The sequence below is a fragment of the Bos grunniens genome, chromosome 14 (assembly GCF_055505025.1).
Source record: "Bos grunniens cultivar Pamir isolate PY7600 chromosome 14, Bosgru_T2T1.0, whole genome shotgun sequence".
Taxonomy (NCBI): Eukaryota; Metazoa; Chordata; class Mammalia; order Artiodactyla; family Bovidae; genus Bos; species Bos grunniens.
The window spans coordinates 18723635-18867813 of NC_141178.1; the positions used below are offsets into that span (position 1 = coordinate 18723635).

The 144179-nt window shown below is 42.6% G+C and overlaps 1 long non-coding RNA gene, 1 other non-coding gene and 1 pseudogene across 5 annotated transcripts; 1 reads left to right on the forward strand and 2 right to left on the reverse strand.

The window, feature by feature from the left end:
* Positions 1-3383: 3383 nt before the first annotated feature.
* Positions 3384-3455, reverse strand: TRNAY-AUA (transfer RNA tyrosine (anticodon AUA)). The gene has a single exon. It is a non-coding gene; the product is annotated as a tRNA-Tyr (tRNA).
* A 37308-nt stretch (positions 3456-40763) lies between these two features.
* Positions 40764-90634, reverse strand: LOC147359131 (uncharacterized). 4 transcript variants are annotated; one of them, XR_015140548.1, is made up of 4 exons: positions 87290-90634; positions 74638-74717; positions 64823-64923; positions 40764-40908 (listed from the first exon to the last, which is right to left on the reverse strand). It is a non-coding gene; the product is annotated as an uncharacterized LOC147359131 (long non-coding RNA). The 4 variants fall into 4 exon arrangements; XR_015140550.1 differs by lacking the exon at positions 87290-90634 and adding an exon at positions 82800-82973; XR_015140551.1 differs by lacking the exon at positions 87290-90634 and adding an exon at positions 82689-82747.
* Positions 90635-140086: 49452 nt separating this feature from the next.
* On the forward strand, positions 140087-140531 carry LOC147359132 (cytochrome b-c1 complex subunit 7 pseudogene; annotated as a pseudogene).
* Positions 140532-144179: the final 3648 nt, after the last annotated feature.

Here is a 144179-nt window from a genome sequence, read left to right on the forward strand (position 1 = left end):
ACTGAGCATGGTCTTGCCCACCAGAGTAAGACCCAGTTTTCCCCACAGTTAGTCCCTCCCATCAGAAAGGTTGCACAAGCCTCTTATCCTCATCCATCAGAGGGCAGACAGAATGAAAACCACAATCACAGAAGGGACAGGATAAAATCCGAGAAAAACAACTGAATAAAATGGAGATAGGTAGCCTTCCAGAGAAAGAATTCAGACTAATGATAGTGAAGATGATCCAGGATCTTGGGAAAACAATGGTGAAGATGCAAGAGTGAGTGTAGTAAGTGAAGTCGCTCACTCGTGTCCAACGAGCAACCCCGTGGACTGTAGCCCACCACGCTCCTCTGTCCATGGGATTTCCCAGGCAAGAGTACTGGAGTGGGTTGCCATTTCCTTCTCCAGAGGATCTTCCTGACCCAGGGATTGAACCCAGGTCTCCCGCATTGTAAGCAAGACGCTTTACTGTCTGAGCCACCAGGGAAGTCCGAAGATGCAAGAAATGTTTACCAAATACCTACAAGAATTAAAGGACAAACAAACAGTGATGAATAATACACTAGAAGGAAACAATAGCAGAATAACTGAAGCAGAAGAATGGATAAATAACCTGGAGGACAGATGGTGGAAATCACTGCCACAGAACAGAGTATAGAAAAAAGAATGAAAAGATATGAGGACAGCCTAAGAGACCTCTGGGACAATATTAAAGACACCAATATTCATATTATAAGGATCCAGGAGAAGAGAGAGAGTAAGGACCTGTGAAAATATTTGAAGGGATAATAACTGAAAACTTCCTTAACATGGGAAAGAAAATAGTCAATCAAGTCCAGGAAGCACAGAGAGTCCCAGGCAGGATAAACCCAAGGAGGAACACACTGAGACACATAGTAATCACACTGACAAGAATTAAAGGTAAAAATAAAATATTAAAAGCAGTAGGGGAAAAAAATGACAAAAAATATACAAGGGAAGTCCCATCAGGCTGATTTCTCAAGGGAAACTACAAGCCAGAAGGAAGTGGCATGATACATTTAAAGTGATGAAAGAGAAGAACCTACAACCAAGAATACTTTACCCAGTAAGACTCTCATTCAAATTTGGTGGAGAAATCAAAAGCTTTCCAGACAAGCAAAAGTTAAGAGAATTCAGCACCATGAAACCAGCTTTACAACAAATGCTAAAGGAATTTCTCTAGGCAGGAAACACAAAAGAAGGAAAAGTTTTACAGAAAATAAACTCAAAACAATTAAGAAAACAGTAATAGGATCATATATATCTTAAATGTAAATGGATTAAATGCAGCAACCAAAAGACATAGACTGGCTGGGAGGATGAAAACATGAGCATGCATGCTCTTCCACTTACCACTGCACTCTGCTTGATCCCCCGAAATTGTATGTAATTATTTTATATTGTTAAGTTAATCATGTTCCCATTATGGTTTGCAATTGCAATTATCTTTTATTTTTTGTCTGGCTATTGATTGTGAAAACTGATAAACATCTTTCATATTGTGATTATGTACCTGTTATTCACTTAACACCATTGTATATGGTTGGTCAAAGAAATATAATAGAACTCTATATCAGTGGCCACAGGACTGGAAAAGGTCAGTTTTCATTCCAATCCCAAAGAAAGGGAATGCCAAAGAATGCTCAAACTACCGCACAACTGCACTCATCTCACACGCTAGTAAAGTAATGCTCAAAATTCTCCAAGCTAGGCTTCAGCAATATGTGAACCGTGAACTTCCTGATGTTCAAGCTGGTTTTAGAAAAGGCAGAGGAACCAGAAATCAAATTGCAAACATCTGCTGGATCATGGAAAAAGCAAGAGAGTTCCAGAAAAACATCTATTTCTGCTTTATTGACTATGCCAAAGCCTTTGACTGTGTGGATCACAATCAACTGTGGAAAATTCTGAAAGAGATGGAAATACCAGACCATCTGACCTGCCTCTTGAGAAATTTGTATGCAGGTCAGGAAGCAAGAGTTAGAACTGGACATGGAACAACAGACTGGTTCCAAATAGGAAAAGGAGTATGTCAAGGCTGTATATTGTCACCCTGTTTATTTAACTTCTATGCAGAGTACATCATGAGAAACGCTGGACTGGAAGAAACACAAGCTGGAATCAAGATTGCCGGGAGAAATAACAATAACCTCAGATATGCAGATGACACCACCCTTATGGCAGAAAGTGAAGAGGAACTAAAAAGCCTCTTGATGAAAGTGAAAGTGGAGAGTGAAAAAGTGGGCTTAAAGCTCAACATTCAGAAAACGAAGATCATGGCATCCAGTCCCATCACTTCATGGGAAATAGATGGGGAAACAGTGGAAACAGTGTCAGATTTTATTTTGGGGGGATCCAAAATCACTGCAGATGGTGACTGCAGCCATGAAATTAAAAGACGCTTACTCCTTGGAAGGAAAGTTATGACCAACCTAGATAGCGTATTCAAAAGCAGAGACATTTGCCAACAAAGATTCATCTAGTCAAGGCTATGGTTTTTCCTGTGGTCATGTATGGATGTGAGAGTTGGACTGTGAAGAAGGCTGAGCGCCGAAGAGTTGATGCTTTTGAACTATGGTGTTTGAGAAGACTCTTGAGAGTCCCTTGGACTGCAAGGAGATCCAACCAGTTCATTCTGAAGGAGATCAGCCCTGGGATTTCTTTGGAAGGACTGATGCTAAAGCTGAAACTCCAGTACTTTGGCCACCTCATGCCAAGAGTTGACTCATTGGAAAAGACTCTGATGCTGGGAGGGATTGGGGGCAAGAGGAGAAGGGGATGACAGAGGATGAGATGGCTGGATGGCATCACTGACTCGATGGACGTGAGTCTGGGTGAACTCCGGGAGATGGTGATGGACAGGGAGGCCTGGCGTGCTGTGATTCACGGGGTCATAAAGAGTCAGACACGACTGAGCGACTGATCTGATCTGATCTGATATCACCAAAACTATGATTTAATAGGAAAACCTGTAATCACTTTTTAAAGCCCAGATGCATATCAGAATTATCTTGAATTTTTTGAAAAATACCAAAGCCCAGGTATTGCTTTTTTTTCCTCCAGAGCTCCAGATAGGTCTCTAATGAACAGCCATGTTTAAAAACAGTGGGGTATATGATGATCTTTTATTTTTATCAGGTTTGTTTCACTTTTTGTATTTCATATTCAGTGCTCTCATTTCATTTAGTTTATGTTTTCTAATTTCTCCATCTCTTCTTTTTTCTGATATTCTCAAGGCTTTATCAAGCCTTGAGAAGTCACTCAGTTGTGTCCGACTTTTTCGACCCCATTGACTGTAGCCTACCAGCCTCCTCCATCCTTGGGATTTTCCAGACAAGAATATTGGAGTGGGGTGCCATTTCCTTCTCCAGGAGATCTTCCCCACCCAGGGATCGAACCTAGGTCTCCTGTATTATAGACAGACGCTTTACCGTCTGAGCCACCAGGGAAGTCATACATGTAATATATATATTTTAGAAAACTTACGTATTTTTGCCTAACTAAAAATTTTATTATATTTTGATTCCACTTGTTTGACTTCATATGAATAGAATGCTAGGTTTATAATTAAAAAATAGATCTGCATCAAGCAACAAAGGTTTACTGTATAGCACAGGGAGCTATAGTAAATATCTTGTAATAACATATCAGTTTAGTTCAGTTCAGTCGCTCAGTCGTGTCCGACTCTTTGCGACCCCATGAATTGCAGCACGCCAGGCCTCCCTGTCCATCACCAACTCCCAGAGTTCACTGAGACTCATGTCCATCGAGTCAGTGATGCCATCCAGCCATCTCATTCTCTGTCATCCCCTTCTCCTCCTGCCCCCAATCCCTCCCAGCATCAGAGTCTTTTCCAATGAGTCAAGTCTTCACATGAGGTGGCCAAAGTACTGGAGTTTCAGCTTTAGCATCATTCCTTCCAAAGAAATCCCAGGACTGATCTCCTTCAGAATGGACTGGTTGGATCTCCTTGCAGTCCAAGGGACTCTCAAGAGTCTTCTCCAACACAACAGTTCAAAAGCATCAACTCTTCGGAGCTCAGCCTTCTTCACAATCCAACTCTCACATGCATACACGACCACATGAAAAACCATTGCCTTGACTAGACAGACCTTTGTTGGCAAAAAAATAACATATGTGCATATATATAACTCAATCATCTTGCTGTGCATCTGAAGCATTGTAAGTGAACTATAATGAAATATATATTAAGAGAAAAAAAATCCTAATTTCTCAAGAGGAAAAAGTGAGAAGCTGAAAGTCACTTCATCCAAGAACTCAGAAGTGTCAGTCATCTGCCTACTGAAGCAGTCAGATGGACCAAAAGGAAAGAACCAGACCCTACACTGGTGAGTATAATATAAAAATGCAAAATGAAGACTTACTGAGTGGCAAAACAATTGGTGTTGACATCCTTAGTGAGATGTATTCAAAGAGAAAAGCAAAGAAAATTCAAATGTTATGTAGTAGTTTCACTCTTTGTATTACTGTTTTATGCTTAAAAGAAATAAAGAAAATTAGTGATTATTAGTGATAAAAGAATTAGTGATTATAGTAACTTTGTTAGGAAGCCAATATTTTTACTTAGAGTGATAATGTTTCACTGAATTATTAAAGAAATATAATTTGGATGAAGAATTAAAAAATGGAGGTAGGCATACTTCAATGTGAGGCTAAGTTAGAAACATTAATATAAACTAACCACTAAACCATTCAGGTATGACCTAAATCAAATCCCTTATGATTATACAGTGGAAGTGAGAAATAGATTTAAGGGCCTAGATCTGATAGATAGAGTGTCTGATGAACTATGGAATGAGGTTCGTAACATTGTACAGGAAACAGGGACCAAGACAATCCCCAAGAAAAAGAAATGCAAAAAAGCAAAATGGCTGTCTGGGGAGGCCTTACAAATAGCTGTGAAAAGAAGAGAAGTGAAAAGCAAAGGAGAAAAGGAAAGATATAAGCATCTGAATGCAGAGTTCCAAAGAATAGCAAGAAGAGATAAGAAAGCCTTCTTCAGCGATCAATGCAAAGAAATAAGGGAAAACAACAGAATGGGAAAGACTAGGGATCTCTTCAAGAAAATCAGAGATACCAAAGGAACATTTCATGCAAAGATGGGCTCGATAAAGGACAGAAATGGTATGGACCTAACAGAAGCAGAAGATATTAAGAAGAGGTGGCAAGAATACACAGAAGAACTGTACGAAAAAGATCTTCATGATCCAGATAATCACAATGGTGTGATCACTGACCTAGAGCCAGACATCCTGGAATGTGAAGTCAAGTGGGCCTTAGAAAGCATCACTACAAACAAAGCTAGTGGAGGTGATAGAATTCCAGTTGAGCTATTTCAAATCCTGAAAGACGATGCTGTGAAAGTGCTGCACTCAATATGCCAGGAAATGTGGAAAACTCAGCAGTGGCCACAGTACTGGAAAAGGTCAGTTTTCATTCCAATCCCAAAGAAAGGCAATGCCAAAGAATGCTCAAACTACCGCACAATTGCACTCATCTCATATGCTAGTAAAGTAATGCTCAAAATTCTCCAAGCCAGGCTTCAGCAATATGTGAACTGTGAACTTCCTGATGTTCAAGCTGGTTTTAGAAAAGAAAGAGGAACCAGAGATCAAATTGCAAACATCCACTGGATCATGGAAAAAGCAAGAGAGTTCCAGAAAAACATCTATTTCTTTGACTATGCCAAAGGCTTTGACTGTGTGGATCACAATCAACTGTGGAAAATTTTGAAAGAGATGGAAATACCAGACCACCTGATCTGCCTCTTGAGAAATTTGTATGCAGGTCAGGAAGCAAGAGTTAGAACTGGACATGAAACAACAGACTGGTTCCAAATGGGAAAAGTAGTACGTCAAGGCTGTATATTGTCACCCTGTTTATTTAACTTCTATGCAGAGTACATCATGAGAAACGCTGGACTGGAAGAAACACAAGCTGGAATCAAGATTGCCAGGAGAAATATCAATAACCTCAGATATGCAGATGACACCACCCTTATGGCAGAAAGTGAAGAGGAACTAAAAAGCCTCTTGATGAAAGTGAAAGTGGAGAGTGAAAAAGTGGGCTTAAAGCTCAACATTCAGAAAATGAAGATCATGGCATCCGGTCCCATCACTTCATGGGAAATAGATGGGGAAACAGTGGAAACAGTGTCAGACTTTATTTTGGGGGGATCCAAAATCACTGCAGATGGTGACTGCAGCCATGAAATTAAAAGACGCTTACTCCTTGGAAGGAAAGTTATGACCAACCTAGATAGCATATTCAAAAGCAGAGGCGTTACTTTGCCAACAAAGGTTCATCTAGTCAAGGCTATGGTTTTTCCTGTGGTCATGTATGGATGTGAGAGTTGGACTGTGAAGAAGGCTGAGAGCCAAAGAATTGATGCTTTTGAACTGTGTTGTTGGAGAAGACTCTTGAGAGTCCCTTGGACTACAAGGAGATCCAACCAGTCCATTCTAAAGGAGATCGGCCCTGGGATTTCTTTGGAAGGAATGATGCTAAAGCTGAAACTCCAGTACTTTGGCCACCTCATGGGAAGAGTTGACTCATTGGAAAAGACTCTGATGCTGAGAGGGATTTGGGGCAAGAGGAGAAGGGGACGACAGAGGATGAGATGGCTGGATGGCATAACTGACTCAATGGACATGAGTCTCAGTTAACCCCGGGAGTTGGTAATGGACAGGGAGGCCTGGCGGGCTGCGATTCATGGGGTCACAAAGAGTCGGACACAACTGAGTGACTGATCTGATCTGATCTGATCTGAATGCCATTTAATAAAACATATCTTTTCCAGCTCTGTTCAATTAAATGGTCAAGGAACAGTATTTTTCCACCATCATGAGACTGATGCTATGCACTCCTAATTTCTGAAAGTTGGGGTCTGATGCTATTTTACACTTAAAGAAAACAACATGCTTAAGAAAACTGACTGATTCAAGCCTGGGCCTGGGAAGGCACAGGTGAGCCTTGAAACATTTTATTGGTCAGTAATAATGGTATTGCATGGAAGAACACAGAAGCCAATTTAAAGGGACACTCATGACTAACTAACTCCATCAATTGGAGTATCAAAAGAAAATGATGACTATAGTCAGTTAAAATGTGTTAATCTGTGAAAAGCTGTGGTCATAAATGATAGCAAAAATGTACCAGGGGAAAAAACTAAGAACACAGGAGAATGAAGAGGAGGCAGGATAGGAGACCACCAAAAGAGGGAAACCCAGTCATGTAGAAACTTGTCCCAAACCCCTCTGAGTTGTCAACCACGCACATATGTGAATGAGTTATTAAAATCTGAACTGAGATATAAATGGCACTCAACACAGGCATTATACTGTTTGCAATTTGACTTTAAACAAGTTAATTGGCCACTAAAGCAAACAATTCAATACCTTTTGTGCTGTGCTGTGCTTGGTCGCTCGGTTGTGTCCAACTCCTTGTGACCCCATGTACATGACCCACCAGGCTCCTTTGTCCATGGGGATTCTCCAGGCAAGAATAATGGAGTGGGTTGCCATGCCCTCCTCCAGGGGATCTTCCCAACCCAAGGATCGAATCCAGGTCTCCCGCATTGCAGGTGGATTCTTTATTGCCTGAGTCATCAGGGAAGCCCAAGAATATTGCAGTGGGTAGCCTATCCCTTCTCCAGGGGATCTTCCCCACCCAGGAATTGAACCAGGGTCTCCTGCTTTACAGGTGGATTCTTTACCAGCTGAGCTACCAGGAAAGCCCACCTTTTAGGAATATATTTAAAAAAAAAAATTGGAGTTTCTGTAACATAACATTTAAACTGTCCAGGTTACAATCCAGTATTATGTGATATATGAAGTACCAGAAAAATGTGACACATTCTCAAGATAAAAGATAAAAAATAAATAAGTGATAGCAAAAATGAGAAAAGTTGGTAAATTGTACTAAAGAAGTTGAACATAATTAAATCTCATTAGTCACCCTTATCATGTTAGCACTACTGACTCATTTATTGAATCAGTGCAGAATATCAAATTCAGTAAATATCAAGTATGTTAGTTTTACTTAATCTAAATTTACATTTAGGAAAATAATTTTTAACTCTCAGGCCATAACTGTCAGTGTCTATACTAGTGCAAACTGATTTTTTTGTGGTGACAAAATTATATCCCTGCCTGCCTTAGAAATCTAGTGGTGCAAGTTTTGATTGTACCTCAAAGTACCATTCTAGTGAGTCATCTTGGGGAAATTAGCATTGGAATATATTTGAACTACTGTACTCCTGAGTCTCTATGTATTAATCAGCAAGATTAAGTCTTGAGAGCTAGATCAGACCCCTGGTGGTATTTTGCATAAGGCTATAGAGCAGACTACCTGAAAGAATTTTCCATGCTATGGAAATGTTCTGTATCAGTGCTGTCCAGTATGGTAGACATTGCACATGCAGCTAAAGGCTATTAAGCCTTGAAATGTGGCTGGTCTGACCAAGAAATGGAATTTTAAATTAAATTTAATTTGCTTAAAGTTAAAATTAAATAGACATATGGCTTGCAACTACTGTACTGAATAGCACAGGTCCAGATTTTAAGCTTCTTTTTAATTACATAAAATACCTTTAAATTTACTCAGAAATGCAAATTCATTCTCATCAATTTGGGACATTGTTCATTTCCTTTAAGATAAAGTATCTATATTGAAAAAAAATTAGGATTAAACTTTTTTTTTTGAGAAACTAACAACATTATTAATCAGCTAAACTTTGATAAAAATTTTTTTGAAAAGGTAACATGTTTACATTATTTAAAACATTAAAAAACAATTTTTTTTAAGTATACAGTAAGAATTCTCTCCCGTTCTCTTCCCCAGCTACCCAGGTCTCTTCACTATCGGTGTGACTAATGCTATCAATTTCTTATGGATCCTATGCATATACAAGGACACCTTTGTTTTGCACAAGGCTTTTTTTCCCTAACATTGTTTAGGGATATTTCATATTAGTACATCAGCAGTCTCCTTTGTTATGACTGCATAGCCGTAAATCTGTTTTAAAGGATCCCTGAAGGTGGCCTCTCTGTTGATGAGATGGCTTGCATTTGGAATGCGAAGAATCTTAATTTCACAAGACGGGTAAGGCTGACAGCAGGTAGAACCTACGGCAACCATCGCATAGCACAGACATAGTATAGCCAGCTCATCCATCCTTATGGAGGAGGCCCACATTTTAAAATGCCCAGACATTTTTCTTCTAAACTTGTATTTTGAACCAAATCATGCTAAGTTTTGTGAAGTGGCCCAAGATATTTATAAACTGACTATGATTTTTTTTAAATAGTATGATTATGATTTCAATAATATGCAAGCCGTGTTAGCAGCTTTCCATTATATGTAGAATAAAATCCAAACTCCTCACAGAGACCCACTGGGCTTTGCATGATCTGACTCCAGATGTTTTTATCACTAGGCTCCAATCACATACGCCTCTTAACACAGGCCAGCCTCTTCCTGCTTCAGAGCCTTTGCACTCACTCTGGCATGCTCTTTTCTGGGCTCTTTCTGTCACTCTCCACTTCATCCTCCAGTCTCAGCTTAAATGTCACAGCCTTCTTGATGCCTTTTTTGAATGTGCCATCTACAGGACCCCCTTGCAGTTGTCCCCTCACCACTGCATTCTTTGTAGCCCTTGTTATAATCTGCAATTATTTTATTTACATGTCCTCTCTTTCCCATTGGAATGTAAGATCCCTGAGAACAGGAACTTGAACTCTCTTCACCAGGGTAACTCTAGGACCTAAAACAGTGCTTGGTATACAGTTGGGGGACAATTAATATTTGCTAAAACAAAAAAAATGTTGAATGAGCAAATATTGAATTCATTTCAAATATAGTGCCCAGAACCTGAGAGAATTTGGTCAAGTGCCATGCCTTTCAAATTGTCCCACATAATTGAATAAACACAGTAAATTACTCTAAAAATAAGCTGTTTGTGTATGAGGACTTTGATTCTATTAACATCTATCTGGAGTCCTATTTACTTCTTTTTTAAGTCAGAGATGTTCAGTATGTTTGAATCACTAAATCTACTTGCATCAGCTATGACATGCCTTCTATGAAGTGATGCTGCTTATGACATAATGGTTCATGCTCTTCATCTCATAATCTTTTTGAGTCATTAGGTCAACACGTATTGGTCATTATGTTAACATTTATTAGTCACATGCTTACCTTGCATCATTACTGAAAAACATACATTTACATGGTGCTTTAAGGCACAGTGTCCTGTAGAAAGCACACCAGCAAATTAGCTTGACAAAAAGAGAGGGGGCTTCATGAAGAAATAATGAAGCTGAGATGAGGAATACTCCTAGATGACAGAAGACCTTAGATGTCAAGCGGAGCTTAGATTTTATTCGACAGACACTGGGGAGTTGGTAAAAGCTCATGCAAATAAACATTAGGGATGAAAACAAAGTTTGATGGCTCTTCTGGCAGCTCCGTGTAGAACGAATTGCAGCAGGGGAGACTGACCAAGGCTGGTGCAGTAATCCTGGTGCAGGGTTACATGGTCATAGACTGTGGTGATGACAGAAAATGGGAAGGAAAGTGGACCTTGCAAAGAAAGGCCCATCAGGACTAGGTGATGAATTTAGAGTGAGGGAGGACAGAATAGAATGAAAACTGGCTACAAGGTTTCCAGTCTATTGACTTGGACTGACTGTGGTGCAATAATGTGTGATTTCTACAGGGAAGGCTTTAACTGAGGCCAGGAGTAGAGAGCTGGGTATAAAAAAGCACGAGCTAAGTTTTTAAAATACAAAGTTGAAGGTGGTGCAGGATATTTAGTTGAAGGCAATAGAGAATCAAGTCTGGAAAGAAGGTGAGACATCAAAATTTATACTGTGTCATTTTTATCAATTTCTGTCTCTCTTTCTCAAACTATACACTCACTGCCTACTTACATAGCCTCAGATGCTCCTTTCTCAGCAATTCACTACTCAGAAGAATCTACATTTATGAATTTGTATATTTCCTTATGAACTTTCTCCATGGTAGCATAAAAGAAATAGAAGAAAGGATTTAAAAAATGCATTAAACTTTTCACCCTGAAACATTTATTAAGAAGTTACTTTGGATTTTAAAAATTCATTACTTTTAAATTCCAAATTTGTGCTTCAGCTTTACATTAAGTATACCCATTTATTATTCTATTTATAAATCTAATAAACTGATGTCTGATCTATTTGGTTAATCACTTTAAACTGCATTTGTTCATTTAATAATTTGTTTATTTTTTCAAACACATTAATTTTGTGATTAACCCAGCTTCCAAAATACTTAAGTAATTCTCATAAAACTAATAAATCAAACAAATAAATATGGTAAGTGGTATTCTTGCTTGGGAAATTCCATGGATAGGGGAGCCTGGCAGGCTACAGTCCATGGTGTCACCAAAGAGTTGGACACAACTTAGCAACTAAACAACAAGTTCTCTTAAAAATTTCAATATGGTGTATAAGTTTTTCAAAGATTTTTAACTTGATATCAAAAGTTGAAACTAATTAGTCAGTTACATACTTTAAATCAGCATTGCAAGGTTAATTTTCAGATACTTTATTAAACATTGTTGTTGTTTAGTCACTAAGTCATGTCTGACTCTTTGCAACCCTGTGAACTGCAGCACGCCAGGCTTCCCTATCCTTCACTATCTCCTGGAGTTTATTGGAGAGTTTATAAACTCATGTCCATTGGAGTCAGTGATGCCATCCTACCATCTCATCTTCCATTGCCCCCTTCCCCTCCTGCCTGCAATCTTTCCCAGCATCAGGGTCTTTTCCAGTGAGTTGGCTCTTCACATCCAGTGAGTTTGGCTCTTCACACAAACTCTTAAGGCCAAAGTATTGGAGCTTCAGCTTCAGCACCACTCCTTTTAATGAATCTATTAAAAATTCGAAGTATTTAAAACATCAAACAGGGAATTGCATGGTGGCCCAGTGTTTAGGATTCAGCTTTCACTGCTGGGGCTCAGGTTCAATCCCTGGATGGGGAACTGCTGCTGCTGCTAAGTTGCTTTAGTTGTGTCTGACTCTGTGCGACCCCATAGACGGCAGCCCACCAGGCTCCCCAGTCCCTGGGATTCTCCAGGCAAGAACACTGGAGTGGGGTGCCATCGCCTTCTCCGGGATGGGGAACTAAGATCCTATAATTTGCACAGTGTGGCCAAAAAATAAAAATAAAAAATTAGAAGCATTTAAAACACAGAGATTTCTTTAATAGAAAGGTACAACGCCATGAGGTTTGATTTCCTTCACTATCTCTGTTTAATTCTAAACCTTCTCAGGATTAAGAGATGCATTTTCAGTAAGAAAACAATTATGTTATCCCAAACAAATCCAGGAACACCTTCCCAAGAAATGTTTGGGTTTACCTTCTTAGCTAGGAGGTTTCTCTTCGGGAAGAGTGTCTCTTGGTCTCTGGGTGTTTAGTTGTTGGCCTCTCTCTTGGCATCCAAAATTAAAGGGGTCAGCGTTCTCTGTGAAAGTACAGTCAGCCAGATTCCAGTACCACACTTCCTTCCCAGCACCCTCAAGGCTGGTTCATTTCCTTCAGTATTCCAGCACACTCAGGAAGCCTCTGTGGCCCTAAACTCTGCCTGCAGGCCTGGGCTAGGCCTGGTCACCTGGATAGCCCACTGCAGTCTGAACTTCTCCATCCTTCTCCTTCTCTATCTCTTTAGTGGGGAGAAAAACTCTTAAGGTTAAAAGCAGTCAACAGAACCTCCTTTAGGAGAAAGAACTGTCTTCAGTTAATGAGCTGAATTTAGCAAAGCAATTTCTTAGGCTATTTTAATTGTCAAAAGGTAGTTCTGAGGGGATGGTAGGAAGAACTAGCTTGACATGATGAAGAATAAACTTTGAGTTCCAAAGGGAAGGGGAGAAAAATCAGAGTAAATGGGAGAGAGAGGAGCCTAACTCGAAGGAGAGGTGAAGGAGGTGGACAAGGCAGGTGGATGGAGTCTATGGGAGAAACCTGTGACAATTCCCTGGTGACAGAAATGCTGCCTTCAAGAGCAGGGGTGTGCAATGCTCACGACCGTTTGTTCTGCAGTGTTCCCCTCCTGTCAGGATCATAGTGGTATCTGATGAAAATTGATCTGACAGTGATGAGCTGTGGTTAGGCCAGAGCTAGGAGAGATTTGAGGTAGAGAGCAGCTGGGTGCTAATCACAGTTGTCCAGGAATTAAGATGTTAGCCACTGTGGTGTTGACAGCAATGAATGGATACAAAAGATGCAGGAGAGACTCAGGGATGTCAGTAAGAGTTGGAACCACAGCAAGAGAGAACAGTGAGACCAGGTCAGACAACCGGGGGCAGGATGGGCAAGAAGGAAAGTCAGCGCCAGCGCTTGTAGTGGCCATGTTGAATATGATACCCTGGGCCTTCTGGTGGAAGTTACCCCACAGCGTGATATTTAAAGCAGCATGAATGTTTCTGCGGGACTGAGTTTAGAGGAGAAAGAACACACTAAGTACCATAGGACCTTAGAGAGCTCTGTATATTATTCAGGGAGGTGGGGAAGGGGAAAGGGAGCCTTTGGGGGAAAAGAGAAAGAAACGCTATGAAAGAGAGGTGATCTTGGTTATTGCCAAATTGTAGAGACCTAAGGGCCTAGATCTGATAGATAGGGTGCCTGATGAACTATGGACTGAGGTTCGTGACATTGTACAGGAGACAGGGATCAAAACCATCCCCATGGAAAAGAAATGCAAAAAAGCAAAATGGCTGTCTGGGGAGGCCTTACAAATAGCTGTGAAAAGAAGAGAAGCAAAAAGCAAAGGAGAAAAGGAAAGATATAAGCATCTGAATGCAGAGTTCCAAAGAATAGCAAGAAGAGATAAGAAAGCCTTCCTCAGTGATCAATGCAAAGAAATAGAGGAAAACAACAGAATGGGAAAGACTAGAGATCTCTTCAAGAAAATTAGAGATACCAAGGGGACATTTCATGCAAAGATGGGCTCGATAAAGGACAGAAATGGTATGGACCTAACAGAAGCAGAAGATATTAAGAAGAGGTGGCAAGAATACACAGAAGAACTGTACAAAAAAGATCTTCATCTCCCAGATAATCACGATGGTGTGATCACTGACCTAGAGCCAGACATCCTGGAATGTGAAGTCAAGTGGGCCTTAGAAAGCATCACTACGAACAAAGCTAGTGGAGGTGATGGAATTCCAGTTGAGCTATTCCAAATCCTGGAAGATGATGCTGTGAAAGTGCTGCACTCAATATGCCAGCAAATTTGGAAAGCTCAGCAGTGGCCACAGGACTGGAAAAGGTCAGTTTTCATTCCAATCCCAAAGAAAGGCAATGCCAAAGAATGCTCAAACTACCGCACAATTGCACTCATCTCACACACTAGTAAAGTAATGCTCAAAATTCTCCAAGCCAGGCTTCAGCAATATGTGAACCGTGAACTTCCTGATGTTCAAGCTGGTTTTAGAAAAGGCAGAGGAACCAGAGATCAAATTGCAAACATCCACTGGATCATGGAAAAAGCAAGAGAGTTCCAGAAAAACATCTATTTCTTTGACTATGCCAAAGCCTTTGACTGTGTGGATCACAATCAACTGTGGAAAATTCTGAAAGAGATGGAATACCAGACCACCTGACCTGCCTCTTGAGAAATCTGTATGCAGGTCAGGAAGCAACAGTCAGAACTGGACATGGAACAACAGACTGGTTCCAAATAGGAAAAGTAGTACGTCAAGGCTGTATATTGTCACCCTGTTTATTAACTTCTATGCAGAGTACATCATGAGAAACGCTGGACTGGAAGAAACACAAGCTGGAATCAAGATTGCTGGGAGAAATATCAATAACCTCAGACATGCAGATGACACCACCCTTATGGCAGAAAGTGAAGAGGAACTCAAAAGCCTCTTGATGTGAAAGTGAAAGTGGAGAGTGAAAAAGTGGGCTTAAAGCTCAACATTCAGAAAACGAAGATCATGGCATCCGGTCCCATCACTTCATGGGAAATAGATGGGGAAACAGTGGAAACAGTGTCAGATTTTATTTTTGGGGGATCCAAAATCACTGCAGATGGTGACTGCAGCCATGAAATTAAAAGACGCTTACTCCTTGGAAGGAAAGTTATGACCAACCTAGATAGCATATTCAAAAGCAGAGACATCACTTTGCCAACAAAGGGTCATCTAGTCAAGGCTATGGTTTTTCCTGTGGTCATGTATGGATGTGAGAGTTGGACTGTGAAGAAGGCTGAGCGCCGAAGAATTGATGCTGTTGAACTGTGGTGTTGGAGAAGACTCTTGAGAGTCCCTTGGACTGCAAGGAGATCCAACCAGTCCATTCTGAAGGAGATCAGCCCTGGGATTTCTTTGGAGGGAATGATGCTGAAGCTGAAACTCCAGTACTTTGGCCACCTCATGCGAAAAGTTGACTCATTGGAAAAGACTCTGATGCCGGAAGGGATTTGGGGCAGGAGGAGAAGGGGATGACAGAGGATGAGATGGCTGGATGGCATCACTGACTTGATGGACGTGAGTCTGGGTGAACTCCGGGAGATGGTGATGGACAGGGAGGCCTGGCGTGCTGCGATTCATGGGGTCGCGATGAGTCGGACACGACTGAGCGACTGAACTGAACTGAACTGAAGAAATAAATGAACTTATTATGTCACTATGTATAGTTCAGTTTATGTAATTCATTTTAGTCCATTAGCCATGTAGTAAACCCCTTGAGTGTGTGGACCCATAGAAGACAGGTACATCAAACAAGAACCCTGAGGCTGGCCCAGGTAAAGCCACTTCTAAACATGAAGGGGGAATCCATCCAGAAAATAGGTCTGCCTGGATGTGGGTGGGGTGTGTGGGCCATGGGTTCATAGTTCTCCAATTTTGCTGCATATCACCCTTACCCTGATGGCCTGTTGACACAGATTACCAGGTCGCACTCCCAGGGTTTCTGAGAGGCCAGGAGAATCTGCATTTCTAACAAACTCCCAGTTGATTCTCTTGCTTCTGGTCTGGATTCCACTTGAGAACCACTGCGCTAGGTAGATGGGGGGATGGCGCTGGAGGTGTGAAAGCACACAAAGCCATGCTGCCTTTGGCTTTCTTCTCTGAAGGTTCCAAGGTCTGACCACTGAATTTCAATCACTTTCTCTAAAGTCTTTTCACCACAACCGTAGAGGCAACTTCTCACTCTAAAGCATTGTTTAAAAGGCCATTGCTGGCACTTCCCTGATAGTCCAGTGGCTAAGACTCCTTATTCTCAATACAGGGGACCTGGGTTCAGTCCCTGGTCAGGGAACTGGATCCCACACGCTGCAACTAAGTGTTCGAATGCTGCAACAAAGACCTCGCATGCCCCAGCTAAGACAGGGTGTGGTGGTGGTGGTGGTGGTTTAGTCACTAAGTCCTGTCTGACTCTTGCGATCCCATGGACTGTAGCCCACCAGGTTCCTCTGTCCATGGGATTCTCCAGGCAAGAATACTGGAGTGGGTTGGCATTTCCTTCTCCAGGGGATCTTCCTGACCCAGGAATCGAACCCTGATCTCCTGCATTGCAGGCAGCTTCTTTACTAACTGAGCTACAAGGGAAGTCCAAGACAGGGTGTAGCCAAATAAATAAACAAATATTTTTTTTTAAAAAAAGAAGGCTGTTGCTTTTAGAAACTGGAATGGAAGTGGCAGAGGGGAATCAATCCTTACACCTCTCTCCATTGCCCTCACCCCCTCACGGCTGCCTCCCCTGCAAGGCCCTGGCCCCTGTTTCTGACAATGAGGAAATGAGCGTTAAATGTTAAAGTTTCTAGTTTCTATCTGGCTGCTACTTGATGGAGGCCTCTCTGGCTCCTACAGAGAGGCCTCCATCAAGTACCTGGAAATAAGGTTGAGTTCTTTTTTTTTTTGATGTAATTTATTTTTGCCTGTTTTTTTTTTTTTTGGCTATACCATGTGGCACGTGGGATCTTAGTTCCCTGACCAGGGACCAAACCCATAACTACTGGACCACCGGGGAAGTCGCAAGATTGAGTTCTTAAACTACAAAATCCACACTTAAGTGATCAAAGCAAAAGCCAAAAGGATGGCTTTAGCCAAGAGCCTCTTCAATAACTTCACTAAAGGATTCATGAGAGAGAGAAGCACTGAGAGCAGGGGGCAGGGGAAGTAAACCCGGAATGACAGAGACAAGCATTGGCAGTGACTATCCAGGCTTTGGCCAGGGAAAAGGAAACATGACTTGACAGGCTTCTAACATTACGGTCCTGTGGGCAAGGAGGCTTTTCCTGATGTGGAGATAGAGGCATCAGGTTTTTTAGCCTGATTCCGTTTGTGTTTGATTCATCTAGCTTCCGTTGTTCTGATTCTCATTCATCTCTACAGGCAAGTCTCTCTGTAGGGAAAGAAGGCACTGGTCTCTCACATTCCAGTCTTACCATCCTTAGGAAAGTTATACTTCTTATAATTAATTTTTTATATTCTGTCTTTATACATTTTTCAAGAAGTTAAGTAATTTGAGTCTGCCATTAAGAGACGGATTTATTTTCAATCAATTTGCTGATGAAATCTGCAAAGGTTGAGTACCAGATTTCAGTATCTGAATCTGCCAGGTTGACTACCAGACCCCCGTCACGGGAAAACCTTAGGAGACTGGGTGCTAGTCTCTCCAGTTTCTCCCCAGGACATGGTCATAGAATAAATGACAGGGAGCTGCAAGCCACCTGAGCATTCAGAGGAGGGTTCTTGGCCATGATAACATCTAAGTTGTATCTTAAAGGCTTAGTGACCGTTGGTGGGTAAAGAGAGGTAGGCAGGGAATTCTCAGCATAACCTAGGCCACAGAAAAGGGAATGAGCGATAGGAAGTTGAGTTGTGAGGTGGCTGGAAAAATAGACAGGGGTCAAATCAAGGAGAGCCTCAAGTCTCACGGGTAAGAAGGAGTCATTTGAGTTTTTTAAGTGAGAAGACGACAGGGAAATTTTGGATTTACCACTCCTGCTCCAGGAGAATATGAATACAAAGTCTAGAATATGATTTTAAGAAGCAGCTAATCCAGAGACAGTTAGGGATCATAGCCCAGAAGAAAGTTGGTTCTGAATTCTTTTATTTTTTTAAAAATTTTTTTATTTTATACATTATAACATTTAATTTTTATTTTATTTTTAAACTTTACAATATTGTATTAGTTTTGCCAAATATTGAAATGAATCCGCCACAGGTATACATGTGTTCCCCATCCTGAACCCTCCTCCCTCCTCCCTCCCCATACCATCCCTCTGGGTCGTCCCAGTGCACCAGCCCCAAGCATCCAGTATCGTGCATCGAACCTGGACTGGCGATTCGTTTCATACATGATATTATACATGTTTCAATGCCATTCTCCCAAATCTTCCCACCCTCTCCCTCTCCCACAGAGACCATAAGACTGTTCTATACATCAGTGTCTCTTTTGCTGTCTCATACACCAGGTTATTGTTACCATCTTTCTAAATTCCATATATATGCGTTAGTATACTGTATTGGTGTTTTTCTTTCTGGCTTACTTCACTCTGTATAATAGGCTCCAGTTTCATCCACCTCATTAGAACTGATTCAAATGTATTCTTTTTAATGGCTGAGTAATACTCCATTGTGTATATGTACCATAGCTTTCTTATCCATTCATCTGCTGATGGACATCTAGGTTGCTTCCATGTCCTGGCTATTATAAACAGCGCTGTGATGAACATTGAGGTACACGTGTCTCTTTCCCTTCTGGTTTCCTCAGTGTGTATGCCCAGCAGTGGGATTGCTGGATCATAAGGCAGTTCTATTTCCAGTTTTTTAAGGAATCTCCACACTGTTCTCCACAGTGGCTGTACTAGTTTGCATTCCCACCAACAGTGTAAGAGGGTTCCCTTTTCTCCACACCCTCTCCAGCATTTATTGCTTGTAGACTTTTGGATCACAGCCATTCTGACTGGCGTGAAATGGTACCTCATAGTGGTTTTGATTTGCATTTCTCTGATAATGAGTGATGTTGAGCATCTTTTCATGTGTTTGTTAGCCATCTGTATGTCTTCTTTGGAGAAATGTCTATTTAGTTCTTTGGCCCATTTTTTGATTGGGTTATTTATTTTTCTGGAATTGAGCTGTAGGAGTTGCTTGTATATTTTTGAGATTAGTTGTTTGTCAGTTGCTTCATTTGCTATTATTTTCTCCCATTCTGAAGGCTGCCTTTTCACCTTGCTAATAGTTCCTTTGTTGTGCAGAAGCTTTTAAGTTTAATTAGGCCCGATTTGTTTATTTTTGCTTTTATTTCCAATATTCTGGGAGGTGGGTCATAGAGGATCCTGCTGTGATGTATGTCAGAGAGTGTTTTGCCTATGTTCTCCTCTAGGAGTTTTATAGTTTCTGGTCTTATGTTTAGATCTTTAATCCATTTTGAGTTTATTTTTGTGTATGGTGTTAGAAAGTGTTCTAGTTTCATTCTTTTACAAGTGGTTGACCAGATTTCCCAGCACCACTTGTTAAAGAGATTGTCTTTAATCTATTGTATATTCTTGCCTCCTTTGTCAAAGATAAGGTGTCCATATGTGCGTGGATTTATCTCTGGGCTTTCTATTTTGTTCCATTGATCTATATTTCTGTCTTTGTGCCAGTACCATACTGTCTTGATAACTGTGGCTTTGTAGTAGAGCCTGAAGTCAGGCAGGTTGATTCCTCCAGTTCTATTCTTCTTTCTCAAGATTGCTTTGGCTATTCGAGGTTTTTTGTATTTCCATACAAATTGTGAAATTATTTGTTCTAGCTCTGTGAAGAATACTGTTGGTAGCTTGATAGGGATTGCATTGAATCTCTAAATTGCTTTGGGTAGTATACTCATTTTCACTATATTGATTCTTCCAATCCATGAACATGGTATATTTCTCCATCTATTAGTGTCCTCTTTGATTTCTTTCACCAGTGTTTTATAGTTTTCTATATATAGGTCTTTAGTTTCTTTAGGCAGATATATTCCTAAGTATTTTATTCTTTCTGTTGCAATGGTGAATGGAACTGTTTCCTTAATTTCTCTTTCTGTTTTCTCATTATTAGTGTATAGGAATACAAGGGATTTCTGTGTGTTGATTTTATATCCTGCAACTTTACTATAATCATTGATTAGTTCTAGTAATTTTCTGGTGGAGTCTTTAGGGTTTTCTATGTAGAGGATCATGTCATCTGCAAATAGTGAGAGTTTTACTTCTTCTTTTCCAATTTGGATTCCTTTTATTTCTTTTTCTGCTCTGATTGCTGTGGCCAAAACTTCCAAAACTATGTTGAATAGTAATGGTGAAAGTGGGCACCCTTGTCTTGTTCCTGACTTTAGAGGAAATGCTTTCAATTTTTCACCATTGAGGATAATGTTTGCTGTGGGTTTGTCATATATAGCTTTTATTATGTTGAGGTATGTTCCTTCTATTCCTGCTTTCTGGAGAGTTTTTATCATAAATGAATGTTGAATTTTGTCAAAGGCTTTCTCTGCATCTATTGAGATAATCATATGGTTTTTATTTTTCGATTTGTTAATGTGGTGTATTACATTGATTGATTTGCGGATATTGAAGAATCCTTGCATCCCTGGGATAAAGCCCACTTGGTCATGGTGTATGATCTTTTTAATGTGTTGTTGGATTCTGATTGCTAGAATTTTGTTAAGGATTTTTGCATCTATGTTCATCAGTGATATTGGCCTGTAGTTTTCTTTTTTTGTGGGATCTTTGTCAGGTTTTGGTATTAGGGTGATGGTGGCCTCATAGAATGAGTTTGGAAGTTTACCTTCCTCTGCAATTTTCTGGAAGAGTTTGAGCAGGATAGGTGTTAGCTCTTCTCTAAATTTTTGGTAGAATTCAGCTGTGAAGCCGTCTGGACCTGGGCTTTTGTTTGCTGGAAGATTTTTGATTACAGTTTCAATCTCCATGCTTGTGATGGGTCTGTTAAGATTTTCTATTTCTTCCTGGTTCAGTTTTGGAAAGTTGTACTTTTCTAAGAATTTGTCCATTTCTTCCACATTGTCCATTTTATTGGCATATAATTGTTGATAGTAGTCTCTTATGATCCTTTGTATTTCTATGTTGTCTGTTGTGATCTCTCCATTTTCATTTCTAATTTTATTGATTTGATTTTTCTCCCTTTGTTTCTTGATGAGTCTGGCTAATGGTTTGTGAATTTTATTATTCTTTCAAAGAACCAGCTTTTGGCTTTGTTGATTTTTGCTATGGTCTCTTTCGTTTCTTTTGCATTTATTTCTGCTCTAATTTTTATGATTTCTTTCCTTCTACTAACCAAAAAGAAATCATTCCAAGCATCTTTTCTGACCACAATGCAGTAAGATTAGATCTCAATTACAGGAGAAAAAGTATTAAAAATTCCAACATATGGAGGCTGAACAACACGCTACTGAATAACCAACAAATCACAGAAGAAATCAAAAAAGAAATCAAAATTTGCATAGAAACGAATGAAAATGAAAACACAACCCAAAACCTGTGGGATACTGTAAAAGCAGTCCTAAGGGAAAAGTTCATAGCAATACCTCAAGAAACAAGAAAAAAGTCAAATAAATAACCTAACTCTACACCTAAAGCAACTAGAAAAGGAAGAAACGGTTCTGAATTCTTACAGTGGAATTGAAACATTGCAGAAACAAACACCATCAGGATTTAGTATTTGGACATACAGCATGAAAAGGAAGGATCTGGGAGACAGGAGTCTAAGAGAATATCCAGGCTCTGGTTTGGGTATCAGAGTGGATGGCAGTGCTGTGAAATCATGTAAGGAATAGAGGCGGGAACACGCCAGGGTTAGTTTCATAGAATCTAGTGGGTGAGGGATTAAGTGGGGTGAAAATAATGAGGGTAGGTCTGAAAATGTTACTAATCTCAACAGGAAGATGGAGACTCATCCTCGGAAACCACCAGACACTGATGCTACTTAGAGTCAGATGGGGCCAGTCACGTAAGTTGTTCTTGGGGGAGGTCATCTCTGGATTTTCAGTGAATTATAAAGTTGTTTAAGGAGGCATGCCTCCTTGGTGAGAGCCCATTTGCACATATGATTTCATTTCATCCTCACAATAGCCCTAAGGGGTAGATATTATTTTGATTTTACACTAGAGGGAAAAGCCTCAGGGAAGTTAAGCATCATGGTCCGGGTCACACAGTTCACACAACACAGACATGGGCTCTGATCCAGGCCTGCCTAGCACATGTTCTCTGTGTAACTCCACACTGTACTGTGTTGCCTTAGAGCAGAGGAGAGGCCACTGTGCTGTCTGTCTCAGAGGGCCCAGGGCGGGGTGTATTGTTGTCATTTAGTCGCTCAGTCATTTCCAACTCTTTTGTGACCCTATGGACTCTAGTCTGCCAGGCTTCTCTGTCCATGGGATTTTCCAGGCAAGAATATTGGAGTGGGTTGCCATTTCCTTCTCCAGGGGATCTTTCTGACCCAGGGATTGAAACCAGGTCTCCTGCATTGACAGGTGGATTCTTTACCACTGAGCCACCAGGGAAGCCCAGTGGGTGGTATTGGAGGATAGCAAATCTTTTCATCTTGGAAAGCACCATACACATGTTATCTGCCTTGCTGTGGAGGCTGTCCTAGATTCCAGATTTTCTAGTTTGTCTGGAAATCTGTCCAACTACAGTAAACAGCACAGAGGCACTGAGGAGTCAGGAGATAGCCTGGTAAGTATTTGAATTAAAAATCAGCAGACAGCAGATGCAGACTGTTATATATAGAATGGATAAGCAACAAGGCCCTACTGTAGAGCACAGGGAACTAGACTCAATATCCTGTGATAAACCATAATGGAGAAGAATGCTGGCTCAGATGGTAAAGACTCTGCCTGCAATGCAGGAGACCCAGGTTCCATCCCTGGGTTGGGAAGATTCCCCTGGAGAAGGGAATGGCAACCCACTCCAGTATTCTTGCCTGGAGAATTCCATGGACAGAGGAGCCTGGCAGACTACAGTCCATGGGGTCACAAAGAGTCAGACACGATGAGTGACTAACACTTTTCACTTTTTTCAATAGTCCATAATGGAAAACAATATGAAAAAGAATATATATGTATAGCCGAATCATTTTGCTGTACACTGGAAACTATCACAACATTGTAAATTGACTATACTTCAGTAAAATACGTTTGAAGAAGAAAAACAATCAGCAATCTCCTGATTTTGTGTCTTGTAATGTGGTATTCATTACAAAGTGTCTTTGTGATTGTCAAAAATGTGGGAAGGCCTAGAGAAAATATCTGTAGTCTCTGAGTTTCTTAACCTACTTACCCTATCTTATCTAAATCCTGTGAATTAAGTAACCATCTATCAGACGGTCACAGTGGTTGCATCTAGAAAAAGGGACCAGAGGACCAACCACAGCTGGTGTACGTACCTTATCCATTCGAATACATTTACAGTATCCCTCTGTATGGCTTCCCTGGTGGCTCAGAGGGTAAAGCGTCAGCCTACAATGCGGGAGACCCAGGTTCGATCCCCCCTGGGTCGGGAAGATCCCCTGGAGAAAGAAATGGCAACCCACTCCAGTACTCTTGTCTGGAAAATCCCACGTTCTGAGAAGCCTGGTAGGCTACCGTCCATGGGGTCTCAAAGAGTCGCACACGACTGAGTGACTTCACTTCTGTATGGAGGCCATAGCTGACTTATCAAATGCTGAGTAGTCAGGTAACTCCCCGAAGGCAGGCCTTTCCAGGCACTCTGGCTCCATGAGCCCAGTTACCGGGAGAGGAACCAGGTGTCCCATGGTCTCTGTGTTCCACAGCCCCAAACGTGCAGAGCCTTTGGATCGGCATTCAGAGACCCTCTCAGCGCACTCTGCCCAAAGCTCTCTCCCACTGCATGAGCATGTCCCATGTGGGGTGATAGGGAAAGGCGGGACAAGGAAAGAGCCTCCCTTTGGAACACTGGGTGTTCTGAGAATTAGCGCCAGAAGGAGGAAGAGGTTCCCGGGCTGACCTGGTTGTTCTATAACAATCACTGTCTCCTGAAGTTGTCTGGAGATCAAGCTGATGAGAGAGGCATGCAGGAATTTAGTGATAAGAAAGGGGAAGGATACTATAAGGAAAGTGTCTGAAAATACCAAAAAGATGGCTAAAAAGTAGGTAATAAAATAACACATATTAATTGGAAAAAATAAACAGAGAAATTAAAATCTCCCAAGTATAACCAAAATTCACATATTTCTGAATGATATACAAATATGCATTTTGAACATTCTTAATACATGTCTTGTATTTTGCTTTTTTAAAAAAAATTTGCCATGAACTTTACTTAATTATAATCAAAAGTATTTAAAATATAATTTTATTGGTTTGTAGGCTCTCTTCCCTGGTGGCTCAGACGGTAAAGCATCTGCCTACAATGCGGGTGACCCGGGTTCGATCCCTGGGTCAGGAAGATCTCCTGGAGAAGGAAATGGCAACCCACTCCAGTACTCTTGCCTGGAAAATTCCATGGACGGAGGAGCCTGGTAGGCTACAGTCCATGGGGTTGCAAAGAGTCGGACACGACTGAGCGACCTCAATGTCATGTCATTCTTGATCTGCATGAAACTGCCACATCAGCTCTGCCTTCCTAATGGTCTCCAGGTTGCTACATTTTGGAGTTTTTGCCTCTGCATTAACCTTCCCATATTCCCTCCACCCCATTCCCCCAAGTAGGAATCTTATACTTGCCCAGAGGTCCCTAAGGGTATGGCAGGGTCTTCTCAATGACTCGTCTCACCGCCCTGAGCCACCACCTATTATCACTACCACCAAGAAGCAGAGACCTTGGTGGCGGCCTGCCTGGCATCATCTTCCGCGACACAAAAAGAAAACACACCTAACATATTTCAGGTGAATCACCGTGGGAGCCTCCAGTGGTAGCCTTTTTTCCAGAAATGGAACCCAGGTGGCTAGTTTCGAAGCCCACTCTCTCCAAGCTCCTGGGACCACCTGGCATGGCACAGGCAGTGTCACCAGGAATAGCCACTTGGATCCACACCCCTTCCCACAAGAGGACATGTGTGTTTTCCCCCTGGTCTCGAGTGTTTCTACCCCGCTGTCACATCTACCCTGCTTCTAAGCCTGCCTATCCTGCGTGAATCCTCCCACCTTCAAACAGGCAGGAGATGATAAGGCTGGGATCACTCACTCATTTGAAGGAGGTAGATAAGAAAGTCTAGAGCCACCTGGGGACAGGTACTCAGTGCCTGCTTCTTGACTGATTGATTGATTGAAAGATACACCCTTCTTACTTACATCATCATAATTAGTTTCTTATCATAGGCAGATAGTGCCACAGTTATTATCGCAAAAAGAATTTATTTTTAAACCATAGATGAGTCTGAATTTCATAATCATCAGTCTGAGTAACTGCCACAAGGAAACATGCATCAGCTGCATAAATGTGAGCTGATGCAGAGTGGAAAACTGAATGGATAGCAGTGCTTTGTATTTCTACCACATGTTATGTTTCCATGTTCTCCCAAATTATCGCATTCGCATGTTACAATAACTTGTTGAGACAGGCAGAATTGATATTTTTATTTCCATTTTATAGGCTTAGTTCATCAAATACTTATTGATTCCTTTTTATATACCTGGCCCTACACTGGGTCCTGGTGATACTGAGAGAAAGGTAATACAATTTCTATCCTCAATTTGCTCACAGTCTGGCAGGAGACACGAATATAACAACTAACTAAATTATGTGTGGTGAACATTATGCAAGTGATGGGAACAAAATGTTATAGGTGCCAAGAGGAAGGAGTGGAACTGGGGGTGGGGCAAAGCAAATATCACTGACTGACTACAAAGTGCCAGGTTCTGAGCTAGGGCCTTCCTACTCCATGTGTGGTCTGTGGACCATCGGAGGCTACATCTCCTGGGCCCTTGTTAGAAATGCATAATCCTAGGCCCTACTCCAGACCCACTGATTCAGAATCTGCATTTTATCAAGATGTTCAGGACATATCTCTGCCTGCTAAAGGTTGAGGAGCATGGGCCTAGGTGACTTACAGATTTTATTTAATAGACAGCCAGTGAATTTATTTCTATTAGCCCTATATTATAGATAGGAGTTGGAGTTACAAAATTCTAAGTCACACAGCTATGTCATGGAGCTGGAATTCGAACTAGGCAGATGGGCTGGGCTTCTGTCATTACCCTGATGTTATTTACTCTCTAGGGGTATCAGAAAGACCTCACAGATGATGTCTGAGCTAGATTTGGAAGGTCCTCGATGGAAGGAAGGAGGGCCTTCCATTCAAAATGCCTGTTGAGTGAATTCTCGGTATGGCAATGGAATAAGTCCCATAGTGGACAGTGTGGCAAGTATGGTGAACAAAGAAGATTGAAATCAAATTACACAGTTTGAATGTCACCCTAAGGAACTTGAGTCTATCCCATGAGTTGGTTTGGCAAACTGCTGTGGAACTGTGATTATGTGGAGATGGCTATGTCGGAAGTCCAGCCTCACCAGTCACTAGCTCTGTGATTCCAAGCAGCATTGCTGGTGGGGTTCTCTGGAGGCAGATACTGAGATGCACTTGGGAGAATGGTTATTAGAAATCAAGGTTTGGGAGAAAGAAGAAGAAAACAGGGTTGGGCAGAGGAGGAAAATAAGATCAGCCCCTGAAAGTCTTGGCCAGCCTGACAGGGAGCTCCAGAGTGAGGATATTGGCCAGTCCAGGTTGTGGCAGGTCAGGGTGAAACAGCCAGGCCTTTACCTCCACCCCGCCCCGGCGTCAGAGGCCAGGCCAGACATGAGCTCAGGTGATGTGGGTCTCTGTGGCTGGAGCAGACCCCGAAGGAGGCAGTTGTCTGCAGACAGCGGGGCAGCAAGTCCTCCCTTGGGGGGACTCTGAGCAGGGCACTCTCGGGGTCTGCCACAAAGAGTTTTCTTACTTCTTTGTCTCTGTCTTCTCATTGGCAAAATGGAAATATTATAGTAGATCACCCATGGGGCAATTATATGCCTGGCATGTAACTCCCAGGCTGCTAGGGTTATCTGCTCTTTTGGTTATCTACCCTGACAAGATAGGGTCTTGTCACTGTTTCTCCCTTGCAGCACTTAAAATTTGAAAATATCTTACCGCGGCCTGAGGAATAGAAGACGATCCTGTCCAATTCCCAGTTTGCCTGAAGTTCCGCCATTTTCTCATGACGTTCCAGGCCTCATCATTTGTCCGGAGATCCTGGTTGAGTTAAGCTGTGCTAGGCAAAAGGCGAGATTTGAGAAATGTAAAGTAAATCAGTGGTTTGAAAATACCTAAGTTGAATCATAAAGGGGGGAATACAGGCTGCATTTTAGGGGTATAGACCAGGCTTCTGTACCATGGAGACTCAAAATAAGACTCAAACAGCAGAGTTTCCTTCTTCCTCATGTAAGAGTCTAAAAATGAGTGGTCAAAGGCCATGTAAGTGACACTATTCCATAAGGCCACTTGGGAACTGAGATCGCTTTTGATCTTGTTGCTCTACTATCCCCCAAGACAGTGGTTCTTAAAGTGTAGTCCCTAGACTAGCAGCATCAGAATCACCTGGGAACTTTATTAGAAACCCATATGGTAGGGCCCAGAAATCTGTTTTACCAAGCTCTTCAGGTGATTCTGTTGTTCAGTTGCTCAGTCATGTCCGACTCTTTGTGACCCCATGGACTGCGGCACACCAGGCTTCCCTGTCCTTCACCATCTCCCCGAGTTTGCTCAAATTCATGTACATGGAGTTGGTAATACTATTCAACTATCCCATCTCTGTCGTGCCCTTCTCCTCCTGCCTTCAATCTTTCCCAGCATCAGGGTATTTTTCAATGAGTCAGCTGTTCACGTCAGGTGGCCAAAGTCTTGGAGCTTCCACTTCAGCATCAGTTCTTCCAATGAATATTCAGGGTTGATTTTCATTTAGGATTGACTGTTTTGGTCTCCTTGCTATCTGAGGGAGTCAAGAGTCTTCTCCAGCACCACAGTTTGAAAACATCAATTCCTCAGTGCTCAGTCTTCTTTATAATCCAACTCTCTTATCCATACATGACTACTGCAAAAACCATAGCTTTGATTATGCAGACCTTTGTTGGCAAAGTGATGTTTCTGCTTTTTGATATGCTGTCTAAGTTTGTCATAGCTTTTCTTCCAAGCAGCAAGTGTCTTTTAATTTCATGACTGCAGTCAGAGTGTGTAATGATTTTGGAGCCCAAGAAAATAAAGGTGATTCTGAGGTAGACTCAAGTCTGAGAAACACTCATCTAGGATTTTTTTCCTCATCTATCAGGTCAAAACTGTGGGATGAGCCTGTGGAAAGGTGGAAAGAAAGCAAAAAAGAGGGCAAACCATTTCTTAAAAAAAAAAAAAAAAGTGCCTTGAAGGTGAATGCATTAATTCCTCTGACATCCTTTTGGCTGACAACTGGTCATGCAGCCACCCAGCTACCAGGAGTCTTGGGAAATGTAGTCTCTAACTGGGCAGTCTGTGTCTAAAACTTGGGGCTCTATATTAAAACAAAGATCAGGGAGTGAATACTATTCAGAAAATTAGTAGCCTCTGTCACTATTGCAACAGGACAGGCAAAAAAGTGAGGGGCACCACTCCCACTAACGTAGTGGGTTATGGGGACTTCCCTGGTGGTCCAGTGGTTAAGAATCTACCTTGCAGTACAGGGGACTCAGGTTCAATCCCAGTTTGGGGAACTGGGATCCTACATGCTGTGGGACAATTAAGCCCCACTTGCAGCAACTAGAGAGAAGCCCATGTACCGCAAGGAAAGATTCCACATGCTACAGTGAAAATCCCTTGTGCTGCAACTAAGACTCAATGTGGCCAAAAATACTTTTTAAAAGGAGTAGTGGGTGTGTATGGAGAGGAAGGGATGTATTTGAGAAATAGGTGCTGTTTTGATCCTATGGTGAGGGAGAGGAAGGAGAAGTGATAACTCCTAGGTTTCTAGGTGGGTATTTGGTGATGGTGTCGCCTGGGGTAGAGATTCTAGAGGAAGAGGAAAGAGGAAAATATGACCTTTGACACTAGGCATAGTGAATTTAAGCTGACTGAGGATGTCCAGGGAGAAATATCCAGATCTGTAGGTAGTTGGAAACACTTGTCCAAAGACCCTGAGAAAGGTTGGTGCTAGAATTAGAGCCTGCAAACACCATGGTGATGGGAGCTTGAGCATGAACTGCTCGCTCCAGCATAGGACATGGGAAGAGAGATCAGGGCAGGGGACATTGGCATTTAAAGTGAGTGCTGGGTTATACAGAGTGAAGTAAGTCAGAAAGAAAAAACCGATACAGTATATTAACACATATACATGGAATTTAGAAAGATGGTAACGATGACGCTATAAGCAAGACAGCAAAAGAGACACAGATATAAAGAACAGACTTTTGGACTCTGTGGGAGAAGGCAAGGGTGGGATGATTTGAGAGAATAGCATTGAAATATGTATATTACCATATGTGAAATAGATCGCCAGTCCAAGTTCGATGCGTGGAGAGCGCTCAAAGCTGGTGCACTGGGACAACCCTGGGGGATGGGATGGGGAGGGAGGTGGGAGGGGGTTTCAAATGTGGGACACATGTACACCCGTGGCTGATTTATGTCAGTGTATGGCAAAAACCACTACAATATTGTAAAGCAATTAGCCTCCAATTAAAATAAATTAATTAAAAACAATAAAGTGGGTGCTGGAAAAGAGGTACATGTAGCATGGTCAGCATGGTATTGGGACTGAGACCAGGAGATTAGAGAAATCAGTGGAGGAAGGAAGGCACTTCAAGGTCAGGATGGTACCAGTGTCATACGCTGCAGTGGGACAGATCCTCCGAAGTGGTCTTTGATGACAAATCAGAAAACCTGTGACTCAGACAACTTAGGAGACACACCCAAGGTTCCAAGGCTAGTAGGTGGCAGAGCTACGTTGTCTGGTTCCAGCCTTCCCCTTCGAAGGTGCCGAGGCAGCCATTGCTCCTCTCCTAACGCTGACTGCACAGTAGTTCTTAGCATTCTCTCAATACTGTGCCGGGGTATGAACACGGTCTATCGGCTTGTGATTCTCTAGCCATCTGCAGGACTGGTTTCCGAAACTGTCACAGTTCTTTCTGCCTCCATTTGCTTGCGCTGGCCCGCCCTGAGTCTGATTGTGACACAGGTTGGTTTATAGGCTTCCCTTTCCTCCTGAGCATTCAGCAGTCACGTTGCCTTTGTCCTCGTGGCGTGTCTCACCCAGCATCCCAGCAATGAGAAGCAGTTGTTGTCACACCCTTAGCCACCATACTCTGTCAGCCCAGTGCTGGAAAGAGGAGCTTGATGACTAAAGGACTCAAGCTTAAATCCACTGGACTGCTGACCCTCTATTCCATGCATTTTCAAGTGCTTGACCGGCTGAAGATGCCAGACACCTGGGTCATGGACAAACCCCGACAATGTGACCTTATTCTCAGCCTTCCTGTTGTCCTGGAGGTCAGTCATGAATCTGGCACTGTGCAAAGTTGCTTATTTCCAAAGTGTTCAATTTTTTTTTTTTTTAATCTTAGTTCCTAAATGTTTGACAATTGTGTATCAGGCTATTTTCAAGGCAGCTGAATTCTATGGCAACTTTCAGCATCCCGCTTCTGATGAATATTTTTGCCTGTTAAAAAGGACTTTGAAGCTACAGGCAGACTCCCACCATCCACCGACGGGCTCATTATCAATCCATAGTCATGTGCTGACTGCGGAGTGGCCCCAGGTTTTTGCATATCTTGTGAGATCTCTATGGGAACACAGTCATTATGATACAGCAGTTCCTGTCTTGAGTGCATTAGATAGGTGATTTTTTTTTTTTTATGGTTTCATTTCCTTTTGATACAAAAGAGAGTCTTGATAACCAAAGATATTCGCAAATTCCAGATTCCTTGTTTCATACATGAGCATGACTTCATTATCTTAAACTGAATAAACCCAGTTCATTGGAAGGACTGATGCTGAGGCTGAAACTCCAGTACTTTGGCCACCTCATGCAAAGAGTTGACTCATTGGAAAAGACCCTGATGCTGGGAGGGAGTGGGGGCAGGAGGAGAAGGGGATGACAGAGGATGAAATGGCTGGATGGCATCACCGACTCGATGGACATGAGTTTGGGTGAACTCTGGGAGTTGGTGATGGACAGGGAAGCCTGGCGTGCTGCAATTCATGGGGTCACAAAGAGTCAGACACCACTGAGCGACTGTACTGAACTGAGATCTGTGATGCAGCTGTGTCTTCTCTTGGCAGGTGAGTCAGACAGAATTCCATCACCCCTGACATGTTGGATGACCTGAGAATTCAGTGATTTCCTATGACGTAGAACAAACCAGATTAGTAGCTGCCAGCAGAAACTAGGCATAAATACTGCTGCTGGTTCTCAAATATATACCTTATCAGCTCATTCTTCACTTTCTGCTGTTACCATCAAAGTCCAAGCTATCTTGACACAATCATTGACCTGGGCTATTAACCAGCCTCCTTGATTTCATTCTGACCCCCTCCATCCATTTTCCATACTGAAGCTGGAGTCATCTTCTACGTAAAATGTATCATGTCACTCAACTGCTTAAAACTCATCTGTGTTCCATCTCATCTCAGACTAAAACCCAAGTTTAACACCACAGTCTGTGAGGCCCTCTGAGATCTGATCACTGCCTGACTCTCCCATCTCGTATGCCACTCTTTTTGCTTTGTAGTAATCTGTCTGCACCAACTTTCCTCTACCTTGCAATGATTATTCACAATGGCCTTCCTGTTTCTTGCTCACGGGGCCACCATGTACAGATATGCAGGTCGTGTGCTGCACAACTCTGGGAGGGGGGTTCAGTAAGTTCAGGGTACGTGACAGACCCAGAAATGCCCAGCATAGCAGTCCAGTTTACACTCAGGAAGGCTTCAGCACTTGCTAGTCCTTCTACCTGGTACAACCATCTGCAGGTTTGTCTCACAGCTGGCTCCTTCTTGCCATCTAGTCAACAAATATTCCACAAAGCATTATTCTCTACCAGGCAGAACTAGTTACATAATTTACAGGGCCTGGTGCAAAATGAAAATCAGGGCCTCTTATTCCCAAATTATTCAGAATTTCAAGAAGTTAACAGCAGGGCATTAAACCAAGCACAGGCCCTTCTGAATGTGGACCCTCTGTGACCACACAAGTCTTGCCCCCTTGAAGTTGGCACTGCCTTAGTCTCAGCTTAAATGTCACTTTCCCAGGGGGGCCCTTCCCAACCAACCATGCCAAAGGAGGCTTCTGAATGCTATGTGAAGGCGTGCTAAGGACTTCCTTTCCTTTCCAGCTAAAATCACAGCAATGGAATTACAGATGAAATAAGGATCCTGAGTTCCATTTGCACTGAACATCCAATCAGCTTAAAGGATTTTGTGTTTCTCTTTAGTGAGGTCTTGGACAGGTTCTCATTTTTCTATAAATTGGCCCTGAAGGTGCTGATGGGCCTCATAAGCCAAGCCAAGCCAAGGAGAACTTCGGTGTACAAAGATCAAAAAGGACTTATTACAACAGTAAAAATTTGAAAAGGATATTATGATTGCAAGTTTTTCTAATGAAAAAACAACAATGCACATTTTATGGAACTAAGGATTTCATGTGTAATAATGAACTCAATTGTATTTTAAAGTTTAATAGAAATTGCACAGTTACTAATTGGCTAGCATGTATGTTCCTGTGTTCAGAAATTAAATTTTTGCTTTGGATGAAATAAAAATTAAGTACAACTTCATCCTTGAAGAGTCAAAAGTTTTGTTGTTCTGTAGCCCTGTGAAGTTTCTTATATAAAATGTGGTTAGTTTGAAATGTCTATTGCTTTCATTCATAAGACATTTATAATTAATGGCTTACAAATTTCCACGTACTGTATTCGACTCAGGAAAAAAGGATGCATAGGACAGTTTCTTTATAAGATCTTCTCATCTTGTTATGGTTTCCCTCCTGCTCCTAGGAATCTAATACTCTCAGCCTAATGACAGGGGAAGGAAAAAGTTCAAGGCTCTGTGACAGTGAGATAAGGTGAGAACGTGTCATTTTCAGAGAGACTGCCATTCCTGCCACCATCCTCTGACTAGGCAATGCCATCTGGGGGCTTCAGATATGGTTTTCTGTAGTGGATTACCCTTGGGTTACTGCCAGGAGCAAAGCAGTTGTAAAAAAAAAAAAATTGCAACTTCCTAAAAGCTTTTGCAACCGAGGGAGAAAACAAGTTTCTGCCCCAGTTTTTGCTAATTTTGTAAACAACCATTTAAAAAAAAAAGAAGAGAAAAAAACAAGCCTAAGAATGATATGCATTTATACTTGTGGGAGGCAAAGAGTCGGACACGACTGAGCAACTGAGCACACACAAGGCAAAGAACGAAAGTAAAAGCTAAGCATGCTTAAGGTACCTCACTCAATTCGTCTATAGTCCTAGACAAAATTACGAAGGAAGCAAACCCTGACTTCCTTACTTCTTGCCCCATTTGTTCTCAGAAAAGTAGCTGATAAACAAATTTATGAAAAAAAAGTGCAAGTGTTAGTCCCTCGGTCATGTCCAACTCCTCGTGATCCCATAGACTGTAGCCTGCCAGACTCCCCTGTCCCTAGAATTCTCCAGGCAAGAATACTAGAGTGGGTAGCCATTCCCTTCTCCAAGGGATCTTCCCAATCCAGGGATCGAACCTGGGTCTTCTGCCTTACAGGCAGATTCTTTGTTGTCAGAGCCACCAGGGAAGCCCAAATTAACTTATACTAAGGTATAAATGACTGATAAAGCAGGTAAAAGGAATCTTTGGTAAAGAGCAGAAAAGTTTTAGAGGTAGAATTTCAGCAGAGCCAAAAATTCACCCACAAACTTTCCCATCTTGAGAGAAGAGAGAGCTATCTATATTTTTCACCTTCTCTCATTTTTCTTTCTCTCTCTCTCTCAACTTTTGTTTTGGAAATAGTTTCAGATTTACAGAGAAGCTGCAAAGATAAACAGGAGCGTCCCCACGTGTCTTTTACCCAGTTACTCCCAATGTTATTTTATATTACTCTGGTACATTTGTCAAAATCAAGAAACTAACATTGGACTCTTCCTATTCATTGCACTCCAGACTATTAGGGTTTAACCAGTTTTTCCACTGATGTATTGTACCATTTGCCCCAGTCCAGGACACCACACTTTGTTTAGTCCACACTGCATTTTTTTATACCCAATCTGATCTTTTATCCCCAGAATTCCACATGTAACTCTGGTCGTGTTACTTCTCTCCTCAAACATGCCAATGGCTTCCATTCTCACTCAAAGTAGAATCCATAGCCATTGCCACACAATCTGTGCCTTCCTTCAGTTCCCCTTCCTAACTGCCCACCAGCTGTCTCCAATTTATCCCACTCCAGCCACAATGGCCTCTTCGCTCTTCCTTCCACCTATCAAGCATGTTTTGCCTCAGGACTTCGTACTTACTGTGACCTCTACTTGCTATGATTCCACTAAGAATGCTTTGTCCCTGGATACCTCCCTGGCTTTTGCAGAAGGGAGGTAAGGTTGAATGAGCAGGAAGGGGTGACCATCTCTTCCAGGCTTGCCAGGCACTGTCCTGATTTTCAAACTGAAAAACCATGGGAGCCCCCTTACTTCCTGGAGGACCAGGACAGCTGGTCACCTAGCAGGGGTAGGTTTATGGAGGGGATTGGCCAGCATTTAATATGGAGGCCAGAAAAGGCCTCATGGACAGGTAAGGGATTGAGTTTGTGGTTCCTTACTGTTGTATGGCTCCTGGGAGCCTGTCTGCAGAACCCGTTGAGCACAGATAAAGGAAACCCCACTGGTTATCAAAAAACACATTAAAAAAATTTTTTTAATGATACAAATGTTATTTACAAAACAGAAATGGACTCACAGACATAGGAAACAAATTTGTGGTTACCCAAGGGGAAAGGGCGGAGAAGGCAATGGCACCCCACTCCAGTACTCTTGCCTGGAAAATCCCGTGGACGGAGGAGCCTGGTGGGCTGCAGTCCATGGGGTCGCACAGAGTCAGACACGACTGAAGTGACTTAGCAGCAGTGGCAGCAGCAAGGGGAAAGGGAGAGGGGGAATAAAACAAACACCACTACATACAAAATAGATAAACAACAAGGACCTACTGTATAGCATAGGGTACTATCTTTAATATCTTATAATAGTCTGTAGTATAAAAGAGTCTGGAAAAGAATATATGTATCATATATACATATACATGACAATTCAGTTATATATATATATATATATATATATATATGCCATACACCAGAAATGAACACAACATTGTAAATCAACTATATTTCAATTTAAAAACAACAAAAAAAGTTTTTCCCTCCATTTTATTGAGATATAATTGACTTATGGCCCTGTATAAGTTTAAGGTGTACAGCCTAATGCTTTGACTTATATACATGATGAAATGATGGTACAAACTTCCAGTTGTAAGATAAATAATTCCTAGGGGTGTAATGACAACAGGATTAATATAATTAACATTACTGTATCTCATATATGAAAGAGAATAAATCCCAAGAGTTCTCAGCACAAGGAAGAGTATTCTTTTTTCTATTATTTTGTATCTATAGGAGATAATAGATGTTCACTAAACTTATAATTTCACTCTTAAATTTACAAGATCTATAAAGAGTGGCCAAAGAGGCTCTGAAGCCCAGGAAATTCAGAGTCAGGGCTCTATGTGACCTTGAACAGGTTACTTCATTTCTCAAAGCCTGAGTTTTCTCATTTGTGAAATGAAGGTTATAGAAACTTCAAGACTTATTGTAAAGATTAAAATAGTTTATATATATATAAAGGTGCTTTGAACAATTCTGGCACATAAACACTTAATTATAATCCATTATTGTTGTTCTTTTCTCCCCATGTTTTTGGCAGGGCATCAATATTCAATGTAAGTGCTGTTGTGTTCAGGACACAGGGATGTATAATCAAGGCCTGTGGAAAGGGAGCTAGGGGGAAAGAAGGCCATAAAAAAGAGGGGTCATGAAAGATAAGTTAATTTGGGTACTTATTTTAAAATAATTTTTATTTTGAGATAATTGCAAATTTACACACAGTCATAAGAAGCAATTTAGAGACCTCTCATATACCCTTCCCTGGTGGCTCAGACAGTAAAGAATTTGCCTGCAATGCAGGAGACCCATGCTCAATCCCTGGCTTGGGAAGATTTCCTGGAGAAGGAAATGGCAACCCACTCCAGTATTCTTGCCTGGAGAATTCCAAGGACAGAGGAGCAGAGGTCACAGCGTCGGACACAATTGAGCGACTAACACTTTCACTTTCATATATTCTTCATCCAGCCTCCCTCAAGAATATCATGTTAAATTACCATAGCACTATAGCATGATACGGATACAATGCATAGCAGGTACTTTTCATTTTGTTACTGAAACTAAGACTGTCATCTTCAAGGAATGAAATAAACAGTGCTTCCGGCTTGAGGGTGGAGGGCTGAGGGCCGAGGAGTGTGGGCCCACGGTCCTTATCACTTCAGTGATGGACCAATGGGTGGTCACTTACTGCTCCAATCCACTGTAAACCACAACCTCTACTTCTGATAGAATCACTTCTTAGCAGTGTTTCTTTTGCCTTTAGCATAGTCACGCTCACCACTTACCCCATGTTTGTTATGGCCACAGGCTCTGTGCTAAATACTCCTCATGCATTATCTCCATCTTTACAATAGCCCTAGGCGATAATACTGTCCCCATTTCATAGATGATGAAACTGAGGCCTCATAGGGTTAAGCAACTTGCCCAGGTCATATCAATCTAGAAAGTAGGAGAGCTGGAATTAAAACAGGACCATGTGACTCCAAAACTGCTCTTATCCCCCTACTCACCCCTACTTCACTTTCATAGCAGAGGACAGAGGAAGGGACTGGATTCACAGGTATTTCCCTTCCTTCCTCGATGAACTCACAATTGAGTTAGGAAGGGGGCAGGGGCAACATGCAGAATATAAAAACACAAATGATAATACAAGGTGGTATATGCGACACAGGAATTCAGGGTGACCTAGGGACCCGGGGCGGGGCAGTCGAGAGAGGCTTTCTGTGGGAGGCAGACGAGGGAGATGGGTTGGGCCTTGGGTGTGAAAAGCCCGTGTCTGGCAGGGTTCACGCTGTTGTGACACTCATGTCTGGTTTCATCCTTCCTTCCCACATCTCCCTCCTGACCTTAACCAAACAGACCTGCGGTAGACTTTCTTCAGCATGTATAATAATCCTCACAGCTGCCGTGTACTGAGTGCTCATATTGGGCTAGTCACTGTTTTAAGTGCTTTACATATGATAACTCATTCAATTTTCACAAGACCTAGGGCATGGGTAATATTACTAGACCCATTTTATAGATGAGGCTATTGAGGCACAGAGAGGTCAAGGAGCTTACCCAGTCATAAATTTTAGCCAGGATCTGAACCCAGGCAGTTTGGGTCTAGACTCACTGCTTTGGAACTCTGTCCTCCAGTATAATGTTTGTGTTTCTGCATCCAAGTCTTCTTAGAGGCCATGCCTTTTACTTTGCAAGTCCTTTTACACATCTCTATAAAATCTCACCCAGTCAAAACTCAAGTTAAATAGCACAACAGCCATCACCCAAAGGGGAGCAGGCACTTTCTGAATAACAGACTTCTGTGATTCTCCCTAGGGCCAGTGATTGCATTTTCACAACAATCCTGCCAGATTCATATTAATAGGAAGGAGGAAATTGAGCTTCAGAGATATTAAGTAACGTACTTACAGGCTGAGATTCCCACCTGAAACCTATGTCCTCCTCTGCATGTAGCTCAGACCCCTCCTTGTCTGAGGCCTTTCTCCCCTGCCGCCCGGCATCCACACATCAGAGCCTGCTGTGTGCCACTCGCATGCATTAGAAATTCGCACACACGGCCTTAATGGTTTTCAAAGCAGTGCTCCTCTCCAGTCAAGAGTAGCTCAAGTGTCAGGAGACGCAGGGCCCACCTTGTAGGGCTTATCACATCCTAAGATTCTAAAGCTGAAACGTTCCCAGAGATAATCAGACCCACCACTCACCCCAGGGAGGGTCTCCTTCTGTAGTGATCCCTGATCATTTATTCATTCAGCAATAAAGTGTACTGTGTGCCAAGCACGTCCTGAGTGATGGGGCTACATCAACAAAAAGGGCAGGCAAATCCCTCATGGACAGGAAGTTCCATTCAGGTTGGGGGAGACTGCCAATAAGTTGGGGAGAAATTTCAATCACAGTGATGAAAAGAATATATAGGGTGTCAGGCGTTGATATATGGTAAGGAGAAAAAATTTTAAAATAAAAATAAACTGTGGAAGGGGAAGAATGGTATGTGTGACAGAGAGAGAGAGAGAGAGAAACAGAATGAAAGAAAAAAAGAAAAAGAGAGAGCTTAAGTTGGCCAGTGGTAACCTCTTTGAGAAGTCTCCCCTCAAAGTCTGTCATCCACTAACTGCTTGAATATGTCCAGCTACAGAGAGTTCATTCCTAGAAAGGCACTCCTCCCATTTTAAACAAGCTCTGATTTCTGTGACGTTTATCAGATCTTCTCCCAGTGACTTCTACCCTTCATCCTGAGTTCTGCCTTCAGTAGCGGCACCCAAGAAGCCTAACCCCCTCTCCTAGGACAGATATCCCCACCTGTTGGAGGACATCTGTTTCCTTCCAGGAGTTTCCCCATAACCCCAACATCCTCATTTCTTTCAGCTGGCTCGTGAATGACATGGTTTCAGTACCACCCTGGCAGCTGCCCTCCTCTGAATTCACAACCCTTTATCTCAAGAACATTTGCCTCTGCGGTGAGTTGATCAGCACAGAATATTTTAGACTACTGCTCCTTGCATATGGACCTAGTACTGCATGAAATCAAAATGAAACATGTTTTTAAGGTTTATCCTAAGCAGAACTCAATCAGTCTCCACTGGAGAAGCTAGACTAGAATCGTCAGACCCCAGAAGTTAGGGGGAATTCTAGGAGGCCAGTAGAGATGAAGTCTTTTAATTAATTTGTTTATGGCTGTGCTGGGTCTTCACTGCCGTGTGTGGGCTTTCTCTCGTTGTGGTGAGCAGAGGCTACTTTCTAGTCGCGGGGTTTGGGCTTCTCACTGAAGCGGCCGCTCTTCTTGCAGAGGACAGGCTCCAGAGCGTGCGGGCTTCTGTAGGTGCAGCACTCGGGCTCAGTAGTTGTGGCATTCGGGCTTAGTTGCCCGGTGGCAACTGGGGTCTTTCTGAAACAGGGATCAAACTCATGTCCCCTGCATTGGCAGGTGGATTCTTAACCACTGGACCACCAGGGAAGTCCAGTGAAGCCTTTTTTTTTTTAATGGGTTTATATCCAGAGGGGATTTATAGAAGGAGGCAAGATGGGGAGTCCAAGGTGAAGAGAGACAGCATGAGGTAGACCCTACCCTGTCAGTGGACAGAGGTCCTGGCAGGGAGACAGGCATCGTGCCTGATGAAAGGTGCAGAAGACAAATAACTTATTGTAGTTTCAACTTGTCTACTTAACTTTTTAGAGTGAGGTCAAACTTCTTGTTTTTAATCTATTTAAGAGCAAGTTATATTCTTTTAAACATCCTTTGCAAAACCTTCAATTAATTTACAGGGTTTCTCCTTGCTGATTTCTAGAAGATCTTTATATATCAAGGAAATTAATCCTTTGTGTTGTATGGCACAACTACTTTTTTCAATTTGTCGTTTGTTTTTTCACTTTATGGTATTTTTAAATTCTAGATAGAAAAATTTTATGTTTTAAGTGGTCAAATGTATCAGTCTTTTCATTTGGGGCTCTTTTCTTCTCCTTTGCCTCCTCCTTATTCACATATATCATTTTTAAAAAGCCTTCTCCATTCTGGTACTATAAAAATAATCTCCCATGTCTTCTTCAACTATTTTTATTGTTTCACTTTTTACATTGAAATCTTTGATCCTTCTGGAATTCATTGTGGTGAATTCATTTATTGTTCATTTACTGTGTGTGCCAGGCATGGTGTTCAGCATTTTACATATGTTACCTTATTTAATAATAAGAAATGTATAATAATAATATTAATATGTAATAATAATAGTAACAGTAATGGTTTAACCTCTATTTTACTGATAAGGACACTGAAGCTTAGCAAGGCAGACTCAGCCAAGATCTTACATCTAGTGAGCATCGTAATAGAGCTCAAGTTGACCTGAGTTCAGTTTTTGCTCTTATCATATTTATAAAAGTTTAGAAATCCCCATCTTCATGAGTGCTATATTATGCAAGATTGCTGATGAGTATGTGATGACAATGACCATTCTATGAGATGTAAAGAACCAGGAAGATGCATTGAGGTAGGGCTACTAGATGTCATTTAGCCAAAGTCACTTTTCAGCTGGGCAACTCACTCATGAATCAACCTAAACGTTGAGAATTCAAATACTTCTCTTAGAAAAATGGTGGATGATTTGATTACATTACACCAGAGTAAACAGAACTGTGACTATGAAATCTTTCAATGTTCAAGAGCCTCTTGAACCTCCTTTGTCAGGAACAGCAAAGATTCCGAAGTCTGGATTGGCTTCAGTCTGCAAGTGGAGCATAATTACTGAATTTGATTGATTCTTAGATACGTATCTTTTCACATTTAACATCTCTGAAATTAGGATGTCTCTTCTGATCAATGGTGTCTTGTAATTGCTGTTGACCAGGTAACAGATAACACAGGCCAGTGACTGCTTGCATAGGAGCCAACGACCTGCTTTATATTTCTAATGGTACAAATGGACAATGGCCACTCATCAACTTTTCACTCAACAAACAATTCAAGGAGCAATTCAGGAAGGAATACAATCTTGGCTGTTTTCTGGAATCTTCTGTTGACACCTTCTGAAAAGAATCAAGAAAGGAGCTGTATTAAAAATTGGGGGTTGGGGGCTGGAGTCATTGGCTCAGGGGGGGGAAAAAATCCTTGAAAGAACTGTTTAAAGAAATCCTGCCTAACTGATACCTCTGGCAGCACAGAGGATGATTGTCTTTGGAAAAACAGGACAAATATACCCAACTCTGCAGTGAAATGCGTTTTAGAACATTGGATTCCAGAAAAGAAGTCTAGGGGAATACCTTAACCTATTTATTTTTTCTTATGCTTTCCTTTTGTATTATGCACAATTGATGTGAAAAACAAATCTATGTCTATTAAACTTTTTTTTTTTTCACAGTTAAGAGTCATCAGTAATGGTGACATCAGCCTATATTCCTGGCTCTGTATTGAAGTAACCTGTTGAACAATCTTGGAAGCACTGAACAAATCAATGATGGCTTCTGGACTCTCATCTTTTTTTTTTTTTTGCTGCATGGCTTTCAGGATTTTTGTTACCTTACCAGGGATTGAACCTGGGCCCTTGGCCATGAAAGCACAGATTTCTAACTTCTGGGCTGCAAGGGAATTCTCTGGACTCTCATCTGAAAGTGATCCCAAGTCCTAGGACCATTAGCACAAGAAACTTTTCTTGTGGTAATTCTCAGAGTCTCAGTGGAAGACCAAGTCCTTTCACTCTGTGGTTCTTTCCTTTGTGCCTCTAAATAAAGATGCCCACTTCCTGCAGGGGCTTCCTTTCCATTACAGCTGGTTAATGAAACTCTAATTCAGTGAATCTCTCTCTTCGACTCTGAGGGCTTCTTTCTAGTATCCTTAAACCTTCCTCACTAAACTGTTCCTGCACAAGACTAACAGCTGAGGGTTAGGAGGTGCCACAAAGAGCTAGTAAAGTTTAAAATGTTCCTTCCACCATTATGAAACAAAAATGTTAAGTAATATGAAAGCAATATGACAGAAAGTGAAGAACTAAAGAGCCTCTTGATGAAAGTGAAAGAGGAGAGTGAAAAAGTTGGCTTAAAACTCAACATTCAGAAAACTAAGATCATGGCATCTGGGCCCATCACTTCATGGCAGACAGATGAGAAAACAGTGGAAACAGTGACAGACCTTATTTTCTTGGGCTCCAAAATCCCTGCAGATGGTGACTGCAGCCATGAAATTAAAAAATGCTTGCTCCTTGGAAGAAAAGTTATGGCAAACCTAGGCAGCATATTAGAAAGCAGAGACATTACTTTGCCAGCAAAAGTCCATCTAGTCAAGGCCATGGTTTTTCCAGTAGTCATGTATGGATGTGAGAGTTGGATTATAAAGAAAGCTGAGCGCCAAAGAATTGATGCTTTTGAACTGTAGTGTTGGAGAAGACTCTTGAGAGTCCCTTGGACTGCAAGGAGATCAAACCAGTCCATCCTAAAGGAAATCAGTCCTGAATATTCATTGGGAGGACTGATGCTGAAGCTGAAACTCCAATACTTTGGCCACCTGATGTGAAGAACTGACTCATTGGGAAAGATTGAGGGCAGGAGGAGAAGGGGATGACAGAGGATGAAATGGTTGGATGGCATCACCAACTCGATGGACATGAGTTTGAGTGAACTCCAGGAGTTGGTGATAGACAGAGAGGGCTGGCGTGCTGCAGTCCATGGGGTTGCAAAGAGTCGGACACGACTGAGTGACTGAACTAAACTGAACTAAATATGAAAGCATTGTGTCCTCGTTTAATTGATGGCATTCCCTCCTCTTTTCTCAGTGGTGCTAAGCCACTGGTGCATCTTGCAATCAACAGCATCTCAAATTAGATGAAATATGGTAACTTCAGCTTTGGAGGGGCATGGGTCAGGGAGCCAGTTAAAGAAGTACGTGAAGTCATTGTCGTCACATATTAATCATTTTGAACTAGTCTATAGCAGGCTGACCGGGTCAATACAAGTTTCTACCTTTTGTCTTAAGCTGTGTGTTCTTAATTGTACTTTCTTTTGTAACCAGGGTATAGGATTTTACCATGGTCCTTTAAAAATTTTTATCTTTTCGACTCTGGCCTGTTGTTCTCATCTGCCAATCTCATTTACAGTTTTAGTTATCCCTTTCTCTAGCTTTATGCCATCTGTAAACAAGCCCAACCTTTATATTTTTATTTACGTCACTAGTAAAAATGTTGAGCAGTTCTGGGACAACTCTGACTCATGGCAGTCATTAGTGAATCCTTCAGGTTTGCATGAACCACGGATTAACTCTTTCTGGACACGGCATTCTACCTATTCATCCAGCTGAAATAAAGCATAGTTGGTAGGCACGCAAAGTTTGATCACAGAGTTGGCCCCTCAACCTTAACTCCACCATATCCTGGCTATATGACCCTGGGCAAGTTACCTGATGACTCTGCTTAGTTTCCTCATCTGTAAAATGGGACAGTTGTTTTCACTTTATAGAAATGGGTAGATGTTTAAATTAAATAGTAATCACAAAACACTTGGCAGAGTTCCTGACATAAAGTAGGCTCTCAAAAATCCAGAATAATCCACGGCTGGAAAATGCTAAACAGAAGAGCATTTATAAGCTATGTTTGGAACAAAACAATCAACCAAGTAAGACTATCATCAATTTGGGGGAAGAGATGGATAATGCTAACATATGTAAGAACATCAGAAGAAAACAATCAGGACTTTCCTGATGGTCCAGTGGCTAAAAACGGTTAGTCCTACCAGTTTTCTCACATTTCGCCATCTTGCTCAGTACATATCATGAGACCCTGTGCAAATGCCTAAGAAAAACTCAACACAAGCTAATTCCATCATTCTGCTGTTGTAAGAGACTTATTTAAAAAATGAGATCAGTTTAGTGTGCATAGTTTTTTATTTATAATTTATAATGACATTTTTCAAGAAGACGTTGATGCAGCTGAAAGTAAAAGACATGTATTTATTTGTGATGGCTCCAGTCTGACTATCAATGATCAACCCTACTTTTAAGTGTTTATGAATAAATACTATTAATGCTTTCCAAGGTTTTACTAGGAATCCATATACGATTGACAATTCTGTATTTTATTGAATCTTCCCTTTTGCCATGTGATGGCAACAAATACTCATCTACCTCCATCCAGGCTTCTAGGAATTATACCATTCCCATGAGATGGCAACCCACTCCAGTCTTCTTGCCTAGAGAATCCTGTGGACAGAGGAGCCTGGTGGGCTGCCGTCCATAGGGTCACACAGAGTCAGACACCACTGAAGCGATTTAGCATGCACGCATGCATTGGGGAAGGAAATGGCAACCCACTCCAGTGTTCTTGCCTGGAGAATCCCAGGGACAGGGGAGCCTGGTGGGCTGCCGTCTATGGGGTTGCACAGAGTTGGACGCAACTGAAGTGACTTAGCAGCAGCAGCATAATTTCTTAAAGATTGATGTTGAGATGTATATAATTGCATCTGCTGGTTACTTTTTATCCTGGATGTATTTCATAGGAGCTGCAGAATTAAACACATCTAAAGCAGCTGGCACTCTCACCACCTTCTCATTTATCCTGGATTTCATTTCCTTATGCGTGCTCAGTCATTTCAGTCATGTCCAACTCTTTGCAACCATATGGACTGTAGCCTACCAGGCTCCTCTGGTGGGATTCTCCAGGCAAGAATACTGGAGTGGGTTGCCATGTCCTCCTCCAGGGGATCATCCTGACCCAGGGATTGAACCTGAGTCTCCCACATCTCCTGTACTGCAGGCAGATTCTTTACCACTGAGCCACTGGGGAAGCTTATAGCCCTTGTCATTCTGTCCCTAAGAGTAGTGGTTTTAAATCTTTAGGGTATATATTGATCACTTGGAGAAGGAAGAGCTGTTAAAAATGTACATTCCCCACAGGCTTCTAGAGAGAGGCTTGGTAGGTCTGAAATGGGGCCTGGGAACATACATTTTTACAGATACTCTAGATAAATTTGATGCATAATCTATGAGAAATACCTTCTACAGAGGAAAATGACAGGAAGTAATTTGTTAATTATGATTTTTTAATGTATTTTAAAATTTATTTGGCTGTGCTGGGTCTTAAATGGGATATGGGATCTAGTTCCCTGACCTGGGGTCAAACCTGGGCCCTCTGTATTGGGAATACAGAGTCTTAGCCACTGGACCATCAGGAAAGTCCCGATTATTTTCTTATAATGCTCTTATATATGTTAGCATTATGCATCTCTTCTCCCAAATTGATCGTAGTCTTGGTCAATTGTTTTGTTCCAAACACAGCTTATAAATAGCTCTTCTGTTTAGCATTTTCCAGCCATGGATTATTCTGGATTTTTGACCTTCCTGATGCTACTCACAAAGCTGATGCCTTTTAAAAATATTTGTTCTTAGTTTGGGGCCATTCCTGTCATTGTTAGCCTGTGTGCTTTGAAAGGATAAGCCCATTGGGGTGCTCTCTGTGCAGTACTCCTTGGCTGGCTTCTTTAGATGCCCACAGAGCATAGTCTATACCCTTATGGCATCCAGCCAGGATTCACTGATAATGAGATAAAGGCTGTGGATGACAAGAGCTCTATGAGCTAGTTATTAGAATACTATAGGAAATTTGCCCGCACAAAAACTGGCCATATACTGGTGCTCTGCCACCTGTGGTTGAAGTGTGAAGGGGTAGATTCAGACCAAAACTGAGGTCACCCAGCTGTCTGTCTGAAACTGCTGATTATTGGCCTTCTCCTAGAGCCATTCCCTGAAGATCCATTTTCCCTTCTTCCTCTCTGGCCCTCTGGACCTTGATACACTTTCCTTACTGCATATTCCACACCGGATTTTAGTTATTTGGTCATATGCCTGCCATTTATTACATTAAACAAAGGAACTATGTTTTATTTATTTAAAACAAAAACAATATAAAACAAACTCTTATACTTTGCATACTACTTGACATTCAGTATTTGTTGCACTAAGCCACAGATAACAAATATTCGACAGGCATGCTATATTCCCAGTCCTATGTTGGAACAGACATTGCTAATGGATCTCAGAGCTCTCTCCTTCTGAACTTAGAAGCAGTTTCAATACTCTTCAGAATGTGGCTTGCCATCAGATCTACCAGAATTGACTAGCAAAATGAAACCTACTTGCCAATTCTAATCAAAACAGAAGTCTTTTTCTCCTACTACATTTCAGTTGTCAAGTTCATTTGTGAAATTAAAAAAAAATAGCTTACAAATTAAATACTTGGAAGTCAAGTTGGTATGATAAATACTAAGGGGAAAGCAAGGGGAAATATACTGGATATAGAATAGCCAGCCTCTTGCAGTTAAGCAGGTGTCTGGGTTTTCCCACTTTTGAGATTCTAGAATGATACTAATGATGTAATAGTGATAATGATACTAAAACTCAGCACCTCATCTTGTGGGATCAGGGAAGTCTGAAACCTTTCAAGTAATGATTCTCCTATACCACAGAAACAGAGCCTACACTTCAGGGAGATCTAAAATCAATGTGTAAGTTGAGAGCTGTGTCTCCTAACATACATCAGGAAGCCGATTGGCACCCTTTGTGCTGAAACAGAGATAAACAAAAGCAGGACCATCTGGGGATGTTTCCTGTCCTCCAACTCCCTTCATCTCCCCTTCCCCATGCAACTTTTGAACCCTGATTGTCATCTATCACTTAACAATCTTGACAGTTTCATTTTGCACTGGTTATCTTTTCTATACCTATAACCTGGCCCAAATGGGACTGCTCTAAAGTAAAACCAGACCCTCCTCATCTCTGCCTCTTTCTTTCACTTGTGGCCAGTATAGTTGCTTTCTCTTTAAGTTCCTGTTTTAGACGTCAGTGATACTGAGAAAAATGCCCCTTCTCTCAACTCCTAGATTGAAGGCTAAAGAACTGAAAGGTACATTTAGGGTATTTATAAGCTCTGAATTTTCTGGAGTCAGTCTCAAAGGGAAGTTGGATCAGGAGGCTGTAATACAGAAATGCTTATTTTTCAGGCCCAACTAGTGAGTGAGATTCTCCAAATCGGCAAGCTTTTACCCTAAAAGTAACTTTTAATTTTACTTCCTTAAAAAACACAGAAAATATATCAAAGACATTACATCCCTGTCTTTCTCAGAAATGGCCTCACTGGTTTGATGCTACCACAGGAACAATACCAAGAATGTAGAGGTTTGTTCACTAAGCTGTGAATGGTACCATGAGCCTCCCAGGAACTACCGTAGAATGTTGGGCAAAATGTCTCCATTGTAGACTTCTCTGGTGGCCCAGTGGTTAAGAATCCACCTGTCAGTGTAGGACACGGGCTTGATCCCTGCTCCAGGAAGATTCCACATACACCACGGGGCAACTAAGCCCAGGAGCCACAACTACTGAGCCCACGTGCTGCAACTACTGAAGCCCACATGCCCTAGAGAGCAAGAGAAGCCACTGCAACGAAAGCCCACGCACCACACACAACCAGAGAAAACCGTAGAGCAGCAACGAAGACCCAAGAGAGCCAAGAAATTCTCCACTGTGCCTCTTCTAGAACTTTCTGAACATTTTATACATGTATATATAAAATCCTGTTTTACACTTGTGGGTTTGTTAAGTGCCATCCCTGACTCTTGTAATGAGCCTGCCTTTGAAAATACATGTTTTCCTTCAAGTTATTCCTTCTCTGTGTTTATGGGCTAGAAAACCAAAGAATGAGTTTTCTTTGGATTGTGTATAAAATAAGAGCTAATCAACTCTGAATGAGGCCTCAAAGACTTCTGATGAATAAAGTACGTTAAATAAGGTGACAACACTTTTGTCATCTAACTGGATTATGTAGAGTCATTTTATATACTTTTAGATTCTTGGGTAGTTGAGTTCTATGGAAAAGCAATTTCTGGATAAAATGTTGCAATTTAAAAATAATTTAGAAGTGGTTTGAAAATTAAATTGGGGGGGAACTTTTCTTAGAAAATTTCAGATATATTTCTTAAAAATTTTAATGGCAGTTCAAGTTTTGTAGCCTATTTAAGTGAACTCTACAATGATTCTTTTCCTAAAGCACAGGAGACTTAAAAAACATGTGCTTGCTTTTCCTATGGTAACTTGTTTACAGAAGATCATGTTGGGTTTTTGTTTCTAAGTGTGCAGTTCAGTTAAGCCTAGAAAGATGAGAGGACTTGCATTTCCAAGAATAAGGCAGGATGAGGATCAGACCAGTCTCCTACTAGAAACAACCAAAAACACTCACTAAAAAAAAAATAAAATTTATAACTTCTTAAAAGCATCAAAGATCAGACAAGATAGTAAGAGGTTAAAGCCCCAGATCAAAGGAAAGCACGGTATCTGAAAGTTAAGTGGTACCCTAAAGCTGTTTTTGAACTAAGGACATTTGCCAATTAGGCCAGTTTGGTTCTTAGGGCTTCTTAGGACAAGGAGCACAGAGTCAAAACCTAGGGCCTGCTCTTCTCCTTACTAAAACAGGAAAAACCCTCAGAGCAACGGGGAAACAAAAGTAAATGTGCCGCCTCCCTCAGGTCCTTACACTGGGCAGAGCAGGACAGATGGGAAAGGTAGGGAACTGCCCTACAAGATACAACTGCAGGTTAGCACTCTCACAGCTTGAAAGCCACATTCATTTGATGACGAAAAATAAATAAATGAAAACAAAGAGAAAAGGAAACCATAAAACCATAAAACTCTCTCAAACTAAAGTGAATTTAGTTTAAAGTGACTTAAAATGTTCCTGTGTGCCTCCTTCTTTTTCAGACACTAAGTTGTGTCTGACTCTGTGACCCCATCAACTGCAGCACGCCAGGCTTCCCTGTCCGTCACTATCTCCTGGAGTTTGCTCAAATTCATGTCCATTGACTCAGTGATGCTGTCTAACTATCTCACTCTCTGTCGCTCCCTTCTCCTCCTGCCCTCAATCTTTCCCAGCACCAGGGTCTTTTCCAGTGAGTTGGCTCTTCGCATGAGGTGGCCAAAGTATCGAGCTTCAACTTCAGCATCAGCTCTTCCAATGAATATTCAAGGACCAATTTCCTATAGGATTGACTGGTTTGATCTCCTTGCAGTTCAAGGGACTCTCAAGAGTCTTCTTCAGCACTACAATTTGAAAGCATCAGTTCTGTGCTCAGCCTTCTTTATGGTCCAACTTTCCCATCCATACATGAATACTGGAAAAACCATAGCTTTGACCATCTGGACCTTTGTCAGCAAAGTGTGCCTGTGTGCCTAGCAAAGGCAAATGAAAGCTCTTTCTGAAGGAAATTAGTGTCATCTTAGTCTTTAAAGACTAGATTCTTTACCATCTGAGTCATATTTGCAAAGCTATGTTTTTTCCAGTTGTGTTTCTATATTATACTCTGGATAATTTCTCCTGATCTATATTTTGTTTTCTAATTTTCTCTTCAGTGTGTTTAAATTGCTTAAGCATTTCTGTTGAGTTTTTAACTTGGTTTATTGTATTTTTTACGTTGAGACATTCTATTTGGTTCTTTTTTAAATTGGCTAAATCACTTTTTATCATCTCCTGTTTTGCATATATTTTCTACTTTTTTCTCTGAATTTAGTAAGCATAGTTGCTTGTATATATTGTGCAGTAATTTCAAAATTTCTTTGGAGGTCTCTTTCTTCTAGTTTTCATTCTTGTTAGCATATGTCCTTGTAGGCATTTTTGACCGTACACTGTTTATTGTCCTAGAGAACTTGGAATACATACCTGTATCTCTCTCTCTCTAGCCTATCAATGTGGCAAAACAACTAATAAAAGCAATGAAATGATTATCACAGAAGTCAGGATGGTGATGTCTCCAGTGCTCAGGAAGAAAGACAAGAGGAGAAGGGTCTGAGGCCCTGGCAATTCTATTTCTTGGCATGAGTGGAGGTCACTGTTATTTAATCACTCAGTCATGTCTGACCCCATGGACTGCAGCCCGCCAGGCTCCTCTGTCCGTGGAATTCTCCAGGCAAGAATACTGGTGTGGGTTGCCATTTCCTTCTCCACTGGATCCTCCTGACCCAAGGACCAAACCTGCATCTCCTGCATTGGAGGCAGACTCTTTACCACTGAGCCTCCAGGAAAGCCCAGGGTGGAGGTGACACACACTAATTACTTTTAAACCATACATATATTTCATGTCCCTTTCCGTAATATCAAATGCTGCATAATAATAGAAAATGTCAAAAGTGGAACTTTCTTGGTGATTCAGGGTTAGGATTCCATGCTTCCATGCTAGGACCTAGGTTCCATCTCTGGTCTGGGAACTAAGTTCCCATAAGCCATGAAGCATAGCCAAAAAAAAAAGTAAAAATCAAGATCAAGAAGCCTGGAATTTAAGTGGTATTCACAGAATATTTACTTAATGAGTAATGAGTTTTTAACAACTGAGAAACAGATTTTCCAATCTGTAGAATATCCTGCCCCCTTACAGCCTGCTGACATTTGACCTCTTCTCTGCTCATCAATGGACTTCCCAGGTAGCACTAATGGTAAAGCATCTGCTTGTCAATGCAGGAGATGTCTTGTGGTTTGATGCCGGTTCAATTTCTGGGTTGGGAAGATACCCTGGAAAAGGAGGTGGCAACCTACTCCAGTATTCTTGCCACATCATTCCACCATGATAATGATGATGGTGGATATTAATACCATTAATCAAGTTCGAAGAGGCCAACAGAGCAGGTTGTGGGGTGAAGGGAACAGGCACTGCATTTTTTAAAAAATTGAAGTATAGTTTATTTACAATGTTGTATTTATTCCACTTTATTTTACATTTACTGAGTTTGAGGTATCTGTGGGAGAAGGCAATGGCACCCCACTCCAGTATTCTTGCCTGGAGGATCCCATGGATGGGGGAGCCTGGTGGGCTACAGTCCATGTGGTCGCTAGGAGTCAGACACGACTGAGTGACTTCACTTTCACTTTTCACTTTCATGCATTGGAGAAGGAAATGGCAACCCACTCCAGTGTTCTTGCCTGGAGAATCCCAGGGATGGGGGAGCCTGGTGGGCTGCCGTCTATGGGGTCGCAGAGTCGGACACGACTGACGTGACTTAGCAGCAGCAGCAGCAGCAGTCGGACATTTAGGTGGTGATTTATATTAGGGAGTTAGAAATTTGGTTTGAAACTGAGGAGAAAAATGAAATGTGAACATGGAAATTTGGGCGCCATAAACATTTATAAAATGAGTTTAAAACCAGAAGAGTATACGGGATAGTCCAGTGGGATAGTCAATATGTTTGTTGAATCTACTTGAAAAGTATGCTCACCTAAGTCTAAGTGCTTTTTCCTTAGCATGTATTTTAGATCTTGAGTAAGAACATCTTCATAAAATATCTTCCTTTATCCAAGATCATACTGGTCTCTCCTTAGAGTAACTACTAATGGCTCAAGTTCAGGATACAGCTTTAATTTAGAATGCTGAAGTTTACTAGGCTTCCTGGTGGTTCCGTGGTTAAGAATCCACCTTGCAATGCAGGGAACTCTAGTTCGATCCCTGGTCCAAGAAGGTTCCAGATTCCAAGGAGAAGCTAAGCCCTGTGCCACAACTACTGAAGCCCATGTGCCTAGAGCCCATGCTCCGCAAGGGAAACTACCACAGCAAGGAGCCTACACACGGCAACCAGAGAGCAGCCCTCACTCACCACAGCCAGAGAAAAGCCCACACACAGCAACGAAGACCCAGTGCGGCCTAAAATAAAAATACATAATTTTTTAAAAAAGAATGTTGGAATTTAATAAAGTCATTTAAGAATGATAGACATGGGGACTTCCCTGGCTAAGACTCTGAGTTCCCAATGCAGGGGACCCAGGTTCAATCCCTGGTCAGGGAACTAGATCCCAAGTGCAACAACAAAGTTCAAAGATCTGAAGATCCTGAGTGCTGAAACGAAGACCTGGCACAACCAAATAAATAAATATTAAAAAAAAAAAAGAATGATAGACTGGAAAATTCTATTAAGAGTATTCTAACAGGTGAATCTTGTACCTGAATACTAATTATGTAAAAAGTTTTCACAAAGTATTTAATGTAGTAACAAGAGTTCTGAGGAGGTCAAGATGTACTCTTCTAATTGATGCTTTTGAACTGTGGCATTGGAGAAGACTCTTGAGAGTCACTTGGACAGCAAGGAGATCTAACCAGTCCATCCTAAAGGAGATCAGTCCTGAATATTCATTGGAAGGACTGATGCTGAAGCTGAAACTCCAATACTTTGGCCACCTGATGAGAAGAACTGACTCATATGCAAAGACCCTGATGCTGGGAAAGACTGAAGGTGGGAGGAGAAGGGGACGACAGAAGATGAGATGGCTGGATGGCATCACCAACTCAATGGACATGAGTTTGAGTAAACTCCAGGGAGTTGGTGATGGACAGGGAGGCCTGCTGTGGTCTATGGGGTCGCAAAGAGTCTGACATGACTGAGCGACTGAACTGAACTGAACAGATAGAAAATTGGTAAGCAACTTTAAAAAATTCAGCATAAAAAATTCCTGATGTTTAAACTTTTTAAATCTAATACTGTGACTTTCAGTTACATATGTCTTAAGTTTTGGCTTCCCTGATAGCTCAGTTGGTAAAGAATCCACCTGCAATGCAGGAGACCTGGTTCTATTCCTGGTTTGGGAAGATCCCCTGGAAAAGGGAAAGGCTACCCACTTCAGTATTCTGGCCTGGAGAATTCCATGGACTGTATAGTCTGTGGGGTCCCAAAGAGTTGGACACGACTGAGCGACTTTCACAGCCACAGCCAGCCATGTCATAAGTTTCAGACTTTTTTAAGCCAGAACCATAGAATTATTAGCCCTGGAATGGATCTTAGAATTTATTTAATTGACTCCTTTAAGTTCTCAAACAGAGACTAAAGAGAGAGTGCTATGCCGTGAGCACGCCACATCATGGCCGCTTGGCCTGGGATGAGCGGCCAGGTTCCTCCATCCCTAGATCATTCTTTCCTCTTTACACCATCCTTCCTCTCAGTGGAATCCAATGTTGCTAAAGTTTTAGGATAGAAATGAATCAAACTTCAAATGAGAGGTTTTAATTTATTTATGAATTTAATGCGTATCTGTGACACTCGGAGCTAGATAAGAACAAAAAGCCAAGAGTGATTAAGATTCTTCCTTTGCCTCATTCTGTCTCAGGCTTCTTGGCGGAATGAATTATCGGAGTCCCACAAGGACAGACCCAGAGGACAGGACAATGACAAGAGTCTGATCTTGAGTAGGATTGCCAGATTTAGCAAATAAAAATAAGAGGCTGCCCATTTGCATTTCCCTGGGTTGGGAAGATCCCCTGGAGAAGGAAATGGCTCCCCACTCCAGTCTTCTTGCCTGGAGAATACCGTGGACAGAGGAGCCTGGAGGGCTATAGTCCATGGGGTCACAAAGAGTCAGACACAACTGAAAGTGACTTGGCACAGCCCAGTTACATCTGAATTTCAGACAAATTATGAATACTGTTTTTTAGTGTATGTCCCAGGTGTTGCATGGGACATACTTACACTGAAAAAATGTTTTCACTGTTTATCTGCAATTAGAATTTAACTGGGAGTTGTGTGTTTTATCTGGAAACCCAAATCTGGAAGTCAAGGACACAGACTTTCAAGCTCTGAGACAGGAGGGAAGCAGATCAAGTTGGCCCCACTAGAGGTAGCTGATGTTTTACAAAATTGCCAACTTCACAACGAGGATCTGCTACTCTCTGTGCAACAGTGGAGTTGTCCTGCTGTGGCACTGCCACCCGCCACATTGTAGTATAACGTGGGCCTGATCTTTCAGGAGGTTAGCAAGGATGGTGGCGGAGGCAGTGGGTCATACGGACACGGTCTCCATCTCCGTGTGTTCTAAAGCAGCTGTGTCTTTAACAGTGCAGACCAATTTTGCCAGCAGAGAACCAGAACTCATTATATAATCAGTGATTACAAAACCAAAGCTAAAATGTGGAACAATACAGTGTTCCCTTACAGAAAAACATAAAAAAGAAATATTCTGCAAGACAGTGTCTCATCCTGGCATTCAAGGTCCGGACCCTGCACACAATCCTCATTGAACAGAAGGCTGAGCGTGAAGTCTCAGGAGACAGCAGGGAGCCTTGTCACAAAACCGGGGCTGAGATATGGGAGGTGAAACGCCAGCCGTGTGGCAGCATCTTGGCAGTGTGTGACCACACACTCAGCAGCAGCAAGATGCCGTACAACACTAACAGTGACTTTCAAGTTCAGCTACAGTGGTCCTAGCAATGCCAACCCTAGACTGTGAGCCTAGGTGTGAAATGATCACCGTGGGCGGCTCAGGGTCCTCAGCTGGAGGCGGTAGGAGTGATGGTAGCAGTGGCAGTGCTGGTGGGAAGAACGTGAGGAGTGACTGGGTAAGCCTGGGGAGGAACACTAATTCATCAACAGTGTTGGGCTATATGGGCTTCCCTGGTGGCACAGACAGTAAAGAGTCCACCTACAATGCAGGAGGCCGGGTTTGATCCCTGGGTCAGGAAGATGCCCGGGAGAAGGGAATAGCTACCTACTCCAGTATTCTGGCCTAGAGAATCCCTGGCAGGTTACTATCCATTGGGTTGCAAAGAGTTGGACACGACTGAGCCACAAACATTTTGAGTTTTCGCTTTTAAAGGAGAAACACTTGGAGACTATGCAAATACTGTTTCTCCTCAAACTTTTGCCTGCTAATTTTAGCAGGATCTTGCCTGCCGCAGTTATTCCTGTGGTTTCTAACGGTGAATTTCTATTTTCTTCATTCTTTCTACATTTATTAAGTGGAATTCTTTTGTAAGGAAGAGCTGTCCTTTCTCCTACATTTATGTATTGACTTACTTTTAAAATATTTATTTTTATTTATTTTATTATTTATTCGCTGCACCCGGTCTTAGTTGCGGCATTCAAGATCTTTGATCTTTGCTGTGGCATGCAAACTCTGAGTTGCGACCTGTGGGATCTAGTTCCCCCGTAAGGGAACGAACCCAGATTCCCTGCACTGTGAGCACGGAGTCTTAGCCACTGGAAAACCAGGGATGTCCCCATCTATTTATTTATTCAGCTATTTATTTATACCAGGATTGGCCCATGGATATTTCTTTTATACTTTGATGCTTTAAGAAATTAATCAAATGTCAGATTATTTCTTAAAAAAGTTCCCTCTTCTCACTCTCATGTTCAATTGTCTATGCCTTTCTCTGGTGTTCCAGCTCTGTTGGTACTGTCAACTACAAATTGGCACTTGCCAAGGGCATTTGCCAGCAACTGAGCAACAGCAACACGGGCTTTTGCCACGTGCCCGTGCTACTGCAGCTGCTGGCCTTCGACACTCCCTGAAGGGGTTTCAGGGTGGAGAGTGAGGCACTCTGTGCTCCAGGGAAACTGGTGAAACAGGTCTTTAGATATTGATATTTTCAGGAACTGCTTTCATGATCCCAGTCCTTGCATTTCCTCCCTGATATCTAGAAAAGCACTAAATCCTTTCATGGTGACATGGCTCCTCATGACTAGCAGAAAGCCTTTTGTAAAACAAGTTCTTGATTGCCCTGAACTCCCCCTTCACCAAAATCTTATATATTGACCTTCCCCTACTGCCTCTTTGGAGCAGTCTCTCAGAGCTCTCTGAGGTGCTGTCTCCCAGGCTGCAGTCCTCATCTGGCCCCAAATAAAATGTAACTCGCAATGCTCATGTTGTGCATCTTTTTAGTTGACAGGACCCTAACCCTGAGATTGGTCTGGCTGTTGAGCCGCTGCTCTGAACAAACGGGAATGAGTGCACGGGGAGCCACCGTTCAAAGGAAGCCTCTTCATGCCGGGCTTGGCGGCAGGTACTGCGAAGGTGTGTAATGCTGCCCTGACTCTCCCGGAATGAGGGGGCTGAAGCCCTGAGGTTCAGGAGGGCGGGAAAGAGGGGGATCCTCACCTCCAGCCATGATGGGCAGGAAAGAGGAAAGGAGTGCTGAGGAAAGCCCGGAGGTTACGAATGTCTTAACAGCTGGCATGTCTCAAGTCGTGTGGCTCAGGTCTGGAGAGAACATGATTACTCAGGTCAAAGTCTCTGTAGAAAACCAGGCATTGGCTGGGGTTAATCTCAAGGCCGCCTCTATAATGGGTATCTGTTTATTCTCTGTGTTGGCCCTGATCTGGACATGCGAGGACAAGGTGATTATTTGGGTGAAAGGTCTCCTTCATGAAACGATCCACTTTGAATGGCAGAAAACAACCCTCTTTTCTTCCAAGTACCCTTGACAATTGTTCCTTTTATAAGGGGTCACACTGGGACTTGGTCATCCAGCCAAAATTGGATTCAAGGGGTGAATAAGTCTGATTGACCATCCGTGTGTCCACAGATCACCTTTACAGTTTAGAACTTGACCTTGTGCATGACTGTCCTTCTGAGTCAGAAGTCCCCCAAGGAGCACCGGTGACTGTCTCGTCAAAAGAGAAGAACCGCTCACTACAGGCTTAGAGTTCCTCATAGATGGAATGCCCCCTCCGTGTGGCCTCTTAGTTTCACTTTTGCAGGAAACATAAGGCTTTTCCTCTGGAGAGGAATTCAGGGCAAGGCAGAATTATACTCTGTAGAAACTTTGGTTTTCTTAGCACCCAGTATAATGGTGTCTGTGTGTTTTCGCCTGTTCCTTGCTGAATCTCATCTATGTACCAGGCCCCCATGAAGAATGCTTTTCCATCACAGTGAAGCTTTCAGAAGTACTGTTAGCCCACTTTCCACATGAAGAAACTGAGATCCAGCAGTTCCCATCACGAGGGAGGGCAGGACGAGGAATGAGATCTCTCTGATCTCCTGTCCTTGTAATCCTCAAATGTTGTGCATTTGGAATTTCTTTCTTGGCTTTAGGTCTTGGGTCTCAACTCCACAGTGCCTGCAGGAATGTACACACGGCCTTCCAGGGAGGTTTTTTCCTCAAAAAGTCCAGACTCTTCAGTGATACAGTTGGTGGATGGGGAGTCAGAACCTCAGAGTTCAATGTTTCCCCTGGGTGAACTCCAGAGTAACAGGATCGGGGCAGAGCACTCCCAATCTGCATTATAATAATAAATTCTAGTTTGTATTTCTTGAGCAGTTACAAACTGCCAGGCATTGGTGTGGGCTTTCCTGGTGGCTCAGTGGTAAAGAATCTGCCTGCCAATGCAGGAGATGCAGGTTTGAGCCTGGGGTCAGTAAGATCCCCTGGAGCAGAAAATCGTAATCCACTCCAGTATCCTTGCCTGGAGAATCCCATGGACAGAGGAGCTTGGTGGGCTACAGTCTTTGGGGTTGCAATGATTCAAACACAACTTAGTGACTAAGTATCAGCAGCAACAAGGCATTGTTAGAATCACCTGATACACGTTATTTTCCCTTAGTACTTCCTACAACCCCAAAGAACAGGTCCCCAGTCTCTTATTCAGATTCCACACAGGCCCCTGGTATGCTTCAGAATTCAAAATGGTTCATATTTGTGAGCGACAAATCAGTGCATATACTGGATTATTGATAACAGCCCCATAATACCCATCTGTTATCAAACACACTGATGTTCCTGCACCACACTTGCAGATAATCATGTTTAATGGGATAAACGAAAACTAAGTCTTACATTAGTAGTTCAGATCAGGTTTTGCCATCAAATGAATTTTGTACAAGTTTACAAAAAAATCTGTTTTTTTGGAGCCCTTTGGATTTCAGAATTGCTACAAAGGGATTGTGGATCTGGAATGTTATAATTCATACTATACAGGTGAGAAAATGGAGGTTTAGCTCTATGAAAAGCCTATCCAATGTCACACCGAGAGTGACAGGGCCAGCGTTTGGACTCAGTCTGCTTCTGCTTAGCCCATTGCATGTGATCACCTCAGCTTGACAGCAAACCTTCATGTGGCAGGAAATAAAGTACTCAAACCTGCCCTACTTCCCTGCCACTCGAGAAACTAGTCATGGGTGACATTCACATTCCTTTTTAATGGGAGTGATGAATACATGTTCTTGTAAATCGGTAGGCCGGAGCACATAGGGGAACACCTCCTCAAAGAGATGAGTGAAACCAAACTCCACGCGTGTTTGGGGAGAGGAGAAGGGTGAGTGGCTTTCTCATTCTTGCTAAGGAAATATGCTGTGCTTTCTGTTTTTCCAGCTTTGGGTGCGTTCTTCTTTGGCTCCCCTTCTGCTCTGGTGAATGGGCTCCCTGACCTTGGCTTTCTGTTCTCACAGGCTCCAGGAGCGCTTGGCATTTCCGCTGCTGCTTCCCCTGCCGCTTGCTCATTCGGGCCTCTTCCTCTTTCCTGAGGTCGGGTCTCTCTTGACCATGTTATTGGCTCCACTGGTCAAGGGCCTCCCCAATCCTCTCATCTGCTGGTGCGAACCCAGGCACACAGCCACCTCTAACTGAACAGCAGAGAAATAGTGTAATTTCCCAGGTAGTGGTAGAGTCCACTTGCCAATGCAGGAGATGCAAGAGATGAGGGTTTGATACCTGGGTTGGAAAGATTGCCTGGAGGAGGACATGGCGACCCATTCCAGTATACTTGCCTGGAAAATTCCATGGATAGCGGAGCCTGGCAGGCTACATGGGGTCACAGAGAGTTGGACACGACTGAACAACCGAGCACACACAGAGAATAATTTCACATAAACACCCTCAGTCTCATTCTAGAACTGAAGGTTTGACATTCTTACTGTTTGAGGGGACTATAGAGGACAAGAAGTGAGGTGTCTCGGTGTGTGTTACTGCTGCTTTGCCAAGGCTCCCGCCTCCTCCAAGTCACCAAGAATGCGAATACTTAGCCAGCTGCTTAGCAAGACATCAGCTTCCAGGGAGCAGAGGAGAAAAGCAGAGACACACTGACTTTTTGGCACTTGAATCTCTGCATTTTGGATTAACTTGGCCTTAACTAAATTATCATCATGGGCCATCCCCTCTGGATAATGAGGAGAGGTTGTGGTGAATTTACACGCACTTGGTTAACTTAATCTTTATATTTTTTCAAAAAAGCATATTGTCCTTCTTTGGAGATGTTGGAAGCATGTCCAAATTTTGGTGGGGCACAGCAATTGCTAGTATTTATTCAGGTTACTTTGCAGAAGGGAAAGGCTACCCATTCCAGTATTCTGGCCTGTAGAATTCCATGGACGGTACAGTCCATGCGGTTGCAAAGTGTCAGACATGACTGAACAACTTTCACATTCAGGTTGTTTGGTGGAGTCTGACATGGGCAGTATGCAGGTCAGGAGGCAACAGTTAGAACTGGACATGGAACAACAGACTGGTTCCAAATAGGGTAAGGAGTACGTCAAGGCTATATACTGTCACCCTGCTTATTTAACTTACATGCAGAGTATATCATGAGAAACACCAGGCTGGATGAAGCACGAGCTAGAATCAAGATTGCTGAGAGAAATATCAATAACCTCAGATATGCAGATGACACCACCTTTATGGCAGAAAGCGAAGAAGAACTAAAGAGCCTCCTGATGAAATTGAAAGAGGAGAGTAAAAAAGCCGGCTTAAAACTCAGCATTCAAAAAATGAAGATCATGGTATCTGATCTCATCATTTTATGACAAATAGATGGGGAAACCATGGAAATAGTGACAGACTTTATTTTTGCAGGCTCCAAAATCACTGCAGATGGTAACTACAGCCATGAAATTAAAAGATGCTTGCTCCCTGGAAGAAAAGCTATGACCAAACCTAGACAGCACATTAAAAAGCAGAGACATTACTTTGCCAACAAAGGTCCACCTAAGGTCCATCTAGTCAAGGCTGTGGTTTTTCCAGTGGTCATGTATGGACGTGAGAGTTGGACTGTAAAGAAAGCTGAGCATCGAAGAATTGATGCTTTTGAAATGTGGTGTTAGAGAAGACTTTTTGAGAGTCCCTTGGACTGCAAGGAGATCCAACCAGTGCATCCTAAAGGAAATCAGTCCTGAATATTCATTGGAAGGACTCATGCTGAAGTTGAAACTCCAATACTTTGGCCACCTGATGTGAAGAACTGACTCATTTGAAAAGACCCTGATGCTGGGAAAGATTGAAGGTGGGAGGAGAAGGGAATAACAGAGGATGAGATGGCTGGATGGCATCACCAATTCAATGGACAAGAGTTTGAGTAAACTCCAGGAGTTGGTGATGGACAGGGAGGCCTGACGTGCTGCAGTCAATGGGGTCACAAGGAGTTGGACACGACTGAGTGACTGAACTAAACTGAACTGACATGGGCAAAGGAAAACTAAATTAAAAATGGATCAGCCCTGTTTAAAAATTTTTATTATTCCACAGTGATCTCTCTCCTTGTGACATCCTATTTTACCCTTGATGATATTATGAAAGATACTCTTTTGTTCTTCAACTTATGAGAAAACAAACCATGGAAAGTAACAGGAATACCACTGATTTTCATTAGGGCTGATGAATACTTGGGTCAAATCTATTAATTATAGAGATCAAAGGAGAATCATACATTTTTACTCTAAGTTCTTTTTTTTTTTTTCCCTCAGAAGAATAGAACCCAGTGAAACCAAGTATTTCCTAACCCAGTAAAGAAATCTGTGACAATCTGTCCTACGAGCTAATTTACTTAGAGTTTTGTGTTTAAATTACACATGGTCTGGTGGGTCTTGCCCTCCCTAGACTTTTTTTTTTTTTTTACCAATTCAAGCCAGTGAAGTCAATACCAGCAAATATTTTCATGGGAACAGTTTCTTCTGACCATGAAGCTCATTTCTTTGTTTACTTTCTGTGGTCACTACACATTCCCAGATTCACTGGTTCCCATCAAAGCCTCTCTTCTCCCACCTTTGATTCCAGTTCATGTTTTCTGCCCTCAACATGGCAAACTTTTGGTGACTCATGGTTTTATATTCAGCTTCCTTGTTTTCTTACTCTGTACACCATCCCTCTGTGATTATCCAACGCTAAGACTTGATTGGTCACCTAGGAGTTAGAGAATCCAATGTGTATCCATCCCTGTTAAGCTCTAGAGCTCAGAACTCAAGAGCCTCCTCTTGGATTCTGTTAGGATGTTCCACAAGCATCTCAAACTCAATATGCCCCAAAGTGTACTTGTCATTCACAGCTGCCCTTCTCTCCATCACTGCCAACACCCTCCTCCTCCTCAAACCTGTTCTTCTTAAACTTCAAGGTCAATGGAAGGTCTCATCATTTTTCCATCTCCTAAACCAGAGTCATCTTCAGGTCATCCTTCATGACTTTGTCATCCTTCATATTCAACCAAATCTTCTTTCCAGCCATGCTCTTCAGTCCCTCTACTTCCCAACTAGCTTTGGGAGCCAATCCCTTCTCTTTTCCACTGACATTGTCTTGGTGTAGACCCTCCTCCCTCACTGTACTCCAAGACCACGAGGCACTAATTCCTACAGCCCTGGGTTAGCCTCACTGCCATCCATCCTAACCCTCACCTCAAAGTAGCCTTCACACATGCTTTCCACTGGAGCTAATTTTCTCAAACACAAATCTGTCTTTTTCTTTTTCACTTCCTTAAAGCTCTTCAAGTATCCTTCTTCATTTACAAAATACAGTCTTATCTCCCTAGCACCATATTCCAGGCCTCCCATGTTCTGGCCCCATCGTCTCCCTCTTCTCTTGCCATATCTTGCCTTGTATGTTTAGATAATCTGACACTTCTCACTGATCCTTGAACATAGCAAGTGGCTTTAAATCTTTGGGTCTCTGGGAACTTCCCTGGCAGTCCAGTGGTTAAGACTCCACACTTTCAATGCAGGGGCTGCAGGTTTGATCCCTTCTTGGGGAACTAAGATCCCACATGCCATATGACAAGGCAATAAAATAAATAAAAATAATACAAATAGAAACAAATGCTTATTAAAAAAAAAAAAAAAACAACAACTCTTTGGGTCTCAGTACATGAGATTCACTCTCCTAGAATTCTCTTTCCCCTCCTCCACTAGAAGACACCTACAAGGTCATTCAATAAACACCAACAGGGGTCTGTTATGTACCTTAAGACTGTCCCAGACAGTGAAGACAAAAATGTGAAGGCATGGTTCTTTTCCTAACCATCCAGTTGAAATATCACTTCTTGAAACTTCCTTTAAATATCCCCTCGGCAGCCCCACCACCTGTGCATAGTAGATCACTTCTTCTTTCTGTATACGTTTTTCACAGCGCGTATGTGATATCATTTTTGTTTGTCTGCCTGGGCTCAGAACCAACGCCCATGGCTTCAGAGAGAGGAAGCGAGTAGTTTAAAGACTACGTAGGCACTGACATCTGTGCAGTAGGCAGAATTCTAAAATGGTCTCTCAAGATTCCTGACCCTTGACAAATTCTATGATGCTGATGAATCTTAGATAATTTTCTGGAAACACAAAGTTGCAAAAATATTAGTATTTTTAGAGAGTTCTCCAAAAGAGTTGTTTGTTAGTAAGGTATTCTCCTCTCCTGATCACTCTCCTGAGCTAGTCACTGTCTCTCACCATAATGAAGTGTTAATATACAGATGTCTGTGTTTCGGGTTGATAGTATTAGTCCAGATCATAGTTACGGCATGAGGATTCTCTAGTTGAGGTGCACAGGCTCAGTTGCTCTGCGGCATGTGGAATCCTAGTTCCTCAACCAGGGATGAAACTCACGTCCCCTCCACTGCAAGGTGGATTCTTAACCACTGGAGCACAAGGGAACTCTCTGCAAAATATTTTTTGACTGAATGATAAAGATAAATTGGAAATTCTTGCTTTAGTTATTTAATCAACCATATTAGAATTTCTCATAATAGGAGGGATATTATGACCTATAAGTAAAAATAAAGAAAGTACATACATGTAACGTGATGAGATTTTGTTTTATTTATGTTTTGCTCTGAAATTGTATGGGAGGCTCAGTTACTAATAGTTGGCAGAGGGAGATTAAAAAGAATCCTGCTGTAACTGTTGCTGCTATAGTTTGTACTTACATAATGTATTTAATTATAAATATGATCATCAATCAGAGAAGGCAATGGCAACCCACTCCAGTACTCTTGCCTGGAAAATCCCATGGGGGGAAGAGCCTGGTAGGCTGCAGTCCACGGGGTGGCTAAGAGTCAGACATGACTGAGCGACTTCACTTTCACTTTTCACTTTCATGCATTGGAGAAAGAAATGGCAACCCACTCCAGTGTTCTTGCCTGGAGAATCCCAGGGATGGGGGAACCTGGTGGGCTGCCATCTATGGGGTCACACAGACTCAGACATGACTGAAGCGACTTAGCAGCAGCAGCAGCATGATCATCAATATTGACTTGTCACTGGGACATTTGGCAACTGTCTTTAGACAAAGGTTCCAGAGGGATCTTTGGTTAGTATCCAGGGATCTAATAGAATGTTAATTCTCCGAGCTACGTTTCAACCTCAAGAGATGTCCCTGGCTGATCTTGCCTTTTAACAAGAGAAAATAGGAGAAAACTTACTTTCAGGAACAAACCTCCAGTGGAAAGTGATAAGGAATTCCATATGATACACAGCACTAGCTCTATTCTGAGTCATAAGTCTTACATTAAACTTTTTTCTTCAAGTTTTATTGAGATATAATTGACCGATAGCTCTGTATAACTTTAAGGCATATAGCATAATGACTTGGCTTATGCATCATGAAATGATTACCACAGTAAGTTTAGTGAACATTCATCATCTCATATAGATACAAAATTAAAGTAATAAAAAATATATATAGTTTTCCTTGCGATGAGGACTCAGGATTTACTTGCAACAATTTTTATATTAAATATATAGCAGCATTAATTATATGTATCATGTTGTATTGGTATTTATTTATCTTATAATGGGAAGTCTGTGACTGCCTTCATCCAGTTCTCTTACCCACACCTCCTGCCCCCAATAACCATAAATATGATCTCTTTTTCTGTAAGTTTGTTCCTTTGTTTTTGAACTATAATGGATGTATAACATTATGTTACTTCTTGGGACACAACATAGTGATTTGATATTTCTATGCACTTTAAAATAATCACCATGATAAATCTAGGTATGATAGGTTTCCAAAGATACCACATAATTATCGACTGTGTTCCCACATTGTACATTTCATATCCACGATTCATTTATTTTGCAACCGAAGTCTGTAGTTCTTAGTTTCCCTCATTTAATTCTCTCCTCCCCCTTCTCCTTTCCTCTCTGGCAACCACCTGTTTGTTCTCTGCATCTGTAACTCTGTACTGTTATGTTGGTTCATTTGCTTTATTTTTGAGATTTCACATATAAGTGAAACCATACAGGATTTGTCTTTCTTTGATTTCTTTTACTTAGAATAACTTCCTCTAGGTCTGTCCATGTTGTTACAAGTGACAAGACATAATTCTTTTTTATGGCTGAGTAGTATTTCATTTTATGTGTATGTATCTGTGTATGTGTATATATATGTGTGTGTGTGTGTATGTATATATGTATATCATATCTTCTTTATCCATTCCTCTCTGGATAGGCACTTAGATTGCTTCTACATCTTGGCTATTATACATAATGCTGTTATAAACCTAAGGGTACATGTATTTTTTCTAAATAGAGATTTCATTTTCTTCAGATAAATATCCAGGAGTGGACTGCTGGATTATGTGATATTTTCTTTTAAAATTTTTTTGAGGAATCTCTATTCTCTTTTCCATAATGGCTGTACCAATGTATATTCCCATCTACAGTGTACAAGGGTTCTGTTTTCTCCATATCCTCACCAACAGATGCTATTTTTTTGTCTTTTTGATAATATCCATTTTGACAGATTTGAAATATCTCATTGTGGTTTTGATTTGCACTTCTCTAACGATTAGTAATGTTGAGCATCTTTTAATGTGCCTGCTGGCCATCTGTATGTCCTCTTTGGAAAAATGTCTATTCAGATCTTTTGCACATTTTTAATCACACTGTATAGCTTTTTTTTTTTTGAAGTTGAGTTGTATGAGTTCTTTGTATATTTTGAACATTAGTCCTGTCAGATCTATCATTTGCAAATATCTTACCCCATTTAGTAGATGGTGTTTTTGTTTTGTTGAGCGTTTCCTCCACCATGTGAAATTTTTAGTTCGATGTAGTCCTGTTTGTTTACTTTTCTTTTCCTTGCCTAAGGAGACATATACAAAAAATATTACTAAGACTGATGTCAAAGAGTATAATGCTTACGTTTTCTTCCAAGTCTAATGGTTTCAAGTCTTACATTTAAGTTTTTAACTCATTTTTATTTTGGTATAAGAGAATAGTCTAGATTGATTCCTTTGCACATAGCTGTCCAATTTTCCCAACACCATTTACTAAAGAGGCTGTCTTTTTCCACTTATATATTCTTGCCTACTCTGTGGTATGTTAACTGCCCACACAAAAGTGAGTTTACTTCTGGTCTCTCTGTTCTGTTCCATTGATCTGTGTGTCTGCTTTTGTGCCAGTATCACATTGTTTTTATTACTGTAGCTTTGCAGTATACTTTGAAGTCAGGGTGGGTGTTTCCACCAGTTTTATTCTTTCTTAAGATTGTTTTGGCTATTTCGAGTCTTTTGTGTTTCCATACAATTATTAGAATTACTTTTTCTAGTTCTGTGAAAATGGAGAAGGCAATGGCAACCCACTCTGGTACTCTTGCCTGGAAAATCCCATGGATGGAGGAGTCTTGTGGGCTGCAGTCCATGCGGTCGCTAAGAGTCAGACATGACTGAGTGACTTTCCTTTTTTCACTTTCGTGCATTGGAGAAGGAAATGGCAACCCACTCCAGTGTTCTTGCCTGAAGAATCCCAGGGACGGGGGAGCCTGATGGGCTGCCGTCTCTGGGGTCGCACTGAGTTGGACACGACTGAAGCGACTTAGCAGCAGCAGCAGCAGCAGTTCTGTGAAAAATGTCATTGGTATTTTGATAGAATGCATTGAATCTTCAGATTGCTTTGAATAGTATGGTCACTAGAATAAAATTAATTCTTCCAATCCATGATATATCTCCCATCTGTTTGTGTCATCTTCAATTTTTCTTATCAGTGTCTTACAGTTTTTTGAAAACACTCTTCTACTTCATTCATTAGATTTATTCCTAAATGTTTCATTCTTTTTGATGCAATTTTAAATGAGATTGTTTTCTTAATTTCTTCATTATCTACGTTTATTTATTTATTTTATTTTTGGCTGTGATGGGTCTTCATTGCTGTGCTGGCTTTTCTCTAGTGGCAAGCGAGGGCTACTTTCTTGTTGCAGCATGTGTGTTTCTCACTGTGGTGGCTTCTCTTGTTGCAGAGCACGGGCTCTTGGTCATGGAGGCATCAGCAGTTGTGGCACGCAGGCTCAGTAGTTGTGGTTCTGAGGCTCAAGAGCTCAGGCTCAATAGCTGTGGTGCGTGGGCATAGTTGCTCCACGGCATGTGGGGTCATCCTGGATCAGGGGTCAGACTCATTGTCTCCTTCATTGGCAGGCAGATTCTTTACCACTGAGCCACCAGCAAAGTCCCTTAATTTCTTCTTCTGATAGTTTGTTGTTAATATATAGAAATGCAACATATTCTGTATATTAATTTTGTATCCTGAAACTCTCAAATACATTGATGAGTTCTAGTAAGCTTTTGGTAACATCTTTAGGATTTTCTATGAATATATATAAATTAATATTAAAATCACCCCAAAAAGATGTCCTTTTCATTATAGGGGACTGGAATGCAAAAGTAGGAAGTCAAGAAACACCTGGAGTAACAGGCAAATTTGGCCTTGGAATATGGAATGAAGCAGGGCAAAGACTAATAGAGTTTTGCCAAGAAAATGCACTGGTCATAACAAACACCCTCTTCCAACAACACAAGAGAAGACTCTACACATGGACATCACCAGATGGTCAACTCTGAAATCAGATTGATTATATTCTTTGCAGCCAACGATGGAGAAGCTCTATACAGTTAACAAAAACAAGACCAGGAGCTGACTGTGGCTCAGATCATGAACTCCTTACTGACAAATTCAGACTGAAATTGAAGAAAGTAGGAAAAACCACTAGACTATTCAGGTATGACCTAAATCAAATCCCTTATGATTATACAGTGGAAGTGAGAAATAGATTTAAGGGCCTAGATCTGATAGATAGAGTGCCTGATGAACTATGGAATGAGCTTAGTGACATTGTACAGGAGACAGGGATCAAGACCATCCCCATGGAAAAGAAATGCAAAAAAGCAAAATGGCTGTCTGGGGAGGCCTTACAAATAGCTGTGAAAAGAAGAGAAGCAAAAAGCAAAGGAGAAAAGGAAAGATATAAGCATCTGAATGCAGAGTCCCAAAGAATAGCAAGAAGAGATAAGAAAGCCTTCTTCAGTGATCATTGCAAAGAAATAGAGGAAAACAGCAGAATGGGAAAGACTAGAGATCTCTTCAGAAAAATTAGAGATACCAAGGAACATTTCATACAAAGATGGGCTCGATAAAGGACAGAAATGGTATGGACCTAACAGAAGCAGAAGATATTAAGAAGAGGTGGCAAGAATACACAGAAGAACTATACAAAAAAGATCTTCATCACCCAGATGATCACGATGGTGTGATCACTGACCTAGAGCCAGACATCCTGGAATGTGAAGTCAAGTGGGCCTTAGAAAGTATCATTACTAGCAAAGCTAGTGGAGGTGATGGAATTCCAGTTGAGCTCTTTCAACTGGAAAGAGCTGTGAAAGTGCTGCCCTCAATATGCCAGCAAATTTGGAAAACTCAGCAGTGGCCACAGGACTGGAAAAGGTCAGTTTTCATTCCAATCCCAAAGAAAGGCAATGCCAAAGAATGCCCAAACTACTGCACAATTGCACTCATCTCACACGCTACTAAAGTAATGTTCAAAATTCTCCAAGCCAGGCTTCAGCAATATGTGAACCATGAACTTCCTGATGTTCAAGCTGGGTTTAGAAAAGGCAGAGGAACCAGAGATCAAATTGCCAACATCCACTGGATCATGGAAAAAGCAAGAGAGTTCCAGAAAAACATCTATTTCTGCTTTATTGACTATGCCAAAGCCTTTGACTGTGTGGATCACGATAAACTGTGGAAAATTTTGAAAGAGATGGGAATACCAGACCACCTGACCTGCCTCTTGAGAAATCTGTATGCAGGTCAGGAAGCAACAGTTAGAACTGGACATGGAACAACAGACTGGTTCCAAATAGGAAAAGGAGTACGTCAAGGCTGTATATTGTCACCCTGCTTATTTAACTTCTATGCAGAGTACATCATGAGAAACGCTGGACTGGAAGAAACACAAGCTGGAATCAAGATTGCCGGGAGAAATATCAATAACCTCAGATATGCAGATGACACCACCCTTATGGCAGAAAGTGAAGAGGAACTCAAAAGCCTCTTGATGAAAGTGAAAGTGGAGAGTGAAAAAGTGGGCTTAAAGCTCAACATTCAGAAAATGAAGATCATGGCATCCGGTCCCATCACTTCATGGGAAATAGATGGGGAAAAAGTGCAAACAGTGTCAGACTTTATTTTGGGGGGCTCCAAAATCACTGCAGATGGTAACTTCAGCCATGAAATTAAAAGAAGTTTACTCCTTGGAAGGAAAGTTATGACCAACCTAGATAGCATATTCAAAAGCAGAGACATTACTTTGCCAACAAAGGTCCATCTAGTCAAGGCAATGGTTTTTCCTGTGGTCATGTATGGATGTGAGAGTCGGACTGTGAAGAAGACTGAGTGCCAAAGAAGTGATGCTTTTGAACTGTGGTGTTGGAAAAGACTCTTGAGAGTCCCTTGGACTGCAAGGAGATCCAACCAGTCCATTCTGAAGGAGATCAGCTCTGGGATTTCTTTGGAAGGAATGATCCTAAAGCTGAAACTCCAGTACTTTGGCCACCTCATGCGAAGAGTTGACTCATTAGAAAAGACTCTGATGCTGGAAGGGATTGGGAACAGGAGGAGAAGGGGACGACAGAGGATGAGATGGCTGGATGGCATCACTGACTCGATGGACGTGAGTCTGGGTGAACTCCAGGAGTTGGTGATGGACAGGTAGGCCTGGAGTGCTGCAATTCATGGGGTCGCAAAGAGTCGGACACAACTGAGTGACTGAACTGACTGAACTGACTGACTGATTCTTGAATAAAAGTGGAAATATCCTCATCTTGTTCCTGATCTTAGAGGAAATGCTTCCAGTTTTTCACCATTGTGTGTGATGTTAGCTTTGGGCTTATCATATGTAGCTTTTATGATGTTGAGAGTTTTTATCATAAATGGATGTTGAATTTTGTCAAAAGCTTTTTCTTTATCTATTCAGATGATCATATGATTTTTATTTTTCAGTTTGTTAGCATAGTGTATCACACTGATTGATTTATGTGTGTTGAAACATCCTTGCATCCCTTGGATAAATTCCACTCAATCATGGTGTATGATCTTTTGAAAGCGAAAGTGTTAGTCACTCAGTTGTATCCAACTCTTTTCAACTCCATGGACTATAGCCAGTCAGACTCATGAAATCCTCCAGGCAAGAATACTGGTGTGGGTAGCCTTTTCTTTCTCCACAGGATCTCCCTGACCTGGAGAAGATCTCCTTTTATATACTGTTAAATTCTGTTTGGTAATATTTTGATCTATTTCTGCTTTATTGACTATGCCAAAGCTTTTGACTGTGTGGATCACAATAAACTGTGGAAAATTTTGAAAGAGATGGAAATACCAGACCACCTGACCTGCCTCTTGAGAAATGTGTATGCAGGTCAGGAAGCAACAGTTAGAACTGGACATGGAACAACAGACTGGTTCCAAATAGGAAAAGGAGTACGTCAAGGCTGTATATTTTCACCCTGCTTATTTAACTTCTATGCAGGTATATCATGAGAAATGCTGGACTGGAAGAAACACAAGCTGGAATCAAGATTGCCGGGAGAAATACCAATAACCTCAGATATGCAGATGACACCACCCTTATGGCAGAAAGTGAAGAGGAACTCAAAAGCCTCTTGATGAAAGTGAAAGTGGAGAGTGAAAAAGTGGGCTTAAAGCTCAACATTCAGAAAATGAAGATCATGGCATCCGGTCCCATCACTTCATGGGAAATAGATGGGGAAAAAGTGCAAACAGTGTCAGACTTTATTTTTGGGGCTCCAAAATCACTGCAGATGGTGACTGCAGCCATGAAATTAAAAGACACTTACTCCTTGGAAGGAAAGTTATGACCAACCTAGATAGCATATTCAAAAGCAGAGACATTACTTTGCCAACAAAGGTCCATCTAGTCAAGGCTATGGTTTTTCCTGTGGTCAAGTATGGATGTGAGAGTTGGACTGTGAAGAAGGCTGAGAGCCAAAGAATTGATGCTTTTGAACTGTGGTGTTGGAGAAGACTCTTCAAAGTCCCTTGGACTGCAAGGAGATCCAACCAGTCTGAATTCTGAAGGAGATCAGCCCTGGGATTGCTTTGGAGGGAATGATACTAAGGCTGAAACTCTAGTACTTTGGCCACCTCATGTGAAGAGTTGACTCATTGGAAAAGACTCTGATGCTGGGAGGAATTGGGGGCAGGAGGAGAAGGGGATGACAGAGGATGAAATGGCTGGATGGCATCACTGACTCGATGGACGTGAGTCTGGGTGAACTCCAGGAGTTGGTGATGGACAGGGAGGCCTGGCGTGCTGCGATTCATGGGGTCACAAAGAGTCAGACATGACTGAGCAGCTGAACTGAACTGAACTGAATATATTGATAAGGATTTTTGTGTCTATCATCAGTGATATTGGTCAGTAATTTTCCTTTTTTGTGTTATCTTTGTCTAGTTTTGGTGTCAGGTGATGCTGGCCTTGTATTAATAGAATGAGTTTGGAAGAATTTCTTCCTCTGCTATTTTTTGGTATAATTTGAGAAGGATAGGTATCGATTCTTCTCTGAATGTTTGCTGGATTCTACCTATGAAACCATCTGATTCTGGATTTTTTTGTTTGGGGAATTTTTCTTTTTTATAACTAAATTTCATTACTAGTAATTGCTCTGTTTTGTTTTGTTTTGTTTTCTTCTTGATTTAGTCCTAGAGGGTTATATATTTCTAGGCATTTCTTCTAAGTTGTCCATTTTATTGGCATACAATCATTCATAGGGGTATCATGACATCCTTTGAATTTCGGTTGTGTTGACTGTGAAGTTTGCATTTCTGACTTTATCTTTTTTCCTTGATAAAAAGAAAACCTTCTGGTAAAGGTTTGTCCATTTTGTTTACCCATTCAAAGAATCAGCTTAGCTTCATTGGTCTTTTTTTTTTTTTTTTTTGGTCTCTATCTCATTTATTCCTGCTCTGATCTTTATGATTTCTTTTCTTCTGCAGATTTTGGTTGTTCATTCTTTCTCTGGTTCCTCTAAGTGTAAGGTTAGGGGTGTTTTTTTTTGGATTTTCTTTTTTTTTTTTTTTTCCTTTCTAATTTTATTTTATTTTTAAACTTTACATAATTGTATTAGTTTTGCCAAATATCAAAATGAATCCGCCACAGGTATACATGTGTTCCCCATCCCGAACCCTCCTCCCTCCTCCCTCCCCATACCATCCCTCTGGGTCATCCCAGTGCACTAGCCCCAAGCATCCAGTATCATGCATCGAACCCGGACTGGCAACTCGTTTCTTACATGATATTTTACATGTTTCAATGCCATTCTCCCAAATCTTCCCACCCTCTCCCTCTCCCACAGAGTCCATAAGACTGTTCTATACATCAGTGTCTCTTTTGCTGTCTCGTACACAGGGTTATTGTTACCATCTTTCTAAATTCCATATATATGCGTTAGTATACTGTATTTATGGGCATACACACTGAGGAAACCAGACGGGAAAGAGACACGTGTACCCCAATGTTCATCGCAGCACTGTTTATAATAGCCAGGACATGGAAGCAACCTAGATGTCCATCAGCAGATGAATGGATAAGAAAGCTGTGGTACATATACACAATGGAGTATTACTCAGCCATTAAAAAGAATACATTTGAATCAGTTCTAATGAGGTGGATGAAACTGGAGCCTATTATACAGAGTGAAGTAAGCCAGAAGGAAAAACATAAGGTTAGGTTTTTAATTTGAGATTCTTCTTATTTCCTGAGGTAGGCTTGTATCACTATAAACTTCACTCTTAGAACTGCTTTTGCTGTGTCCCCAGAGTTTGGATCATTGCATTTCATTTTCACTGGTCTCTAGGTATTTTGTTTGTTTGTTTGATTTCTTCAGTGTTCCACTGGTTATTTAGTAGCATACTGTTTAGCCTCCATGTGTTCCTGTTCTGCAGTTTTTCCCCTCTGTGGTTGAATTCTAGTCTCAAAGCATTGTGGTCAAAAAAGTTGTTAAATATGACTTCAGTTTCTTAAATTTACTGAGAATTGTTCTGTGGCCAAGCATGTGCTCTATCCTAAAGAATCTGCCATGTACATTTGAGAACAATGTGTATTCTGCTGCTTTGGGATGGAATGTTTTATATTTATGAAGCTATTCTGGCTTTCTTTTCACTTCCATTTACATGGAATGCCTTTGTCCATCCCCTCACTTTCTACCTGTGTGTCTTTAGATTTAAAGTGAGTCTTTTGTGGGTAGTTTATTTGTGGGTCGTTCTTTTGTATCTATTCAGCCACTCTAGGTTTCTTATTGGAATATTTAGCCCGTTTACTTTAAGAGTTAACTACTGATGGGAAATGTACTTATTGCTATTTTGGTAATAGATTTGAGGTTGTTTTTGTAGTGCTTTCTTGTTCCTTTCTTCTTTTGCTCTCTTCTCTCATGATTTGATGACAATCTTTATGTTACATTTGGATTCTTCACTCTTTTTCCTGTGTGTATGTATTACAGAATTTTGGTTTGTGATTAGCATGAAGTCTATATATAGCTATATATATACATACATACATATATATAATGTGTATAATGTATGTATATAATTATAAATTGCTGATCTCTTAATGTTTAATGTATTTTCACGACCTTGAATTTTTACTCTTTCCCTCCCCTTTTACTGTTCTTAACATCATATTTTACATCTTTTTGTTTTGTATCTCTTTTAACTACCTATTGTGGATATAGATGACTTTACTACTTTAGTCTTTTAACGTTCCTACTAGGTTTATACCTGGTTGATTTACCTTCTTTACTGTATATTTGCCTTTACCAGCAAGATTTTTCCTTTCATAATTTTTATATTTCTCATTTCTTTTCTGCTCAGAGCAGTTCCTTTAACATTTCTTATATAGCTGGTTTGGTGGTGCTGAACTCTCTTAGCTTTTCCTTTTCTGTAAAGCTCTCTCTCTCCATCATTTCTGAATGAAAGCCTTGCTGGGTAGAGTATTCTTGCTTGTAGTTTTTTCCCTTTTATCACTTTAAACATACTGGGCCACTCCCTTCTGGCCTGCAGAGTTTCTACTGAAAAAATCAGCTGATAGCTTTATGGACATTCCCTTGTACATAACTTGTTGCTTTTTCCTGTGCTGCTTTTAAGATTCTCTCTTTATATTTAATTTTTGTTATTTTTATTACAATGTGTTTTGGTGTGGCCCTCTTTGGATTGATACTGTTTGGGGTTTTCCAAAGTCTCCTGTGTTGCAGGCAGATTCTTTACTACTGAGCCATCTGTTTGGGATTTTCTATGCTTCTTGGACCTGGATGTCTGTTCCCTTTCCTAAGTTAAGAAACTTTTCAGTTATTATGTCTGCAAATGTGTTCTCTGCCCCTTTCTCTCTCTCTTCTCCTTCTGAGACTCCTATGATATGAATGTTAGTACACTTGATGTTGTGGGTCCTGGGGTCCCTGAAGGCAGGGCCTAGGGTCTGGGAGCTGGTGTTGGTCTTCTGTTGAGTGGGGCCAAGTCCTGGGTCCTTTGGTGGATGGCACTGTGTCCCAGGGCAGCTGGTTTGCTGGTGAGTGGGGCTGTATCCCCACCTAACTAGCTGCTTGACCTGAAGTGTTCCAGTACTGGTGTTGACAACCTGGTGGGTGGGGCCATGACCTAGCGCTAAGTTAGAGAGGGGATTCCAAAATAGTGCTTGGAAGCTCCAGAGTCCTCTTGGTAGAATAAGTTTCTCCAAGTGACTGCTGCCCATGTCTGTGTCCCCAGGGTGAGCTCCAATTGCCTCTGTTTCTCTGGGAAGCTCTCCAAGATCAGAAGGTGTGTCTGATCCAAAATTCTTTCAACTTAGAGCTTCTTCTCTGAGTATCAGAGTGTGTGAGATTTTGTGTGTGCTCTTTAAGAGTAGAGTTTCTATTTCTCACAGTTCTCTGGCTCTTCTGAAAGTAAGCCCCACTGGTCTTCAAGGCCAAACATTCTGGGGGTTTGTCTTCCTGGTATAGAGCCACAAGGCTGGGGAGCCTGCTGTGGGGCTTGTACCCTTTGATTCTTAGGAGAACCTATGCAATTGTAATTATCCTCCCATTTGTAGACCACCTACCTGGGGATGTGGGTCTTGATTATACCATGTCTCCAGACCTATTACTTATCTTGTTGTGGTTTCTTCTTTATATCTTTAGTTGTAGGAAATCTCTTCCACTAGGCTTCAGGTCTTTGTTCTCAATAATTTTGCTGTAAATACTTGTGATTTTGATGTGACTGTGGGAGGAGGTGAGCTCAGGGTCTTCATACTCCACCATCTTGGCCTCTCTGTCTAAGTTAAGCTTTTCAGTTCAGAGCAGAACACTGTTCCCCAAGCAGTCTCTGATAACCATACTCTTTTAGCAACAGTTTGTGAAGAATGAAGTGCAAGAAGAGTGACTAGTTAACTTGTGTGTGTGTGTGCTGTGTTGTGTTGTGTAGTTTCTGTGCTTCTGGGTGGATAGGAATGTAGATTAAGGGGTTAAACAATCCTACTCACCGACACCTGCTCCCAGAAGACACTGGCTGTCCCAGGGTGGAGTAGCAACAACAGAGGGTCTTGGCATGATTATTAGTGTCCTGAGGGAGAAAAAAGCCCCATATCACTTACAATGGTTCAGCCTTACCTTCTACAGGAGGAGAGAAACTAGTAGGCTTATGCAGGGAGTAGAGAGGTGTCAGTGATCACCAAGGGAGAGAAAGGAGAGGCTAAATTTTCTAGGTTTCTAAAGATGTAAGGACCTCAGATCGGAGAAGGCAATGGCACCCCACTCCAGTACTCTTGCCTGGAAAATCCCATGGATGGAGGAGCCTGGTAGGCTGCAGTCCATGAGGTCGCTGAGTCGGACACGACTGAGCGACTTCACTTTCACTTTTCACTTTCATGCATTGGAGAAGGAAATGGCAACCCACTCCAGTGTTCTTGCCTGGAGAATCCCAGGGATGGGGGAGCCTGGTGGGCTGCCGTCTATGGGGTCGCACAGAGTCGGACATGACTGAAGTGACTTAGCAGTAGCAGCAGCAAGGACCTCAGATAGGCCTCGAACCCCACTCCTCCACAGGGATGACCACAGCCAGAAGCTATAGCTTCTGAGAAGCTAAGCTCCTTCACTGCCTACTCTTCCAGATGCTGGGGTCAGAAACCAGACACGGGCAAAATACCAGGTCCTGGGAAATCCTTGCTTCGTGAAAGGTGTTCCCGTCCCCTTATGAATAGGTGCAGGGTAGAGTAGAAATAACCTCTGTCCTGGGCTCTGGGAACTGAGTCACTTGTAGACTGCATCCCAGTTACAAAGAACCTTCCTCTGCCCAGTCTCACTGAGTTATCATAATAGCCCCAAGAGATAGAAATTGTTATTCTTAATCTGATTATTATGCAATAGAGAAGGAAACAGAGTCTTGGTGAAGATAATGATCTTTCCCAGGATGACACGGCCAGCCTGGCTCCAGGTCTCTGTAGCTGGACCTTCTTTTAATCCTGTGCTCCATCCATCTGATGCCCAAGGGTCGGAAAGAGAAGCCAGAGCAAGGATCATGTCCATTCCCAAGCAGGGACCTCAAGACCCTCCTTTCCTCAAGACCCTGACTTTCCTGGGCCACACTGCATGTCTTTCAGGCAGCAGCACTTGGGCTTGTCCTCTGTCTGATTCTCCAGCTTAGCTGATTCTGTGAGGTCATGAACTGCAGTCTAGGGGAAGCTTTAAACATCTTCAGTTCTGCACCCTTAGAGAAGGCATCTGGAGGAGGTAAGGGCCTATCCTGTGCAAGGGATGTGAGGCGCTTAGTGGGAGCATCAGCAACGGTGCCTGCCTAGAGAGGCGGGTGTGTGGAGGAAGCCCCTCCCCTACTCCTCTCAGGAAGGACAGTCCGGGTGTAGAGCATGAACTGCACAGGCCTAGCCCAAGCCCCACCTCTACACTTGTTAGTTATTTGATCTTGCACAAAGTTATTTTTTTCTATGTCTCTGGTTCCTCAACAATAAAAACAGAGAAAAAAATTGCCCCTCCCTTATGTTGTTATGAAGATTACATGAAATAAAGAATGCAAAGTACTTAGCACAGTGCCAGGCCCACTGAGAGAATGCTTTAATGACGTACAACACACTGGATGGAATGCTCATTCATTCATTTATTCATTTGGCAAGAATGTATTAAATGCCCAGTCTATGTCTGCCTTCCCAAGTGGTGCTAGTGGTAAAGAACCTGTTTGCAATGCAGGAGACATAAGGGATACAGGTTCGATCTCTGGGTTGGGAAGATCCCCTGGAGGGGGACATGGCAACCCACTCCAGTATTCCTGCCTAGAGAATCCCATGGACAGAGGAGCCTGGTGAGCTATGGTCCATGGGGTCACAAAGAGTTGGACACGACTGAAACAACTTAGCACTATGTCTAAGGAGCAGTATGCTAAAAACTCAGTCCCTGGGACTTTACCAACACTCATCTCTGTAGAATCTAATCACACAAAAGCTCTTTTCTTCATAAATGTTACAGTATGAACTGCTTTTATAATCATGGGAAATGATTTTTGTTGCTTACTTCTGCCCTTTATTCCTCCTTTATTTCCTACATAAGAACATAGTTGGAATCAGATGAGATCTGGAGTGAAGCAGACCATGTACTTGTCGTGAACATTTGAGCAAGTGCCTTTCTCCTGTAACTCTCAGCTTCTCATCTGCAAAATGGGGAGAGTCACATCTTCCACAGAGGACTATTAAAAGGAAAAAATGAAATAGTGGATCAGGTAAAGCACCTGATTTAGGGCAGGTGCTCAATACATATCAGTAGGGCAGGTGCTCAATACATATCAGCTGTCCTTCTACTTTTCAAAACATATGGATAGAACTTCTGGTTTCTGGCCTGGCATTGTAAGAAGTTTGAGAGTCACCACTCCATCCTAGCAACAAGTAAAAGGCTGAACACACTGCAAAGTTAGCAACTCTTTTTAGATCCATATGGAAGTGAGGTCACAGGACAAATCACTGTCCCCTAAACTGGAAAGAGTGACAGGCGAATACAGAGAATCACAACTTACCAAGGAAGAACCCTTCATGGGGACCAGCACCACGTTAGGGAAACCTGAACTTAACCGATGAATTACTGGAGGCTCAGTGCGGGCAAGTCAAAAATTCCAGAGGGATCCAGTCATCAGGACACCTGAAACTTTTGTGAGTTTTACTTCCTGGAGCTCTACTGGATTCTTACAGTGAATACTGGAGAAAAATTCCCCCATGCTTCTGGTAAGGGGAGGGGAAGAGGAACCATTTTGAAACTTCTGAGCATTCTGTTCTTAACAAGATCCACTCTAAAGAGAAACTATTTAACCAGAGCCTCACATGCTGGAGCTTTATCAGATCCAAACTGACTTCAGCTGGCTGTGGCCTTCCACATAGGAGAAAGGAAGTCCCCAACTCCAGCTCCCTCCAGCCATCCTGCCCACCTAAAGAGAGGGGAGTGCTGAGAAGTACCTGTGAAGTTCACAGTTCAGAGCCATAGCCTCACTAAAAGACTGAGCCCTAATCTTAGGACTATAAAATGCTTCCCCTTGCCCTGCAATTCCCACATCACCAAAGGAACAGCAGTTCCTCTTAGCCAATTCATTATATCTGGCTATCAAGAAAAAAAAGTTTTTTAATTTAAAATTAAAAACACACTTTGAAGGGTCAGAGCAAGCAAGCATCAGAACCAGACTCAGTTATGGCAGAGATGTTAGAATGATCAGACTGGGAATTTGAAGCCACTTATAATTGATATGCTAAGGGCACTAATGGACAGAGAAGTCAGCATGCAAGAATAGATGCAAAGGTAAGCAGAGAGGCGCTTCCCTAGCGGCTCAGCAGTGAGCAATCTGCCAGTAATGTAGGAGCACAAGACACATAGGTTCAGTCCCTGGGTCTGGAAGATCCCCTGGAGAACATGGCAACCCATTCCAGTATTCCTGCCTGGAGAATCCCATGAACAGAAAAGCCTGGTGGGCTACAGTCCATAGGGTCACAAAGAATCAGACACAACTGAAATAACTTAGTATGAACATATACACGCATGGAAGCAGAAAGATGGAATTCTAAGAAAGAATAAAGAAATGCTAGAGATCTACAACACTATATCAGGAAACAAAACAGAAGCACAGGAGAAATTACCAATGCCTTTGATGGACTTATTAATAGACGTGGCTGAGGAATTTGAAACAATGATGATTGAGAAGTTAATGTTAGACACCAAAACACAGATCCAAGAAGCTCAGACAACACCAAGCAGAATAACAGCAGAAAAAAAAAAACAAAAAACCCTACATCTAAACTTATAATTTTCAAGCTAGAGAAAATAGAAGATTAAAAAAAATCCTGAAAAAGGTCAGAGGGGAAAAATCTTACCAATAGAGAGGAGCAAAGATAAGAATTATATCTGACTTCTCCTCAGAACCCAGGCAAGCAAGAAGAGAATGTAGTGAAACATTTAAAATGATGAGAGAAAAAAAACAACAGTTCTGTTTGTGAAATTAACCCTCAATAGTAAACGAGGAATAATTAGACAAACAAAAATTGATTGAGGGAATTTTTTTGCCGATGGATCTGCATTGCAAGAAATGTTAAGTTCTTTAGAGAGAAGGAACATGATGTAGGTTAGAAACTTGGAGCTACATAAAAGAGGCACATAGAAGGAATAAGTGAAGGTAAAACCAAACCTTTCTTTTTTTTTTTCATTCTTAATTGATATAATAGATAATAATTTTTTCATAATTGTATTAGCAACAATTATTTGAAAGTGAGTGAACGGATCAATAAACTGTGGTACATTCAGACAAGGGAATATGATTCAGTGCTAAAAAGAAATGAACTATCAAGATAAGAAAGACACAGAGGAACCATAAATGTGTATTACTAAGAATGAGCACCAAAGAATTGATGCTTTCAAACTGTAGTGATGGAAAGACTCTTGAGAGTCTCTTGGACAACAAGGAGATCAAACCAGTCAATCCTAAAGGAAACCAACCCTGAATATTCATTGGACAGACTGATGCTGAAGCTTCATTACTTTGGCCACCTGATGCAAAGAGCTGACTCATTGTAAAAGACCCTGATGCTGGGAAAGGTTCAAGGCAAGAGGAGAAGGGGGTGACAGAGGATGAGATGGTTGGATGGCATCACCGACTCAGTGGACAGGAGTCTGAGCAAGCTCTGGGAGATAGCGGAGGACAGAGGAGACTGTCATGCTACAGACCATGGAGTTGCAGAGACTCAGACATGACTTAGTGACTGAACATCAGCAAGTGAAAAAAAATGATGTGAAAAGTTATATAATGTCTAATTCCAATTATATGACATTCTGTGGAAAAAGCAAAACTATGGAGACAGTAAAAGGTCAGTGGTTGCCAAGGGCTAGGCATAGAGGGATGGTGAACAGAAAGCACCTTTCAGGGCCATGAAACTACTCTGTGTGATGTTATAATGGTGGATACATGTTACTATACATTTGTCCAAACCATAGATTGTACAAGGCCAAGAAAGAAGCCTGTGGACTTTAGGTGATTATGATGTGTCAATGTAGATTCATCAATTGTAACAAAAGTACTGTTACCCAAAAAACTGTGTTTGCCTCTTGGTGGGTGTTGATCCAAAAGACACAACCAAGCCAAAGACTGGGAGAAGGAAGAACTTATTACTTTCAACAAGTAAGGAAAACACCGAGGATCTTTCCCTGAACAGTAAAATCGGGAAAGTTTTAATCTAAGCGTACATGTATATTAATGAAAGGGCTTTGGCAGAGAATTCAGCATAGAACTGGGGCAAAGGTCAACAGAGTCCGAGCTTTAGTTGAAGTCACAAAGGCCAGAAATAAACAATATCATGGTTGTCTTCAGGCTAATCTTTACTACTAGAAATCTTTACTTCCCTGGGAGAAATATCAATAACCTCAGATATACAGATGACACCATCCTTATGGCAGAAAGCGAAGAAGAACTAAAAGAGCCTCTTGATGAGAGTGAAAGAGGAGAATGAAAAAGCTGGCTTAAAATTCAACATTCAAAAGACGAAGATTATGGCATCTAGTATCATCACTTCATGTGAAATAGATGGGGAAACAAGGAAACTGTGAGAAACTTTGTTTTTTTGGGCTCCAAATTCACTGCAGATGGTGACTGCAGCCATGAAATTAAAAGATGCTTGCTCCTTGAAAGAAAAGCTATGACCAACCTAGACAGCATATTAAAAAGCAGAGACATTACTTTGCCAACAAAGGTCCATCTAGTCAAGGCTATGGTTTTTCCAGTAGTCATGTATGGATGTGAGAGTTGGACCATAAAAAAAGCTGAGTGCTGAAGAGTTGATGCTTTTGAACTGTGGTGTTGTAGAAGGCTCTTGAGAGAGTCCCTTGGACTGCAAGGAGATCAAACCAGTCACTCCTAAAGGAAATAAGTCTTGAATATTCATTGGAAGGATTGATGCTGAAGCTGAAACTCCAATACTTTGGCCATCTGATGTGAAGAATTGATTCCTTAGAAAAGACCCTGACACTGAGATTGAAGACAGGAAGAGAAGGGGATGACAGAGGATGAGAGGGTTGGATGGCATCACCAACTCTATGGACATGAGTTTGAGCAAGCTCCGGGAGTTGGTGATGGACAGGGAGGCCTGGCGTGCTGCAGTCCTTGGGGTCACAAAGAGTTGGACACGACTGAGTGACTGAACTGAACTGAGGAATCTTTACAACTGATACATTATTTTTACTATTGTTACTTGTCTTGCCTAATAGCAGTTATTTGTTCCTGTATTCTTTTGTTCTCTTAAGATCAGTAATCACTGAGACCCATTTAGGCCCATGTATTGATGAAAGTGAAAGTGGAGAGTGAAAAAGTTGGCTTAAAGCTCAACATTCAGAAAACGAAGATCATGGCATCTGGTCCCACCACTTCATGGGAAATAGATGGGGAAACAGCGGAAACAGTGACAGGCTTTATTTTTCTGGGCTCCAAAATCACTACAGATGGTGACTGCAGCCATGAAATTAAAAGACGCTTACTCCTTGGAAGGAAACTTATGACCAACCTAGATAGCATATTGAAAAGCAGAGACATTACTTTGCCAACAAAGGTCCATCTAGTCAAGGCTATGGTCTTTCCTGTGGTCATGTATGGATGTGAGAGTTGGACTGTGAAGAAGGCTGAGCGCCAAAGAATTGATGCTTTTGAACTGTGGTGTTGGAAAAGACTCTTGAGAGTCTTTTGGACTGCAAGGAGATCCAACCAGTCCATTCTGAAGGAGATCAGCTCTGGGATTTCTTTGGAAGGAATGATGCTAAAGCTGAAACTCCAGTACTTTGGCCACCTTATGTGAAGAGTTGACTCATTAGAAAAGACTCTGATGCTGGGAGGGATTGGGGGCAGGAGGAGAAGGGGACGACAGAGGATGAGATGGCTGGATGGCATCACTCACTCTATGGACATGAGTCTGAGTGAACTCAGGGAGTTGGTGATGGAAGGGAGGCCTGGCGTGCTGCGATTCATGGGGTCGCAAAGAGTCAGACACGACTGAATGACTGATCTGATCTGATTTTGGCCAGGCTTAGATCACAAAATGGCTTAGACCAAAATGGCTTCTCCTATGTCAAGAAAGTCATGCCTGGTTCTCTTTCCCTGTGGACCCTCTTTCCTGGTTCTCTTTCCTATGGACCCCCTATCATATCTACTCAGAGCACCATTCTGGTGGAGGATGTTGATCATGTGTGTACAGGATCCTGTTTTGATGAGATTAAGATTCGTTGTTGTTGTTGTTGTTGTTATTGCTGCTGCTGCTGCTAAGTCCCTTCAGTCGTGTCCAACTCTGTGCAACACCATAGACGGCAGCCTACCAGGCTCCTCTGTCCCTGGGATTCTCCAGGCAAGAACGCTGGAGTGGGTTGCCATTTCCTTCTCCGATGCATGAAAGTGAAAAGTGAATAAGATGTGTTAGCCTATGGTTATTCTTCAGTCCACCAGTAAGAACTCCAGCCAGGTTCTGCTTAGTTCCCCATCTTCCCTGAGGCCTTGCCAAAGCCAATGTGGCTTCCCTGATGGAGATTTCAGAGAGGAAGTAGAAAGAAGTGTGATAAGAGGCTGAGGCCCCAGAAGCCTGTTAGAGATACTGGATTGTTTTGGGACGAGAACCATGAGCCACTCAAGAGCAGGGGTGCAGGTGGGGACATTGGCCACCTATCCCTCTTTCACGGCATTTGAGAAATCTGGGTACAGATGAGCTTTTTTATAAAACAGAAACAGACTCACAGACATAGACAACAAACTTACTGTTATCAAAGGGGAAAGGAGTAGGGGAGGAATAAATTAGGAGATTGGGGTCAGCGGATACAAGCTACTGTATATGAAATAGATACACAAGGACTTACTGTATCACAAAGTATATTCAGTATCTTGTAATAACCTATAATGGAAAAGAATCTGGAAAAGAGTATAAATAACTGAATCACTTGGCAGTACGCCTTAAACTAGCACAACACTATAAATCAACTGCACTTCAATTAAAAAGAAAGAAAAGGATCTGAAAAATTTTGAAATTACCTTCATTTGCATGGTCTGTTTTCTCATTTTTGTTTCTGGCTATTACCTGATCCCAGAAGCAGTTCAGAGCATAGCATTCTGGGTCATGGCTGCACATCCATTTATACCTACCTTCCCCTGGGTCTGGTGGGAAATATGAAGACAGGTTTCTGCTTTTCCTGTTGCTAGATATCAGTGAGGAACACAATGAACAGCCATCTGGAAATGCAGGCTTCAGGTTCTCTGGGTTCTCCTTGCACAAGTAGCGTCCAGACCTGTCGGCTAACCTTGGACACACCCTTTCCTTTTTTCACTCCCTCTCCACCTCCTACCAGATCCTGACAGTGGCCTTCAATGCATCTTCTCGCCTCCACTCTCTTTGTTGCCAGCCCATCCTACACACAGCTCCTGGACTGGTTTTCCTAGAGCACAGCTGGTAAACTTTCTCCAAAAAGCTCGATGATGATAAATATGGCTTTGAGGGCTATTTGGTTCATGTTATGATGGCTCAGGGGCTTCCCTGGTGGCTCAGACAGTAAAGAATCTGCCTGCAATGCCAGAGACCCGGTTTTGATCCCTGGGTTAGGAAGATCCCCTGGAGAAGGGAGGGCTTCCCAGGTGATTCAGCAGGTAAAGAATCTGTCTGCAGTGCAGAACCACAGAATACTTGGGTTCTAACTCTGGGATGGGAAGATCCCCTGGAGAAGGACATGGCAACCCATCCCAGTATTCCTGCCTGGAAAATCCCGTGGACAGAGGAGCCTGGCGGACTACAGTCCATGGGGTCACAAGAGTCTGAGCACAACACTTGTATGTATGATGGCCCTGTCCTTCCCTGGCAGAGCAAATGTAGCTATATTTGGGGATAACCTGTGATGTAGCAATACTGACCAGAACCATTTTTATCGAGGTTCTCGAGAAAGAAGTCTTAGCCTGGTTGATTTTGTTCTACAGGTTACTAGCCAGTCTACTGCCTGCATTTGGGTCCAGTGCCTACCCCAACGCCCTCACCTATGTCTTTGTATCCTGGTCCCGAAAAACAGACCTGGGGGCTTAGAGGAGGCTCTGGATAGGAGGCTGAGTAAACACATGAGGCCCGTGCCCCTTAACTGCCTCCAACCCCTTTCCAAACCATTTTCCTTGACACTCGAAGCCAAGCACGGCTTCTGCTGCTTTCTCCACTCTGTGGAGTCTCCTCCTCTGCCTTCTACCCTAAATGTTCTCATCCCCACTCCTACCTCCAACCATGTCCAAAAGCTGCCCAGCTGTCAAGGCCCAGCTGAAAATTCTTTTCCTCTCCTGGAAGCCACTGTGTTCTTTCTTCTTTTTTATTTTTTGGCCACCCCAAACATCTTAGTTTTTGGATCTTAGTTTCCTGACCAGGGATCAAACCTGCACCCCCTGCACTGGGAGTGTGGAATCTTAACCACTGGACCACCAGCAGAGTCCCCACTGTGTTCTCTCCTCTGAGTGTTCATATCACACTTTATTCCTATCTCTTTTAAGACACTTTCTGTTTCTTACACTTTGGTCACTCCTAGTATAAGTTGTCTGAAAGCAGGACTCAGGTCAGATTCAGATTCATACATGTATCCTACAGTTTGTGCCTAACACCTGACTTAACAAACCATAGATCCTCAGGAATGGTTACTGAAAGAATGGGTGGTTGAATCAATGTACCTGTGATGGAGGCTCAGAAGCATGGGTAGGAGACCATTTGGCAGGAATCATGGAATACAATAATCTAACCATTGTAGAATACTTACTATGTTCCAGGCATTGCACTAAGAGGCTTTACATGGATTTTCTTCCCTAGTTCTCACAACAGCTTGACAAGTTTGGCTGGCCTGCATCCCACAGGCCTGCAGGCCCTGTATCTGCCCAGCCTCAAGCTGGAAGAAAGAGCCCAGCATCACTGACCAGGACCTCAGTGGCTTAGTGGACAGAGGATCTTACATGTCTGAAGCAAGATCCTTGGGTGATAGTCCACTGTGGGCAGCAGATGGCAGGCAGACCATGGAAGCAGTCTTTACTCTGGGGGAAGGTGGAGGATACCAGGATGTCAGTTGGCTCACTGGTTACCAGGGAAACCAGGAGAAGAGCATGCCCTTCACAGCCCCTTTGATAAGCTATGGTAATAGAGACTTTCTGATCTAAAGATTAAAACAATCGCTAGCTGGGGCTGGGAGCTCTATGATTAAGAGGGAAGATCAGCCATGTGAGTAGGTGTAGGTGAAGAAAGGGCTGATTGGACTTCCCTGGTGGCATAGTGGATAAGGATCCACCTGCCAAGGCAGGCGACACGGGTTTGATCTCTGGTCCAGGAAGATTCCACATCCCATGGAGCAACTAAGCCCATGTGCCACAACTACTGAGCCAGTGCTCTAGAGTCTGGGAGGACAACTATCGAGCCTGTGTGCTACAGCCACTGAAGCCCATGTGCCTAGAGCCTGTGGTCAGAAACAAGAGGAGCCATAGCAATGAAAAGCCCGTGTACTGCAATGAAGAGTAGACCCCACTCACCGCAACTAGAGAAAGTCCATGCAAAGCAATGAAGACCCAGTGCAGCAAAAAATAAATAAAAGTAAAAAAAAAAAAAAAAAAGAAGGGTCTGATTGAGTAGGGGACATAAGAGAGCAGAAGAACAGGCATCTTGGGTGGCCTGATCATACAGGTCCGTGCAATAATTAAACCCATTTACAAGAACACGCAGCTAGTGGTAGAGCTGGGATGCAAACCCAAGCTCCAAACCACCTCACTCGGCTGTCTGGGAAGCTCACTTGGGATTTACCAGGGACGTGGGGATATATCATCAGGCTGTCCTTCCTACGTGACATTGAGTCTTCCGTTGTTGCCCTGTTATTCCAGGCAGGCATGGAATGACTTGGGAAATTTAGCTTTGGCCCTTCCAGGGCATCAGAGTCAGGATAATTCCCAGTTGTGTAGTACCAACATCCATTTTCCAAGAGGTTAGAGGCTCCAGGCAGGTGAGGCAGGCAAAATGAAAGAGGAGAGACAGAAAGCCAGGCAGGAAGGGAGTCTCTGCTCTGTAGAACCTCTCCCTGCTGCCTTCCATCTGCTGATCAGTCATGGACTTAACCCTCACTAGGCTGCTTCACTGTCTATTTCTGAAAAGTTTAAATGCTATTTTTCATTCAATCACTGAATATCAGTTGGACAGCTACTCTGTACCAGGCATCTAAAACATCAATTTAATCACCTAAGTCAACAAAAATGTGAGGAAATAAGAGGTTTGAGGGAGTGGGGGAGGGCGAGAGCAAGTTCTGATATGTTTCTTATGCTCATGCCCATAATTAAATCTCTCTTAAGAAGTGCCTTCCTTAGTTCTGCACTCCAGACGAAAATAGAATAGAAACCTTACCATTTTACTTGGCTAAAGCTGAACATTTGGCTTCCCCGTGCACCAATAAGTTCCATATACGTCTATCAAAGTGTCCTGTGATAACAGACAATGGGGTCACACACCCCATTTTGGTGTTTATTCCTGAACCTGCCTCTCTGCCATGCCCCAGTCATCTCTTATGGGTTAGGAGGATATTAACATTACTGAAATGCTGCCCCAGCCAACATTTTTGCTCCTGCTTCTTCCCAACTAAAGGGATTCCTTGACCCATCCTTTCAGAATATGCCACAGTTTCTGTGCTCAATGCTTCCCATTTCAGTCTAGTAGAGCTAAAGGCTGGCCACCACCAAGTTTATAACACAGAGACACGCATCATCCTAGAACTGACTTAGTGGGGTCGTCTAGGCTACATGTTTACACTTACTTAAAAACTTTTTTTTTATTAATTAATTCAGCTGCATTGGGTCTTAGTTGTGGCACGCGGGATCTTCACTGAGTCTCGAGGGATACTTCATTGTGGTGCACAGACTCTCTAGTTGTGGTGTGGAGGTTTAGTTCCTCTACAGCATGTGGGATCTTAGTTCCCTGACCAGGGATCGAACCTGCATCCCCTGCATTGCAAGGTGGATCCTTAACAACTGGACCACCAGGGAAGTCCCCTTATTTTTGTATTTTTAAAGGTACATTCAGATTTGGCAAGAAGATGCCTGGATGTGCACACATGTGCACACTTGCCTGCACATCACTTCAGTATAAACTGGATTTTGGACCAGCCTCCTAGATCAACCAGAACCCACCTTCCTCTAGAGCTGCCTTGGGCTGGTCACACTGAGAAGCAGGGCTCTGGGAGGAAGGAAAATCTTTGCTGAAAGCCCATGCACAGGGGCTATTTGGTCCTGGGGAGGACTGAGTCTCAGCTTTCCTGAATGCATGTCCTATCAAAGAATTCTGCTAAGCTTCCCGTAGATCGTTATATGGCCCCATTTATATTGTTGTAAACAAACCTATGACATTGTGACCGTATTCCAGACCCTGTTTATAGCAACCTCACACTGGATAGCTAAGGGTTAATTTTACTATCTTGCCCTTTTGAAGAACCTTTCAGCAAAAGATTTCAGAGAATTTTACCAAACTATCCCACACCCTTCCCCTCCCATTTGACAGGCAGAGGAGCTGAGGCACAAGGAAGCCAGAAAAGCATAGTCCAAATGTAAGTCAGAGATGGGGCCGGCTGGGCTGGTTACACCTCCTTGCTCACCTATGCTTACGCTGTTGTCACAGACTTCCTGGAAAGGGGTAGCTTCTTCTTGGCTTATCTGGTGAGTAAGCATTGCTGTGGGCTTTCAGTGTTTCCCCAGGTCAGAGGAAGCTGTGTCCCTGAGAAGGAAATGAGAAGGAGAGGGCCCCCTTGGTCAACACGTTTCCCTGTGCGGGTTTATCTTCAGTCCTCAGAATCCCGCCTCCTCCTATTGTGATGTGTTGCAATACCTTTCAGCAATTCCTTAACAAATTATCTCTTAGAAGTCCTCGGGGTCACATTGCTTTCCCTGCCCCAAATCCTACCCCAGTGTGTAGGAACAAAACTCTTTGGGATGGTAGGGTCATCTGTTTCACGTGCTGTTATATGGTCCCATTTCCATGAAGGTGAGCTTTGCTAAACTTTCTGCCCCTCCACTGTCTACGTTGCCACCAGCTCCACGTCTGGTCTCTTTCCCAGGGAAGCTCTTCACTCTGTGAAGGGAGAATTCAGAGCAATGGCATTTCTGCCTCTACCACAAACGAGACTTATACTTTATAATGAGACTTACACCTATCAAGATCTCACAGAATTTAGGGTTGATTGAGTTAGGAGCGGAGAAAAAATGCTCCCAAGGATTAAAAAAAAACCAGAGTGAACTCTGATTCCATCAAAACAACCATGACACTAGATTCCGAAACAAACCTCCTCTGTTGCCAACTGGCAATCATTCTTTTCCCTTTTCATAATAAGAAACTGTGTGAATGTGTTTTTGAAAGGTAGGTGTTAGTGAAAGCAGGTTCGGTTCCATTTTTTCCTTGGATAGATAATAAGCTATGAATGCCTTCTTTAAGAATATTTGTAAATGTGCCCAGAGGTTAGTGAAAAATAAGAACATTCGATATAGCAAATAATGCCAGCTTTGTGTGCTCTCCCGGAAGTTCTCTAAGCTTGGATCCTAAGCTAGAATCATTTTCTCCAATATCTTAAGACTACATGAAATAAAACTTGGTATAACCCAGGAAAGTAATGTTTACAAACAAATCAAAGAATTTCTCAATTTTCTGTAGATAAGTGTAACTTTAGAGGGGGAAAAATCACATTCAGGGGAAAAAAAACAAAACAAAACCAACTTTGACAGTTAAAATAGCTGTGACAAAGCCCAAGCACTTACTAAGAGGGAGACCCCCTCCATCCTTCTTCAGGGCTTCTAACTATCTCTTAGTTTGCACACATTCCTACAGGGTATAGTGTCTGACTTGCATGGACCATTTGAAAAAGAGCCATTGAGGCAAGCAGGGCTCACATAACAGGAGTGACAGCTAGGAGTGACAGCTAGAGAAGAGACAAAAGCTATTTGTTGAAGCTTAATTTAAGAATTACTGATCCTAATTCTAAGAATCATCAGCATGATTCATTAAGAAAAAGTTAGATCATGTTCATCATCCTCCTACGTAATCCCTTTTAGGTTATTGGTCAAAAAAGTGGTTACAAGGGTGAGCTGCAAGCATGTGAAACATTCCTTAGGTGGACAGTGACCTCGCTCTACAAGGAAGGCTTCCCGGGCTTCCGCCTCCTGCGGGTGGAGTTGGCTTCCTGCCTGACTCACCGGCTGTTTATAGGCAGCTGCTGGCTTCTCAGGCCGCTTTGCCTCCAGTAAAAAGGGGGAAGAAGCTCACGAGTACTTGGTAGGGAGCCCCGGAGACCTTTGATGGCAAGTTCTAAAGGAAGGCCGGGCTTCACAATAGGGCAATTACGCTTTAGGCTAATTGGCGCCGAGACGCTGTAAAAGCACTTATTTGGAACGCCGCACAGAATAGCACGAGGGTGCTGGCGTTTGGCAGTAATGCTGTTAACACCTCGAGACACAGGGGAAGCCCACTAGAAGCCTGGAGATGCGCCTGCCACTCTGCACGGCCAGCCCTCCATACCACCTGGGCCAGGACCAAGTGGAACCACGGAGGGGGCGGCCTCCACTTGACTCTTTGTGAGCTTTCGGTGGGGATTGGTACCTCCCTTCCAACTCCCCAGCACGGCCCAAGCAGCCTGCCAGACACCCCAAGGGAAGAGGTAGTCAGGGATCCAAGACAGGCGGGCATGGCCAATTCCTTCCGCCCCTGCCACCCATCCCCCACTTCCTTCCCCTTCAGTTGGATGCACCATGTATACTGGAGATGCCACCGTGAGGGTCGGAGGGGACATCTTAAAATACCGATGGAGGTTTTTTCTCCCCATTTTTTCCTTGCTCCAAACTGCGAAGCCACCTACCACGTGTGGTCACTGAACACCTGAAATGTGGTTCAGAAAGAGAAAGACAAATACTCTATATTAATGCATATATATGGAATTGAGAAAGACGGTACCTACGATCCTACATGCAGGGCAGCAAAGGAGACACAGACGGGTAAAGAACAAGACTTCTGAGAACAGCACTGAAACATGTACATTACCATATGTAAAACAGAAGATCTGTGCAAGTTGGATGCATGAAGCAGGGTACACAAAGCAGGTGCTCTGGGACAACCTCGAGGGATAAGGTGCGGAGGGAGTTGGAGGGGGGTCCAGGATGGGGCAGGACACATGTATACCTGTGGCCAGTTCATGTTGATGTATGGTAGAAACCATCACAATATTGTAAAGTAATTATCCTCCAATGAAAATAAATAAAATTTTAAAAAAGAAAAAGGTCCTTGGGGAAAGGGAATCCTCTTCACCAATGTCCTCTTCAAGAATAAAATGTATTATCTGGAATCCTCTCAGGGATTACATATAGATGTAACACTTTAAAATGCTTGTTGGTGTTCACTTGTGAAAATTCATCAGGTTGTATACGTTAGATTTGTGCACTTTTCTATTCGTGTTGTATTTCAATAAGAGTTTACAGAAAATATTCTTTAGAAATAAAAAGAAATGTGGTTAGTGCAAACCTACGGTAGTGCTGTGAGCATAAAATATACATGGAAATTCAAAGACAGGACAATAAAAGAGAAATTATCTCATTAATAACTCTCATACTGATTGCATAGTGACATGATAATGTTTTGGATATATTAAGTAAAATAGGGTAGTAGTAATAAAATTAGTTTTCATGTTTTTAATATTTTTTAATAAGACTACTAGAAAATCAAAAATTACATAGATATATGACTTGCATCAGTGGCTTGATGAACTTTTTTTACTGGTTGGCGCTGCTGCAGGTGACTCTGGTCTCTTAGCCTGGCGGTCCTTGGCTCACTGCCTTAGGAAGGGAGGGGCTCAGAGGCAAAGGCTTTCATCAATTCAATAATTTGGGCCTATGGGGCAGAGGAAGCACTCTGGCAAAGCCAGATCTGGAAGAATCGTGGAAAATGATATGGGGCAAGGCTCCCCAGCCCCGCTCTAACACATCTCAGATCTAGTGAGGACTCCTCTGCTTGGAGAGTAGAGGGTGAGAAAGTCGGCAGGGAAGTGAGCAGAACTGAGGTTCCGATGTGTCCTAAAGAAAGGGGAAGGGATCAGCCCACCACAAATCTATGTTGAGCATCTGGCCTGTGTACCTAAGGTGCTGGGTCTCTACAGTGAGAAGCAGACAGAGTCCATCCCTATGTGCACAGTGTTATGAGACAGAGAATAAACATGGGAACAAATGAAGAAGAAAACTGAAGGTATTGCTAAGTGCTACAAAGACTCCAACGGATTTGTGGGCCTGGAGAACACGTATTCTTGAGTCCTCATCTCCTGCCCTTTCGGCCAAATGAGTTCATTTTAGTTCTTTACATTCCTTTTTAAAAACAGTTTTGTTTGTTTCCTTTGTTTAAGCCACTTTAGGTTTACAGAAACCATGAGAGGAAGGTACAGAGATGTCCCATATACCTCCTCCCCCATCCCATGCCTAGCCTCCCCCATTGCCAACATCCGCCACCAGAGTGGGACATTTGTGGCAACTGATGAACCTATAGTGACACATAAGTATTACCCAAAGTCCATGGTTTACCTTAGGGCTCATTCTTGACGCTGAGCATTCTATGAGCTTAGACAAATGTATGAAGACACGTGTCCACCACTATCGTTTCCAGAAATCCCCCCTCCCTCTCTTTTTTCTAAATCTTTTGGCTATGCTGTGGGATCTTAGTTCCCTGACCAGGGATTGAACCTAAGCCCTCCGCACTGGCAGAGCAGAGTGTTAACCATTGGACCGCCAGGGGATTCCCCCCAAATCCTCTGTTTTTAATTTTAATGAAATCCAGCTTGTCAATTATTTATTTCATGAATTGTGCCTTTGGTGTTATATCTACAAGAGACATCACTATATCCCAAATCATCTAGGTTTCCTCTTATATTACCTTCTAGGAGTTTTACAGTTTTGCACCTTACGATGAGGTCCATGATCCTACTTTTGTGAAGGGTGTTAAGGTCTGTGTCTAGACTCACCTTTCTACACATGGATGTCCAGTTGTTCCAGCACCATTTGTTGAAAAGAACATGTATTTTTTAAAGTTCACTTGTTTCATTGATTTGTAAGTTTGCTTCATTTATTTATATTTTCAGCTTGTGCCTCTGAAAATAATTTCTCCTTGGAGGTTTTTGCCACTGTGCCCATCCCAGGGAGTCATACTCCCTGAGCTTTAACCAACGTTTACATTGGCTTGTTGCAATTTAAGTTAAATGTGTGTTGCTTAATTTGCCCTGCAGAGAAGCAGGAGCCCTGCTGGAAATCTTAAAATATTTTGTAATAATCTAGTTAGCTTGATATTAGAATGTTCCCTTGTGTTTATGATTTAAATTTTCCCCTGAATTTTATTTCATTATGTCTGATTGTATCTGCTGTAACAGTGCTACTTAATTTCTCACTCTTTCTTTATGTTTTGAACTAATACATGTTTAACTACTACACTGTTATTACTCATCCCTCCAACTGATACTAAACTGCCCTGGCATCTCCAGGCCTCCTACATCTGAGCTGGCAGGCATACCTGTGGGCTAAGCTTTGTTCTCTCTCTGTGTGAGTAACAACAGGCCTTTAGGGCTTCCTCCGTGGCAAGTGGGGCCTGTCTCTCACCAACATGCACACAGCAGGCATGTCTCTAAGTACAGGAAGAGGTTAAAAGGCGTGGCCCCCTGGGTCTTTTTTTTTTTAATCGTTTTATTTATCGATTTATTTTTGGCTGTGCAAAGCCTTTGTTGCTGCACGGGCTTTTGTCTAGTTGTGGTACTGGTGGCTGTGCTCTCGTTGCAGTGCGCAGGCTTCTCATTGCGGCGGCTTCTCTTGTTTTGGAGCATGGGTTCTAGGCCTGCGGGCTTCAGTAGCTGCGGCTGCCAGGCTCTAGAGCACAAGCTCAGTAGTTGTGGCGCACGAGCTTGGTTGCTCCGAGGTATGTGGGACCTTCATGGACCGGAGATCAAACCCGTATCTCTTACACTGGCAGGCAGATTCGTCATCCAGTGGTAAAGAATCTGCCTTGCAATGCTGGGGATTCGGGTTTGATCCCCAGTCAGGGAAGTAAGATCCCTTATGCTTTAGGGCAACTAAGCCTGTGCTGTAACTACTGAGCGCTCTGGAGTCCGTGTGCCCCAGCTAGATAGCCCATGTGCCGCAACTAAAGATATACCCTATCATGCAACTAAGACCAGGAACAGCCAAATAAATAAGTAAATAAGTAAATATTTTTAAAAAATGCTCGACCCTTGGTCCCTCAGCTGCCAAAGCTTGCCTGTCCCCTATAGGTAGGCAAGCCTTGAAGAGATATGACTTAGTGCCTTTATGACAGGAGAGTAAGGGACAGATATGTGACCTGTGGGCTTTCTCTTCCAACTCCGGCTTCTCTTTCTGGGAAAGTAGACAGTGTGCCATCGGAAGTGTGTAACTAGTTTGTTTCTGTTGGTTTTGAGTAGCCTGCTTCCATTGACTGACTTTTGGTTGTGCTGGGTCTTCCTTGCCATGCAAGGTCTTTTCTCTAGTCTCTTCGGGGGGGTGGGGGGTAGGCTTCTCATGGTGGTGGCTTCCCTTGTCGCTGAGCACAGGCTCCAGGCATGTGGACTGCAGCAGCTGCAGCTCTCAGATTCATTAGTTGTGGCTTGTGGGTTCTGTAGCTCAGCCTGCCAGTTGTGACGCACGGTCTTAGTTGCCTGAGGCATGTGGGGTCTTCCTGGACCAGGGATTGAACCTGTGTCCCCTACACTCACAGGTGGATTCCTATCTATCCTAGCACCAGGGAAGTGCAGTTTGTTTGTTTGTTTTAATTTTTATTGGAGAATAGTTGGCATGAAAGCATGAAAGAAACAATACTTGCCTAAAATATACTGCTTTCCAGTTATGCTTATGAGTCACTATATAGGATCCATCCCTTCCAATACAAAGAGGAAAGATTTAATAGTCATGTCTCTGCAATAATCACTAAATAATGCTGTCTGGAAAAAGACAGAGTCACAAACATTCAGCAACAGAGAGCAGAGAAGAAACCCAGATAATTAACTGAAGATAAATTCTTATCACTGCACTGATCACAAAATGATGTTCAAAGGTGGTAAAAATATTAATCAAACCTTCATAGTTTCCAGAAAATAAATCCAGATTCTCTAGCCTGGCATTCAAGAGTCTTCAAAATTAAGGTTCTATTCTCACAGAACATAGATGCTAAAATACTAAACAAAAAAATTTTAAGTAATGCACTATGACCAAGGCAGTTCAATTCTAGGGCTGCGAAAGTGCTTCAACATCAGGAATTCTATTAATGTAATTCATTATGTTAATAGATTGAAGGAGGAAAAATCAATTGAATATCTCAGAGATATCGAAAAACTTTTCATTAAATTCAATACCTATTGCTACTAAAACTCTCAGTAGGTGGAACAGAGGGCTTTCCAGATGGCTCAGTGGTAAAAAAAAAAAAAAATCCACCTGCCATATAGGAGATGTGGGTTTGATCCCTGGGTCAGGAAGATTCCCTGGAGAAGGAAATGGCAACCCACTCCAGTATTCTTGCCTGAGAACTCTACTCGATATTCTGTAATAACCTATAATGGAAAAGAATCTGATAAAGCATATATATATATATATATTTATATATGTATGTATAAATGAGTCACTGTGCTGTACACCTGAAACTAACATGATCTTATGGATAGAGGAGCCTGGGGGGCTACAGTCCACGGGGTTGCAAAAGAGTTGGACATGACTCAGCAACTAAACAACAACAAGACAGACTAGATGAAAACTTAGCTACTAGGACCACACGATAAACACGATACCTACGGGTGCAAGTATAGTATTTCCACTAAACCAGGGAAATGACAGTATTACTTTCTACATCTACTACTATTTACTGGAATCTACCAAAAGTCTTACTACATCAATAAAATACATACAAGAAAAGCAGTATAAGGAAATTTCCTGGCCATCCAGCAGTTAAGACTTCTGGGTTAACACCCCTGGTTGGGGAACTAATATTCCAGAAGCCTCACGGTGTAGCAAAAAAAATAAATAAAATGAAAAGTAAAAATACTTTTTTCAAAGTAGTATAAAGATTGAAAGGAAATTATCACACTAAGTGAAGAAAGCCAGAGAAAGACAAATATCATACGATATCACCTTATATGTGGAATCTTAAAAAAAAAGGTACAAATGAACTTGTTTCCAAAACAGAAGAGACTCACAGACATGAAAAACAAACTCATAGTTACCAAAGGGGAAAGGTGGGTGGGAGGAGGAATAAGTTAGGAGGTTAGGATTAACATATACACCCTCAGTTCAGTTCAGTCACTCAGTCGTGTCCAACTCTTTGCGACCCCATGAATAGCAGCACGCCAGGCCTCCCTGTCCATCACCAACTCCCGGAGTTCACTCAGACTCACATCCATCGAGTCAGTGATGCCATCCAGCCATCTCATTCTCTGTCGTCCCCTTCTCCTCCTGCCCCCAATCCCTCCCAGCATCAGAGTCTTTTCCTATGAGTCAACTCTTCGCATGAGGTGACCAAAGTACTGGAGTTTCAGCTTTAGCATCAGTCCTTCCAAAGAACACCCAGGACTGATCTCCTTTAGAATGGACTGGTTGGATCTCCTTGCAGTCCAAGGGACTCTCAAGAGTCTTCTCCAACACCACAGTTCAAAAGCATCAATTCTTCAGTGCTCAGCCTTCTTCACAGTCCAACTCTCACATCCATACATGACTACTGGAAAAACTATAGCCTTGACTAGATGGACCTTTGTTGGCAAAGTAATGTCTCTGCTTTTAAATATGCTGTCTAGGTTGGTCATAACTTTCCTTCCAAGGAGTAAGCATCTTTTAATTTCATGGCTGCAGTCACCATCTGCAGTGATTTTGGAGCCCAGAAAAATAAAGTCTGACACTGTTTCCACTGTTTTCCCATCTATTTCCCACGAAGTGATGGGACCAGATGCCATGATCTTCGTTTTCTGAATGTTGAGCTTTAAGCCAACTTTTTCACTCTTCACTTTCACTTTCATCAAGAGGCTCTTTAGTTCTTCTTCACTTTCTGCCATAAGGGTGGTGTCAGCTGCATATCTGAGGTTATTGATATTTCTCCTGGCAATCTTGATTCCAGCTTGTGCTTCATCCAGCCCGGCATTTCTCATGATGTACTCTGCATATAAGTTAAATAAACAGGGTGACAATATACAGCCTTGACATACTCCTTTTCCTATTTGGAACCAGTCTGTTGTTCCATGTCCAGTTCTAACTCTTGCTTCCTGACCTGCATATAGGTTTCTCAAGAGGCAGGTCAGGTGCTCTGGTATTTCCATCTCTTTCAAAATTTTCCACAGTTTATTGTGATCCACACAGTCAAAGGCTTTGGCATAGTCAATAAAGCAGAAATAGATGTTTTTCTGGAACTCTCTTGCTTTTTCCATGATCCAGCAGATGTTGGCAATTTGATCTCTGGTTCCTCTGCCTTATCTAAAACCAGCTTGAACATCTGGACGTTCACAGTTCACGTATTGCTGAAGCCTGGCTTGGAGAATTTTGAGCATTACTTTACTAGCATATGAGATGAGTGCAATTGTGTGGTAGTTTGAGCATCCTTTGGCATTGCCTTTCTTTGGGATTGGAATGAAAACTGACCTTTTCCAGTCCTGTGGCCACTGCTGAGTTTTCCAAATTTGCTGGCATATTGAGTGCATATACACCCTACTATATATAAAATAGATAACCATCAAGGACATACTATATAGCACAGGGAACTTTACTCAATATTTTGTAAAAACCTCTAAGGGAAAAGAATCTGAAAAAGCATATATATATTTTTCATATATGTACGTATAAATGAATCAGTGTGCTGCACACCTGAAACTAACATGATATTACAAATCAACTATACTTCGACTTAAAAAAAAAAAAAGGAGGGGGGACTTCCCTGGTAGTCCAGTGGTTAAGAATCTGCCTGCCAATGTAGGAGACATGGGTTTGATCCCTGGTCTGGGAAGATCCCACATGCCATGAGCACTGCAACAAACAGTAGCCCCCACTTGCTTTAATGAGAGGAAGCCCTCGAGCAGCAAGGAAGACCCAGAACAGCCAAAAATAAACAAATAAATACGTTTTTTAAAAATTAAAGAGAGAATTCAATTGTCACTATTTGTCAATGATATCATTGTCTAGTCAGAAAATGCAAGATAGTCAAATGAGATAATAGGAGACTAATAAGAAGGATACAAAAGCAACACACCAGGATTCTATTTATTGTTGCCATACACACAAAAATACTAAAATACTGAGGCAAAACTATGGTCAGAAATATGCAAGATATTGGGGCTTCCCTGGTAGTGCAGTGATTAAGAATCTGCCTTCCAGTGCAGGGGATGCAGGTTTGAGCCCTGATCAGGGAACTAGGACCCCACGTGCTGCAGGGCAAGCAAGCCTGAGCACTGCAGTTACTGAGCCTGCACGCTCTAGAGTCTGTGCTCCGCAAGCCACAACTAGAGAAAGCCCATGTGTTGCAACGAAGACCCAGCACAGCCGAAAAAAGAAATATGCAAGATAGGAATAAAATCATAAGTTTACTGAAGGACATTAAAAAGAGACCAAAAGAGTAGAACAGCATTCTAGCTGCTGAATGAAATTTGTTATTGTATAGATGTCAATTTTCCCTCAAATAAATCTATAAAGGCAATTCAGTTCTAATGGAATTGAATCATTGCCTTCCCATATTCTTCACTTTTCCTTCTCTGTGTCTCTAGGAATGGATGAATAGCAGAAAACAGGTATCTTTGCACCTCTCTTGATGTTTCTCCTGGTGTCTGATGGAGTTCACTGCGTACCTTTGCTTTCCATCTCGATGCCAAGTGCCAGCTTCCCCAGAGTCTACCTCCCACTTCCTCAGCCCTAGTCCCCCACACACAAGGGACCCATCAGACCTGGGCCTCCTTCCTGCCTCTCCTCAGAGGAGGGCATGAACTCAAAAAGGCTCTCTGGCCGTATGGATCCCAGAGCCCAAGGAACTCTGTGCACTGAAGGATATCCACTGTCCTCTGTGGATCTGAAAGGTGCAGACTATACTCAATTTACAGTGGAGTAGCAGGTAACCAGGGTTTCCCTGGTGGCTCTGATGGTAAAGAATCTGCCTGCAATGCAGGAGATTGGGCTTTGATCCCTGGGTCAGTAAGATTCTCTGGAGAAGAGAAAGGCTACCCACTGCAGTATTCTTGCCTGGGTAATCCCATGGACAGAGGAGCCTAGAGGGCTACAGTCCATGGGATGGGAGTCAGACACGACTGAGCAACTGACACTTTCACTCCCTTCAGGAGCAACAAAATGAGTTAAAAAATAATTGCCCTGGGGTCTTTCCTTCCACTAACTGGCATTCTCCACTCTGAGCAGGGAGCTGAACTAAACCCAAAGTAGGAAAGTGATATTTTAATTTGAATTGAAACTGAACTCAAATAACAATATTGTTCTCTCTTTGAAGTTTGAACTGGATCTGACCTGGACAAAATCCAAAAACTTTCTTACCCTATTTCTTCTCTCCAAAAACAACCCACAAGACTAGACTAGATCTTTCTCAGTTCTGAACCTGCTTCATGTTTTGCTGTATTTTTCCAACTGAGTAGAGTACTATGTTAAATAATTTTTTAAAAAACTATTTTATTATCATAATAGAGGCATGACCTTTTAAACAAAGCTTCAAAAGCAAAGATATGCTTTTGAAAGAACAGCAAAATGAGTTGGTAAGCTTCAAGAGTTTCTTTTTTAATTAGAAAAATTTTGAAAACTGATATAAAATTTGATTTGAAGTTCCATACTGTATTTGCCATTTTTGTGCTTCTTTTTTCAAATGATGGTTTAAGCAGCTATGTATGTGCTTAGTCACTCAGTCATGTCCGACTGTTGTGACCCCATGGACTGTAGCCTACCAGGCTCCTCTGGCCATAGAGATTCTCCAGGCCAGAGTACCGGAGTAGGTTGCCATGCCTTCCTCCAGGGGATCTTCCTGATCCAGGGATTGAACCCAGGTCTCCCGCATTGCAGGCGGATTCTTTTCCATCTGAGCCACCAGGGAAGCCTAAGAATACTGGAGTGGGTAGCTTATCCCTTCTCCAGAGGATCTTCCTGACCCAGGAATTGAACTGGGGTCTCCTGCATTGCGGCAGATTCTTTACCAGTTGGGCTACCAGGGAAATCCTCAAGAAGATACATAGAAATGAAATTGTAAAGCTTGGTGACTATTATATTGCCCTATTTAAAATTTTTTTAATTAATTAATTTATTTTTGGTTGCATGGGGTCTTAGTTGCAACACTCAGGATCTTCGCTTTGGTTCTGTGGGCTTCTCTCTAGTCATAGCTCGTGTGCTCAGTAGCTGTGGTGCATGGACTTAGTTCCCCTGCAGCATGTGGGATCTTAGTTCCCTAACTAGGGATTGAACCCATGTCCCTTGCATTGCAAGGCAGAGTCTTAACTGCTAGACATCAGGGAATTCCCTATATTGCCCTATTTTTGTCACTAGGTCTTTAAAGAAGAATTTCAGTAGGAGAGGGTAAGGTGGTAGTAAATGTAGATCCCTTACAGATGGTGACTGCAGCCATGAAATTAAAAGACGCTTACTCCTTGGAAGGAAACTTATGACCAACCTAGATAGCATATTCAAAAGCAGAGACATTACTTTGCCAACAAAGGTTCGTCTAGTCAAGGCTATGGTTTTTCCTGTGGTCATGTATGGATGTGAGAGTTGGACTGTGAAGAAGGCTGAGCGCCGAAGAATTGATGCTTTTGAACTGTGGTGTTGGAGAAGACTCTTGAGAGTCCCTTGGACTGCAAGGAGATCCAACCAGTCCATTCTGAAGGAGATCAGCCCTGGGATTGCTTTGGAAAGAATGATGCTAAAGCTGAAACTCCAGTACTTTGGCCACCTCATGCGAAGAGTTGACTCATTGGAAAAGACTCTGATGCTGGGAGGGATTGAGGGCAAGAGGAGAAGGGGAGGACAGAGGATGAGATGGCTGGATGGCATCACTGACTCGATGGACGTGGGTCTGAGTGAACTCCAGGCATTGGTGATGGACAGGGAGGCCTGGCGTGCTGCGATTCATGGGGTCGCAAAGAGTTGGACACGACTGAGTGACTGAACTGAACTGAGTCAGTGGTGGTATCTTTTCAAGGCATGGCACAGCACCTCAAACAAAGCTCAGTATCTATCTGTTGAGTAAATGAAGCAAGAGAGAGGCCACTTAGCCTTCTTCTATTCAAGGACATACTTGTTTCTGTTGCTTAGCAGGCCTTTGGTCCTGACTTCAAGTGTTCTCTAAGCGTAGTCCTTTTATAGTCTTCTAGGCTTATCTGTGTCTCTGGACCAGGGATCGAACCCATGTCCCCTCTGCACTGGCAAGCAGATTCTTAACCCCTGGACCACTAGGGAAGTCCAGGAGGGACTATGTTGACTGAAGACATTTACTTATTTTGTCTTTAGACACCCAAACATAGGCTAGCCCTTATGCTTTGGTTCAAAGTTTGTGAATTTTTTTCCTTTTCTTTCTTCCATATTTGTCTCCTATCTGTGGTTAACACTAGAGCCTTCCCACAGGCACAGCTAATGGGGCGCTTTCCCCAAACTGTACACGGCAGCTCTGAAGAGAGGGGAAGGAAGAGAAGTGTCCCACCTCTCTTCACATATATCCCTGAATGGTGCTCTTTTCTGAGATCGCCTCCCGTTTCTTTCCTGCTGTAGTACTTTCCCTGTTGCTGTTTCTCTTATTTCCAGCCTCAATTCTAACCAGCAGGGCTGCTTTAAAATTCACTCCAACGAGAGCCTGCCTGCTTGTCTCCAGGGAAAGCCCAGGTGAGTGAATACACAGGGGCACACTCCTTGCGCGGCCCTTGTGTCTCCATCTGTGTCCCATCCAGACACTGCCCCATGCAGAGCACGCAGGCCTAGTGGGGCTGTCCCGCAAGGTGCCCCACTCCCAACCAGACATGAGCACATGTTCCAAACCAAGCAAACGGGACTCTGGTCCTGTAAAAATTAGACCCTGGGCCTCAGAACACAAGGATCCCAAATGGCAAAACAGGTTCATCCCCAAGGACAGGGTTGCCCATCACTTCCGCTTCCTGAATCTCTGAGCTGCCCTAGTTTCTGCCCCTATTGAGGCCTTTTCTCAGTTCTCTGGGCTGCCCAAATTCTTTTGTTTGAATGAAATAATGCCATTTGCAGCAACATGGCTGAATCTAGAGATTGTCATATGGAGAGAAGTCAGACAGAGAAAGATAAACACCATATGACATCCCTTATTTGTGGAATCTAAAAAGAAATGATTCACAACCCAGATAATCATGATGGTGTGATCACTCACCTAGAGCCAGAAATCCTGGAATGTGAAGTCAAGTGGGCCTTAGAAAGCATCACTACAAACAAAGCTAGTGGAGGTGATAGAATTCCAGGTGAGCTATTCCAAATCCTGAAAGATGATGCTGTGAAAGTGCTGCACTCAATATGCCAGTAAATTTGGAAAACTCAGCAGTGGCCACAGCACTGGAAAAGGTCAGTTTTCATTCCAATCCCAAAGAAAGGCAATGCCAAAGGATGCTCAAACTACCACACAACTGAACTCATCTCACACGCTAGTAAAGTAATGCTCAAAATTCTCCAAGCCAGGCTTCAGCAATATGTGAACCGTGAACTTCCTGATGTTCAAGCTGGTTTTGGAAAAGGCAGAGGAACCAGAGATCAAATTGTCAACATCCACTGGATCATGGAAAAAGCAAGAGAGTTCCAGAAAAACATCTATTTCTGCTTTATTGACTATGTCAAAGCCTTTGACTGTGTGGATCACAATAAACTGTGGAACATTTTGAAAGAGAGGGAAATACCAGACCACCTGATCTGCCTCTTGAGAAATGTGTATGCAGGTCAGGAAGCAAGAGTTAGAACTGGACATGGAACAACAGACTGGTTCCAAATAGGAAAAGGAGTACGTCAAGGCTGTATATTGTCACCCTGTTTATTTAACTTATATGCAGAGTACATCATGAGAAACGCTGGACTGGAAGAAACACAAGCTGGAATCAAGATTGCCAGGAGAAATATCAATAACCTCAGATATGCAGATGACACCACCCTTATGGCAGAAAGTGAAGAGGAATTCAAAAGCCTCTTGATGGGATTAAAGACCTAAATGTAAGACCAGAAACTATAAAACTCCTAGAGGAGAACATAGGCAAAACACTCTCTGACATACATCACAGCAGGATCCTCTATGACCCACCTCCCAGAATATTGGAAATAAAAGCAAAAATAAACAAATGGGACCTAATTAAACTTAAAAGCTTCTGCACATCAAAGGAAACTATTAGCAAGGTGAAAAGACAGCCTTCAGAATGGGAAAAAATAATAGCAAATGAAGCAACTGACAAACAACTAATCTCAAAAATATACAAGCAACTCCTACAGCTCAACTCCAGAAAATTAAATGACCCAATCAAAAAATGGGCCAAAGAACTAAATAGACCTTTCTCCAAAGAAGACATACAGATGGCTAACAAACACATGAAAAGATGCTCAACATCACTCATTATCAGAGAAATGCAAATCAAAACCACAATGAGGTACCATCTCACACCAGTCAGAATGGCTGCAATCCAAAAGTCTACAAGCAATAAATGCTGGAGAGGGTGTGGAGAAAAGGGAACCCTCTTACACTGTTGGTGAGAATGCAAACTAGTACAGCCACTATGGAGAACAGTGTGGAGATTCCTTAAAAAACTGGAAATAGAACTGCCTTATGATCCAGCAATCCCACTGCTGGGCATACACACTGAGGAAACCAGAAGGGAAAGAGACACGTGTACCCCAATGTTCATCGCAGCACTGTTTACAATAGCCAGGACATGGGGGCAACCTAGATGTCCATCAGCAGATGAATGGATAAGAAAGCTGTGGTACATATACACAATGGAGTATTACTCAGCCATTAAAAAGAATACATTTGAATCAGTTCTAATGAGGTGGATGAAACTGGAGCCTATTATACAGAGTGAAGTAAGCCAGAAAGAAAAACACCAATACAGTATACTAATGCATATATATGGAATTTAGAAAGATGGTAACAATAACCCTGTGTACGAGACAGCAAAAGAGACACTGATGTATAGAACAGTCTTATGGACTCTGTGGGAGAGGGAGAGGGTGGGAAGATTTGGGAGAATGGCGTTGAAACATGTAAAATATCATGTATGAAACGAGTTGCCAGTCTAGGTTCGATGCACAATACTGGATGCTTGGGGCTAGTGCACTGGGACGACCCAGAGGGATGGTATGGGGAGGGAGGAGGGAGGAGGGTTCAGGATGGGGAACACATGTGTACCTGTGGCGGATTCATTTTGATATTTGGCAAAACTAATACAATTATGTAAAGTTTAAAAAAAAAAAAAAGGCTCTTGATGAAAGTGAAAGAGGAGAGTGAAAAAGTTGGCTTAAAGCTCAACATTCAGAAAACAAAGACCATGGCATCCGGTCCCATCACTTCATGGGAAATAGATGGGGAAACAGTGGAAACAGTGTCAGACTTTATTTTTCTGGGCTCCAAAATCACTGCAGATGGTGACTGCAGCCATGAAATTAAAAGACGCTTACTCCTTGGAAGGAAAGTTATGACCAACCTAGACAGCATATTCAAAAGCAGAGACATTACTTTGCCAACAAAGGTTCGTCTAGTCAAGGCTATGTATGGATGTGAGAGTTGGACTGTGAAGAAGGCTGAGTGCCAAAGAATTGATGCTTTTGAACTGTGGTGTTGGAGAAGACTCTTGAGAGTCCGTTGGACTGCAAGGAGATCCAACCAGTCCATTCTGAAGGAGACCAGTCCTGGGATTTCTTTGGAAGGAATGATGCTAAAGCTGAAACTCCAGTACTTTGGCCACCTCATGCGAAGAGTTGACTCATTGGAAAAGACTCTGGTGCTGGGAGGGACTGGGGGCAAGAGGAGAAGGGGACGACAGAGGATGAGATGGCTGGATGGCATCACTGACTCGATGGACATGAGTCTCAGTGAACTCCAGGAGTTGGTGATGGACAGGGAGGCCTGGAATGCTGCGATTCATGGGGTCGCAAAGAGTCAGACACGACTGAGCGACTGATCTGATCTGATCTGATCTGAAAAAGAAATGATGCAAATTGCCTTATTTACAAAACAGAAACAGACTCACAGACTTAGAGAACAAGCTTGTCACCAGGGGAGAGGGATCATTAAGGAGTTTGGAATCCACCTGTATATACTGTTATATTTAAAGTGGATAGCCAACAAGGACCTAGTGTATAGCACATGGAACTCTGTTCAATGCTGTGTGGCAGCCTGGACGGGAAGGGAGTCTGGGGGACAATGGATACATGTGTATGTGTGGCCGAGTCCCTTAGCTGTCTGTCTGAAACCACCACAACATTGTTAATTGTCTATACTCCAATACAAAATAAAAAGTTTTTTAAAAAATTCTTTTTGCCTTCAGTTTTCCAGAGTTTACTTCTGTTGTTTGCAACCCAAGTGCCCTGAGTAATACAAGTGTTTGCAATTATTTGAGAACTTTTTCTGTCTTTTTCTCGTGGTTCACCCAAGACTCTCTTCTGCTGCCACAGGCACCAGTGTGGACCTTCAACCCTGGCAACCAGATAGTTGTTCTCTGAAGGCTGCCTTCTCCAAGCTTCTCTAGGTGACTGGGCATCCACCTTTGCTTCCTTGGTCACCGTTGCCTTCAGAAAATGCAGAACAATCCTGTTCATATTAAAATCAGCTATCACTCTGGGGTGACAGTACAGTTCACTGCCATTTGGGAACCAGTTGGAACTCCACCCTATTAATTTACTTAAACAAAACCAGCTACCTAGGATTATCATACTAAGTAAAGTACTTCAGGAAAAGACAGACAATATCACTTCTATGTGGAATCTAAAAGAATGGTACAAATGAACTTTTTAACAAAACAGAAATAGACTCACAGACATAGAAAATAATGTATGGTTAGCAAAAGGGGAAGGGGAGGGGGATAAATTAGGAATTTTGGATTAACAGATGCACACTACTATATGTAAAATAAACAGCAAGGACCTACTGTGGAGCCCAGGGAACTATATTCAGTATCTTGTAATAACTTACAATGGAAAAGAATTAAAAAAATACAGATTTATACATATAATGTACAAGTGAATCACTTTGTTGTATACCTGAAACCTTGTAAATCATGTCAACTACAAATTGACACTTGCCAAGAGCATTTGCCGGTGACTGATGAGCAACAAGAAGGGCATTTGCCATCCGCCTTGGGCTTCCCAGGTGGCTCTAGTGGTAAAGAATCCACTTGCCAATGCACATAGACATAAGAGACACAGGTTTAATCCCCGGGTGGGGACGATCCCCTGGAGGAGGGCATGGCAATCCACTCCAGTAATATTGCCTGGAGAATCCCACGGACAGAGGAGCCTGGCAGGCTACAGTCCATGGGGTCGCACAGAGTCAGACACGACTGAAGTGACTAGCCCACATGCGTGCTGCTGCAGCTTCTGACCTTCAGCACTCCCTGATAGGAATTCAGGGTGGAGAGGGAAGGACTCTGCTCCAGGGAAACTGGTAGAACAGGTCTTTGGATAGTGAGATATTTTCAGGAACTGATTTCATAATCCTCGCATCCTTGCATCTCATCGTATCTAGAAAAGCACTAAGTCCCTTCGTGGTGACATCAGCTCCTTGTGACTAGCAGAAAACTTGTTGTAAAGTAAGCGCTTGATCGCACTGGACTCCCCCTTCACCAAAATCTTATATATTGACCTTCCCCCTGCCTCTTTGGAGCATCTCTCAGAGCTCTCTGAGGTGCTGCCTCCCAGGCTGCAGTCCTCATTTGGCCCCAAATGAAGCTTAGCTCGTGCTCTCACGTTGTGCACCTTTTTAGTCAACAACCAACCATACTTCAATTAAACAACAAAAACAGAAATCCTAAAAATCAGAATGAAACCAGCCTACCGGACCCTTTCTCGTCTTACTTTCTACCTGGGCTCCCTCTGACAATAGGTGACCTTTGGGTGAAGTTGGTACAAAATGGCAGGAGACAGGATTCCCTGCTGGGTGACATTTTCAGCACAGAGCAAGTCTTTGTGAGGCAGCATCCTGGACCGCGTTCCTTGAGAACATCCGGCGTCTTGTCTGACTAGCCCTCTGCCACCTCTCCCCCTCCCTCTTGCTGTCTTCCCTCTTCCAGTCTCTGTTTCTGCCTCTGAACCTTCAGCTGACTGAGGCTCCCTGTGCAGAGCAATGTCTCTGGGGAAGACTCAGGGACTCCTCAAAGACCTCATGTCAGAGTCAACCAGCCCTTCTCCTCGGCTCTTCATGGGCCTAACTAATAGGCATTGTGGCCTTAGGCAACAAAGATGATGGTTTTTGTTTTGAATAGTAGGACAGCTTCTGCCCTGGCAGTCCTGAAGGAGCCTGTGGAGCCTCCAGGGTATGAAAGTTTCCAGTGTTTCTTGCTTGTGGGGAAAAGGCTTCAGCCTCTTAGACCTTTGTTTCAGTATGTTTGGCCTCACTGTGCTCTGAACACATGGACTCATGTTAGGCAAAAGTGAAAACAGGAGGGAAGAGGTCAGGGCACAACCTTTGAAGCAATGACATAGCCCAAGGACACCAACATACACTGGTTAGAATCAAATGGGCCCAAGATGGTAGACAAGTAAGTCAACTTTGACTAGACCTTGATCCTCAGCGTATGCTCATTGTAACACATCAGCAAGCCAAATGACATCCACAGGCACCATGACAGTTCTAAGGCTAATCATAAAAGACCAAAAAGTGGGTTCTAAGTCACTTCAGTCATGTTTGACTCTTTGCAAGCCTACGGACTGTAGCCCACCAGGCTCCTCTCTCCATGGGATTCTCCAGGCAAGAATACTGGAGTGGGTTGCCATGCTCTTCTCCAGGTAATCTTCCTGACCCAGAGATCAAACCTGTGTCTCTTACGTCTCCTGCAGTGGCAGGCGGGTTCTTTACCACTAGGGCCACCTGGGAAGCACCCTCCCCAAAAAAGGGATCGTGGCCCAATTCCTGGAAATCTCCATCCCCTCCCCAAATTAGGTAGAATAATCCTCCCACTCAGCCTATGAAATGACCCTGCCCATAAAAGCTAACCATACCACATTTCAAGGCCACCCTCACCTTCTGAGATGTTCCACACTCTGTCTATGGAGGGTGTTTCTCTCTAAATAAGTCCACTTCTTGCCTATCACTTTGTCACTTACTGAATTCTTTCTGTGATGAGACATCAAGAATTTGAGCTTCATCAGGTCCTGAAACCAGGTGTGTGATCTTATTTTGGAGACTGTGGAGTTTGACTGGGTTTGAGTCTTGGCCATGTGGGTTCAAGTCCCAAGCAGGGTTTTGGCCTGGTTTGAGTTCCAGCACATGGGTTCAAGTTCCAATCTGAGATGAATGGTTTCAAAGGAAGCATTTGGAACAAACTGCTTGGCAGAGCTTGGTGTGAGCCTCTAGAGGGCAGGGTCTGGTTCTCTTCTTTACCCTGGCTTATAGAATAAACAGTTGACTGCACTATAGCAGAGCACACACAGCTACCTAATTTTAGTCCTCAACCAGCACCAGGACACAAGAGTCACTGCAGCAAAGTGGAGAGTAGGGAGGGCTCCAGAGCCTTCCAGGGGAGGAAGGGTTTTATTGTGAGTAGCTAAGTGCATGGACCCTGGGCTCAAATGGATTTGGGGGTAACATCCAGTTCTGCTAATTAGCTGTTAATTGAGGCAAATTATTTTTGTCCTCTGAGCCTGTCTATAAAGTAGAAATAATATCAATACTTATCTCATAGGATTCTTGTGACAATTAAATGAGATAAAGTCTTAAAAGCCTCCAGTATGGAGACTGTCCCATTGGAAGAGTGCAATTAACATTCACTATTATCAAGCATCAGTAACTAGCTCCCAAGAGAGGAACAATCTATGTGCCTTGGCTACCATGGGGACCTTTCTGGAAACAAAGTCTGTGGAAGGGACTCCCTAATGAAACAGGACTAGAAACCATAGTGGTGACTCCTCACACCCCCTCCCCAAGTCTATTCTCTCACATCATAAAGGAGGTCAGCATATGCATGCTAAGTCACTCAGTTGCATCCAACTCTGCAACCCCATGGCTCACCAGGCTCTTCTGTCCATGGAATTCTCCAGGCAAGAATAACGGAGTGGGTAGCCTCTCCCTTCTCCAGGGGATCTTCCTGACTCAGAGATGGAACCCATGTCTCCTATGTCTCTTGCACTGCAGGTGGGCTCTTTATACAGTAAAGCCTCCAGGCTTGCCCCCAAGCAGAGAGTGCAGTCCTCCCTAAGAATGAAAGGAGAGGGGAGAGGCTGAGCCATTGGGGAAGCCAATCTTCCCCAATGATATGATTCTCTCACATCATAAAGCAGGCCAGCATAGGCCAGACTAAAATCAAGCGTTAGCCCTTCCACACCAATATCAGGCTATTGCATAAGCTGTGAGATTTAGCACTAATCCTAGGGAGAAGGAAGGTGGGGGCGTGAATTGTGTAGTTACATAAGTTTGTGAGTGGAATACATTCATTCTTGTTTCACTTGTAAAGGTCTGTCCTGATGAACTATGACTGGGATGCAGAACAATTTGGCATAAGGAGTGAAGCAAGCCATCTCCCATGTGTCACCAAATCCTCGCCACCACTCTCTTCCTCAAGAAAAGAATGAAAGTCTGGTTAGAGGAATGGCGGGACACTGCTGGAAAGCTTCACTGGTGTTCCCCATCCAGGGATTGAACCTGGGGCCATGGCAGTGAATGCATCAAGTCCTAGTCATTGGACTACCAGGGAATTCCCCGGAAAGGCTTTGAATGAATGTTTTGAAGCAGTTTGCCTAGAGATGATAGTTGACAATGTGAGAATAGGAGAGCTCTTGTTGGAAGGAGAAATGAAAAGTTCAGAGAGCTGAGATCTGAACTTTGGGAGCATGTGTACAGCTGATCCTATAGGTCTGCCTTTGTAATTTTGCCTACTTGTTAAACTTCACTTGTAACCCCCAAATCAATACATGATGCAGATCAGTAAAAGTTTGAGCTGCCTGATGTATCTGTTCCCAGCTGAGACCACACAAGGCAAGTCTTTCTTGTCTCAGCTTTTATACTGTAAACTTTGTGCAGTCCATTTGCTGCCACTTTTTTTTTTTTTTACATCTTTATGCCTTTTATCACACATCATACCTTTATGCCTTTTATTGGTAATTTAACTGTTGAAATGGCCCCTAAGTGGGTTGTGATCCTACTCTAAGTACAGAAAGATTGTGATGTGCCTTATGGAGAAAATACTTGTGTTAGATGAGCTTTATTCAGGTATGAGTTATACTACTATTGGCCATGAGTTCAAGGTTAATCAATATATCAGATATATCAAATCAGTATATAAAAATAACATAATATATAAAGTAAATCAATATATTAAGTGGTAGTAGTAGTTTGAACTCTAAATCTAGCTCCTCTGTCCATGGGATTCTCCAGACAAGAATACTGGAGTGGCTTGCCATTTCCTTCTCCAGGGGATCTTTGCAACCCAGGAATCAAATCCGGGTCTCCTGCATTGTAGGCAGAGTCTTTACCCACTGCGCTACAAGAGGTAAGTAAGGTGTCTTTAAACAGAAATATACATGAAACAAGATTAGATGTTGGTCAATGGTTGGCAATGTTGAAGGCTTATGGAAACCTAAACCTGTGTTTTCATAGGTGCAATGGTTGATTATTTGTGGCAACTCTATGGGACATAACAACCATGAATAATGAGAATCTCTTGTCCTTGGAGGGGAAATGAAAACAGTAAAGGAACAGAGGGACTAGGTGAGGCCATTCCCAGCGAGCAAAGTATCCAAAGGGAGTTACTGATCAACTTGTCAGATACAGCAGTGGAAGGAAAGGAAACATTTAGCCCTTCTTGTCTCCACCACCACCATCCCCTCCTGCCTGGACAGGTCCCTCCCAGCCTGCTGCCTGCCTCCTCAACTCAGTAAAGCCTCCGGGCTTGCCCTCAAGCAGAGTGTGCAATCCTCCCTAAGAATGTAAGGAGAGGGGAGAGGCTCTTCCACCATAACAAGAGGGGAAAGGGAAATAGAAAGTGTCAGATGACAAGGATACACTGATTGAAAAAAAGAGGGTTCTGAGGCTTTTACACTAAGTACAGGAACTCTTGACTTTCTCAGAAGTGAACAGAAGGGTGAAATCTTTCAGCAAGAGGGCTGTACATTACAATCTAGACATTTTCAGACAGGAATTGCCAGAAAGGCAAACATCTTTTGATGAACTCCATGTTGAATATGACTGAAAGGAAAAGAAGTCCTAGCTCGCCCTAGGTTTAAGGCAATTTGAGGCAAGGTGAACTCAGCTTCTTGGGCCACCAATTAGATTCCATGGACATGGCCCACTTCCACCACCTGGTGACCACACATTTAAATTGCAAGGCCTGCTTTTAGGAGCCAGGGGACATCCTTTGGCTGAATGGAGAAAACCAAAGAAATGCACTTACAACCAAAAAACAAAAACAAAAAACTGATACTTTTTTTAAAACTAGAAATAATGATTGATCATTCTAGATCAACTTATAGTGATCATTCCTTTTTCTGGTTTAATATATCTTTTTTTGATGTATTTTTTGACCAATACCTGGTAGATATCAAACGGCTCTTAACAATGGGCATTGAATAAGTCAACTAACTGTTCAACAGCAGGGAAGACTGGGTCCTTGAAGACTTTTAAACCAGGCCCCAGAAGAAGCTGGAACTCAGCTAGCTTCCTTCAAAGACCGAGTTTTGTTCTTCTCCCTCGGTGTGATCTGAAAAGCCAAGGAAGACCCTCCTCTGAAGTGTGAAGGGCCCTAAAATACCTTCATTGGTAACCAGATCTATTTCCGTTCTGACCATTCTCTTTGAAATGGTAGACACCCATTGTGAGCAGGGAGCTATTAATTCATTAACACTGCAGTGTGAAAAACTGCCTTAGCCAGGCCTTTTGAGGGTCCTGGGAGGGATGAAGATGAGGGCCCAAAATGGAGAGGAGGGGGCTTAGATAAGGTCTCTCTGATTATCCGGAGCCAACAGGGTCATGGAGGACCCCTGGTGAGAGCACTGCACAGGAGAGGACTACTAATTACCATTCCTTTCAGCCCTGGAGGAGGGCATGGCAACCCCCTCCCGTATTCTTGCCTGGAGAATCCCCATGGACAGAGCAGCCTGGGGCTACAGTCCATGGGATTGAAAAGAGTTGGACAGGACTGAGCAACTAAGCACATCAACCCAGCAGCAGGTCATACTCAGAAGTTCAGCTTCAACACTAGCTGACAGGAGTGAAAGCTTTCTGACTAGATTGTCTTCACAGGCGACAGTCCCCACCAGGCCCACCTGACTCATTTGCCTTCCTGGGCTGTGTCTGAAACCATCTGAATTGTGACTGTGTCTAATTGCTGTGGTTAGGACTTCCAATACTATATTGAATAAACGTATGAGAGTGGGCATCCTTATGTTGTTCCTAATCTTAGAAAAAATGCTTTCAACGTTTTACCGTTAAGTATATTTTAGCTGTGGGTTTGTTGTACATAGCCTTTATTATATTGAGGTATGGTCCCCATATACTAACTTTGTTGAGAGTTTTTATCATGAATGGATGCTGAATTTTGTCAAAAGCTTTTTTCTGCATTTATTGAGATTATATGATTTTTATTCTTCAATTTGTTATTGTGGTATATCATTTTGATTGATTTGCAAATATTGAAACATCCTTGCATGCCTGGGATATATCCCACTTGAGCATGGTGTATGACCTTTTTAATGTATTGTTGAATTTGGTTTGCCAATGTTTTGTTGAGGATTTTTGTATCTTTGTTCATGAGTGATATTCGTCTTTTTTTTTTCATATCTTTGCCTACTTTTAGTATCTGGGTGATGCTAACCTCACAGATTGAGTTTGGAAGCATTATTTTCTCTGCAATTTTTTGGAATGGTTCAAGAAGAATAGGTGTTGCTGCTGCTGCTGCTGCTAAGTCACTTCAGTCATGTCCCACGCTGTGCGACCCCATAGACAGCAGCCCACTAGGCTCCTCTGTCCCTGGGATTCTCCAGGCAAGAATACTGGAGTGGGTGTTAACTCTTCTTTAAAAGCTGGAATTCACTGTGAAGCCATCTGGTCCTGGACTTCTGTTTGTTGGGAATTTTGTTGTTGTTGTTACTGATTGGATTTTACTCCTGACAACTGGTCTGTTCATATTTTGTATTTCTTCCTGATTATGTCTTGGGAGATTGTACATTTCTAAGAATTTGTCCATTTACTCTAGGTTATCCATTTTATTGGCATATAGTTGTTTATAGTGATCTCTATGATTTCTGTTTTTTCTGTGGTGCCAGCTGCTAACTTCTTTTTCATTTCTGATTTTACTTGGGCCCTCTTTTTTTAATGAATCTGCCTAAAGACTTATCAATTTTATCTTTTCAAGGAAACAGCTTTTAGTTTCACTGATATTTTCTATTGTTTTTAAACCTCTATTTCATTTATTTCTTCTCTGACCTTTACGATTTCTTTCCTTCTACTGACTTTGTTCTTTTTTCTAGTTCCTTTAGCTGTAAAGTTAGGTTGTTTGAGATTTTCCTTAGTTCCTGAGGTAGGCTTGCATCTCTATGAACTTCTCTCTTTGAACTGCTTTTGCTGAATTCCATAGGTTTTTTTTTTTTTTTTTGGTCCCCACACTGCATAGCTTGTAGGATCTTAGTTCCCTGAGCAGGGATTAAACCCAGGCCCACAGCAGTGAGAGCACGGAGTCCTAACCACTGGACTATTGGGAAACTCTCTGTACATTGTTTTGTTTTCCCATAGATTTTGGATCATTATATTTTTGCTATTTGTTTTTAGGTGTTTTTGTAATTTCCCCTTTGGTTTCTTCAATAAATCATTGGTTTTTTAGTAGCATGTTGTTTAGCCCTCATGTGTTTATGTTTCTGTAGTTTTTTTTTCTTACAGTTGATTTCAAGTCCCATAGGGTTGTGGCAGAAAAGATGCTTGATATTATTCCAATCTTAAATTTACTGAGACTCGTTCTCTGCACTAGCAGATCTATCCTGGATAATGTTCAATGCGCACTTGAGAAGAATGTGTGTTCTGCTGCTTTTGGATGAAATATTCTACATATGTATCTATTAAGTCGTCTATTCTCATGTGTCATTTAAGATCAGTGTTTCCCAGTGGATTTTCTTTCTAGATGATCTGTTCATTGATGTAAATGGGGTGTTAATGTCCATTACTAATATCACATTATTGCCAATTTCTTCCTTTCTGTGTATTAATATTTTCTTTGTGTATTTAGGTGTATACATTTACAATTGTTGTATCTCTGCCTTGGATTGATCCCTTTATCGTTACGTCATGTCCTTCTTTGTTTCTTCTAACAGTCTTTATTTTTTTTTAATTTTATTCTATTTTTTAACTTTACAATATTGTATTGGTTTTGCCATATATCAAAGTGAATCCGCCACAGGTATACATGTGTTCCCCATCCTGAACCCTCCTCCCTCCTCCCTCCTCATACCATCCCTCTGGGTCCCAGAGGGACCCAGTGCACCAGCCCCAAGCATCCAGTATCATGCATCGAACCTGGACTGGCAACTTGTTTCATATATGATATTATACATGTTTCAATGCCATTCCCCCAAATCATCCCACCCTCTCCCTCTCCCACAGAGTCCAAAAGACTGTTCTATACATCAGTGTCTCTTTTGCTGTCTCGTACACAGGGTTATTGTTGCCATCTTTCTAAATTCCATATATATGCGTTAGTATACTGTATTGGTGTTTTTCTTTCTGGCTTACTTCACTCTGTATAATAGGCTCCAGTTTCATCCACCTCATTAGAACTGATTCAAATGTATTCTTTTTAATGGCTGAGTAATATTCCATTGTGTATATGTACCACAGCTTTCTTATCCATTCATCTGCTGATGGACATTTAGGTTGCTTCCATGTCCTGGCTATTATAAACAGTGCTGTGATGAACATTGGGGTACACGTGTCTCTTTCCCTTCTGGTTTCCTCAGTGGGTATGCCCAGCAGTGGGATTGCTGGATCATAAGGCAGTTCTATTTCCAGTTTTTTAAGGAATCTCCACACTGTTCTCCATAGTGGCTGTACTAGTTTGCATTTCCACCAACAGTGTAAGAGGGTTCCTTTTTCTCCACACCCTCTCCAGCATTTATTGCTTGTAGACTTTTGGATTGCAGCCATTCTGACTGGTGTGAGATGGTACCTCATTGTGGTTTTGATTTGCATTTCTCTGATAATGAGTGATGTTGAGCATCTTTTCATGTGTTTGTTAGCCATCTGTATGTCTTCTTTGGAGAAATGTCTATTTAGTTCTTTGGCCCATTTTTTGATTGGGTCATTTATTTTTCTGGAGTTGAGCTGTAGGAGTTGCTTGTATATTTTTGAGATTAGTTGTTTGTCAGTTGCTTCATTTGCTATTATTTTCTCCCATTCTGAAGGCTGTCTTTTCACCTTGCTTATAATTTCCTTTGTTGTGCAGAAGCTTTTAAATTTAATTAGGCCCGATTTGTTTATTTTTGCTTTTATTTCCAATATTCTGGGAGATGGGTCATAGAGGATCCTGCTGTGATGTGTGTTGGAGAGAGTTTTGCCTATGTTCTCCTCTAGGAGTTTTATAGTTTCTGGTCTTACGTTTAGATCTTTAATCCATTTTGAGTTTATTTTTGTGTATGGTGTTAGAAAGTGTTCTAGTTTCATTCTTTTACAAGTGGTTGACCAGTTTTCCCAGCACCACTTGTTATAATCCATTGTATATTCTTGCCTCCTTTGTCAAAGATAAGGTGTCCATATGTACGTGGATTTATCTCTGGGCTTTCTATTTTGTTCCATTGATCTGTATTTCTGTCTTTATGCCAGTACCATACTGTCTTGATAACTGTGGCTTTGTAGTAGAGCCTGAATTCAGGCAGGTTGATTCCTCCAGTTCCATTCTTCTTTCTCAAGATTGCTTTGGCTATTCGAGGTTTTTTGTATTTCCATACAAATTGTGAAATGTTTGTTCTAGCTCTGTGAAGAATACCGTTGGTAGCTTGATAGGGATTGCACTGAATCTATAAATTGCTTTGGGTAGTATACTCATTTTCACTATATTGATTCTTCCAATCCACGAACATGGTATATTTCTCCATCTATTAGTGTCCTCTTTGATTTCTTTCACCAGTGTTTTATAGTTTTCTGTATATAGGTCTTTAGTTTCTTTAGGTAGATATATTCCTAAGTATTTTATTCTTTTCATTGCAATGGTGAATGGAATTATTTCCTTAATTTCTCTTTCTATTTTCTCATTATTAGTGTATAGGAATGCAAGGGATTTCTAACAGTCTTTATTTTAAAGTCTGTTTTGTCTGACGTAAATATTGCTATCCTAGCTTTCTTTTTTAAATACAATTTTATTTATTTATGGCTGTGCTAGGTCTTTGTTGCTGCACTGGCTTTTCTCTAGTTGCAGTGAGTGGGGGCTACTCTCTAGTTGTGGTGCACAGGCTTCTCATTGCAGTGGCTTCTCTTATTGTGCAACACAGGCTCTAGGGCGTGTGGGCTTCAGCAGTTGTGCACATGGGCTCAGTACTTGCAGCTCCTGGGCTCTAGAGCACAGGCTCAGTAGTTGAGACACACAGGCTTAGTTGCTGTATGACATGTGGGATCTTCCCATACCAGGTATCAAACCTGTGTCTCCTGCATTGGCAGGTAGACTCTTTACCACTAAATCAACAGGGAAGCTCCCTGGCTTTCTTTTGATTTCCATTTGCATAGAATACCTTTTTCCATCTTCTTACCTTCAGTCTGTGTGTCTTTAGATGCTGAATTGAGTCTTTTGTAAGAAGTATATATTTTATGGGTCTTGCTTTTGTATCTATTTATCCACTATATATCTTTTGACTAGAGCACTTAATCATTTACATTTAAAATAATTTTTGGTATGTACTTATTGCCATTTTGTGAATTGTTCTTGGGTTGATTTTGGAGTCCTTTTTTGTTTCTTTTTCTTTTGCTCTCTTCCTTTGTGACTTGATGATTATCTTCAGTGTTACATTTGGATTTCTTTCTCTTTTTCTGTGTGTGATTCTCTTTTTAGATTTTTGTTTTGTAGTTACCATGAGGCTTATATATAGTAATCTCTCTACATATGTAATTATTTTAAGTTTGAATACCTTTAAACAATCCTACATTTTTACTTCCCCACCCCACATTTAATGTTTTTGACATCATATTTTACATCTTGTTGTTATGTGCCTCTCTTAACCACTTATTATGGATATAGATGATTTTACTACTTTTGTCTCTTAACTTTCCTACAAGCTTTATAAGTGATTGATCTACTATCTTTACTATTAGTTTGATCATGTATTGTGTGTTTGATGGAAAAAAAAAAAGAACACCAAGCTATCTCAGTGACATATCTTTTGAATCACACAAACTTTGTTACTGTCTTTCCCTCCTTCTCTTTTTTGTTTGTTTCAACCCCAATGATTTTCTTTTAATCACTTAAAATCTTATCAAAGTTGTCTATGATCATAAAGATTCAAATGTAAGTCTTGTTACAAAAAGAGCAGATACCTCACACTCTATTTCCTATTATTACCCCTTTCAAATATCCAAATGTCAGTCTTATACTATATTCTATAAATTTTCAGTTTTAGATTTTACCTATCAATTTCTTACTGTGGAAGATAAAGATTAAAAAAATTTTTTTTTAATTTATGTTTGGCTGTGCTGGGTCTCCATTGCTGCATGGGTTTTTCTCTAGTTGCAGTGTATGGGCTTCTCATTGCAGTGGCTTCTCTTGCTGCAAAGCATGGGCTCTAGGGCATGTGGGCTCAGTAGTTATGGCTCTTGGACTCTAGAGCACAGGCTCAATAGGTGTGATGCATGGACTCAGTTGGCTCCATGGCATGTAGGATATTCCTGGATCAGGGATCGCGACCGAACCTGTGCCCTCTGCATTGTCAGGTGGATTGTCTACCACTGAGCCACCAGGAAGCCCAAAAGATAAAGATTTAACTACCTTATCTCTCTCTTTGTCTCTCTCTCTCTTTCTCTCTGTCTCTGACTCTCACACACACACACACACTCATGCTTTCCACCTCCCCATCTTCTCAAAATAGTTAAATCAATTTTGGTTAGTTTTTAGTGTTGAATTAATCAAGGTCCAATCAGGAGACAGAAACCACACAGAAATTTGTAAAGGGAAAGTTTAGTATAACAACTATTCACAGCAATATGGGACTATCTTATTGGAGAAACCTAACTCTGAACAATAACCCTAGAAGCAAGTAAGCCTACTCAAGGAAGAAACATTCCTTCCTGAGGCTGAGTTGGCAGAAAAGTATACTGAATTGCTCTAGGTCAAAGCTAGTCAACAGTCACTGGACGAGGAGAAAACACCAGGATCCAGGTGGGTAGAAAACCATGGCCAAGACTGGAAAGCAGAAGGAGCTTTTCAGGAAGCCTGACAGGTCAAGATTGAAAAGCCAACCACTGGGGTGCTGGCATGACTCAGTGGAAACCTACTCATTGGAATGCCATGAAAATTCATTAGGAAGCTCTCCATGAGGTGCTATTGAAACTTAATATAGGTGAATGCCACTGATGTCTCTCCCAACCTATTCACTACTGGCAACCAAACAGTAGGAACAAGAAGAAGGAAAACAGAAAACACTGAGACTGGGAAGAGAAGCCCCTTCCTCCTCCAGTGTCCCTCCAGTGCCCTCTACTGACATAGTTTTTAACACCATGTCGGCTGCAAAGGAGAAATGGAGGATCTAGATCAATTTTTGTCCGGAAATGAAGTTTGAATATGGGGCCAGAGGCAACAAATTGCTAACTGGTACAAGTTATCTTTTATAATTGTATAAAAATCTTACTGACAGCTGAGCCATGTAGTAGACTATGCAGCTGCTAAGTCGCTTCAGTGGTGTCCGACTCTGTGCCATCCCATAGACGGCAGCCCACCAGGCTCCCCCATCCCTGGGATTCTCCAGGCAAGAACACTGGAGTGGGTTGCCATTTCCTTCTCCAGTGCATGAAAGTGAAAAGTGAAAGTGAAGTTGCTCAGTCATGTCTGACTCCTAGCAACCCCATGGACTGCAGCCTATCAGGCTCCTCCGTCCATGGATTTTCCAGGCAAGAGTACTGGAGTGGGGTGCCATTGCCTTCTTTGGTAGTATACTATAGTCACTTCTTTTTCCTTACTTGGTTTTTTATTTTCTCCTGAATTAATAATTAACTTTGTTGTTTTTGTTTCTTTAATTATCATCAATCCCCAAATTCTTCCCCAAATTATGTAAATCTCCCCTCCCTTAGGGAAGCAATAGTCTTAGTCCTAATTCTGGCAATGTTCAATACCAGGTTAGGTGAGGAAGTCATGGCAGCAGAGACCATCATTATTATTTGAGGAAGCTTATGCATCTTTAGCAGGATTCCCCCAAAATGGCCTTAGGGCCAATTCACAGAAGACCCTGACTCTTCTCCACCATCCTTTTCTCCACCTTTCCCTTTCCCTGCCAAGGGATCTCACAATGCTGTGCCCTCTCCTTCATTAACTCACTGCTCTTCTGGCTTCTCAGCATCCCGTTTATTAATTATAATAGAGCAGTGAATATGACTGATAAGCAAGAACAGTAGGGCAAGACACTGTATTAAAAACAAGAAGAGCAATTGTGACATAATTTAGACCCATGCCACCAACCTCTAACCCTTAGAAAGATCCCAAAGCTTTCTGAAATGTCCACAAAAAGCATTCACTTAGCTTTCAACTTCCTTAAGGATTATCGTTCTAGATAAATAAAACATGTCTTACTAAGTGGTATTGCTTTTTTTGTCTTTTAATCAGTAGTATCATACCTGAAGGAGAAGGCAATGGCACCCCACTCCAGTACTCTTGCCTGGAAAATCCCATGGATGGAGGAGCCTGGTGGGCTGCAGTCCATGGGGTCGCTAAGAGTCGGACACAACTGAGCAACTTCACTTTCACTTTTCACTTTCATGCATTGGAGAAGCAAATGGCAATCCACTCCAGTGTTCTTGCCTGGAGAATCCCAGGGATGGGGGAGCCTGGTGGGCTGCCGTCTATGGGGTCGCACAGAGTCGGACACGACTGAAGCGACTTAGCAGCAGCAGCATCATACCTGAAAAGTATTCCTTGTAATAAATGTATATTATTTCAACTACCTCTCATAGAAAATGCATAGAATTTCAACCAAATAAAAAACCTATATCTAGGTTGGCTCTCAATGGTAAACAATCCACCTTCAATGCAAGAGACCCAGGTTTGATCCCTGCATTGGGAAGATCCCCTAGAGAAGGAAATGGTTACCCAATCCAGTACTCTTGCCTAGAGAATTCCATAAACAGAGGAGCCTAGTGGGCTACAGTCCATGGTGTCACAAACAGCTGGACACAACTGAGCAACTAAGCCCGCACACACCCACAGGCTGGCTCTCACCACCACTTAGAATCTTATCTTTATAGTCACATAATTTCTGAGTTATGAACAACTGATTTAGAAACTAATTTTTCAAATTCAACACATTTGTGGATTAGAAGCTATTCATTTTCAAGATCTGACTATGAAGTAGAAAAATTGCTCTTGTTGTTACTTAAAATGTACCATGTAATATGACACCATATCACATGCAATATCACACCATATTTACATGTAAATTTATATACATTAATATATTTTATATAACAAATTTGTATTTGTTGTTTGTATCTCAAAATTATTTGCGTCACAAATGTTTGTTTTGTTGTCATGCATTTTTTTAGTCCCTGGAAACACAGGGCCAAGACCACATACAGGAGCTTAGGAAAGGCATTGGAGTAAATGGGAATTTTAATACAACTGAATATTTAATCATTGAGGTCATTTTATACTTGTATTATTTACTGTGTTATATTATTTTAGAATTACAATTATTAATGTATAATATGCAATTATTGCATGTGGCTACAAGTTATTCAGTCAGTTTCATAAGATTTAGAACTCACTTCTCTGCAGCTTGAAGCTTTACCCCAATCATTGATTCCCAGGCACAAATGTTTCATGCTGGCTTGTAGAGTGCGGAACACTGAATGGCCCCAACAGATACAGCCCAAGTTTTTTAAACTTCAAATATCTAAATAATTTTCTTCCATGGATAGGTTTTTCCATTGGTTTTGAAAATCAAATAACTTTAGAATTCAAAGGAATGTGAAAACTGTAAGTACACATTCAGATGAGTTGATGGTAAATTGTTCTACATGGAATACTGTTCAAGCCTGAAATATTAAGGAAACTCATTGTTTCCTTTTAAAATAAAAGTTGGCTTCAGCTGTTAGTCTTTTACTGAATGAATGGATTTTCCAGAAAGACAGAAAATAGTGTTCTACAACTAGCTGAGAAAGCAAAGGAAAAAAACTGGTTTTAAAAGGCCAGTATACAGATGATTGCAAATCCAGGACTCCTGTCTGGTTAAAGGCTCACGTCCTTAGAAACTATTTTGAAACTGTATTTGAAGAATAAAATGGTAAACAAAGGTGGCAAAACACAGAGTAAGACCTTACCCCAAATTATATTACAGAATGGCTAAAATTTGAATGTTAAATAAGGCAAATATATAAAAGTTGAAGAAGAAAGTGTATGTACATGTTTACAAATCTCTGGTAAAAGCGGCCTTGCTAAGCTATCATTGAAGCCAAAATTATCAAAAGTATGATAGATGGATCTGACCACACAAAGATCCAAATTCTTCCTGTTACGGACTGAATGTCTGTGTCCCTATAAAAGTCATATGTCAAAGTCCTAACCCTCAATATGAGGGTATTTGGAGATGATGCCTTTGGAAGGTAGTTAGGGTTAGATGAAGTCAAGAAGGTGGGGTCCTGATGATGGGATTAGTTATCTCATAAGAAGAGACACCACAGAGCTTGTTCTCTCCCTGCCATGTGAGGACACAGCAAGAAGGCAGACTTTGGTGAGCTTGAAAGAAAACTCTCTCTAGAAATCGACCATGCTGGCAACTTGATCTTGGACTTCTAACCTCCAGAACTGTGAGAAAATACACTACAGTCTATTTTGTTATGGCAACCCAAAGCAACCCAAGCAGACAAATACACAACCTAAAGAGAGTTCAGAAACCAGAAATGTGAAGGAAAAGATTTGCAATATATGTAATAGGCAACACAGTTATAATTCCAAAATATATGTATATATATTTAAAACAAATCAACCAGGAAAATACAAATATCTTAATAGCAAAATTAGCAACGGTCACAGAGAAATAATTTATCAAAGAACTACAGATTGTCAATTAATAAAAGAAAACAAGCTCTATATCACCACTGTGACAGATAGGACAATGGCTCCCCAGAGATGTCATGTTGTAATCCCCAGAACCTGTGAATATGTTAACCTCATGTAACAAAAGAGATTTTGAAAAAGTGATTTAAGGATTTTGAGATTATTCTGAAATATTATTATAATATTTATAATATTATTATATTATTCTGGATTATCTGAATGGTCCCAAAGGAGGGAATAAGGAGGGTCAGAGTCAGAAAAGGAGACATAAGGAAAGAAGCAGAGATTGGAATAATGATGGAGGAAAGGGCCACAGGCCAAGGAATGCAGGGCTTCTAGAGGCTGGAAAAGGCAAGGAAACAGGTTCTCCATTAAGAGCTTCTAGAAAGAAACGCAGCCCTGCTGGCACACTGGTGTTAGTCCTGTAAGACCTGTGCCAGATTTCTAACTTCCAGGTCTATAACATAATACATTTATGCTGTTTTAAGCTGACAAGTTTGTAGTAATGTGTTATAGCAGCAATAAAAAAGTAATATAATGACTAATCAAAGAAATATAAATTTAATTCATATAAATTTATTTATATTAATATAAGTTAAAAGAATATCTTTAGATCTGTATAAATAAAAGGTGTTAGTGTGGGAAACACAGGCACACATATGCTTTTGGTAGGCATGTAAATCAGTTATCCTTTCAGGAGTCATCTGGCAGTACATATCAGATCTTTAAACATGCCTACTCTCTGACATAACAATTTTATTTTTCCTTGACTATGTTCTAAAGCACTGGATTTCCAGCTGCAGTTAGGGATGAACTCTTTCTTCTCACCAAGTAGAGCAGAGAGGTGAACCTATGACTGGTAAGGTAACCTATGAAGGAAGGTGAGGGCTGGAGCCCGGCAGCCTTCACCTCACCCCTGCAAGAGCCTCTGAGGCATTCCCATGGGCTCCATGAAATGTATTTCGAGACCCACTGTCCTGGGGGAAGAACTGGATAAGCAACGAAAGACCTCAGCACACAAGGATGTGTATCACAACATTGCTTATAATTGCAAAACATCAGAAACTACCTAAATGACCCTCAAAAAAGTGACTTATGGTTTATGAATAGCATACGATACTATGCTTGTATACTACTGATGACACGTAACTACACTGACATTGAAAGAGCTATGCAATTTATTGAGAACATGCTGTAAAACATCTCTTGTTGGTAAGATTCATTTCTTAAATATATATCCAGATATGCATAGAGATACAGATCAAAGCATTGACAGCGGTCATTTCTGTGTAGTGGAATTAAGATGAGTTCTACTTTCTCTACATCTTTATATATATATATATAAATACATATTAATTTTTTTTACATTAACAATATAGCTATTCAATTAGCTTTTTTTTCTTTCCTTTTCTTTTTTTTTTTAATTTTATTTTTAAACTTTACATAATTGTATTAGTTTTGCCAAATATCAAAATGAATCCGCCACAGGTATACATGTGTTCCCCATCCTGAACCCTCCTCCCTCCTCCCTCCCCATACCATCCCTCTGGGTCGTCCCAGTGCACTAGCCCCAAGCATCCAGTATCGTGCATCGAACCTGGACTGGCATCTCGTTTCATATTAATTTTTTAAAAATATTTATTTCATTTGGCTCCACCGGGTCTTAGTTGCAGCATGTGGGTTCTAGTTCCCCCACTAGGAATTGAACCCAGGTCCCTGCATTGGGGGCATGGAGTCTTGGCCACTGGACCACCATGGATGTCTTCATATTACCTTTACAATCAGAAAAAAATCTGGTTGTACCATGAATAACAAAGGCTACAATGAGTATATAGCAGACACGTAGCATACATTTTAGATCACAAATACAAGTACTAAAGAAATAATACTTTCATCATTTTCTATGGTGGTTTAGTCACTAGTTCAGTTCAGTTCAGTCGCTCAGTCGTGTCCGACTCTTTGCGACCCCATGAATCGCAGCACACCAGGCCTCCCTGTCCATCACCAACTCCTGGAGTCCACCCAAACCCATGTCCATCGAGTCGGTGATGCCATCCAAACATCTCATACTCTGTCATCCCCTTCTCCTCCTGCCCTCAATCTTTCCCAGCATCAGGGTCTTTACAAATGAGTCAGCTCTTTGCATTAGGTGGCCAAAGTATTGGAGTTTCAGCTTCAAAATCAGTCCTACCAATGAACACCCAGGACTGATCTCTTTTAGAATGGACTGGTTGGATCTCCTTGCAGTCCAAGGGACTCTCAAGTCTTCTCCAACACCACAGTTCAAAAGCATCAGTTCTTTGGCACTTGGCTTTCTTTATAGTCCAACTCTCACATCCATACATGACCACTGGAAAAACCATAGCCTTGACTAGACATACCTTTGTGGACAAAGTAATGTCTCTGCTTTTGAATATGCTATCTGGGTTGGTCATAACTTTCCTTCCAAGGAGTAAGCGTCTGTTAATTTCATGGCTGCAGTCACCATCTGCAGTGATTTTGGAGCCCAGAAAAATAAAGTCAGCCACTGTTTCCACTGTTACCCCATCTATTTTCCATGAAGTGATGGGACTGGATGCCATGATCTTCGTTTTCTGAATGTTGAGCTTTAAGCCAACTTTTTCACTCTTCACTTTAACTTTCATCAAGAGGCTCTTTAGTTCTTCTTCACTTTCCACCATAAGGGTGGTATCATCTGCATATCTGAGGTTATTGATATTTCTCCTGGCAATCTTGATTCCAGCTTGTGCTTCCTCCAGCCCAGCGTTTCTCATGATGTACTCTGCATATAAGTTAAATAAGCAGGGTGACAATATACAGCCTTGACATACTCCTTTTTCTATTTGGAACCAGTCTGTTGTTCCATGTCCAGTTCTGACTGTTGCTTCCTGACCTGCATACAGGCATGTCCAACTCTTTGTATGACCCCATGGACTGTAGCCACCAGGCTCTTCCGTCCATGGGATTTTCCAGGCAAGAATACTGGAATGGGTTGCCATTTCTTCCTCCAAGGGATTTCCCACACCCAGGGATCAAACCTGGGTCTCCTGCATTGCAGGCAGATTTTTTACCAACTGAGCCATCCATTTAATTTCTGTTTTTGAAAATGAAGGAGTGGCTAGAATATGCATGGGTGGCAGTAGCTGAGGCAATGAGAGGGAGTGGTAGAGTGAGACAGAAGTAGATATTTAAGGTGCTGAAGTTTGAACAAAGCTATCAGGGCTGTATTTCTTCCACTTGCCCACTAACTCCTCTTTTCCTTTCTTCTGTGTGTGTGAGGAGGCTGACCCATGTGTATGCCATGGATGACTTCCTTGCCTCTTGGCTTCCAGTTGGGATTTCCAATGGAAAGGCACTAACAGAGACATGAGACCAGCACTTATTTCCCAAGCTCCTTCCCTATGTCACAGGCTGCATCCTTCTAGCAAAGTCCCCAGCTCCTGTCTGGAGGCTCTGTCCATGTCCAGCAATCCCCTCTGGGCCCCCTCCTCTGTCTAGTGGAGGTAACCTTTCCTGCTTTCCTTACCCCAGGGTACTGCATGACGTCTTGTTAGTTTCTGGGAATTCTACCCGTGACTTTGTAAATTACCCATTTTGGGTGTGCCATCTTTTTCCAGCTAAGATCCTAATACCCAAGTTGTGTGTGTGTGTGTGTTGTGCGTATGTGTGTGCAATATGAAGAGGGGTAATTTTCTTCAAAATTTCTTGTATACAGTCTTTCAAAAAGTCCCACTTTGTTCTGTGTGTATATAGCAGATACGTAGCATATATCTCAGACCACAAATATAGGTACTAAAGAAATAATACTTTCATCATTTTCTATAGCTCCATTTAATTTCTATTTTGCATCTCCATTTCATTGCGGTGGCAACATTTAGGGTCACTTGGTTTGGGACTTAATGCCTCCACCTACTTTTCCCTGGTTTTGTGCCTTAGATGGGGCACTCTCCTGGTGTCGAGGCATTGGCAAGTGGGATGTCATTGGATGTTCCCCCTCAGACACCCCATTGCTCTTTTGTCCTCAATGAACAATTCAAGAATTTCAGTGTTTTCTTCTTCTCTTTCTGTGCTGCCCACAGGCATGCAGGTATTGTTCTGCTATTCCTGTGATATTCTGGGGTATCGGAAACGGGGAGGCTGCCTGAGTCCCGCACATCACATCATAGCCACTGCTTCTCTAGGTCTGGCCAGTCCCTTAGGGCTCAGCCAGGGACACGTGACACATGTCCCACCACTGCTCTCACTCTGTCCTTCCACGATGTAGCTTACTATCTTCCTGGGTCCCAGCCTGTGGTCCAGGCTACAGGGCCTCAGTCGCTGGGACCCACCAATCCCATCCCTAAATTTTTTCCCCTGCAGCTCTCTCTGTTTCTCCTCAATCAAGGAAACATATTTTCTAGTCTGACTGTGGGGAAGCTTTCTCATCATATATTCTCCTCAATATTTCATTTAGTAGTTACTCAATCTGTGTATGTTCACCTATAAGGCCAATTTGATAGTGATAATTATGAAGTTGGTGCAAAACCTAATCACATCAAAAAAAGTTCAGCATCATGACAGGTGAGTATGTAGAGGTGGTTAATAGAGTCGTATCTTATATTCTGATTTTTCTCTTTCACACACTGTTCAATTGTGTGCATTTAAAACTTTGGGAAGAACAGGCTTAAAGTAGACTTATGGTGTATATGCTCAGGCACTCAGTCATGTCTGACTCTTTGTGACCCCATGGACTGTGGACCTCCAGGCTCCTCTGTCCATGGAATTATCCAGGCAAGAGTACTGGAGTGGTTTGCCATTTGCTTCTCCAAGGGATCTTCCTGACCCAGGGATGGAACCCATGTCTCCTGTGTCTCCTACATTGGCAGGTGGATTCTTTACCACTAGCGCCACCTGGGAAGCCCCAGACTTATGGTACTTTTTGTTAAAGACAATACCATAATAAAGATGCTCAATACTACTAATTATCAGAGAAATTCAAATCAAAACTGCAATGAGTATCACCTCACACCTCAAGATGGCCATCATCAAAAAGTCTACAAATAATAAATGCTGGAAAGGATGTGAATACAAGTGCGATATGTGGAATCTAAGAAAATGATACAAATGAACTTGTTTACAAAACAGAAACAGATTCACAGACATAGAAAACAAACTTACAGTTATCAAAAGGGAAAGGCTGGGGAGGGATAAATTAGGAATTTGGGATTAAGGAATACATGTGGGGCTGCCCAGGGGGTGCTGAGGTAAAGAACCTGCCTGCCAATGCAGGAGACATAAGAAAGGCTAGTTCAATCCCTAAGTCAGGAAGATCCCCTGGAGAAGGGCATGGCAACCCACTGCAGTATTCCTGCCTGGAGAATCCCATAGAATGAAGAGCCTGGTGGGCTACAGTCCATATGGTTGCACAGAGTCAGACACAACTGAAGTGACTTAGCATGCCAACAGTACTATGTGTACAATAAATAATAAGTACCCATTGTATATCACAGAGAACCCTACTCATTATTTTGTAATAACTCATAATGGAAAAGTATCTGAATATAGTCTGAATCACCTTGATGTACACCTGAAACGTTGCAAATCAACTATATTTCAATTTTTTAAAAAAAGACCATACTGTACTCCTAGCAAGTGGAAAACCAGTACATTTCTTCTCTTTGAAAGTAATTTAACCTAAAGTTTCCTAGTTTTGGTACAAATTAGAACTTTTTCAAGTCACTTATTTGGAGGTTTGCTAGGGCTGCAGATACAATTTTCTGCCACTAGATGTCTCTGAGTCTTAAAGTAGCATAGTCATGAGGTTTTCGTCTATTTATACATACGGATCACCTACCTCCCTGTTACAGAGTTTCATAATCCTCTTATGTAATGCAAGGTTGTCAGCTACAGTTAATCATCAGTTAGGAAACAGGCAGGCGGGGGCCTCAAGGGCTCCATGTCCCCAACACAAGGCCGGAAGTGTTGAGAGATGGGTCTGTTCCTCTGTGACCACACAGAACCCCACAACCCTGAAATGTGTCTCTGTGTTGGGCACTGACAGAGAAATTGGGCAGAGGAAATAAAGAGCAGCTGGGGCATGTGACCAGATGGATGACAAGACCAAATCCTCCTTTTTCCTACAGTTTGAAACCAGCAGAGGAGCTAGTGGGCTGAGTAGCATCTCAGCCCTGTGTGTCTCCCCTGCTTGCAGGCACCTCTTAAAACACTGACACCTGTCACAGCTGAGCCCCCCCCCACCCACCCTGGCCCCCAACCAGGGAACCCAAGGGTCAGCAAAAGCCCCAGAATGCTCCCCAAATTCTCTAGTACCTTGTCAGGCCATCTCATCAGTCTACTTTCTGTGGTGTTTACATGGTCGCATCTGTCAGCCTAGACAAGTACCCCCAGCCAGTGAGGACCACTCTTCTTCAACTTTGCAGCCCCTACACCCTGTACCCAGCGCTTCTACACAGTAGGTGTACGCAGAGTATCTCTTGAAACCAAAGTGGGATCATGCAGGTGGGAGAAGACTGATGAAATTATTCTTTACTCATGAGATTTTGAATCTTAATAGCTCAAATCCTCCAAAAACAGAAATAGCCTTTAAAGAATGCACCACCCCGTCCCCACCCCAGAGTTATTGGGAGGCTGGTTTAAGCAGCTTTTTAAAGCCTAGAATTTCAGTGTGAGGGTTAAGAGTGTGAACTCTGGAGTAAGATTGGGGTAATCTCAGCTCCAGTATTTTTAGTTTTGGACCTTGTGGCCAGAGACAAGCAATCTCTAGCTCAGTTTGGGCTTCTGTAAAATGGGAATACTAGTAGCACTCATTTCACAGATTTACTGTAAAGACTCCAGAGGTTAATACTCATAGCACAGTTAGCACAGCTCCCGGTAAACAGCAGCTGCTCAGGGGAGGTTATTAGCTAAGGGCCAAAGCAAGAATGCCTTCAGTTCAAATATCTTCCAGTAACTCGAGCAGGTTACCTAAATTGTCTTAGGCCTTGGTTTCCTCATTTGTAAAGTGGTGATAATAACACTGCTTGCTCCTTAGGGTTGCTGCTGCTGCTGCTGCTAAGTCGCTTCAGTCATGTCCGACTCCTAGCGACCCCATGGACTGCAGCCTACCAGGCTCCTCCATCCATGGGATTTTCTAGGCAAGAGTACTGGAGTGGGGTACCATTGCCTTCTCCGCCCATAGGGTTCAGATCAGATCAGATCAGATCAGTAGCTCAGTTGTGTCCGACTCTTTGCGACCCCATGAATCGCAGCACGCCAGGCCTCCCTTCCATCACCAACTCCCGGAGTTCACTCAGACTCATGTCCATCGAGTCAGTGATGCCATCCAGCCATCTCATTCTCTGTCGTCCCCTTCTACTCTTGCCCCCAATCCCTCCCAGCATCAGAGTCTTTTCTAATGAGTCAACTCTTCGCATGAGGTGGCCAAAGTACTGGAGTTTCAGCTTTAGCATCATTCCTTCCAAAGAAATCCCAGGGCTGATCTCCTTCACAATGGACTGGTTGGATCTCCTTGCAGTCCAAGGGACTCTCAAGAGTCTTCTCCAACACCACAGTTCAAAAGCAATTCTTCGGCGCTCAGCCTTCTTCACAGTCCAACTCTCACATGCATACATGACCACAGGAAAAACCACAGCCTTGACTAGACGGACCTTTGTTGGCAAAGAAATGTCTCTGCTTTTGAATATGCTATCCAGGTTGGCCATAACTTTCCTTCCAAGGAGTAAGCGTCTTTTAATTTCATGGCTGCAGTCACCATCTGTAGTGATTTTGGAGCCCAGAAAAATAAAGTCTGACACTGTTTCCACTGTTTCCCCATCTATTTCCCATGAAGTGGTGGGACCAGATGCCATGATCTTCGTTTTCTGAATGTTGAGCTTTAAGCCCACTTTTTCACTCTCCACTTTCACTTTCATCAAGAGGCTTTTGAGTTCCTCTTCACTTTCTGCCATAAGGGTGGTGTCATCTGCATATCTGAGGTTATTGATATTTCTCCTGGCAATCTTGATTCCAGCTTGTGTTTCTTCCAGTCCAGCGTTTCTCATGATGTACTCTGCATAGAAGTTAAACAAACAGGGTGACAATATACAGCCTTGATGTACTCCTTTTCCTATTTGGAACCATTCTGTTGTTCAATGTCCAGTTCTAACTCTTGCTTCCTGACCTGCATACAAATTTCTCAAGAGGCAGGTCAGGTGGTCTGGTATTCCCATCTCTTTCAGAATTTTCCACAGTTTATTGTGATCCACACAGTCAAAGGCTTTGGCATAGTCAATAAAGCAGAAATAGATGTTTTTCTGGAACTCTCTTGCTTTCTCCATGATCCAGCCAATGTTGGCCCATAGGGTTAGGGTGGGGAATAAGTGGAACAGGAAGCTACCAGCACACCTTAGCTGTGGTCATCAGTACCCTTCAGCACTTACAGCACTAAGTAAATACCCACGGATAGGTGGTCAGGAGACAGGGAATTGGTCATTGCACTAACACAATACTGGCAACTCCCTACCTTTTCCTCAACTCCTTACTTTTGAATAATTTTGTAAAGTATTTATATACATATTATTTCATTCAGTTTATAAAAGCCCTTCAGCTCACTTTAACCCACAGTTGGGTGGTGATTCGTGAAACATGTGACTCCAGGCTAGTGCCTCATCAGGTCCACAGGGGAAAGCCAGGATTGGAGACATCTGGGCAGAGAGAAGGAGGGGAGGGGAGAGAAGTCGGAGTGGCTTGTGAGCTTTATCTAAGCCATTGGTTCCTGTCCTTTTCCAGCTGGTGATGTTGTTCATGGTGTTTTTAGTGACGCAACAAAAGCTATGAATACTCACCCCGAAAATTGGACAAGCTTACATTTCATAGATTTTATGCTACCAGAGCTGCTCTAGATCTTTGCTCAAAACCTATGACCCCACCTTTAGTAGGAATTAACATAAATCTTAAGTTAAAGGGTCCAGATATTATAAAGGAAGCTACAAACAAACAATAATGAGATGGAGACTTTCTTAGCAGTCCAGTGGTTAAGACTCTGTGCTTCCAAAACAGGGGATGCACAGGGTTCCCCAATACCTGGTTGCTGAACTAAGATCCTGAGTGCTACATGGTGTGGCAAAAAAAAAAAAAAAAAAAAGAAACTAAATGGAACTAGCCAGGACCAAGATGGCAGGAATGTGACCTTCAACAGATGCTGAGTCTCATTATACACTTCATTCATTTTACTTCATTAGTAAATAAATGGCACACCTATTAGTGACCAGGACTGACAGTAAAGACCAAAAGGGATAAAAAGAGGATGGCATCCACTGCCTGGAAAGAAGCCTGGTCCCTTTCCCAGTAGACTAATGCACCTGCCTCCCCATCACTAGCCTCATTCCTCCTGCCTTTGTCTTTTTCCAGATGGGCAAGAAGTTGAGCTGTAAACTTAGTTTCTGCTTCTCCTTTCTTTGGCCACCGAATAAAGCTTGTACTGCCTCAATCTTGGTTATTAGCCTACTTAAACCTGAGGCAGAGAGCCTTGGTCAGCCTAGGGCCTGAGCCGGGGCCACAGGATTTAATTCAGAAACATCTACACAGAGTCATAGTGAGATCTGTGACAAGTTATAATTTTGCATCCCCTTCAAATCCATTTTTAACAAATATTTATTTAATATTTATTAGCAGTAGCAGAGAGAAACAAATTTTATATTAATAAACTTACTGCTCCTCTTTGTGCTTGAGTTTAGAATTTACTCGTATACATGCAGTTTTCTGAACTTCTTAAATTCCCTTGAAAGTTAGTGAAATAAATGACTTCTGATGGCCAGCACAACTCTGTGATTTATTCTACCTACTGCAAATGTCTGCTGATTGGTCACCATGCAAAAACACTCAACAGAAAGAACCCCAGTGAGGAATGTTCTGTTTTTTTCTCTGGAGTCTGAGACAAAGGGCGGTTGAAGTTTTTCCAGTCAGGCATCTTTCCGAACCCTCCAGTTCCACTTGACAACACGTGATAGATGAATAACACCTCAGTACCTGCTGACCTACTCACCTCGTTGTCCGTATTTGGGTTCAGGGCCCAGGTTAAGACATGTGGACCAGACAGCCTGTGTTTAAACACCAAGAAGGTCGTTAGTAGATCTTTGTAGGCACGAATACCTCGCCCATCACCTGAAGTTCATTGTGATGGGAAAATGAAGAGAGGTCAGGAGACTTGAGACTCTGAAAGCCAAAGAGCGAGAAACAATTAGGCGTCCACGGAAGCTCTGAGAGGGACACTTAAGTCAAGTGAGGCTCCCTGCGCCTCCATGATTGTCTGCAAAGCTGACATCCTTGACGGGTCTGAGTGGCTCCCACCTGCCAGCCCGGCCCCTGACTCTGGTTCTGAGTACTGGGTCCGGTCACAGGCCCTTTAAGGCCAAAGTGGGAGAGGCCAAGGGGATTGTGAAGTACAGTATTCTCACCTCAGCTCTATTGGGGTGGCAGTGTCAGGGGCACCGGAAGTAACTCTTAGACTTCCGGCCGGCCAGACTCCATTTCCGGCCTGCAGAGGCGGGCCCTGGGTGGGCCAGCTGGCAGAGCAGGGGGACTTTTCGCGTTAGTTTTCAGAGCCAGGAATCCACGGGTCTAATGTCATGAAGATTTGGTTCATCCCCAAAACACAGGGTGGTGCTTGTCAGCAAGTCTGCACCACAGAGGACGCTTTGTGTAGGCAACTGGCTCAACTGAGGGCCGGGGCCTCTCTGGCGGCTTTTGCTGATGCTGTGCAACTCCGTGCTGGGAGCCAGCGGGCAGGAAAGGCCGGCTTCCAGGCTGCTCCCCCGTCCCACCCCCGCTAACCCCGGGCTGGGTTGGCAGCAGCAGTTTAGCAGTGCGTACTGGAAGGGCATCATGCCTCAGAGGACAATGTGGTGTTCTGCAGAGGTGGTTCTCCAAGCGGGGTCCTCCTGGCAGAGGTAGCTGCAGCGACTGGGAACTTGTAAGAAATGCACAGTCACAGGCCTCGGTCGCTTTGGGGGCGGGGCTGGTGGCCTAAACCCTCCAGGGGATTGTGCTATGTACTCAAGTTTGAGGATCACTGCGTCACGCGCTAACCTGCCTTCTCACACCTACTGTGGGGGCTTGGGGGAGGGGGGGGGTGCAGCTCCTGAGCAGACAAGGGTCCAGCCAACCATTCAGGCTTGGGTATCAGCACGGGGAAGCCAGGCCGGAGGCTTCTCTGTGACCTCCTGCACTGCCCACAGCAGCCGCAGGTAGGCCTCAGGAGTGAAGGTTTTGATCCCCGGGAGAGGTCTGGTCCCTGGCTCCTGAGCGGGGCTGAGGGGGCCAGGTGACCCCACACTCAGCCTTCGCCTTTGGGGGCACCAGGGTTCTGTACACATGAGTGAGGCGCTTCAGAGCAGGAGGCCAGGGTTATAAAATGTCGGAAACCAAGGTTGCTACCCCCATCCCTTCTAATGACCTACTTGGTGGTGGTGGTGGTGGTTTAGTCGCTAAGTTGTGTTCGATTCCTGCAACCCCATGGACTGTAGCCCGCCATGCTCTTCTGTCCTTAAGATTTCCCAGGCAAGAATACTGGAGTGGGTTGCCATTTCCTCCTCCAGGGGATCTTCCAACCCAGTGACCAAACCCTTCTCTCCTGTATTTCAAGACTTTTTACAGCTGAGCCACCAGGCAAAAGGCATGGGGAGGTATCTTGCCATTTTGTGTGGGATTCAGGTTCCTTGTTGAAGACCAGGCTGTGCCTAAACATAGAGGCAGCCCATGCTTTCTCCTCCGTGCCAGGGGAATAGCACCCGTGGCAAAGCGGGCTCTGTTAGCTCACGTTTCTACCTTGCAGAGAGAGGCTCAGCATGCAGAGGCATCTCTGGGGCTACCCCAGCCCAGGGATCTCAGTCCTGGGAGCCTGGAGCCTGCAGAGAGACAGGAGGGGCCTTGAAGTGGCCTCCTGAGAGCCCACCTCATCCTTCTGCTGGCATTGCCTGCACTTGAGAAGTGAGGGCACAGGAATCAAGAGAGGACAAAATGCAGATTCTTTGAGCAGTCTATTTCATTTTGACCCTCTATTACTGGAACACACATTCCTTAGTGTACAGAATTCAACAAATTAGTGGGAGAGTCCAAAATAAAAGCACAACCAATCAATACACAACTCCCCACATAAAGCTCTACAGCTCACCAATTTTTACTTTTAAATATCTACTTGGCCAGGGCACAATGCTGCCTTTGCACTGTGGCATAGTGTGCAAACCCTGGAGTCAGACTTCCTGGGTTTATAGCCCAGCTCTCCCACTTACCTGCTGGCTGCCTTAAGCAGCTTACTTAGCCTTTCTATTTTCAGTTTCTCCCTCTGCAAAATGGGAATATTTATAACAATAGCTACTTGTAAGGAGCATTATAACAATTAAATGAGTTAATATACACACAATGTTTAGCACAGTAGTTGGCATATAGTTATATGTGTGCTATATGAGTGTTAAGTAAGATTTCAAAGAAAGCTCTGGTGGCTTTGTGACTAAACTGCTTGGCTTGGCTGAACTACATTTCCCAGAATTCCCTTCCCTGTATATTTTGGTTGGGGTTGGCCAAAAGAGAGATAGGAGTGATTTGAAGGGTGGAAGTGAAGTGGCCACCAATTTGTAACTCAATGTGTGCACTCATCTGATGAGTGGGATTCCCTGGTGCTCAGAGGGTAAAGCGTCTGCTTGCAATGTGGGAGACCTGAGTTCAATCCGTGGGTCGGGAAGATCCCCTGGAGAAGGAAATGGCAACCCACTCCAGTATTCTCGCCTGGAGAATCCCATGGATGAAGGAGCCTGGTGGGCTACAGTCCACGGGGTCACAAAGAATCGGACATGACTGAGCGGCTTAACTTTCACTTTCATCTAATCAGCAGCTCCCGCTCCACTTTTAGCCTCTCTAGCTCCTGGGGGCCAGGTGTGTGTTTGGCAGACACCCACATCACAGCAAAGGGTCAAGGTGACAAAAACAGGCACCGGTGTCACTCTGTCCTGCCTGTGGGGCTTAACTCGTGCTTGTGGTTCCACCTTGTCCCTGCTCTTCCCGCTTCACCCCCATCTTCCCTTCCCAACTGCCTGCCCGCAGGACTTCAAGCTGATTCATGAGTTCCAGAAACAGTGAACATGGAAAATAAGAGTGGAAAGTCATCAAATAGCAGAAAATAATTTTCTCAAGCTGAAGGGCATAGATGTTCAGAGTAAAATATTTATAATATTAATATTTATTTGTATGTATGCAAATATACATATATAGCATATACAAATGTATAATAAATATTACATTTGTAACAAGAAATATTTAATGTATAATATACAAGCATATTTATAATATACAAGTAATATACAATTGAAAAGAAAGTACCAAAAAATAAGAGAAAAGAAATAAAGAAAAGAAAAGAAAGGAAAAAAATAACAATTCAGAGAAAGCAGATCTCAATAGCAACAAACATCTGAAAAGATGCCCAAAACTCACCAGGGATATGCAGATTAAAGTAATTTTATATCCACCACACTTGAAAAAATGAAAATAGCTGGAACACCTTTGATGACAGTGATGCAGAAAAATTGGGCTTCCCTCATAGCTCAGTCAGTAAAGAATCTCCCTGAAATGCAGGAGACCCGGGTTCAATTCCTGGGTCAGGAAGATCCACTGGAGAAGGAAATGACAACCTACTCCAGTATTCTTCCCTGGAGAATCCCATGGACAGAGGAAGCTGGTGGGCTACAGTTCATGGGGTGACAAGAGTCAGACACGACTGGGTGACTGAACCATGCAGAGCAAAAGGAACTCTCTTGCATTGTTTGTGGAATGGCGAATGGTTATAGGCATTTTGGAAAGCAACCTGACAACATCCATTACAATTTAAAAAAAAAAAAATCAAAGCTTTGACTCAGCAATTTCATTCCTGTGAATCTACCCTATAGAAGCTAAAGCACCCTAGGCTAATGTCCAAGGATGTTTATAGCCACATTATTTGTAATAGAAAAAACCTTGGGAGGCTTGGAGGTGAGAATGGATGAAGCAGAACAAATCCTGGGACATCACTGCTTCACAGGTCAGCCCCTGGGAGCTTGCACCTACCCTTCCTCTAGGCTGCACCCACATCTCTCCATTCCTCTATTCCGCCCCCACAGGACAGAGAGGCACAGGTAACTAACTTCTCCAGTTTGTCCCTGTGGCCAGAGGTGGAGGCCTCGCTGCTGCCCTGATCCCTTTCCTTTGTTGGTGTGACAGGAAGGAATGCATAATCTTGCATATGTCTCTCTGACCAGGGCAAGGCCGCTTTCCTTCTACTAAAGCACTTAACTTCTCTTAAGGCAAGACGTAGCCCCTTTTCCTCTTTGAGGTTTTCTCTCCACTGACTCCACATTCTCAGCCATGGTTCCCAATGGTGGTGCAGCAATACAGCCAGTAAGTATCCATGCAATAGGTCCACATGGTCCTCAGTATACACCCAACCTATGTCTGTATCCACACACCCACCTGTCCGTCAGAGCTCCCTCAAGTTGGGCTAGGTTGCCTCAACCTGTATCTTTCAAGAACTTGGAAGCTCCGTGGAGGCCAGAACCCTGCCATGGGCACCATCTTGTCGTCAGGGTCCAGGTTGGTGTCTGCTGGGGGAGATTTCGATGGATGCAAACCTTTAACACCTGTTCCTGCCCATCCCCTAACGGGGTAGCTTTTGTGATGCAGAACCAAGAGAGAGAGGACAAGCTGGAAGAAAAGGACACAGGTCTTAGCAGAGTGGCTGAGTCAATTTATAGAACAAAGAGATGCAAAGTAAGAAGCAGAAAAAGAAGAAAAAAGCCACCTGTGCTTGAGTCTTGTTTCAGATGCTGGAGATTCTGGAGGAAGTGTGGGACCATGAGAGCCAGGGAACAGAGGAGCTCAGAGACACATTTGTTATTGTTGTTTAGTCACTAAATCATGTCCGACTCTTCTACAACCCCATGGACTGTAGCTTGCCAGGCTCCTCTGTCCATGGGGGTTTTCCAAGCAAGATTACTAGAGTGGGTTGCCGTGCCCTCCTCCAGGGGATCATCCCAACCCAGGATTGCTATGGATTATTCCCCTGAGTGTTCCTGAGCCACCCAAGTAAGATCAGAATTTCTTTAAATTACTGTCACAGTCAGAGGATGCTTTTTTGAATGAAACTCCATGTAGGACCAAAACATAAACCTCAGGTGGAGTATTGGACTAACAAGGAGTCAGAAACAAGATTGCCTCCAGGGAGTTTAATGATGAAGCAAGATTGTAATGGCTGCCTACAAACTAGACAGAATCACCCTGAAGGAGAATGACTTGGTTTCAGCTGGGAAGCTAGGAGCGAGCTGCCTGAAGGCATTCACACATCCAAGTGAAAAATGTGCAAAATCCGAGCAAGCCCAGTGATGTAAGTGTCTGCAGGTGGGTGCCTTGGCCCACACAGCGAGCTCCCCATCTGTCTGCAGGGGCTGCAGAGCCTGGGAACATCTGCAGTGAGGATCACTAGCTCTCTATCATCTCGGAGCCCATGTCTAGCAGGCAGCTTCCTGGTTTGTAATCTAATTTTCCATGTGCTTGCATCTTCAAGCCTCAAGGGAGAGAAGGTGCCAGCGAGTGCTCACCTGCACCTGATCTGCTTGATAGCTCTTCTTTTCACCCACTTACTTGTGTTTTTTGTGTGGCAGATACCTGGCATCCACTCAGCCTGGGGTAACTGACAATTGAATTTCTTAACCTGCACATCAGGGGCCAGACTTGGGATATGGGACCAGGCCATGGAGCTGCCACATGCCAGGGACCCATCTGAGGGCCAGTGGCCCTCCCAAGGTAAATCCTTTCTGCCCTAAAAAATCTGCCCACAAGGTCTTTGTGTGCAGTCAAAATGAATACAAAGACAATTTGTATTCTAGTACAGCCCAGAGCTGGGTGCAAGTTCTAGTTTGCTGGTTTCACGAGCTTCAGGAAGTTTTTAAATCTCCCAAGCCTTAGTTTCCTTTTCTGAAAAGAGGATAACAATAGTACCTATCAAACGTTACTGAGAAGAGCAAAGGAGATGATGGGCACAAGTAGCTTAGCATAGCACTTGACACATGGTTAGCACTCAGTATCAACGTGATTATTACTTAACCCATTGAGCCTGAGTCTGTATTGTTTAGAACAATAACAGAACAACTTAAACCTTCTATGAAAGATATTTGTTTCACATAGTATCACATCTAGAGGGAGGACAGCTCCAGGTTTGATGCAGTATGGCTTACGAGCATCATTAAGGACTCAGGTTCTGTTTGTCTTATCATCATCTTGTTGCCTCATGGTTACAAGATGGCTGCCATGGTGCTAACAACAGTGATACAGCAGGAAGAAAGGATATGAGCAAAAAGATATGAGCCTTTGCTTTTTTATTCAAGGAGAAATTTTATTCAAGGATAATCAGAACAGATCAAATGCTGGATGTAGCCCTGGAGCAAAGTCTTGGAAGCCCCTTCAATGCCAGAAGTAACCTTGTAGATGCTGGATTATGAAGAGACGCAAGGGAAGAGAAGACCAGGGGAACAGTATTTACCACCTGGTACAGAAGTATTTCACTAGTTTAATAACTAGTACCACCATTCTGACATATCCTATTAAACATCTGTTCTGCTGTGTCTTATTGACCAGACTGGGCTGTACACCCACTCCTAGGCCAATCACTGCACAAGGAACCAAGCTGCCACACCTGATTTGAACTAATCATGATTCATTCCCAGGGATAAGAGAAATGTCCACCTGCTAACTGAGTACAGTTGCGTCTGTTAGAAGGCACTTATTCAGTTGTTCATCTGACAAACACTTACTGAGCCCTGCATGCTGGGCACAGCATGAAGGATGGTGGAGGTGTGGCACAGGGAACATGAATGGTGGGTAAGTACCTACCACAGTTTTGTTTTGTTTTGTTTTTAATTTATTCTTTATCAAAGGGTAGCTGGCATATCATATTTATAAGTTTCAGGCATACAATACAGTGATTGTAACCAACTTTTAAAGGTTATATTCCATTTATAATTATTATAAAATATTTTCTATTTCCCGGTATTGTATAATATGGTTTTGTGTTTTATTGTAGTTGATTTACAATGTTTCAGGTATACAGCGAAGTGACTCAGTTATGTTTATTTATTCTCTTTCAGATTCTTTCACATTATAGGTTCTTACAAAATATGAATAGTTCCCTGTGCTACAAGTAGGTCCTTATTGTTTATGTACAGTAGTGCATACCTGTTAACCCCAAATTTCCAATTTATCCCTCCCCTCGCTTGTTTTGTTTTTTCAACCAACCAAAATCCATAGTTCACATTGGAATTTATTCTTTGTGTTGTACATTCTGTGGGTTTTGACAAATGCATAATGATGTATATTCACCAGTATAACATCAGACAGAGTATATTAGCTCTATCCATTCATCCTTCACTCCTCCATAACCCCTGACTTGTTATCATCTCCAGAGTTTTGCCTTTTCCAGAATGTCCTATAGTTGGAATCATGCAGCACGTATGTAGTCTTTTCAGATTGGCTTTCACTTAGCAAAACGCATTTAAGTTCCATGTCTTTTTGTGGCTTGATAGCTCATTTCTTTTTACTATTAAGTCATCTGGCTACGTGATAGGTGATACATTCACCTTTTGCAGGACATTGCCACAATTTTTTTAACCTGTAAAATGGTGACAATCATATTAATGTCTACCTCATGGAGTTATTATTCGGATTAAACAGGAGGATATTGGTGCTTAACAAACGGTTTCTCAAACAAGATATTCAGCTAAAGACACCATCATTTGCCCCACAGGCTTGCCCTTTGGTGGTTCCGTTATTTGCTTTTAGGCAGAATAACACTTAAATCATCTCAGGCCAGTGAGAATTCAGCCTAACACTCCTGGCTTCCCAGGCAGGAGACGCCACCACCTCCCCAACTAGCCCATTCTGTGTCTCCAGCCTCCACTGAGAACACAGGTTTTTATGTGGACAGTGTTGCTGGAAACGTGAACTGATTGCTTTTCTTTACTTTCCTGGGGAAACTTTATTTTTAAACAAATTGTTCCTTTCAGAACAAGGCTTGGATCTTACTGTTTAGTCATTTTATTCCAAGGTGGATACAACAGTTTACCTCAACTCGCCCCAGGATTTGTGGGTGCTCACCACAGCGCCTGCAGCCAGCCTGACTCATTAGCTGGCATTATTCATCCCTCCTTCTGGAACATTGTCAGTGGCACCAATGCCCAGTGACTGCACGGACCCTCTGCTCTGTAGGAAGAATAGGATTAAATAAGAACCCTTCTGTGAGCCATCCTTTAGTCATCTGGTCTCATCCAGACTTGCCTCTCTGTCACTGAGTCAAAATAGAGCATTTCTGATTCAATCCACTTCCCAGGGAGGGAGATTCTATTTGATTCCCAAATAAAACTCATGATTCTGTTAAAAGCCAGCTCTGCTTTGTGAATCATGTTTCTAGAAGCCCTGAGCTTGGTTGTAAGCATTGTTATCAGCCTGACTTGGGAAGACAGCCTGGGGTCCAGGCCCAAGTGTTCAAGACGTCCTGTGGGTGGTTTTTGTGTGTGACCAGATGCAGACTCCCCCTCCTCTTCCTAGGCTCCCCAAGTCTGGAGGAAGGGGAGGGGCTGGCCTGGAGCTGCTGTGGTTGCTCAGGCCCAGAAACATTCTTTGCATCCTGCCTACTCCGCCCTCTCCCACTGCCCTGATCCAGACCACTGGTCCAAGCTGCCTAGATAGTCTCCATGTCAAACGGGCTGTCCTACAATTACCCTAGACAAAGGGAGGCCCATGGGGGAGGGTCTGGTCATGGAACAGAGACCAAACTGCCAGTCAGCAGAGTCTGAGCCCCAGGCACAATTCTCTGTGGCTGAAAGGAGAATGCAGACAGATTTCTCTTCTCTGGTTCTGCACTGGACCAGAGAAGATTCCTTCTCTTCTCTGGTTCTGCACTGGCCTCTGGAAATTTCCCCTTTCGCCTATAGAGCATGTTCTTTAATCATGCCATGTGGATGTTGGAATTCATTCCAACCCCTGGTGCAGCACAGATTCAATAAACTGGGCTTAACGCTAGATGATACAATATATGAGGATGACGATGTAAAAGAAGCCATAAGAAGGCTTCCTGAGAACCTTTGTAACTACAGAGTGTTTCTCATTAAGAGAGCACTGGACCTGGGCATGAGGCAGCAGATCCTGCCTAAAGAGCGGTGGACAGAGTATGAGGAGGATAAATTCTACTTGAACTATATCTGAAAGAGGTTATTCAGGAAAGAAAAGAGAGAGAAGAATGGGCAAAGAAATAATTTAGTAGTCTAAATCTGTGGATACAGCTGTTCTCAAGTATTTTTATGAAGTTGGTTAAACCTGAAATGTACAATGTAGAACTATTTGGGCTGTAAATGTATTACTTTAAATAAATATTTTAATTATTGCTGGAAAAAAAGTGGGGCCCAAGGGGCCCACCTGGTTTGGCACTGTCTGAGCTTGGCAGAACAATACACAGGTTGTGCTCCAGGACAGGGACCGCAGCCCCTGCACTTTCCTTTTTTTTTTTTTTTCAGAGACTCTGAGTGGGGTCAGAATAGCACCCAGTGAGCATGTGACAATGCAGGCTTCTGCAATCCTGAGAATGGTCTGGACGACAGAGAAAGGCTTCTTGGAAGTGCACACTGATGCTGATAGCAGCCAGGAACCCCTCAGTGGGGTGAGCACAGCCCTACTCCTAGAGGAGGGGGAGCCCCCGTTTCAGCCAGCTCAGCACCCAGCAACCTGGAGTTTGCACCTGGTCACTCAGCAGAAAACCCTGTCTCTTTTCACATAATGCTGTTACCCAGTGGGCTTGAAGGCAGGTCTTATTAACCTGACTTTCAGACTGGGTAGCTGAGGCACAGATGCTTAGTCACTTGGCAGGTATATGCATAAGGCTGGAATGTAAACCTAAAGTTACCTGACTATAGAGTCTTATGCCTCCCCCATCCCCCTTTTTTCACCTGCTGAGCTGCTTTACAAAACCAGTGTGATTGGCTAACTATGAAGGATGATCAACAGCTCTTCAGGATTAAAAAAAAAGTCAAAAGTCAAAATGCATTCTCTTCAGAAGTCAAGAGGGACAGGCCCTCTGATACAAGAAAATGAATGAGTGAGTGAATGAGTAAGTGAGTGGCTAAATGAGTGAATGTATTCCCTTTATTATAAATAGAACCATCTTCCACAGCCTCCTTGCATACTCTGTCCTCTCTCACACCCAGATACGCAGCTCAGGAGGAAGTTCTGGCAGTCCCCTTCCTGAGGTATGGGCCAGCCCCTCCCTTCCTTGGGCAGAACTGGGTGAGCCCTGAAGAGGGAGTTGGAAACCTGGGTTCTGATCCCAGGACAAGTTCCAGAGACTTTCAGAGCTTCCGGTGCCTCTGCTCTAAGATGGGACAGGAAGTACCCCCCTACCCACCCCCCCAGAGGTGATATGAGTCTGGGTTGAGGTGAAGTGCCTGAAAGCTGCTTGCCAAGCATGAGGTGTGGCCTCAGGGGAGTGGGGGGAGGACAGCTTTGAAACAATGGTGGTTCTACAGCTCTTCTCAGCCAGCGACCCTGCTCTGTGCCAGGGCTGGACACCCAGTCCTTATCCTCCAAGCATAGGGGCACTCTATAGTTTGACCCACGTGTACCTTTGTCTCACTTTCTCCCTCTCTTCCTATTCTGATCCTGCTAAATTACTCCTATGCAGTTAGGAATTTTATAGATCATTCAGAAATGCAAAAATGGAAGTTTTTTTCCTATAACTGAACTTCACTTTGCTTGTATCTTCATTTGGGGGCCCAGAGAGAAATTCATAACCTGAATGATTTCTTGCTTTCCCTCAGCTGGTACAGATTTGTCTTCTTTCTCAGAGATGGGAAAACTGCTCTCCCATCATCAAACTCCTCTTCCCCCATTTGCCTTACTCTGTGGTTGATGGCAGAGGCTGGGAAACTTTTTCATTTATTAAATGTTGTTGGTTCTGTGGAACATTCTGTCTCTGTGGTGACAACTCAACTCTGCCACTGCAGCAGGAAAACACCTGTTCAATATGTGGAGGAAAGGGTGTGGCTGTGCATGAATAAAGCTTTATTCACAAAAACGTGCGACAGGCCCTGTTTGCTGATCCTGGATTCATAGTATAAACTCTGTGATCTCAGTCTTGGCGACTTTAGCTTTTGATACTCAGAGCCAGGCTTTTAAAACCCACAAGAGCCTTTTCTCTCTGAGCCCTGGTTCTTGCATTAGGAAGTCACAGCTTTTAAGGTCATTACTTCTCTGCCTGCTATTTAGGAAAGTCTCCTGAAAGGTCAGAAGCCAGGAACTTGACAATCTGTTCTTTAAGGTTCTACCCTTTCTCCCCTGAAATCTGCTACCTGAGTGGTAGCAGGGGGGACCCTGGAATAATGCATAGGAGAAAGAAAATTCTTGTTATCTCAAACTTTATCTCATGATAGCATGCGTGTTTGTGCTAAGTTGCTTCAGTCATGTCCAACTCTATAACTCTATGGACTGTAGCCTGCTAGGCTCTTCTGTCCCTGGGATTCTCCAGGCAAGAACACTGGAGTGGGTTTCCATGCCCTCCTCCATGAGGATCTTCCTGACCCAGGGATTGAACCAGCATCTCTTACATCTCCTGCACTAGTAGGCGGATTCTTTCCCACTAGCGCCACCTGGGAAGTCCATCTCATGATAGCAGTGGTTTGCAAAGTGTGGTCCCAGGCCAGCAGCACCAGCATGGTTAGAATGGCAAATTCTTGCACCCTAACATACATCTATGGAATCAGAAACTGCGTGGGGCAGGTACTCCACGCTTTCCCAGCCCCTGCTGGTGGTACTGCTGCACGCCAAGGTTCAGGAGCCCTGCACTGCAGTGGTGCCTCCTGGACCTTGTTTTTTCATCATATTTTTGCTCCTATTTCCTCCTCCTGCATGCTGCTCATGGGTCTCTGCCACCCTCCTCTGAGCCATTCCACCTCTAAAATTTGTTTGAATGTGGTCTAGTTCCTTGTGACATGTCCCAAAGTAACTTCATTGTCGTTAACTTCTTTAACTTTTTGCATGTTAATGTGTTGCCTCTGTAAGGGACCAAAAAGCATTTTATAAATAAGAATTGGGTTTTAAATATCTTTTGGGCTTCCCAGGTGGCTCAGTGGTGAAGAATCTGCCTGCAGTGCAGGAGATCCGGGTTCAATCCCTGGGTCAGGAAGATCCCCTGGAGACAGGAATGGCAACCCACTCAAGTATTCTTGCCTGGGAAATCCCATGGACACAGGAACCTGATGGGCTACAGGACACAAGTTAGTGACTAAACATCTTTGCAGCTCTTCACATCCCCTAGAGAACTTCCTGTCGCTGGACAGTTTCCTGGAAGGGATTCTGAGAATGGAACTTAAAGTCTGTGGCATTTGGAGGCAGTGGCCTGAGGGGAGTCTTGTAAGCGATTAGGGGAAGCTGGGAGTAGAGAAGGGAAAATGCTGTTCAAGGCTGTGGCTCCCGTCTATGCAAGCCTTGATTTTGAGGACCGTGAACCACACCCGATTTGAGGCAAGGGGTTTGCATCCTGTACTCCCTGTCAGGCAGTCATGGGCTATGGGCGTGGTTTCCTGGATGGGGGTAGGGGGCACCTAATGGCCAAGACCACTTCAGAGATGGTGGCAGCTACGAGCCATCTGCAGCCACCGCGCGTGGCAGCTGAGGGGTGAGTGCCCTGACCCGGGCAAGGGGATGTGAGCAGGGATTGCACACTGTCCCTGTATACAGTGGTGATGAGTGTGGACTCTGGGGTGTGGAAGGGGGAAACAGACCATCTGGAACCACTGAGAAGCAGGAGGAAAAGTTGCCCCCCCAAGCACCACAACCTTCCTTGAATAAGTGCAATTTTTGTGTTTCATCTCACGGATGAGTCATCTCCCACTTTCGTCCCCTCAGCCTCCCCGAAGTCCAAGTCAACCCAAGGCGTCTCCAGATGGCTCACCCACGACGAGGTCCTCTTTGATTGTTCTGGGAGGATTAATTAGTCACCACCGCGAGTATGAAGACCCAATCCAGAGGCAACGTGGCAGAAAACCAGAGAGGG